A 144,179-nucleotide genomic window follows, 5' to 3' on the forward strand; every position below is an offset into this window, starting at 1 on the left:
GTGTTCTAAACAGGAAGTTGATGAGAAAGCTTGTCCAGAGACTTTAAGAAAATGGCCAAAGTCACACCATAAGTTAGTGGAAGGGGAAGGACGTCAGCTCCGTTCAGGACTTCGTGAGGATCATAGAATCACATTCTCAAAGCCATGTCCTAGGGGAGTCAGCGAGCAGAAAAAGCTAGTGTAGAAATAACATGACAAGAGAATCACAAAATCCTGGACTTCATCCTATGTTTTGCCACTCTCTGAGATGTGTGACTCCTCAGGGTTAATCTCATAAAACTTAAGTTTTCAGATGGTAAAATGAGACATTCGGCCTAGATCACAACTGTGATAATTCCAGCTCCAAAAAGGCAAAATTAATGTTCAAAAACCAACCGAAGAAAAACAAGTGTGCAAACTAGGAAACGTGAAGAGCTCCGAGACAATCGCATCCAGTTTCATCTCTCATTCTTCATTGTTTACATCAAATGGCAAAGATATGTTTTTTTCTTATGCTTTTATTGTGTCTAGACTGATTTGATTGCTTCTTCATTATTCTCACCTTCCTGTTCGTCAGAGTTAAAAATGATAATTCTTAAGAGCAAAGGGAACTTTGCTCATAAATGGCAAATTAAGAGCAAAGGGAACTTTGCTCATAAATGGCAAGTTAAGAGCAAAGGGAACTTCTCTGAGACTACGCTGTTTAAGAAACTTTTATGTCTCATTTAATTCTCTCAGCAAAATAGATATTATAAATACTATTGTGACCACTGTACAGCTGAAGTTACAGAGGCTCAGCGACGTCAAATGACTTTCTGATATAATGCTGGAAAATGAGAGGGCATAGAATAACTTTAAACTCTGATCTCTGATTGCCAAATGAATGCTCTTTTACCACATTGTGCTGTTCTTTTCACCAAAACATAATGAGCTGTTAGCGTGAAAGACCTGAGTTCCAGACTTGGCATGCTTAATTTAGGAAGCTGTTTTATTTCCTTCTTAAACTCCAGCTAGGCCTTGTGTTAGGAAGCTAAGTGTTTTCCCATGACTGCATTGTATTTTGCATAATAAAATCCAAGAATTTGGAACACCGATCACTGAGACGCATACACCTCCTCTTCATAGGAAAATGCCTATTGCTCTAATTATCACATTTGAGACTTTTCCAAGAGGTAGGCTGTGAGCTTTTGCAAGTCATTGTAGGAAAAACATTTTTGAGCAAAGACTCCTGAGGAGAGCAGTCATTAGCTCCTGCGCCATGCAAGCATCTTTTGAAGCTCTCCAGCAGGAAACTTGATAGTGACTCAGTGAGCAAATGCAAATGGTATTGCTGCAGAAGTACAGAATTCCTCTAAGGGAATCTTGGGCTAGCACAAAACAACTTTGAATTTAAGCAGTGTATATTGTGGAAGAAAAGCTGTTTATCACCCACACTTTGGTTTGCCACAGCAGGAGAGAGCTTTTTTCCTCCCCATTAAGAAAATAATTGAGGCTAATTTCATTCCTGCATATAAACTATGTGGCTGTTCAGTTCTCTTGCTGAGTTCTTGGACACAGGTAGTGGTACGAGCTTGTGGGGCGGTGAACAAGTCATCCTCTGACACTTCTTGGTGGCGTATGAATCAGTAAAAGGCTCCTACGATAGGGTGGCAGAGCCAAGGAGGAAAAGAGTCACAAGCTCCACCCTAAAGTTGCAGCTTCAGGGAGAACTAATTTTGGTTCTTATTTCTGGATGTCATTTAGATGAGTTGGCTTCTTGTTAAAGAGGTTTAACACACATGCATGAACACACATGCATTTTTTTTCCCTTTGGAAAGGAAGGTCATCATAACCTCTTAAGCTACCTAGACCTGTTAGAAATGTAAGTTATGTACAATTTTGTCTTTTACCAAACAGTAGAATTTCTTCAAATGGCAGAAACACTGTTCTTTATAACCTTGGCTTCTAAGGAGATGTGGTGCTCATATACCAAGACAAACATCTAAAGGACACCTTCTAGAGTAGCAACTGAGGAAAATCCTCTTGTAAGGATGTCCAGGAAGCTTCCTGGAAAGGAAATCTCTTTCATTCCTATCTGTAAAGCCCATGCCATCCTCCAAACTCTCTTCTAGCTGAAAAGACATCTTTGTAGGAGATTTCATAATAAGCCCTGACCGCTCAGTTCAGAATCCCGAGGAAGAATGACTGTTGCCTGTGTATTAATCCTTTTCTTTTCCCTTGGACATTGCACGTGAAGCATTTTAGTACAGCACCTGGCATGAAGTAAACAATGTTCACCGCTCTTTTATCCATTTGGCAAATACCTGTCGATCCCATTGTGCTCTGCAGTGTGTACCATGCACTGGGGAAGCAGCAAAGTCATGTGGTCATCTTCGAGGAGCTCACATCCTCGTTTCCTCCTCAGCATTTAGCACAACATCCAGCATCTCACACCCGGAAGATGCTTCAATAATGCGGAGTAAAAAAAGGAGTTAATTGCCATCTCCCACTTCCCTGGGCTCTGCCTGTGGAGTCTGCAGAGTGTTGCTGCATCTCCTGAAATCCCCCCACCTGCTTGAATAACTTGATCATAGCTGAAATGGCTCATTCTAGACTTGAACAGCACGTTCTTTCACCAGCATAGGCCACAGTCATGCAATTGTGAAATCCCCCCTCCTGCTTGAATAACTTGATCATAGCTGAAATGGCTCGTTCTAGACTTGAACACCACGTTCTTTCACCAGCATAGGCCACAGTCATGCAATTGTGAAATCCCCCCTCCTGCTTGAATAACTTGATCATAGCTGAAATGGCTCGTTCTAGACTTGAACAGCACGTTCTTTCACCAGCATAGGCCACAGTCATGCAATTGTGAAATCCCCCCTCCTGCTTGAATAACTTGATCATAGCTGAAATGGCTCGTTCTAGACTTGAACAGCACGTTCTTTCACCAGCATAGGCCACAGTCATGCAATTGTGAAATCCCCCCTCCTGCTTGAATAACTTGATCATAGCTGAAATGGCTCGTTCTAGACTTGAACAGCACGTTCTTTCACCAGCATAGGCCACAGTCATGCAATTGTGAAATCCCCCCTCCTGCTTGAATAACTTGATCATAGCTGAAATGGCTCATTCTAGACTTGAACAGCACGTTCTTTCACCAGCATAGGCCACAGTCATGCAATTGTGAAATCCCCCCTCCTGCTTGAATAACTTGATCATAGCTGAAATGGCTCATTCTAGACTTGAACACCACGTTCTTTCACCAGCATAGGCCACAGTCATGCAATTGTGAAATCCCCCCTCCTGCTTGAATAACTTGATCATAGCTGAAATGGCTCGTTCTAGACTTGGACAGCACGTTCTTTCACCAGCATAGGCCACAGTCATGCAATTGTGAAATCCCCCCTCCTGCTTGAATAACTTGATCATAGCTGAAATGGCTCGTTCTAGACTTGAACAGCACGTTCTTTCACCAGCATAGGCCACAGTCATGCAATTGTGTGTGAGGAACAGCCTCCATCCGGTGTTGGGGCTTCTCAGGGTTTCCTATTTGTGGCTGCTTCTGTTTCCTCCCTTTCCTGTTCTTTCAATACGAAACTTGCTCGACTGCTCCTGTGGAATGCCATCGTGTGAAAGCCTGGGCTGATGTTCTCACCATGCAGTGTGCTCTGCTTTCTCAGATGGAGTCCTGGTGGCTGCCCTTGCCCGAGTCCCTCTTCGCTCCTCTTGAGCCTGCGAACACCTGCACCTCCTCTGCACATGCCGGCGTCTCCCTGGCCCCAGAGCCCTGCTCAGCTTCCCGTGGGCTCTCTGAAGGACGATGCTGCCACTGCACTGGGCTCCAGCACCCGGCTGCCTTTGCTTTTGTCTCAGTTGTCTCTAAAGTCAGCAGAATTGGCTTTTGGGCTTAACAGAAAATTCTAACTTTGCCTTCTGTTCGGAGTGAGGTGAAATGACCAGGGCAGAATACAGGAGTGTGGAGCCCTTTGTTTCTGGACAACTGGATGCCTTTGTTTCTCATGAGTTCACTTCTCTGGTGTCAGCCTTTTGCTGTGCCTCTGAGCAGCGAGCTGTCCTGGAGTAGTTCTGCTCCAATGACGCCTGACCAGGAACTGTCAGGAATTCTGGCCAGCATGATATCTATGCAGCAGGCTGACTGGGAAAAATCCCTCAGACTTAGGACTTGAAGGGCACAAATACCCTTCCAGCATTAGCCACTGCAAGTGTGGTCCCCAGACCTACAGCACTGGTGGTACCTTTGCGCTTATTAGAGATGCAGAATCTGGGGCCCTGCAGTGGCTCACAACTGTAATCCCAGCGCTAGGGGAGGCTGAGGCAGGTGGATCATGAGGTCAGGAGTTTGAGACCAGACTGACCAACATAGTGAGACCCTGCCTCCACTAAAAAAAAAAAACAAAAAAATTAGCTGAGTGTGATGGTGCACACCTGTAATCCCAGCTACTCAGTGGGCTGAGGCAGGAGAATTGCTTTGCTTGAACCTGGGAGGTGGAGGTTGCAGTGAGCCAAGATCGTGCCACTGCACTGCAGCCTGGGTGACAGCAAGACTCTGTCTCAAAAAAAAAAAAAAAAAAAGAGAAAGAAAAGAAAAAGAAATATAGAATCTGAGGCCTTCTCCAAAATAGACTGAGAAGCATTACCCAGAGTCTATGTATGCTGCCTTTAACAAACACTGCATTCTTTTTCACTAGTTCCTTTGTAGGAAATCAGCTACCTTTGAAGCTGTCAGAATCTTTTCTAAAATATATGTTTACTACTTTGTGTGTGTGTCACAAACCATTGCTGTCATTGTAGACATGTTTTGAAAAACTACGAGGTTTGCTACAAAATTCAGCAAATGCCATGGAGGAAAGGCCCACATCTCCATATAGTAAATACCAAGTACAATTCCCATTTAAAAATTGGTGTTGCTCATAAGTGGCCTGAGGAAATTCACTTCTAATAGACTCAAACTATATAAAGCACATTAATACTCTGCCTTTATAACAAAGCAAGGTGGACAGAGATGGCTGGTGCTTCTCCAGCACTGCACGCGTCTTCAGTGGGACTCACAGGGAACAGCCAGGCTCTGCAGAGCATCTCCCAATGGTAACAGAATGGCAGCTCTAAGAAGAGCAGCAAACACTTTCAAAGTTGCAGCTGATGGCACCTGAGTGAGGCAGCTGTGCACCTATGTGCTTTACAAGGGTTTGCACGAAAACAAACTGGTTCCTGTTGTTTGATTCTGCAGGAAAGCACCAGTGTTGACTTTGCAGAGCTAGACACTGGGATGCAGCCCGCCTGGGTCTTGATGGACGTGTGAGCATCAGTAGGCCAGTGGCTTGTGTCGTCCAGGCTCAGCGTCCAGAGGCTGGTACTGTGTTGCTGGTGAGACTCAGGGACACCATGAAGCCCTGGCTGTAGCTTGATCTGTTTCCCTCCAGAAGTCAAAGAGGCTGCCTGTTGGTCCCTCAGGCAGCACTACCATCTGGATGCCAGGTGCATTAACCTCAGACCCCCACCGACCAGGCAGCACTGACCTTGTCACCAGCGGCTGGACATGTCCTTTGCTTACCTAATATTCCTTGTGGCTTTGCAAACAAGCCATTCTTCATGGTTGGTCTTAAGCCTTAGCATAATGTTATCCTGATTTATACCCAAGTTCCCACGTTTTTCCTTGAGGAGATGGTATACTTTGATGCTGTATGAAGTGATCCCTATCGATGCTGTTTCTAATCCATTTGTAAAATCATTTACAAGCTGACTGGGGAGGCAAGGTGGTCTATGAATGCCTGGTAATGATGATTGGGAGGCTCCTGAGTGCCGAAAGAGAACTCTCCTCGCAGCAGGGCAGATGCTGCCTCCTCTCAGGCTCCTTTCCCATTCCTCAAATGCTCTCTGACTAACTGGTTTATGAAAGAAAGGAAGCCTCCCTCTAGAAAGCTCGATGTCTGATTTGCTGGGACTAAGCAGCACAGAACATCCCCGAAGCCCTCTGGAGGGATTATGATTATGAACGTGAGTTTCGTTTGTTTTGGGCCCGAAGTGCTTTTGTAGTCTGTGTAAGTGAGTCTGGTGAGTGCGCTGACTCCATCATGGATGCGACACGCAGTTCTGAGCAGATGTCCGGGAATGAAGGCCATGGTGCCCCTTGCTCTTACAGAGAACAGCTACAGCAGCATAGGACTTTGAAGCTTTTGCTTCATTGTATTGTATTTTATTTTATTATTATTTTTTTGAGATGGAGTTTTGTCTGTCAGTTGGAGTGCAGTGGTGTGAACTCTGCTCACTGCAACCTCCACCTCCTGGGTTCGGGTGATTCTCCTGCCTCAGCCACCTGAATAGTTGGGATTATAGGTGCATGCCACCAGACCCGCTAATTTTATATTTTTAGTAGAGGTAGGGGTTCACCATGTTGGCCAGGCTGGTCTTGAACTCCTGGCCTCTAGTGATCCTCCTGCCTCGGCCTCCCAAAGTGCTGGGATTACAGGCATGAGTCACCCTGCCTGGCAGCTTCATTTTGAAAATATGACTCTTCTCTGTTATTCACATTGCTTCGTTGACAGCTACAGTGGAGGACAGGCTGGAGGGGATGCCTCGAGAGCACATGGGAGCGCATGGTGTGGGTCCTCGTGATCTCCAGTGATGTTGCCCACCGTGAATTCATGACTGTGGCAAAGCTCTTCTCTTTCTCAGATCTGGCCTTCCTTCTTTCTCATGCAGTCTTTGGAGTTCATCTGCACTATTATTTGCCTTTGAATATAATTCCACGCTAGTTGTAAGGGGTGGGAGCGCTACAGGAAGAGGTGGAGGAGGACTGGCTCCTGTGCACAGAGGTCCTGTTGCTGAAATCCTGCTGGAGAGGCTTGGGGGAAGTGACTTGAAAGGGTGGATGAGCTTCCCTTGCTGTAAGTGTGTAGGAAGGCAGAGCTGAGTTTCTCTGCCTACAGGCTGTAATATATGACTTTTATTCCTACAACCAGCTAAACCAAAAATACGCCTTGTTCAAGGCAACGAGCTTTTTTAAGTTTCATTTTTTACCAGAATATCTTATATTTGTGTGTGAATATTTCATAAAATTTATAATCTGCCATAAATATTTTTTGCCAGAATACATTAAGCCGGATTGCATATCTTCCTCACTGTGACTTCAGAGGAAACTTCTTTTTATTCTTATAAATTAAACAAAAAATATTCCTAAGGCTCTAGTGTACAGACATACACTTGTATTACATATACACATCTACATCTTAAATGTTTTAGTTATAAATAAAACAGAATTCAGCTTTTGAGATTTTTTTTTTTGAGGCAGAGTCTTGCTCTGTCACCCAGGCTGGAGTGCATTGGCACGATCTCGGATAACTGCTTCTCTTGTTCAAGAGATTCTCCTGCCTCAGCCTCCTGGGTAGCTGGGACTACAGGTGTGTGCCACCACGGCAAGCTAATTTTTGTATTTTTAGTAGAGACAGGGGTTTCCCCATGTTGGCCAGGCTGGTCTCAAACTCCTGACCTCAGGTGATCCCCCTGCCTCAGCCTCCCAAAGTGCTGGGATTACAGGCATGAGTCACTGGGCCCGGCCAACCTTTTGAGATTTTTATGCCATTATGGGTATTCCAAATTTTCTGATGGTGCAAGTACATACTCCCCCCTTTTCCAGTAACGTATGTTCCTTTAACATAAGTAAATATAGAAGGCTGACGGCCAAAGGAAATATTTCCTCTTATCCTCCACCCTTTGTATACTTTTGAGATTCTCCTTTTTTTCCTTCAAGAGCAAACTATTGAAAATCTCTTTACTTTCCACTTCAACAGCTGGATTCATGTCAAACAATGCTCTTCCTTTAGCTGTGTCATTAGCTCTCAGACCGACTGCAGCAGATGAGCACCTGCTCATTACCTGGCCTGTGCTATTGATTGTGTCCATAGCCTGGCTCATGGCACCATCTTGTCCCGTGGAGGCCAGAAGCACGGGATGACCCCGCATAGGCGGCGAGGTAGGGACAGAAAGGAGGCTGAGTGCCACTGATGCTCAGGAGATGATGCCAGGGGATTTCAGTGTTGTTTCACTTAAAAAATGTCACTATTAGTATTTTAAAAATTAACAAAAGTGCAGGGGAAAAAATCCAGCAGTACAAAAGATGTGCAATGCAGCTCCATTCTCCCCCATTCCCAGGTCCTTACCCAGAGGAGAACCAGGTTTCACATCCTTCCAGCAATTGCCTCTCATCAGCAGGCACACAACAGATTCCTGTTCAGTATATGTGTGTGCATTTTTTTGCTTCTTTATTACCCAGAAAGTAGCATGCCACGTATGCTTTTCTGAACCTAATTTTTTCACTTAATATAATATTGCATATTGCTTTATGTCCATCTATATATCTACCTCAATATTTTTGATGGCTATATAATCCTTATAATTTATTTAATTGTGTCTATTGGGGTTTGATGAGGGAAGTGAGCCCACTCTGAGTGATCTGGAAGAATGAGGCCTCAAGCAGTCAACTTCTGCTCTGGGCGTTGGAGCCAGCAGCCCGTGTAAGTCTTGACTTGGCATCTGGTGCTCTGTCTGAAGTCAGTGGGGTGGGCAATTGGCCATAAATCAGGGGCGGAGGTGGAGCAAGGAAAACTAGAACCTGTGAGAATGAGGGGAAGCTGTGGATTTCTCTCACCACATTTTATTATTTATTTATTTATTTATTTATTTGAGACAGTCTCACTCCGTCACCAGGCGCCTGACTGAAGTGCAGTGGTGTGACGTCAGCTCACTGCAAACTCCACCCCCCAGGTTCAAGCAATTCTCCTGCCTCAGCCTCCCAAGTAGCTGGGACTCCAGGCGAGTGCCACCACGGCCAGCTAATTTTTTGTAGAGAGGGGTTTCACCATGTTGGCCAGGATGGTCTCAATCTCTTGACCTTGTGATCCGCCTGCCTCAGCCTCCCAAATTGCTGAGATTACAGGTGTAAGCCACCGTGCCCGGCCACCACGTTTATTTTTGACCACTCAGGGCACCTGCTGGCTAAGCTGGTGCTGTTTTCCATGGAGCCAGACTTACACCCGACCAAGTTTCAGAGACAAATTCAGTAGGAGCTGCACAAGTGGCCGCTGCCCTGTCTGCAGATCAGCGAGCGGCGTGCTGGGAGGCACACCAACAGCTGCTGTGCATCAGCTTTCAAGCTCAACAGATGCTGCAGGACTGTCTTCCAGCTCTTGCACATTTCTCCTTCCATGCGCTGCAGTCCAGAAACTTACGAGGGAGTGAATTCTGGGAAACCAGCTTTAATATTGAGTGTCAACTTGATTGGATTTAAGGATTAAAAGCCTTGTTCCTGGGTGTGTCTGTGAGGGTGTTGCTGAAAGATTAACTTTGGAGTCAGTGGACTGGGAGAGGCAGACCCACTCTCAGTCTGGGTGGGCACCATGTAACCAGCTGCCAGCATGGCTAGAATAAAAGCGGGCAGAAGAACATGGAAGGACTACACTGATTGAGTCTTCCAGCCCCCGCTTTCTCCCATGCTGGATGCTCTCTGCCCTCTTACATTGGACTGCAAGTTCTTCAGCTTTTGGATCCTGGAGCTTACACCCATGGTTTGTCAGGGGCTCTCGGGCTTTCAGCCACAGACTGAAGTCTGCACTGTCTGCTTCCTTACTTTTGACGTTTTGGGACTCAGATTGGCTTCCTTCTCCTCAGCTCACAGATGGCCTATTGTGGAACCTCACCTTGTGATTGTGTGAATCAAGTCTCCTTAACAAACTCCCTTTCATATATACGTCTCTCCTATTAGTCCTGTCCCTCTAGAAAACCTTGACTAATACAGCTGGTCCCAGCTGAGCCAGGCTGGAGGAGACAAAGCCTCTATACGTATCCAACACTGGTGGAGGCTTAGACTGGCCGCGTCTTTGGCATCTGCAAACAGTGCCGTGATGAATAGCTTGGTACATGTCTCTTTCACTTGTGTTATGTATAGCTAGAAAATTAATTTCTGGAAGTAGAATTGCTGGGCCAGAGAATATGTGCATTTTTTATTTATTAGATATTGTTAAGTTTCACTCAAAAGAGGTTGTACCAATTCATATTCCTGTCAATGATGTGTGAGGGTTCAGATTACCTGACAAACTCATCCACACGATGTATTATCCTACTTTTCAATCTTTTTGGATTCAACAGGTAAAAACAACAAAACTCACGTATTTCAATGCAGTTTTAATTTGCATTTCTTTTTACAAAGTATGTGTTTGAGCATCTTTTGAAAATGTTAAATCCATTTGTTTGTGTTTCTCTTACTACATTTAGCTATTTTTCTGTTGTGTTCATTTTCTAGTTATTTATATTGATCAATAAGAGTGTATTACACATTATAAGGCTTATTTATGGTGTATATGGCAAGAATATTTCCCAGTGTGTATCTTGTCTTTCAGGCTGGTCCAGTGGCAGTGCATTAGCAGAGCTTATTAACGTTAGTGTATTGTGTCTTTCCCATTTTGTCTCTGAAGAAATTTAGTGTAATGGTAATACAGATACCCTATTTTTATTATAAAGAGTTGAGCTTTTAGAAGGGATTGTTTCTTTTTCACAAAAACTCTGAAAGATAAGTAATATAATTCTCATTCGACCAATGAGAAATATAAGTTTCTAGAAGTAAACTAAGTGACATAAAGTCACACACTTTATTAGTCCATTTTCATGCTGCTGATAGAGACATACCCAAGACTGGGTTATTTATTTATTTATTTATTTGAGACGGAGTTTCGCTCTTGTTATCCAGGCTGGAGTGCAATGGCGCGATCTCGGCTCACCGCAACCTCTGCCTCCTGGGTTCAAGCAATTCTCCTGCCTCAGCCTCCTGAGTAGCTGGGATTACAGGCACGCACCACCATGCCCAGCTAATTTTTGTATTTTTTTTAGTAGAGACGGGGTTTCACCATGTTGACCAGGATGATCTTGATCTCTTGACTTCGTGATCCACAAGACTGGGTAATTTATAAAGGAAAAGAGGTGTAATGGACTCACAGTTCCACATGGTTGGGAGGCCTCACAATCGTGGTGGAAGGCGAAAGGCACATTTTACATGGCAGTGGCAAGAGAGAATGAGAGCTAAGTGAAAGAGATTTCCCCTTGTAAAATCCTTGCATCTAGTGAGACTTACCCACTACCATGAGAACGATATGGGAAAACTGCTCCCGTGATTCAATTACTTCCCCACTGGGTCCCTCCCACAACACCTGGGAATTATGAGAGCTACAATTCAAGATGGGACTTGTGGGGTGAGGGGAACACAGCCAAACCATATCACACACTAGGGGGTTATGTCTGTCAGGGTCCCAACAGGAAACCTGGGGCACAGGCAAATTTGGTATTTGAAGAATGTTTAATAAAGGGCCTATTTTCCAAGGTGTGGACAGTGTTGGAAAATCACAAGGAACAGTGTAGTTTCCCAGGGCAGAGCCATCATCACCCCTAGGGCAGAGGCATGAGGGGTTGGAGTGATGACTGAAATCTGAGCGTCACTCTTGAGGGGCAGGAGGTCACCAGAGAGGAGCCATTCACTTCCATGGGAGGACGTAGCCATACCATGGGTAGTGCTGCACCTGTGAGAAGCTGGGGGTATAAATACCTTCCCACCATCTCTTTTCAACAGATCCCTATTGAGAAGGCCTAATGGCTGGGCCTTCATGGAAGCCAAGGCCTAAGAGGCCTCAAGAACCTAAAAGCAGGTGGAGATTGGGCCTGGAGGAACAAAGAGAAGACAGAAAACAGCAAAGTGACCTAACTCAGTCCATACACCCTCCAAAGGCTCAGCCACTGATGGAAACCACGCCTCCTCACACAATCACATGTGACCCTAGAGAGACATGGAGTCAGTAAAAACAGGAAGTGGGTTATGATGATCAGAGTCATGTTTTAGTACTGACAGAGAGTTTAAAGATAATTTGGGGCCGGGCACGGTGGCTCAAGCCTGTAATCCCAGCACTTTGGGAGGCCAAGGTGGGTGGATCACAAGGTCAAGAGATAGAGACCATCCTGGTCAACATGGTGAAACCCTGTTTCTACTAAAAATAACAATAATTATTTGGGCATGGTGGCATGTGCCTGTAGTCCCAGCTACTCAGGAGGCTGAGGCAGGAGAATTGCTTGAACCCAGGAGGCGGAGGTTGCGGTGAACCGAGATTGCGCCATTGCACTCCAGCCTGGGTAACAAGAGCAAAACTCTGTCTCAGAAAAAAAAAATGATGATTTGGGATGGGGCTGGCTAATGATAGTTTAACATATACTGATGACCTTTAAGACCATAAAAATCACCTGGCCCTTCAGGGTTACAATGGAAGGAGAGTAGATCAATGAAATTCACTGGGCATAAGTAAAAATATCTGGTCAGTGCGATGATATGTGAAGGGAAAACAAGGAGATACAGGGGAGATGAAATTAATATACAGCCTGGACACTAGAGCCAAAAGCTTTTGTTTATTTGAGTCAGGGATGTGTCATTTCTAATGGAAGTGGACATGTCCCTAGAATTGTGACATCTTCCTCCCACATTGGTCAATTCTTTTGAGAGAAAGCAAGCTAGCACCAACTTCTGCTACACAGGAGAGCCATGGAAAACTGGGGATTCAAAGCCAAATCCTCAAGCTTATTCTAAGTTTAAAAAAAGTAAGGATGGCAAGAAACGGGTCCTGAGATACGGTTATGATCTAGAAGAAAAGAAGGCTGAATGCTATACTAAAATACTTTCTGCAAGTGCCACCTCTCTTTAGCAATGAGACTCGTGTGCAGGGGTGAATTTGTGCAAGGAAAACCATGAGTAGGATGGCATTTGGGGAGATGTTGAGTTACTCCAATGAGAGGGGAAAGTCTAAGCCAGGAGCAACGGGGAAACAGAGGGTAGAGCTGGGGATCATCAGGCAGAACCAACGTCTAAGACTTAAAAATCAGGGGAAAATAAAATGCGGCATCATGCAAACTTTAGGTGTTTATGATGCAGAGCATCGGTATACTGCAGAGAACTGCAGCATCAGGAGTAAAGTCCGCGGAGGGAAGAGGTCACGAGTCCAGCAGACTCTGTTCAAAGTAGCTGCATATCATTCTGGCGGACGTATCCTTCAGAGAACTGCAAGTATGAACCTGGAGCCTGATGGAAATTGGATACTAAATTGTTATCTCCCTAGAACTGAGAGTTAAGTTTTTGATCGTGAGGTAAGTAAGACGTGGAGAAAAGGAGAGGGATGAGGTGGAAACAGGGAACGACTCATTCTTTTGAGAAACACGTACACTCATACCTCATTAAGTGTTAGGTACCGAGCTAAGCATGAGAGAAATCTACATTAATAAGGTGAGGAAGATTCAGCACGAAGGCTAGGGAAAAATCGGAGAGGAAAAGAGGCTACTGTGTTATCACTGCAACAGAGGAAGTAGAGTATCTTTCAAGATACTGGTTCATTTCATCTGTTATCGATATCTGGACATGGGATTGTCCTTAGTATTTATTTCTTTATTATCCTCTTAACATAATGAAATCCGTAGTGATGGCCCTGCTTTCATTTCTAATATTAGTAATATATCTTTATTCTTTGTTGGACTGACTAGAGGCTTATCAATGTATTGATCTTGCCCAAGAAACAACTTTTGATTTCATTGATTTCCTTTTTTGTTTTCCTGTTTCAATTTCGTAATGTTTCTAATATATGCATTCAGTGCTACAAACTTTCCTTTCAGCAGTGTTTTTGCTGTGTACTACACATCTTAACAAAATGTATTGTTATTTTTGTTTAGTTCAACATTGTCTTTATATCTTTTGAGTGCAGCTGGAGATACGAAGCTGGAGTCATGATTGAGTATAAAGGTTGCTCTGTCATTTGCTAACTAACCCTGTAGCTTCCCCGACAGCTACGAGCATCCCAGCAACAGCATATCACTAACCACTGACCCGCCAGTCCCAGGGCAGCCGTGGATGTGTTTATCATGTGCCAGGCACTGTGCAGTTGGCATTCATGCATGCACCTCTCACCCTGCCTCTTTGCAATAGATACAAGTATCTCTACTCTAGATGCAGAAACTTGCCCAAGTGCATAACTAGAGGGAGGTGGAATCAGTAATTAAGTGTGTGCTTGCCTCTCTCTGGATCCCATCTTGTTGTGACTTTTCAAAGAACCTCACTCTGATCATCCTGTAGACTCTTCCTTTATAACAAGTAGCATCAGAGTTCCCTTGGCCACCACATTCCCTCAAAAACACCTGCCCCATCTCTCTTCCTCTTCATGGCCAAACGTCTCAAAAGAGCTATTTATGCTTCCAATTTCCCCATCCTTTCTTGCCAGTCACTACCTCAGCCAGAGAATCTGGCTTTGCTTTCAACAAATCATTCACCGTGAAGGAGCTTTTCTTAATTTCAACAATCAGTTTTTGATTCCATCTTGCTTGACTTCCCCATAGCTCCAGACACAATGGGGCGCTCTTTCCTATTGGAGGCCCCTTTCCTTGAGCCCATGGTGCCACCACTTCCTTCTCTGTCTCCTCTGCGGTCCTCTCTCCTCTGCTCTTTCAACTGTGGCCCCATCACTTGTGCCTTCATGTCTTCCCTGTTGGTGCCTGTTTGCTGGGGAATCTCGCCATTCTCAGGCTTTCAGCCATCATCAATGCCCAGGACTCCCAAGTTCATGTCTAGAACCTGCTCTGCTCCTCTGAGCATCAGACCGGACCAATCTATCACCCGGTGTGCATGTCTCCTTGAATGACTCAGAGACACCTCAAACTCTGCCTGGTGAAAAGAACTCATTACCTCTCCCTAAAGTCATCTGTCCTTTCAGTTTTTATGTTCTTATATGCTGAGCAAGGGAAACAGTATCGGCCAGGTGTGGTGGCTCATGCCTGTAATCCCAGCACTTTGGGAGGCTGAGGCAGGCGGATCACTTGAGACCAGGAGTTCAAGACCAGGCTGGCCAACACAGTGAAACCCTGTCTCTTAAAAAAAAAAAAAAGAAAAAAAAGAAAAAGAAAAAAAAGGAGTGGGGTGGAACAGTATCTTAAATCTCCACTTTCTTTTCCTGAGCATAAATTAAAGAAAATGTCAACCTTAAAGCTGTATTGAGCAAAATCAATCATAATTTATAAAGTGTTGGGTTGATGAAATGACAGAAAGATTTATTCAGCCTGAACTTCATGCTTCAGCGTGCTATTTCATGGTTAACAATAATTGTTATTATAATATTTTGATATCGCTTATTACTTGCAATCTTGAAATTTTTTTTTTAGAATACTTGAACTTTCCTTATAATTAAACAAATCAGCAAATTCAGGACAAACAAGTCATGGAAATAACTTTAAATCTAATCCTTAGATTTGGAAGACACAAACTGACCTCTGTTTTTGGCAATCACTTTCTAGAATATTCATAAAGAAATTTGATTTGATAGTAAAACTCTTACAAATGCATTCTATAGTTTCGGGAGTTGAGTGTAAGAGGAAATATTAGTGAGATGGGTTCAATGTTGACCTGACTCTCTCAGGCTTTCCTCATTATTTTCTACATAAGGGAGGATTTTTAATATAATTGTTCTTTTTTGGAGAGAGATTGATCATTTTTAGATTTCTATTTTCTCAAATCTTTGAGACTCTGGAATTCTATTGCAACTATGTTAGCAATATATGGATAACTTATCAACTTTCATTTAGAGTTAAGAAAGTTGTTTATGTGGGAATAGCTCCAGATAAAATTGGAAAAGGAAAATCTCTAGGTTAAGGACACTTAGAAATATTGCCTGTTAGAAAACATATTAAAAAATGTGTTCAGTGAAGGCTTTTTTTTCCCCTTAAAAAAATAAATACTCTAGAGCCAAGTACATTCTCTTGATGTATCCATTTACTAGAATGGTTGATTATATTGATTTTTTTTTTGTAAAAATTTCACTCAAAGTAATATGTGTTTTAAAAGTAGTGCTTCATAGTCCTGGCCCTGTTCTTAGAATCCGAAGTATTCCTTTTATCTCTTGACAGGTGTCAGCTACAGCTATATTAAAACTCTACATTTTAATCTTTCTGAGTTCAGCTCTCTTGACGAATTTCTTCTTCCTCCATGCCTGGAGTTCTGACTTCAAAAGAAGCTTTTCATATACAAGGGAGATAAATGCCACGAGAATTGAAGCAAGGATTGGGTCAAATAACATTGGAAACCCTTTCTTCCTGCATTTCAAGATGTGAAATGTGAACTCAAATGAAAGAGTAGGAGAAGTAGTGCACCACTCTTCTTATCTGTTCTATAGGTTCTACCTGGGAGAAATTGTGTCCCTCAAGAAGTCAAGTTCATAAACTGACTTTGGGATGATATCCAATTCCTTCCAACCCCATCCTATAAATGAAAAAAATCTGCAGATTAAACAGGTAGAATATCACGGACAGGTGGTTCAATCGCCAGATGCTGCATGAAGAATAAACTCTGGGATACTCGGTGTTTAGGAAGGATGGCTATTTTTAGTGTCTGGGGCCACTAGCCATTAGGGAGAAATGGCAAGGGGAAGAAGCCGTTGGTGCAAACAGATTGGAGCATTTTCTGGATCAGTCCCTGTTTTCCTCTCAAGGTATATGGCCTTTTCATGCTAGGCTCCTGCCGGGTCCAGCTTCCCTTTCAGATCTGTGGTGCGTGGGAGGTGCACACACTCAGGAGTGTGCCTGGAAGGAAATGGACCTGTGTTCACAAGGGCAGAGGAGAGCCTGCTGATATTTTTGTGCAGACATCTCTTAGTGCTTGAAACCTGAGGTCGCAACTTCAGATGGAGACTTCACACATCTCTGAAGCAGAGATGTTCTGCTTTAAGGAATAGGAATTTCACCCGCTTTTATGAGTTTACCACAGTGGAAACAGTGTTTTCAGAATCTTATAATTATAGAAGACTGCTGAGCAGTTGGTATCTAACCACAAGAAGAGCAAAATACAAAAGGCTAGAGGACAGCTGAGGCCAGGTAGAAGCAAATGACGCAAGTGGAAGGATTTTCCGATGGGATGAGCTCTGCAGTAGATGTTCAGGCCTCTGTGATGGTTCCTGAAGTTTTGGTCTTACACTTCTTGAGCCCACTGTGAGAAAACTGCATAGCAAACACACACACACACACACACACACACACACACACACACACACACACACGGTACAACCTTCCTGAAGGATGAAGCAAAGGGAGTGTTACCTGTTTGGCAATACCAGCTGAACCAGATTCTGGCCGATGCTCCCTCTGGGTGCCTGGTGAGCTGGGGAATCAGGCCAGCAGGCTCCAGTCAAGGGCAATTGTCACTGAAGCAGAACGAGATCCAACACATAAATTCAAACATTTCAAGTCTCATTCCACTAGAATTACATTAAGCTATTGGGTCATTATAAAGAGTCATGACAAAAATAAAGTATGACTGGAGCTTCCAGATACACTTGAATTACCTCTTTTTGTCAAGTCCAATACTCATGTCAAATGTGCATCCTTCTAGTTCACCTCTATTGCTCCTAAAATCTAAATAAAGTTTACTCAGCTGGTCCTCTTGATGCCTGTTTCCACAGAAGTCACAAGCGGGCAGGCTTTGTAAGTCTGACAGGCCTGGCTCAAATCCTGCTCTTGAAGCTAAGCAACATTTTTAGCTGCTCTGTGTTACAGTTTACTCACTTAGGTAAAGGAGATGAGCTTGTGTCCCCAAAAAACTCATATGTTCTTAGAAACAAATGCTTGTTCCTCAGTGCTGAACAGAAGAACTAGCACTCAAAGAATTTTCTCAGCAAGACAATTTACTTCTATAGAAGGGTATGCCTTGTGGAAGGAGCAATGGTGAGAGCACACCTGAACAGGGAAGGGTAGAGGTCCTTATCCCTGATGCAGGTAGCCCCTACTGCTGTGTTGTTCCCCTACTGGCTAGGGTCGGACAGCACAATCTAAGCTGAACCCAGTTGACTAACTGGAAAAGTGCAAGAATGTGGTCACACCAGTGGGAAGGTGGGGAGATCAGTTTCTGCAGGAGTAGCCATTGCTGTGGAAGAGATAATTCACAGAGTGGGTAGCAGAGTGGAATGTGGGCTTTATAGATAAGGACTGGCAGGAAGGTTGTTTACCAGGCCTGGGGGGACACAGAGGGTAAGAAAGTCTGGCCTTGAAAGCGGGGAACAAAGGACAAGGAAACTTAAGCAAGCTAAACCTTTGAAGAAGAATCTCCTACTGTGTTTAACGTATGTGGGAGTAGTAACCCCAATGTGGAATACTGAGAGGTGGAGGCTTTGGGAAGTGATGAGGTCCTGAGTGTGGATGAGTACCCTTAGACAGGAAACCCGCCACTGAGGAGCTTGTTCCACCTTTCCACCTCATGAGGACACAGAGAGAAGCCATCGTCTGTGGAGTGAGAAGCAGCCCTCACCAGACACTGACTGTGCCAGGGCCTTGATCCTGGACTTCCGGATCCACAACTGTGGGAAATGAAGTTCCGTTCTTTCTAACTACCCAGCATATGGAATTTTTGTTCCAGTGGCCTGAAGGGACTAAGACAGCGGCCAGGCTCATCTTCTCATCTTTTTCATCGTGTTTGTATTTTTTTGTTTTCAAGCAAACGGCTTGACAACTATTAAATGACAAATAAATGAAAGCTTTATTTATTTATTTATTTATTTATTTATTATTTCAATAGTATTTTTTTTACTATGGTTTAAATAATGTGGCGTTTCGCTATTGAAAAAAATGTGAATGCCCTTAATGTAACCTTAGCAAATATAAATTCTAGCTAATAATCAGTAGAATGAGATGCAATTTTGGATACAGGTCAGGTTTGGAGTGCGGTCTTGAGAGGTAGGGTGAGAGAGGTTGAGAGATTGTTCTCCTCTACCCAACAAACCCTTAGGTCCACTTGTCTCAGGGGTTGGAGGTATTCTTTTGCTGTTTATGTTGGTTTGTTTACTTTTGTTCCTGTAAAAATTCAGTTGAACTGGTGGCACCCTTGAGAATCAAGCTTATCCCTCCACTTGATTTGCTTTGAGACAGCTGCAATGAAGAATTCAGGCACGGTGGCCGGGATAGGAAGGATGCCGTCAGGCCACACCCCTTCCACCTTCCTGCCACTTTGGGTCAGGAAACAGGGCTATTTTCTGCAGAAAGATCCTGTCAAAATTGTTACTCCTAAAGCCAACAAATTATGGTGGCAAGTGAAACCTGAAATAAAATTCTAAGGTCCCCTAACCTTCTCAATAGACCCTTTTTCTTAGCCAAAGGCATTCCAGAGTTAACCTGAGAATCTAGTCCAGACTGTGATGGAAGAGGGGTTGGGACAGGCTTCATTATATCCGCCAGCATTAACATCCCCACAGACCTTCGGTCTGATAAGAAACATTCACAGTCTATTCTCTCTGAAGGCTGCTGTTTGGAAGCTTCATCTGCATGATAAAACCTTGGTCTCCACAACCCCTTTGTAACCCAGACACTCCTTTCTGTTGCTAATGACTCTTTCAACCAATTGTCAATCAGAAACAATTTAAAAGGTACCTAGACCTGGAAAGTAGGAAGCTCCTGCTTCAAGTTGCCCCATGCTTCCAGATTGAACCAATGTAAATCTTGCATATATTGATTGATGTCTTATGTCTTTTTAAAATGTATAAAAGCAAGCTGTACCCGACCCGGTTCAGCACATGTCATCAGAGCCTCCTGAGGCTATGTCATGGGCACATCCATACCTCTGGCAAAATAAGGCGGGTGGATCATGAAGTCAAGAGATCGAGACTATCCTGTCAACATGGTGAAACCCCATCTCTACTAAAAAAAATACAAAAAATTAGCTGGGCATGGTGGCATGTGCCTGTAATCCCAGCTACTCAGGAGGCCGAGGCAGGAGAATTGCCTGAACCCAGGAGGCGGAGGTTGCGGCGAGCCGAGATCGCGCCATCGCACTCCATCCTGGATAACAAGAGCGAAACTCCGTCTCAAAAGAAAAAGACCTGTTTCAGGTACTCTTGGGTTCACACAAGTCTATGGAGTTGGAAGTTAAAAGCCTTCCCTAATTTTCTTGTCTACTAAGATAAGGACAACTCAACGTGACATGAAGAGAAAAGAGACATGACAAACAGGTGAGGTTCTTTATAAGGGGCACCAACATCAATGCTTGCTGGAAGAGATTGGCTTCTGGGTCGTCACTTTGAAACAAAGCCAAGGAAGGTCCAGCTCAAGACGGATGTGGGGACATTTGCTTGGGATGGAAGAGATGGAAAAGTCTGAAGTACAAGTCCCTGCCTGGGGGTTCTGGGTGTGTCAACCAGAGAGTCTTTGGGATCTTTGAGGATACAATAATATATTTTCCTCTGACTCACAATTTAAGCCAAAATTTCTCCAGAACACTCCAGAGTGAAGAGTGATCCAAGGACCATTCTTTCTGAAGCCTGCTTCTTGGAGGCTTGGTCTCCACAACCCCTTTGTAGTGGGTTGTTTGCCTTTGGAATGTTTGCTAAAATATATATTCCAAGCCTACCAAATGAAGAGGTTCAGGGAAAGGACCCAGGACCGGGCATGTGGATGCACCTGGATCGATGCCTCAGCCCTGTGAGAGCATGAGGGTGTCCGCCCGCCCTGAGCCTGCCTGCCTGGCCCACGGACCTGAGACTTCTGTTCAGGCTTCACTCCTTGCTCCTCCTGCTTTGGGTTCTTTCTTCTCAAGGTCTCTTACTTCATCATGTCCTCTCAGCCCATGGCATGAACTTGGTTCTTGCCTCGATGGACTCACATTGGGTTATTGCAGTGGCTTCGTAACCATGTCCTGACACCCGTCCTTCTCCCCCTGCTTCGTTTTACACTGAGGCTGATTCTCATCCCATCACTCCATTGTTCATGTATACTTGGAAGCGACTTCACCTGGCATCAGGGGCTGTCTACGGTCTGACCTCGGTGTACCCTTCTTTACACTCTCTCTGATCCTTTACTCTGCACTAGAGGAGACTGATCTTATTTTTTCTTCTCCTTCTCTCTTCCCCTAGTGTGACGTTCACATTCTGTCTGTTATTTATATTGCTTCTCACTCAAATTAGAATTCCACCTCTCTTCTTAATGTCCCAGAATCCTTAAATTCAGCTACTAACTCCATAAACATGTATTCAGATCACTTCAGTTAAAAAAAGCGATGGCCCCACTCCTCACCCTCCCAGCCTATTTTTTTTTTTTTTTTGAGACGGAGTTTCACTCTTGTTACCCAGGCTAGAGTGCAATGACACAATCTCGGCTCACTGCAACCTCCGCCCCCTGGGTTCAGGCAATTCTCCTGCCTCAGCCTCCTGAGTAGCTGGGATTACAGGCACGCACCACTATGCCCAGCTAATTTTTGTATTTTTAGTAGAGACGGGGTTTCACCATGTTGACCAGGATGGTCTCAATCTGTTGACCTCGTGATCCACCCGCCTCAGCCTCCCAAAGTGCTGGGATTACAGGCTTGAGCCACCGCGCCCGGCCATTCTCCCAGCCTATGTTTTGCAACGAATCTTTGGATTGTTATGTGGCAACTAAAGAACAAAAAAATCAAACTTTTAAAGAATTGAAGTTAGTTTTTTTCAGAAGCCTTACCGAGGACTGTAGGTGGAGGCCTATAGCCCGGGAGTGGTTCCATGAGAGGCTCCAACGTGGTGTTTCAGCTCACTGTTTATGGATGGCTGGGGGAGGTTCAGTATGTGAAAAGTCACATGGAAGTCGGCGTACAGGAGGATATCTGGTTACAGATGACTAAAATACATTTAGTTATGGGTTACAGAGGCATAGTCACTGTCGGAAACAGGTTTATAATGTCAGGAAAAGTCCACACCGAGACAAAAGGTTGCTTAGCAAGGCTAGTCTACTTCCTGCAGGAAGGATGCAACTTGCCAGCAGTCCTGCCACGAGCACACACCTGAACAAGGGAGAAGGGACATTTATAACTTTCATACCTGATGCAATCGTCCTACTGCTGAGTCCAGTTTCCATTGGCCAGAATGGGACCTCACATTCTATGCTTGGCCCGATTGGCTAAATTTTCTGAATAGATAAGGGAAATTTTCTGAATAGATAAGGGGAAAGAAGATGAGGGAGAAGACAGGGAAGAAGAGGAAGCTAGTCAGAAGAAGGTCAGGAGAGTTTCCAGATAAGGAATGGCAGGCAGCAGGGTTGGGATTTTGCCCAGTACTGTTCAGACACGCTGGAGCAAGTCAAGGTGGCTGATTTAAGACGTAGCTGATGTAGAGATGCATATACATGGGTATATGTTTATGCTCATCGCAGGTAACGGCCCTAGAGTGAGAGATTGTAACTCCTTATAATACAGTCTAAGATATAAACTTTGAAGAAGAACTTTCCCATCTCCCACAGTCACTAACCCTGTCAAACATTATCTTCTGTGTAGGAAAAGACAAGGCTAGGGTCGTGCATCTTTTAAAGAGTGTAGAGACTCAGGCAAGAAGTGTGGGGTCCATGTGTTCCATCCTGATTTGTCTTCAAAGCATCTTCCCAAACAAGCACCTGGCTTCACAGAGTTAGGGGCTGTGTGAAATTATCTTGACAAGCAGAAATGAGCAGACATGGCTTCTCACACTTGTGATCTTGTCTCACAAGCGTAGCATATACATCTCTCCCCCGCTGAACCCTAAGCCCCTTGAGAGGCAGAAGTGTCTGCTGTGGTTGCATTTTCAGCCAGGACTAGCTAAGTTCCAGGCTCATGATAGGGCTTCATTCACTGGCCTGAACTCTTCTAGACACCAGTGTCTTCTCCCAAGTTCCCGCACCGTTGAATGATAAATACAGTCTCCAGGGCCTCCATTCCATGCTCTCTCCTTTACATATCAGGTGCCTCAGATTAGAACCAAGCATTCTCAGTTACATTATGTTAGGGGAGCCTGGAATATTGGTTTTGGTGGCTCTGAGAAAATCCCCTTCCACTGTCGTGTGACCAGCGATCTACCGAGTGTGGCCATATTCACAGCCCGCTACCCGTCCATTCCCAGTTCCTTCCTGAATGCAGCATGCACTTGAATGTGATGGAAGTAAAGACTGTGCAAGGCTCTGGAAGGGGTGCAGAGATGAAGGGATGTGTGGCTTGTTTTCAAGGAACTCAAATCTGGTGGGGGACAGAAAAGATGAACGCAAGAAACTCCAATGCGAGGTTGATCCTATCAGTCTAGCCTTACCCACCCACCACAGTCACCTCTCCGAGGACAAGTGGCTCATCTGATGGGGCAGAATCTCAGATGCAGGCTGTGCCAAGACAAGGCTGGCAAGAGTCCCAGAAGCTCGGTTCACTAGTGCTTGGACTTCCTGTTCTTCACCTGTTTGGTGAACAAACCCCCGATGCCTGGATGGCCCGCTGTCCTCTCTTCCCTTCATCTCTTTCATCCTAAACATCAGGGTGAGAAGTCTTTGCACCTCCCACTTTTCTCTGCAAAGTCTGTCCAGACCCCGAACTAGAAACTGTGAGATCTGGGCTCTAGGGATAGAGCAGAAGGCAACAGAAGGCAACGATCTTCCTTGGGAGGAAGTCAAATCCCCTAACAATAGCTGTCAGTGAATTTGTTCTGGAGTTTTGTAGTGATGAATACAGCGGTGCTTCTCCTTTATCCTGCTATTCTTGCTAATAACTTCCTGGAAAATGTTGGAATAGGGGTGAGTGTTGGAGGAATTTGAGAATTCTAGGTTCTAGAAGGTTAACTTGATTCACCGATACTGTAACTTAACCCCTATTAGCAATGGAGCTTCATGGGGAAATTGTGATAAAAAATCAGTTCTTTCCATTTTGTGTATATTTTACAGTTTACAAAGCCCTTCTATAGGCAGCAAAATAAAAGGGAGCTCAGTGCTTGACACAGAGAGAACTATTTTTCAAATGGTATAAACATACTACATACTAGCTCCTGTCTTCATTAGTTCGAGGGCATTTGCTGAAACTTTCTTCTTGAACTTAGAAAACAGCCTGCAGTTTTGGAAGAGTCTGCAATTGGACCCCAAATCATTTTTTAAAATAAAAGACTTGTACATTCTCATAAAAGTAAAAGCACTATATTATTGTTATCCAAATTTGTGTACCCAAAACACACCAGTGTCTCAGTCAATTAAATGTGACAGTTGAGGGTCACAGTTAAGGGCTTGAACAATTTTCCCTTTTGTTTGTTCCCAGTTCTGATTATTTGCAAACTTGCATATGACATAACTTTAGGGGCTAAGTGTGGCAGAAGGTGTCATCTTCCCATGACACGCGCCTTGTGTCCCTGGGGAGGGAGCTCCCGTGAACTGATGAAGATGTCAGCCTGTGTTACAGGAGTGTCAACAGCTGCACATTTATCACTGTGCCGTAGGCCCTCTCAGACTGAAAGATCTCACTGTTTATTCACAGCAAAGACACTTAATTAATGGCTAGGCCTAATCGGGCCGTCTTATTATTTACAGGGATACCAGTGTGGCTTAGATCAACTGATGTGCAAACAGAACATCCTTGAGGAAGCTTTAATTAATAATTCTGAGCCAGGCGTTCCGAGAGGCCCTGTCTCCCAGCTCTGGGGTGATTTACAGCGTCTCCTTTGCCATGTTCTCACGTCCCCTGCATGCAAATGAGTGACCACCCTAGCAGGTCTTTCTTTTTCAACGGCACGGGGCCGTGTTTATTACAGAAATGCTGTTATCTTTGCACAGGACTTAATGGAGATAGATACCCTGAATGGGGAAATTCCTGGTGTCTTTCTTAGATATGTTGACATTTAAAAACATTTGTATACATGTGCTCAGCACCGGCTAAGCTGAAATATGAAGAGAATCCATTCACTTTAGTGAAGCTGAAAGGGAATTAAGCTTAGTGCTCATTTGAGGTTCCCAATCTAGTTGGGAGTCATATATTTAAACAAATGATTATAATACAAAGTCAATTGCACTCGATGTTAACCCAGAATCAGAAAGCCTACTGGGAGAATAAGAAAGGGAGAAATAGAGGGCTGCTGGGTGGGCCAGGGAGGCCCCTTCCCCTGTGTCTGTTGCGTGGAGGGAGTGATTAGTATGCTGGAGGATCATAAGAATGGTTTGAAAGAAAGACAATTTTGAAAGCAACTTAGAGGTTGTGAGGCTGGGTGCAAGGGAATGAGCTAGGAGATCCTTGCAACTGAATGTTTGCAGGAGCTGTTTTCTGGGCATAAAATAGAGTCTGAGCACTGGAAATCCAACAGGGGGGAATTATATTCAAGAGACTTCCTGAGGCCGGATCATGAGACTTGACAAGGGGTTGAATGTGGGCTGAAGAGAGCAGTGCTGTGACTGGGAAGAGGTTTCCTTACTGTTACTCCAAACAGAGCTTCAGAGTCGCTGTGGTAATTATTTTTCTCCTGTAATTTTTTGATAATACCATGTTATTACCTTCTTGCATGTAGTGTAGCCACTGGCAGGCTAATGTCAAGCAGTTTTCTATTCTTGTCTAACTACAGATGCTCATCAATTTAAGGTGGACGTATCTCCCTATAAGCTCATCGTGAGTTGAAAAAAGTCTACGTTGAAAATAGGTCCAAAGTACATTTAATACGCCTTCGCTACCAAACATCACAGCTTGGCCCAATGTGTCTTGAACGTGCTCAGGACATCTACATCAGCCTGCTGGTGGGCACAGTTATCTGGCAGCAGAGTAAACTGTAGAGCAGCAGTCGTTTACCCTCATGATCCTGTGGCTGCCTGGGAGCTGGGTCCACTGCTGTCACCCAGCATCTGGAGACAGTTTTGTACCGCATGTGGCTAGCTTGGGAAAAGATCTAATTCAAAACCGGAAGTACACTTTTTACTTAATGCCTATGGATTTTACACCATCATAAGTTGAAAAATCTTAAGGTGAACCATGAAAGTCAGGGGCTGTCTGTATGTGTATGTAAATCTATCTGTGTATCTGCTGTCTGTCTTTACAGCTATATCTATCTATCTATCTATCTATCTATCTATCTATCTATCTATCTATATCTACCTACCTACCTAGCTATCTTCTCTGTCTATCATCTACCTACCTACCTACCTACCTATCATGTCTGTCTACCTACCTACCTACCTACCTACCTACCTACCTACCTACCTACCTACCTACCTACCTATCTTGTCTCTCTGTCTATCTATCTATCTATCTATCTATCTATCTATCTATCTATCTATCTATCTAATCTATCATCTATCTGTCTATCATCTCTCTCTCTCTCTCTCTCCTGTCTATGTATCTATATATTCATTCATCTAACTTTTCTCTGGATTACTTCATATCTTTTAAATCCTTGTTCTTAAGTTTCACTCTGATATCTTGGTGTGAGCCTTCCTTATCTATCCTGCTTAGAATTCAAGGATTCTTGAAATCTGAAACTTTATTTTTAATTCTGGGAAAAGCTATTATGATTATTCCTTTATTTTTTTCTCTCCGTTTCAAGTTTCTGTTATCTTGGTGCAGCAAATCTATTTCTACATGCCATGTGTGTGAGCTTCGTTCTCTGGTATGTACTAGATTCTGTCCTACTGAATCCCGGGACCATTTCTCCATCAGTTTTCCAGCTCTCTATTTCATCCCTAGTGCTGTTACTTTCCCCACCAATGAATTCTGTGAATTATTACATGTTCTCATAACAATTATTTTCCCAAATGGTCTTTGACTTCTGCTTTATATTACCACTATCTTCGTATCTGCCTTTGAGGATACAAAGGCAGATGTGTGTATGTGTGTGTGTGTGTGTGTCTGTTTTAATCTGTGTGTATTCCATCAGGAAGACATATGAATTGATGAGAGAAGTAAGTACCATCTTCGACTGAGGTCTTAGAATTTTTAAATTCTTGATGTGTCTGTTCCATGAATTCTCTCTAAGGTAGTGTTCGGTGTGTGGATTGTTGTCCTTCTTTATAGTGGTTGCAAGAGCTCAAATACTGGCCTGCATGCTCCGTTCCTCCAGATGAAATTCCAAACTCACCAAGTCAAGGAAGGCTTCACCTTGGAACTGGAGCATGATTTTGCCTCAGACTCTGCCCTTCATTTCTCTCAGGTTCTATAAGCCCTTCTCAGACAGAAGATAATTTTCTTTACGGAGAAACATTTAGGGCTGGTGTCAGACGCTATTGACGCTGTTCAATTAACACAGAAAAGGAGGAGCACATGGGGGAATGGGGTCTCTTCATGACGATCCTGAGTCCACCTCTGCCCTTGTATTTGTTGACTCTGAACACAGTTTTTCTGGGATTCCCATGGGAAGACCCATAAGAGGACTTCGTTACTTTCTCAGTGTGTGCCTGTCCATATTGTAATGATAAGGTTTCTAGACTGCTATTGGAATACATACCTTTTTGTACTGTTTGACTGTTTTCCGTGTGTGTGTGTGTGTGTGTGTGTATGTCTGTTTTAATCTGTGTGTATTCCATCAGGAAGACATATAAATTGATGAGAGAAGTAAGTACCACCTTCAACTGAGGTTTTAGAATTTACATGTGAAATGAGTTTCTTGGGGATTTTGATGGGATTTTGGATTTGAGACCTGTGGATCTGTCTGATTTCATTGACAAAAGATATAATCTCTTTTAAAATATATTATGTGAAAAACTTGGCCAAGTGTGGTGGCTCCTGCCTGTAATCTCCGTACTTTGGGAGGGTGAGGTGGGTGGATTACCTGAGGTCAGGAGTTCCAGACCAGCCTGGCCAACATGAGAAAACCCCGTCTCCTCCAGAAATATAAAAATTAACTGGGCATGGTGGCACACGCCTGTAATCCCAGCTATAGTGTGGTGGCTGAGGCATGATAATGGCTTGAACCTGGGAGGCAGAGGTTGCAGTGAGTTGAGATTGCACCCCTGCACTCCAGCCTGGCTGACGGAGCAAGACTCTGTCTCAGAAAAAAAAAAAGAAAAAAGAAAATCTTGATAAAGCAGTTTGTTGTTCTGTTGGATATTTGTTGAGCCAGTTTCTGCCTTGTTGAAGACCTGCAAATACACTTCTGATGGCTAAATTTTGAAATTGCCAATTGTCAATATTAGTTGCTAATGATGTTATTACCCAGCTTCTCAAAGTTTGCTGACTCCTTTCACACTTGTTATTATTTGCTGAAAGCAGCTCATTTTGAGTGGCTGTGGTTTAGGTTTGTTGTGATTTTATCACCTTATTGTATTATCATTCTGGAAAATAATCATTAAGTGTTTAATATCATGTCAGAATCTGTAGGAGAAATCATGCGGTTTGTTCACACTTTCTGGTAGCTCACAATTATAAGGCAATTTTGATAGTCACAGTTTTTACTTTTTAAATGACACTATCTAGGATCTGGGACATTTATATATTAATATGCAAAAGGTATGCACTTTTAAGATACGGTTAACTCACAATTATCTAAGGGGTCATTCGGAAGAAGTAGCAGTTGCCAATTGTCTTAACCAGCTTTCGAACTTCTAGTTCCACCATTACCAAGTCTTATTTGAAAAAGCTTCCTAGAATTATTGCATCCAACAGTTCCTGAAATTTAAGATAATTAGGATTAGGATGGGCAGAGCTATGTTCTTTCAGCGTGGCATACCTTTGATGGAGAGTTACTAAAAAAGCCTATCATCAACTCAAACTTTGGAAATGATCTGCTTTTATTCTTTGTAGATTATAAAGAACTTTAAAACTCATTTCTTTTTTTTTTTTTTTTTTTAGATGGAGTTTCGCTCTTGTTACCCAGGCTGGAGTGCAATGGCGCGATCTCGGCTCACCGCAACCTCCGCCCCCTGGGTTCAGGCAATTCTCCTGCCTCAGCCTCCTGAGTAGCTGGGACTACAGGCACGCGCCACCATGCCCAGCTAATTTTTTGCATTTTTAGTAGAGACGGGGTTTCACCATGTGGACCAGGATGGTCTCGATCTCTTGACCTCGTGATCCACCCGCCTCAGCCTCCCAAAGTGCTGGGATTACAAAAACTCGTTTCTTTACTCATCTTTGAGCGATTCCCTAGAGAGATACGTTTTTCTCCTTTTACGGTTTGCCTCACAGACTTTTTTCTTTGAAATCTGAAACTCTGGGATAGATTGAAAAGCTCTAGCGTCAATGCACCTGAGTCATTTGCATCTAAACCAGATTTCTCTCTTTACAGCTGGGCCACTTAACAGCCATCCATGTCTTCCCTGCACTCTGGGCTCCAGTAATCCAGTTCCAAAAAGGACCACACTCTTTTTTATTTTTACTGGGCAGTCCTATGTTCACCTCCCTCTTGGTGGTAATAATCTTTCTATTTCCCTTTAGTACCAAGTGTTCTTGCGGGTCTCTGCGTGGTTTCCCGGGACTCACTCCACTCACTGCGGGCAAGCCTCCTGCTCTTGCTCCTCCTGCACACTGCTTGTCACAGCACACGTGTGACTCCTAAACGCCCATCTTGCCTCATGAGCTCTCTGCTCTGTGAAGAAACTGATGGCGTCTATCTCTCACCACTATATTCCTATAACCCAGTCCAAAGCCTGGCACATAGTAAGATCTTAAAAAATCTATTTGTCGAATCTAAAACTGCTTTCTTCCCCCAGCCAGGAAAATAGCACAACATACCTTCAGTGTTTACCTTCCCTCTGCAAAGCTGAGGCTATTTCAATCTCTTTCTCCCTTCTTTCCATGCCCCCTCCTCCCCAGACGGTCATATTTGTCTTATTATTACCCTTATCAGAGCAGTACAAGTCGTTCTGAAACTGATTAATTGTCCAATGGGCTAAACACAGAAGCTTTGTAGAGGCTGAATTCTAGGATTGGGTGATATGTGACATGATTTTCTCTCTCTCTCTCTTTTTTTTTTTTTTTTTGAAGAATTGAGGAATTTTTAAAAAAATTTTACTTTAGGTTCTGGGGTACATGTGCAGGTCATGCAGGGTTGTTGCATAGCTGCATACATAACCGGGTGGTTTGCTGCCTCTATTCCCCCTTTGACTATATCCAGGATTTCTCCCCATTTTATTCCTCCCCTCCCTCCCCACTGCCCCACTGTCCCTCCCCTGGCCTTCCCAACAGCCCCCACTGTGTGATGCTCCTCTCCCTGTGTCCACGTGTTCTCATTGTTCAACACCCACATGAGTGAGAACATGTGGTGTTTGATTTTCTGTTCTTGTGTCAGTTCACTGAGAATGATGATTTCTAGGTTCATCCAAGTCCCTACAAAGAACACAAACTCATTGCTTTTTATGGCTGTGTAGTATTCCATGGTGTATATGTGCCACATTTTCTTTGTCCAGTCTATCATTGATGGGCATTTGGGTTGGTTCCAGGTCTTTGCTATTGTACACAGGGCTGCAATGAACATATGTGTGCATGTGTCCTTATAGTAAAACGATTTATAGTTCTTTGGGTATATACCCAGTAATGGGATTGCTGGGTCAAATGGAATTTCTATTTCTAGGTCCTTGAGGAATCGCCACACTGTCTACCACAATGGTTGAACTAATTTACACTCCCACCAACAGTGTAAAAGTGTTCCTATTTCTCCACATCCTCTCCAGCATCTATTGTCTCCAGATTTTTTAATGATTGCCATTCTAACTGGTGTGAGATGGTATCACAATGTGGTTTCGATTTGTATTTTTCTAATGACCAGTGATGATGAGCATTTTTTCATGTGTTTTTTTGGCCTCATATATGTCTTCTTTTGAAAAGTGTCACAATGAATAAGCTTTTTGATATGCTGTTGCATTTGGTTTGCCGGTATTTTATTGAAGATTTTTGTATCAAAATTCATCATGAATATTGACCTGAAGTTTTCTTTTTCAGTTGAGTCTCTGCCTGGTTTTGGTATCAGAATGATGTTAGTTTCATAAAATGAGTTAGGGAGGATTCCCTCTTTTTGTATTGTTTGATATAGTTTCAGAAGCAATGGAAACAGCTCCTCTTTGTACATCTGGTAGAATTTGGCTGTGAACCTTTCTGTACCTGGACTGTTTTTGGTTGGTTGGCTATTGATGGCTGCCTCAACTTCAGCCCCTGTTATTGGTCTATTCAAGGTTTCAACTTCCTCCTGGTTTAGTCTTGGTAGACTGCAAGTGTCCAGGAATTTATCTACTTCTTTCTGGTTCATGGGTTTATGTGCATAGAGTTATTTGTAGTAATCTCTGATGGTAGTTTGTATTTCCGTGGGATCACTGGTGATACCCCATTTATCATTTTTAATTGCATCTATTTGATTCTTCACTCTTTTCTTTTTTATTAGTCTGGCTAGTGGTCTGTTTATTTTGTTAATCTTTAAAAACAACAACAGCTCCTGTATTTATTGATTTTTTTGAAGGGTTTTTTGTGTCTCTGTCTCCTTTAGTTCAGCTCTGATCTTAGTTATTTCTTGTCTTCTGCTAGCTTTTGAGGTTTTGATCTTGCTCCTCTAGCTCTTTTAATTTTGATGATAGGGTGTCAATTTTAGGTCTTTCCTTGTTTCTCATGTGGGCATTTATTGCGGTAAATTTCCCTCTCGACACTGCTTTAAAGATGTCCCAGAGATTCTGGTAAGTTGTGTCTTCATTCTGATTGGTTTCAAAGAACATCTTTATTTCTGCCTTCATTTCATTATTTATCCAGTTGACACTCAGAAGCAAGTTGTTCAGTTTCCGAGTGGTCATGCGGGTTTGAGTGTGTTTCTAGATCCTGAGTTCTAATCTGATTGTGCTGTGGTCTGATAGACTCTTTGTTGTGATTTCCATTCTTTTGCCTTTGCTGAGGAGTGATTTGCTTCCAATGATGTGGTCAATTTTAGAGTAAGTGTGATGTGATGCCGAGAAAAATGTATATTCTGTGGATTTGGGGTGGAGCATTCTGTATATGACTATTAGGTCTGCTTGGTCCGGCTCTGCATTCAAGTCCTGGATGTCCTTGTTAATTTTCTGTCTCGTTGATCTGTCTAATATTGACAGTGGAGTGTTGAAGTCTCCCACTATTACTGTGTGGGAGTCTAAATCTCATTTTAGATCATTAAGAACTTGCTTTATGTATCTGGGTACTCCTGTGTTGGGTGCATATATATTTAGGATAGCTAGCTCTTCTTGTTGGATTGATCCTTTTACCATTATGTAATGCCCTTCTTTGTCTCTTTTGATCTTTGTTGGTTTGAAGTCTGTTTTATCAGAGACTAAGATTGACACCCCTGCTTTTTTTTGTTCTCCATTTGCCTGGTAAATATTCCTCCATTCCTTTATTTTGAGTCTCTATGTGTCTTTGTATGTGAGATGGGTTTCCTGAATACAGCATACTGACGGGTTTTGACTTTTTATCCAGTTTGCCAGTCTGTGTCTTTTGCTTGGGGCATTTAGGCCATTTACATTGAATGTTAATATTGTTATGTGTGAATTCAATCCTGCCATTTTGTTACTGGTTGGTTTTCTTGCCCATTAGTTGACCCATTATCTTCATTGCATTTTTGGTCTTTGCCATTTGGTGTGCTTTTGCAAAAAAAAGTGGCTAGTACTTGTTCCTTTCCATGCTCGGTGTGTCTTTCAGAAGCTCTTGTAGGGAAGGTCTGGTGGTGACAAAATCTCTCAGTAATTGCTTGTCCTTAAAGCATTTTATTTCTCCATCCCTTGTGAATCTTAGTTTGGCTGGATATGAGATTCTGAGTTGGAAGTTCTTTTCTTTAAGGATGTTGAATATTGACACCCACTCTCTTCTGGCTTGTAGGGTTTCTGCCGAGAAATCCACTGTGTGTCTGATTGGCTTCCCTCTGTGGATGACCTGACCTTTCTCTCTGGCTGCCCTTAGCATTTTTTCCTTCATTTCAACCCTAGTGAATCTGATGATTATGTGCCCTGGGGTTGCTCTTCTTGAGGAATATCTTTGTGGAGTTCTCTGTATTTCTTGGATTTTAATGTTGGACTGCCTTGCTAGGCTTGGGAAGTTCTCCTGGATAATATCCTTGAGCATGTTTTCCAGCTTGGATTCATTCTCTTCATCACATTCAGGTACACCAATCAAGCGTAGATTAGGTCTTTTCACATGATCTCATACTTCTTGGAGGCTTTGTTCATTTCTTTTCACTCTTTTTTCTCTTTTCTTGTCTTCTCTTTTTATTTCACTGAGTTGATCTTAAATCTCTGATATCCTTTCTTCTGCTTCATCAATTCAGCTATTAAAACTTGTGTTTGCTTCATGCAGTTCTCATGCTGTGTTTTCCAACTCCATCAAGTCATTTATGTTTTTCTCTAAGCTGGTTATTCTAGTTAGCATTTTGTCTAACCTTTTTTCAATGTTTTTGGTTTCTTTGCATTGAGTTAGAATGTGTTCCTTTAGCTCAGAAAAGTTTGTTATTATCCACCTTCTGAAGCCTGTTTCTGTCAATTTGTCACACCCTTTCTTGGTCATGTTGTATTGTGTTGTTGAGGAGTTGTGATCTCTTGAAGGAAAAGATGTGTTCTGGTCTTTGACGGTTTCATCTTTTTTGTACTGTTTTTTTTCCCCCATCTTTGTGGATTTACCTGGCTGTGATCTCAGGGAGCTGCTTGGTGGGGTCTCTTGTCTGCCTGTCGAGGCACTGCTGGGTTTCTAGGGACTCCTTCAGTTACTACATAAGCTTCCTGTGTCTTTTTTGCTTATGCTGGGAGGTTAGGCTTGCCTCTTCCACTGAGGCACTGCTGGGTGGTCAAGAACACCATCCTGTTGCTATGTAGGCTTCCTGTATTTTTTGTTAAAACATAAAGCCTAGTCCCACCTGTTTAATGGTGGGTTGTGTCTTTCTTCCACAGAGCTGGATCATTCAGGGTTCAGCTCAGACTGAGGTACTGGCTGCATAACCTGCTAGAGTTGGCGCTTTAGCCTTCTGGGGTTTGTGGGGGAGAGGAGGGACCTGCCCAGCTGCACCACTTGTCTCCCTGCTTTCAGCTCCCTCTCTCTCTGGTCATGGGGGAGAGTCCTGCCCAGCTGCTCCATCTGTCTTCCCACTTTCAGCTCCTTCTCTCTCTGGGCAGGGAAGGGGGCAATAGCTCTGTCTACAGGCTCTCCCTGCCGGCTTATGGGTTTATATGTTTGCTTAGATCTGTGTGCCAGTCCGGGAAACCATTCTGGATTATTGTTCAACTTTGCGCGTGTAATTTCCAGTGCTTGACTGGCAAAGATCCCCTGTTCCATGTATTGCTGAGGCTTTGGGGGAAGCACTGTATCTGGACCAGAATGCCAGAGGGGGAGCCTCCGACTCACCAGTCAGATGCACTTTATGGGTGAAGTGGCACCCCTCCCCACCTCAGTCTGCCCTGCCTAAGCTTTGCTCACCATCCAACCAGACCCGTTGAAATGCACCTGGTACCTTGGTTGGAGCTAGGAGATCTCTCAATTTCTGCATCTTTTTCACTGGGTGTTGTGCACCGGAGTTGTGTCTGTTTGGCCATCTTGACTCCCCACTCTGTGACATCATTTTCAAAGCCACCCAGAGGCTCCCTGGCTCACCTCTACCTGTGCAGGGCTGGCCACTGAGCAAATGTATCTGGGCTGAGACAGAGTCTCACTCTGTTACCCAGGCTGGAGTGTAATGGTGCTATCTCAGCTCACTGCGACCTCCACCTCTTGGGTTCAAGTGATTCTCCTGCCTCAGCCTGCTGAGTAGCTGAGATTATAGGCGTGTGCCACCAGCCCAGCTAATTTTTGTATTTTTAGTAAAGACAGGGTTTCACCATATTGACCAGGCTGGTCTCACACTCCCAAAGTGCTGTGATTATAGGTGAAACTTAAGTTTTAGTCCCATTACTAATACTTTGGTTTAAATTCCTAGTATGGTAATAATTTAATTAACATGATGTGTGTGATTTAAATTTAATGTATATGTTTATTAAAACTCATATTTGAAGTTTCCTTGTTGATTCTAAGTTCTGAAATTCTATACAGGGCCCATGTGCTGTATTTGCTGTTACGAAAAGTCACCATTGTGCCATGGTGTGACCTGAGGCCCCCATCCTGCAGTACCTGGCACCCCTGGGATAGATAGTACACTTTTGTGCATTTTATTTTTTAGAGACAAAGTCTTGCTCTATTGCCCAGGCTGGAATGCAGTGGTGCAATCTCAGCTTACTGCAATCTCTGCCTCCCAGTTTCAAGCAATTCTCCTCCCTCAGCCTCCTGAGTAGCTGGGATTACAGGCGTGTGCCACCACACCCAGCTTTTGTATTCTCAGTAGAGACAGGGATTCACCATGTTGTCCAGTCTGGTCTCGAATTCTTGAGCTCGTGATCTGCCTGCCTCAGCCTCTCAAAGTTCCGGTATTTCAGGTGTGAGCCCATTTTTGTTCATTTTTACATAGGTATAATAACAAAGAGGTAAAAAAGGACTCGTGCAGGGCTACCAACTTTCTAACAATGACACCTTCACAAGGTTTTTGAATATATCACAGGGAGGTGTTTGGAAAAACAATTCCTGAATGCTACAAAAAATGAGTTAATTGGCCAGTATAGGTTTATGTGTTAGTGGCCTCCAGTTTGTTAAACTGTAACAAACAACACTTTTCTGCGTATATTGTTTTTATTATTTTCATTTCTAAAACTAGTCAAACTTTGTTTCATTGTAAAATTCCTTAAGCACGTCCATGAAACAGCTTGGTGTGAAAACCATTGATTTTGTTCCCACCTGCAAATTTACAGATAAGGAAGCTTTGGCCCATGAAAATTAAGAAAAACTTAGGCCGGGTTCGGTGGCTTAAGCCTGTAATCCCAGCACTTTGGGAGGCCAAGGCTGGTGGATCACGAGGTCAAGAGATCGAGACCATCCTGGTCAACATGGTGAAACCCCGTCTCTACTAAAAATACAAAAAATTAGCTGGGCATGGTGGTGCATGCCTGTAATCCCAGCTACTCAGGAGGCTGAGGCAGGAGAATTGTCTGAACCCAGGAGGCGGAGGCTGCGGTGAGCTGAGATCGCGCCATTGCACTCCAGCCTGGGTAATGAGAGCGAAACTCTGTCTCAAAAAAAAAAAAAAAGAAAAAGAAAAAGAAAAACCCCTGAGGAGAGGAGTGAGCTCTAGCGTTCTACTGTCCTCACTTTCGAATCAGAGTTTGTTATACATGTTTGTATGTATGTCTGTATGCATGTGTGCATTTGACTGTTTATTTTACTGAATGCCAGTACATGGTACCTGTACCATCTTACATATCTTTGCTTTTGTTATAATGACTGTTTGACTTTCTCCAAAGGACCAAAATAACCAGATACTAAATTTATGCTTTAGGTACTTTCCATGAGAACTCCCTGTACTTTAATAAATGTTTGGAGATGTCTGCATATTTGTACTAAAGATGTGGATATTTTTGCCTATTAAATGATTTTCTATTTTTACATATTTGACTATGTATCACATTAAAAAGATGCTCACTAAACAGAATTTTGCTAGAAGAGAATATTTATTATGTTGATTATTTTTAATCAGTGAAATAATGTTTTTAAAAATATACAGCACATGCTGATTTTTAAAAATACAGAAAAATATAAAAAGAAAGAAACAGTGTCTAAATATGTACCACTTTAAGATAACTACTGTGGCTATTTTTGCAAATATGACTGCACACATCTCTACATGTATGTGCACACATGCGCAATTTTACACAAGTGATACTGCGTCATCGACGTGTTCCTGTCTTAGAGCCCTTATTTTATCTGTGTTGTTTATGTTTTCTCCTTCCTCCCTTCACTCAGCTTTTGACTATCCCAGTGCCGAAACCTGAAACATTTGTCCTTGACTGCTGCACACACCCATGCTGACATCCAAACGTATGAAGGCACGTCGGGGTGAGGATAGGACCAACATTTTACTCGAATACAGTGTATTACATACATTTCGCTTTTCTTGTTAAATAAAAATTTCTTAAAAATTCTTCAAGTTTGTTGGGTACAGTGGCTTACATCAGTAATCCTAGCACTTTGGGAGGCTGAGGTGGGAGAATCACTTGAGCCCAGGTTTTCAAGATCAGCCTGGATGACATAGTGAATCCCCCATCTCTATAAAATATACATAAAATTTGCTGGGTGCGGTGGCATGCACCTGTGGGTCACAGCTACTTGGGAGACTGAGGTGGGAGCATCACCTGAGCCTGGGAAGTCAAGGTTGCAGTGAGCTGAGGTTGAGCCACTGCAGTTCAGCCTCAGTGACAGGAGTGAGACACTGTCTCAAAAAAAAAAAATCTTCCAATTAACAGGTAGAGATTTAATTAATATATTGATTTTAATAGCTCCGTAATGTTTACGTTTACTTATGACTGAGCACTTGCTTTGTTTCAATGTATTTATTTTTGCCAGTTACTTATGTAAGTCTCAATGTGGGAGCAAGGACATCACCTCCTTTTATGTCCAATTTAAGAGTCCTCCTCCCTCACCCTGTAAACTGACTCTGCATCTTTAGGAACAGTTATTTTATCAAAATCTAAGTACTTGTGAATTAGAACGTCAGATTACTAAGGGAAGAAAAGGTAAGAAGCCTTAAGAGCAGGCTCCCCAGTCCTACCTAATTATAGACAGAGCCAACATGGAAAACAGTATTAATGTTTTGACTTTTTAATTGGAGACAGCTCACCAGCATTTTATGCATACTTCATATTTATTCTAACTGTTTCAGCTATATTACCATGTATTGAGATTAATAAATTTTTAAATGAGAAGTTATATTTCTGGGTAATGCATTAAAAGATGAACAAAGTACATTGTGACAGGTCATAAATGCTAAATTAGTGCAAGAGAGCTCTCTAAATTTAGGCACTAGTTGAGTTTACCCCTGTGTAATAAATCTGGCAATAACCCTGAATCTCATCACGGCACTGAATCAATGGCAGTAAAATAGTAACTTCTCTTTTTAGTGCCTTTGCCAATTCGAGGCTGGAGGCTAACATTTTAGTGAGCGCATAGCTCTGCTTCTTATATTTTAACTATAGCACATGATATGCTACCTGGAATTAACCAGTTTTCTCTCTTCAGTCCATTCTGCCTCTCCATCTGTAGGGAGTGAAGGAATGCAACAGCAGAGCTCTTCTTCTGGAGAAATTTGAAGTTGATTTCTCTTTAGTTTTGGAGGATTGTCTCTGCAGTGCCCTCATTTCCAGGTGCCATGGAGACTTAATGTTTGGGCACAAGGACTGCGATTGTAACTCATTATACTCTTCCTTAAAAAAATGCTCAAGGCTTGAACATCTTCTGGCAGGGATGAAAAAGAATTATTTTTCTTCTTTTTGTCAGTGAATCTGTGACAGCAACAGAAGCTATATTTACAGACAGGTGATTTCCTTTTGTTGTTGTCAGCTGCTTTAAAAATGTAGAAGTGCTTCCCAAAATACACAACTTTTGCAAATACTTGAAATTAACATTTATGAAAAAGACAAATTGCAGATTGAGTGTCAAGGCTACCAACCTAGAAAGTGCTTGAAAGTAAATTGCACTTAGGAAGGAAGAAAGCTTTTTTTTCCTCCCTCTTGGGAGTGGTTTCTCAAGAATTGTAGAAATTGGTAGTAATTTTTCTAAGAAAAGGAAAGCTTAAATTAAAGTGAACATGGAGTGAAATAACTCATAACAGTAAAAGAGCAAGAGAGACCTTTTAACCTTCCCGCTCCCTTACGGCACATTCTCTTACTAGCAAGCGTGTTCCTACTGAAACTCACTGTGTCCCTCCCTGGCACAGCAGGCGTTAATCAGATGGTAGATGTAGGCTGTGAAACACATCCATGGAGGTTTCAAATCCCTTGTAGAAATTCAGGATAGTCTCCAAAGAAATGGAATGACAGCGACCTAACCACACCACTCATGTTTACAGATGGGTGTTAGAAACAGCAAGGAGGTAGAGATTCCAGAATTACTTTTCATAGGGAATTAGCTTGGAATGCTTTCTTTCAATCTGGAAAGTATGAGTCAGACAGTTTTAGGGGCCAGGAAACCTTTAGGTCTAAATCAAGAGAACAAACAAAAAAGGATATCAGTGGAGAATAATGGTGTGTGAGTCGGTTTTGCATTGCTCTAAAGGCACACCCGAGACTGGGTAATTCATAAAGAAAAGAGGTTTATTTGCTCACAGCTCCGCAGGCTGTTATGACCATGGCATCACCATCTGCTCAGCTTCCATGAGGCCCTAGGAAGTTCACAGTCGTGGTGGAGGGCAAAGGGGGAGCCATTGCCTCCCATGGCAAGAGAGTGAGCAAGGGAGGGAGAGGTGCTACCCTCTTTAAACAGCCATCTCTCACACAGACCCCTAACCACTGGGAGGGCAGTACGTCATTCATAAGAGATCCTTCCCCATGACCCAGAGAGCTCCCATTGGGTCCCACCTTCAACACTGGGAATCACGTTTCATCATGAGGTTTGAGGGGGCAAGACTCCAAACCAGATCGAATGGTGAGGTTACATTTCAATTGTTTTATGTACTTCCTGCTGCAGTAGGGCTTCCAGTGGTCATGGCGCTGGAGCCCCGTGTCTATATAACTGAGGTACTTATAGTTGTTCTTGGTACCTGTTTTAAGTCCATATTTGGTTTAATTCCTTTCAGTATGCACTAAACCAAAATCCTCATAATTTCTGTGTCATTATTAGTTTTATTATGTATTTGTACTGCATCAATCATTCTGAAAGTATAATGGACAAAGCAAATGGATTTCATAGCCAAAGAGTATACGTCATGTAAACATATCTGCTTGGCTTAAATAAGATGATAATATTGTCTGAAAATAGTGAGTTTACCTAAAATTATTTTCTTATTGACAATAAATCAGAATACCAGCATGTAAACTTTTCCTCTCTTCCACTTTCATTTTACCTTAGAACAAAAAGTTTCTGTTTGCATGACTCATTAATTTTTGGGGAATGTTGAATGAAAGCACTGTTAGAGAGATGACATCTAATCTCACTCCACTTTCAAATCTGAGAATGACTGGTAAATATCTAGACTTAAGCACATATAGCCAGCAGTGTGATACCTGTTGATTTCTTTACACTATCTCTATCTCAGAGGTATCGGAGGAAACAGTGTCCACACTTTCTCCCGACATGCTGCAGAAGTCATTTTGCCAAAAGGACTCTGGTAAGGACAGTATCCCCAAGGCATTATTTATTCAATAAAAAGCCATGAAATGGGAGAAGTCAATGTGGCACTCAGCGTGGACACAGATGGCCTCCTTCAAGGTGGGGTGTGTGACTCATTCAGCCAACCCAATTATTCTTCTGTCCTGGAAAAGCCTTGGGGATCCTACCATGTTAATCAAAAACAATGATAAGAAAAACTATTAAAATGTGCTCATTGCATTTCACTTTAAGTTTAGCCTTAACTGGGCAGAAGGCTTTTTTTTTGTGTGTGTGTAATTATTAGTTTTATTATGTATTTGTACTGCATCAATCATCCTGAAAGTATAATGGACAAAGCAAATGGATTTCATAGCCAAAAAATATAAGTCATGTAAGCATATCCGCTTGGCTTAAATAAAATGGTAAAAATAACTCTGAGGTTTAGGGGCTGGGGAAGATAAATGATGAAATTTTAATCCATTGCAATCCCTCATGTAATGCAGTACAAGAAGCAATTCATCTACTTACCCATTTCCACATGGTTTATCTGCTAATACCTTGGTATTTAAAGGAGAGTATTAGATGAGATCAAAAGAGAGAGGGTATAGATTACGTTTTCTCTTCTTAGACCTGAGAAACCCTTTGGAAAGCTTTTTTAGATGTGGGTGTTCAGCTACGGAAGATCAGGAAGTCTGATGACAGGAACTTGCAATCAGGGGACCTCTGGGGCCCCTCCTTCCAGCTTCCCATTTTCTCGGACTGAGATTTTGGCTTCAGTTCCTGCATCTGTGTGTTGGAGTCATAATGCTAACCCTGTCCAGCTCAGATTGTGTTCACAGGACATTATATACACACACGTGGGACCACAACATACCTACATTAAAAAGCTTTGCAAACTGAAACACCCTGATAACATCAGAGGAAATTTGGTTATACCAATAAAACTCCTTAGAAGAGAGATGTCTACAGTTTTGTTTTTGAAATCTTGTTGCATCCACTCAGGAAACTAGACAAGAGAGAAGCTCAGTCACACAGACATAAGCAGAAAGTAGCTGACTTCTCTGCATTCATCTCTATCCTCTGTGCCTGCAGAGCCCACAGATTTCAAAACCCAAAGGAGGGCTCAGAAGAGGAAGAATACATATTTATATCAAGTTTCATGGGTTTCAATTCATTATATTGCTTGTATCTTGCCTAGCATAGACTTGAACACATAAGCACTTAAGTGTAGTAACTTTTAAACAGAATTTCTTAAACATAACTTGTGGTTTCATCTAATGTATCTATAAAAGCAGCTTTAAAACACCATTTAATTAAATTCCTGGTTTTGCTTTAATCCAAGACCTTAAATATCTTTTCCGTGGCTTATACAATGTACAGTTGTGTATTTACTAGGAGGGAAATCTTGTGTAAGACTTCTAAGTGTAATAACTTCTAAACACAATTTCTTAAACATAACTTCTGCTTTCATTTGATATAGCTATAAAACCAGCTTTAAAATGCCATTTAATTAAGTCCCTGGTTTTGCTTTAACCCAAGACCTTAAACATCTTTTCCATGATTCATACAATGTATAGTCGTATATTTACTGGGAGGGAAGTATTACCTCTTCCACATTTGGGAAACTGAGACGCTGGGCCATAGACCGATTTGTCTGCCCTCTGAATTCCATAGCAGGATGAACACTATCTCTTAGTTTCTTTTTTCTAAGGAAATAATAGCCAGCCACTTTTCTTGAATGTCTTTCTCACCTGGGTGATTCTGCTCATAACATTCTTTAACCTAATTGCTGTGGTCCTTGGGAAGTAGGGCTCACTTACATTCATCTCTCAGAGCACACCAAATTAATGCTGCTATTTAAGTCTGTCTGTTTCAATCTCAACATTTACAGATAGAAGAAAGGCATTAACTTGCTCGTTTTATTGAATGTGTCATACAGGGAGGGGAGGGGCACTTGAAGGGAACTTTAGGAGAAATGATTTAGAAGAGTGATCAGGTCTTTGGGAAAGTGTTTAACAATTTACCAAAAGTCAGGCAAATATATCTCTTTGATACCTTGTACAGTTAGGTACTTACTTTACATTTTTGAAGCACAGGTATACATCAAAATAATAATTAGAAAGGATCTCATAAACATAAGCTACTCGATTGCCTGTCAAACTAGTAACTGCCTTGAAGTGAACAGAGTGAAAATTCATGTGCTAATCTTCTAGCCTTTGTTCTGCATCTTTCTGCACAGGTGGGAAGCGTGATGGGACCCTCTGTTGTGAGCAGTAATAAGGGCCATATAAATAGATGTACATAATTAAGGCTAAATCTTGTATTAAGAAAAATTCCAATTATTCTCACAAGGACATGTTTCAAATCTCCTACCCAAGTGCCGAAAGCAAGTCCAATTATCTGAATATAATTGTTAGACATTATTTGATAAACATCAGGATAGTGCCTGTGACTGCATGATGTAAAAAACAGCAGCCTCTGCTTTTACTTACTAATGTGTTTAGATTTTCAGCCAAATGGATTCTTTCTCCAGTTCTTTCCAAAATGACTTTAGAGAAGGTGTCATGTATTTATACTAAAGGACCCCTGGAGATAAGTGATTACTATGGTCATGCGTATATTCAAACTGCATATTATGGAGTTGAATCTGCTTACACTGAGTTAATTTAAACGATTATGACAAGAACTTCTGGGAAATATGTCAGCTAAATTACATGTTTGCAAACTCCTCTGGCTCTTCTCTTCAACCCACAAAAATAATATCCTCAGACATTAATGTAAGGAGCTAAGAGTAAAGCAAAATTCCTCACTCTCAAACTGAAGACTTCAAAGCATACAGTTTGGATGAGTGGAGAGCATTCTGGACACACCATGATGCAGTGTTGAGGTTGGGCAGGGGTTAAATGCAGGAGGTTCTGAAGACCCTCATGGGCCCCCTAACTAGGAGGGAGAGACATACAGGCCAGAGGATGGGAAGGGGCACCCTGTGTTGTTGATCTCCCCTGTGTAGGATGTCAGCAGAGACAGTGGAGGAAAAAGAAAACAATTAAAGCCAAATATAGCATAGATTTTTTTTTTCTTTGACTTGGCTTCCAAAGGAAGAGAGCCAAGATGTGTCATAATTCTTTGCAGCCTCAGATCAAAGGTGACCAGAGAAAGAATACATACTGACTCACAAAACCAAATGCTCACAAGTTTTGGGGCATCACTAATTTCTTTTGTCATCAGCAGCTTCACAGCTCAAAAGCAGGGCAACACATTCAAATGTGGGGGTTGATTATCCATGGGAAAGCCCAATCCCTCACCTGGGAGCTGACCTATGGAGCTGAATCTCAGTTAATTCTGCAGGAAAACAGAGAAACAAAGCATCTCAGGCCCCAGCTGTCTCCTGGCCTAGATCTCCTCAGGTAATTATACAGCTGGACAGAAAACACACAGCACCAATATTCAGTCCTCCAAATCAAGAGCTCAGGGGAAGACCTCAATGAGGCTTCATGAGAAGCCAGAGAAGGATTCACGAAGCTTTTACTTATACTAAGTTAAGGAAAATAGCAGAAGCAGGTAGAACCCCCTACCCCCCAACACCTGCCCACCAAAAATGAGTAAACTAAAACAAAACAAAACAAATGGGGCTGGGCATGGTGGCCACTCCTGTAATCCTAGCACTTTAGGAGGCTGAGGCAAGAGAATCACTTGAGATCAGAAGTTCAAGATTAGCCTGAGCAACATCTTGTAGCAAGATCTTGTAGCAAGATCCCATGTCTACAATTAAAAAAAAAAAAAAAACTAGCCAGGCATGGTGGCATGAGTACTCAGGTGGCTGAGGTGGGAGGATCTCTTGAGCCCAGGAGTTTGAGGCAGCAGTGAGCTATAATGGCATCACTGTACTCCACCGTGGGTGACAAGGCAAATCCCTGTCTCTTAAAAATAATAAAATAAAATAAAGTAAAAGCATTCAGAAGGGATGGGTTAAAAAATTCCACACTAAACAAACAAACAAATGAAAATACCCTGCAAATGACAGAAGAAGAAACACCTTTCCCAGGGAACAGGGAAACCCTTAATCTGCAACAGATTCTTAAAGAAATGAGATGACAGCAGAACAATAGCTTTAAAAAGTCTGATGAAATTGAGTTAAGAAACTATGGAGAAAAACCACAGTGTCACAGAATTTAAAAATGAACTGCAAATGGTCAGTAGTGAAACCAGCAGAAAACTGCAGTGGTGGATGTGGTTCTCTTGACAAAACCACACACCATGCAGATAGGAGAAATGATGGTTAGAATATTGACAATAGAGATTTAAATATGGAAACTTCTGATGATTGACGACAAACAAATCTAGTGATAAAACAAAAACTATTTAAATATATTAGAAAAAAAATGTCTTTTGAAACAAAGGTACATGAACATTTGCATGTTAATGGAATTTGTCATATTCCAGAATAATGTGATAAAGTTTCTCAATACTAAGGCATTTTCGGTGAAGCTTTGGAAGATAACAGAAAGAATCCCACAGACTACCAGACAAAGTAAGCAGTAATTATTATTACATCTTAGTAATGTAATAATAGTAATAACTACCTAAGTACAAAGTTCTTACCAAATTGAAGTTTTAGAAAAGGATGAGAACTGTCTATAAATTTAAAAGGAAAATAGGTGTAGTCTCGTTCCCCACCACCCACCCCAATAATTTGACTCAGGTATTTTAGAAATGTACAGAAAGCACAGGTGAAGTTATAAAGACACGAGTACCGAACAACAAATAAGTGATTTGGGAGGAGTGTTGTGTACAGCTGCCGATCGGAGTGAAAGAGGCATGACAGAAGAGTGAGAAAGAGGAAACAGCATGAGAAGATGCCTAAGGCGAGGTAGAGGCACGGAGGCCCAGGCACTCTAGTCAGGGCTGGTGCTGAGGGGGCCTGCAGGTGGGCTCTCCAGGGTTCTGCCCTCACTTCTTTCCTTCCTTAACCTGCAGCACTCCCAATTCCAAGACCAGGCCCAGAGCATCAGCTTGTCTGACTTGATTGAGTCCCTTCCTTAACTAGTGACCCCTGGGCAGGCCCATCGATCCTTGGTCCTGGAGAAAATCCGAATGCTGTTTCTAGAAGAAGAGGAGGAAATGAAGGCTTTCTTGCTGCCTGAACCAGATGTTTTGTTCAGACTACAGTGAGATACATCTGTGAATGCATAACAAAATTAAAGAACGGTAGAGAAAGGAATACAACTGTAAAAATAGATGGTGTAGAAGATAATTATAATGAGAAAGATAAATATATAGGCTATAAAATGTATTCACAGCTGTACTCAGGGACCCGTAGCAGAAAATATGTTATTTTATAATAATAGAAAGATAAACCAATTGGTTAAAAGGAATAAAGATAGCAAAATGGGCACACACATCCATGATCTGGTTCTTTAGGAGAAACAATGAACAAAACAAGACATAATAAATGATAAAGGAACAGAAAGAACCACCAATTAAGAAAAAATCTGTACAATTCTAAACTAAAATCTGGATAAAATATTTTAAAAATTAGAAAATATTATAAGTCAAATTATCAATATTGACTTAAGAAGAAATAGGGACCGGTCGCGGTGGCTCACGCCTGTAATCCCAGCACTTTGGGAGGCCGAGGCGGGTGGATCACAAGGTCAAGAGATCGAGACTGTCCTGGTCAACATGGTGAAACTCTGTCTCTACTAAAAATACAAAAAAAAAATTAGCTGGGCATGGTGGTGCATGCCTGTAGTCCCAGCTACTCGGGAGGCTGAGGCAGGAGAATTGCCTGAACCCAGGAGGCGGAGTTTGCGGTGAGCCGAGATCGCGCCATTGCACTCCAGCCTGGGTAACAAGAGCGAAACTCCGTCTCAGAAAAAGAAGAAGAAGGCCGGGCGCGGTGGCTCAAGCCTGTAATCCCAGCACTTTGGGAGGCCGAGGCGGGTGGATCACGAGGTCAAGAGATCGAGACCATCCTGGTCAACACGGTGAAACCCCGTCTCTACTAAAAATACAAAAAATAAGCTGGGCATGGTGGTGCGTGCCTGTAATCCCAGCTACTCAGGAGGCTGAGGCAGGAGAATTGCCTGAACCCAGGAGGCGGAGGTTGCTGTGAGCCGAGATCGCGCCATTGCACTCTAGCCTGGGTAACAAGAGTGAAACTCTGCCTCAAAAAAAAAAAAAAAAAAAAAAAAAAAAGAAGAAGAAATAGACAACTCAAGCCAAATTGCTTAAAAAAAATTTAAAACATTGTCAAGGAGCCAACATTCCAGAAAAAATGTGTCCAGCCCAGATGGTTTCATAGGTGAAGTTTTTAAGTCTTTATATAAGAAATATCTCTTCTATCTGTTTTTCAGAGAGAAGGTATCTCATTTATTTTTATAAATTCACCAAAAAATTTAATCCCAAACCTTTAGAAACTAGCATTCGAAAGAAAACGATAGACAATTTCATACATGAACACTGATGTTAAAATTCCTAACTAAATATTTTAAAAATAAGTTGGCAGTAAATGGATGGTCACTGAGTTATTCCAAGAAAGAAAGGCTCTTTTGCCATTATAAATTCAACTAATAAAATTAACCTTAAAAAGCCTTGTGCTTCTTCTAATAAGTTCTAACACTGCATTTGATAAAATTCTGTGTCTAGCCTGTTTATATATATGTATATATATAACTTTTTTAAATTATAAAAGAAGAAATCAATGATGGCATTTGATAAAACAGCAAGCTGAGCTGAAAGCCAGCATAAACGTAATGGCTAGCTATAGCAGCATCTTCTTAAAGTCAGGAACAAAGAAATAGAAGATGAAATTAAGTATAGATGCAGAAAGAGGTGGGATTCTTTTTTCTGTAGTAGTAGATTATATGATTGTACAGCTGGAAAATAAGAAATCAACTGACAAACTGCCATAAAATGTAAGAGATTCCAGGAAGATGAGGAGTTAGAAAACCAGTAATAAAAAGTCAACATCTCTCCCGTACACATACACAAAACCAGCTACAGAACATTATGGAAGAAAATTTCCCATTTATAATTGCAATTAAAAATGACCTTGAAAATCTGGGAATATTTTGAAACAAAATTACATAATGCCTCTCTGATAATGACAACTAAATTCTACTGCAGAATGTTCAATATAATCCAAATCCAAATCCCCATTGACATTTCTTTTAATTTGATGAAGCAATTCTCAACTTTGCCTGAAAAAATAAATAAAAAACAACCAGGCTGTTTCAAAGAAGAAGAGTAATGATTAGTGAGTGGAAATCTGAGTATATATGATATATAATCTGTAGCTCTGTAAAACATATGTGGTATTTAAAACATATCCAGTACTTTAAATAGTGTGAATCTCACATGAACTGATTGGCTGACTTCCAGTCATAATTCCACTAATCTATCAATGTAGATTAAGAGGCTGGGAATAAACATATTATTTCAACTGATGGAAAAAGATAGATTATTTAATAAATGATATTGGTGCAACTGGTCACGTTTTATTTTTTAAAGCTAGAAACCTATCACACTCATTATGACAAAATTAAATCATAAGTGATCAAAGATTTTCTTTCAAAAAATAACAGAAGTCTGAAAGCATAGAGTAAAAATAGCATTGATATTTGAAAGTATAAATACTTTATTTTTTCCTAATAGAAAACACCCCATAAACAAACACAACTGAAAATTAATATAATATTATGAATATGTATTACAAGGAATCATAGCCCTAATAAAGAACTTTTGCAAATTGATAACTAAGGAATGAACACCTGAAAACAGAGGAAACTAGAATTGTACGGCAAACAGTTGATAAAAGATGTCCTTACTAAAGGTCATTTTAAAAATGGACTATTTTGGTCATTCACTTGGCAGAAATTCAAAACATTGTCAGAACTCAGTGGAACTGAGGTTTCAGAGAAGGGTGCATGCTCCTGCATTTTCGGAGGGAGCAGATACAGGTACCATCTTTCTGAAGAGCTGTTTGGAAATATGCATCCAAATGTTAAAGTATCATATCACTTGGCTTACAAGTCAAATTTCTAGTGTCATTTCCCAAGGACAGCGCATAGGTATGCCAAAGTCACTGGGCATAGTTGTACAGTACTGTTTGTAATAGCAAAAAAAAAAATGTATTACATAAACCATTACATATAAGCCATATATGCCCAGTGAAACACTGTGTAACAATCAAAAATGATGATGCACATATACAGTTATTAAATGATGTCTTTGGCATGCATTGAAAAGGAAAACCAGGTTAAAGAACAGCATGTATAGAATGATTAATTTTGTACACTTGTTGTGTTACTCGTGCACCCCTAATCTATTTATCTAGCTGATATGGTTTGGTTGTGTCCCCACCCAAATCTCACCTTGAATTGTAACTCCTACAATTCCCATGTGTCATGAGAGGAACCTAGTGGGAGATGATTGAATTATGGAGGTGGGTCTTTTCCTGATTCTTCTCATGATAGTGAACAGATTTTATGAGATCTGATGGTTTTTAAAAGGGGAATTTCCTTGCACAAGCTCTTTTCTTGTCTGCCAAAATGTGAGGTGCACCTTTCACCTTCCACTGTGATTGTGAGGGCTCCCCAGTCACGTGGAACTCTAAGTCTAATACACCTCTTTATTTTATAAATTGTCCAGTCTCAGGTGTGTCTATATCAGCAGTGTGAAAATGGACTAATACAGTAAATTGGTACCAGTAGCATGGGGCATTGCTGAAAAGATACCTGAAAATGTGGAAGTGACTTTGGAACTGGATAACAGGCAGAGGTTGGAACAGCTTGGAGGGCTCAGAGGAAGACAGGAAGATGTGGGAAAGTTTGGAATTTCCTAGAGACTTGTTGAATAGCCTTGACAAAAAATACTGATAGTGATATGAACAGTAAGATCCAGTCTGAGGTATTTTCAGATGGAAATGAAGAACTTGTTGGGAACTGGACAAAGGTGACTCTTGTTATGTTTTGCCAAAGAGCCTGGTAGCATTTTTTTCTTACCCTAGAGATTTGTGTATCTTTAAACTTGAGAGAGATTATTTGATTTAGGGTATCTGGCAGAAGAAATTTCTAAGTAGCAAAGCATTCAAAATGTGACTTGGGTGCTGTTAAAGGCATTCAGTTTTATAAGGGAAGCAAAGCATAAAATTTTGGAAAATTTGAAGTCAGATGATGCAACAGAAAAGAAAAATCAAATTTCTCAGGACAAATTCAAGCTGGCTGCAGAAATTTGTGTAAGTAACAAGGAGCCGAATGTTAATTCCCAAGATAATGGGAAAAATGTCTCCAGGACATGTCAGAGGACTTCATGGCAGCCACTCCTGTCACAGACCCAGAAGCCTGGAAGGAAAAAATGATTTCATGTGCCTGGCCCAGGGTTTCTGTGCTGTGTGCACTCTACAGACTTGGTGCCCTATATCCTAGCTGCTCTAGCCATGGCTGAAAGTGGCCAATGAAGAGTTCAGACTGTGGGTTCAGAGGGTGCAAGCCTCAAGCTTTGGAGGCTTCCATGTGGTCTTGAGCCTGGGAGTGCACAGAAGTCAAGAACTGAGGTTTGGGAACCTCCACCTAGATTTCAAAGGATGTATGGAAATGGCTGGATGTCCAGGCAGAAGTTTGCTGCTGGGGCAGGGCTCTCATGGAGAACCTCTGCTAGGGCAGTGTGGAAGGAAAATGTGGGGTTGGAGCCCTCATACAGAGTCCCTACTGGGGTACTGCCTAGTGAAGTTGTGAGAAGAGGATTACTGTCCTCCAGACCCCAGAATAGTAGATCTACTGATAGGTTGCACCATGTGCCTAGAAAAGCTACAGACAGTCAATACCAGCCTGTGAAAGCAGCCAGGAGGGGGCTCTACCCTGCAAAGCCACAGGAGTGGAGCTGCCCAAGACCATGAGAACCCACTTCTTGCATTAGTGTGACCTGAATATGAGACATGGAGTCAAAGGAGATCATTTTGGAGTGCTAAGATTTGACTGCTTCGCCAGATTTAAGACTTGCATAGGGCCTGTAGACTGTTTTGGTCAATTTCTCCCATTTGGAAAGGCTGTATTTACCCAATGCCTCTATCCCCATTATATCTAGGAAGTACTCTAACTTGCTTTTGATTTTACAGGCTCATAGGCAGAAGGGACTTGCCTTGTTTCAAGTGAGACATTGGACTGTCTTTTGACAGACTTTTGAGTGAATGCTGAAATAAGACTTTGGGGGACTCTTGGGAAGGCATGATTGGTTCTGAAATGTGAGGACATGAGATTTGGGGGTGTCCAGGGTGCAATGATATGGTTTGGATGTGTCCCCACCCACATCTCATCTTGGATGGTAACTTTCACAATTCCCACATGTTGTGGGAGGAACCCAGTGGGAAGTGATTGAATTGCGGGGGCGGGTCTTTCCTGTGCAGTTCTTGTGTTAGTGAATACGTCTCATGAGATCTGATGGTTTTAAGAAGGTGTGTTTCCCTGCACAAGCTCTCTTCTCTTGTCTGATGTCATGTGAGGTGTGCCTTTTACTCCCCACCATGATTGGGAGGCCTTCTCAGCCACGTGGAACTGTAAGTCCAAAAAACCTCTTTCTTTTGTAAATGACGCAGTCTCAGGTATGTCTTTATCAGCAGTGTGAAAAAGGACTAACACTAGTTCTCTCTCTCTGGAAGATACGAATGATGAGAAAGTACTTTTCTCTGAATTTTGGAAACTCAGGTAAATTTTACCTTCCTTGTACTCTTAGGTTTCCAGACTGCTTCTTTCTTTTTTTCCCTCCTCTGTCTCCTCCTTTTCGTCTTCCTCCTTCTCTTCCTCCTATTATTAGTATGTGTCAAAGTTAGTAAAGAAAAAAAAACTGTCTTCATTTGGAAAGATAGAATACTCAAGATTTTTTATACTTCCAAAACTCTTTAAAAAGTGTGTGTGTAGATGCAGGTGCCTATGTATCTGACATGGTAGCTGAAAGCTCAGCTATTAGCCATGAGTTTTAAATCGGTAAGAGACACACATTTAGAAGCCACATAATGTTTGGGAGTTTAATCTCCTAAGATAATCACACTTCTGCCGTGCTCTATTGTACAACTTGTCTCTTTAATGATATTTTCAGATTGCCCCATCAAGCTTGGATGAAATATTGCCACTGAGGGCAGTTAACTACATCCTATTATTCCCACGGCAGCAAGCTTCGTTATAATAAAAAATTAAGACTCAGAATTTAAATTTAAAGTTTGGCAATTTGCAGTGAGGTTTCCAACTTTTAATTCCAGCCTCCTCCTTTGGGAAATCCTGTGCTTTTGTGAGTTGTGTAACTCCTGTCTTTTGGGAAAAGGGCAGTCTAGACTCCACTTGAAAAGGCTTTTTGCAATTTCCTTGTGGCCCGGAGCAGTGGTTCTCAGGTTTGCAGGGGCATCAGAATCTCCTGGAGGTCAAACAAAACACGGATTGCAAGGCTCTACCCCACAAGTGCTGAGCTAGAAGGTCTAGGGGCTTTCTGAGGGTCTGCACTTCTCACGAGGTCCAAGGTGATCTGAAGCTGCTGGCCTAGGCACCACATTGTGATTACTGGCTTATAGTAATCCAACTTATTTACAGATCTGTACTTCCCACCTTTTAAATTGTAAACCTACAGATGATGTTTTCTAAGATACATGAAGAGGGCTGAGTTATTAAGCATGGGGTATTCTTTTTTTTTTTTTTTTTTTTTTTTTGAGATGGAGTCTCACTCTGTTGCTCAGGCTCGAGTGCATGGTGCAATCTTGCCTCACTGCAGCCTCCACCTCCCAGGTTGAAGCAATTCTCCTGCCTCAGCCTCCTGAGTAGCTTGGATAACAGGTGCGTGCCACCACATCTGGCTAATTTTTGTATTTTTAGTAGAGATAGGGGTTTCACCATGTTGGCCAGGCTGGTCTCAAACTCCTGACCTCATGATCTGCCTGCCTTGGCCTCCCAAAGTGATGGGATTACAGGTGTGGGCCACTGCACCCGACCAAGCATGTGGTGTTCTTAAATGAAGGCAAGAGGAGTCATCTCAGTCCTTCTCTCATGAGTTCTACAAATGAGCGTATATATGGCATATATGCAGTGATTTATGTTCTGCCTAACAGAACAAGACTTGACCATCATGGTCAAACTCATAAAAACCAGGCACCTGGAAAAAAAGAAATCTGCTGGATTTCATTTCTTGTCTTTCTTCCCTTCTCATTTTTTTGAGGGGAGGGGTGGGAATTTGTATTTGTGGTGGGACTTTTGAGTATGTCCTTATTTAAACATTTTTAACCCCTCTGAAGGAGAAGCAGTTGAAGGAAGGGGGGTAGCCAGGAGGAGAGAGAAAAGATAGATATTTTAAAATGGACTTGTGCTGGAAAGCAATTTTTCAGGTGAACTTCAAAGTTTGAAACAATGTTAGTCTAATATGAAAGCCGAGGAAAGTGAATTTCTGCAGGCACTTGCTAATGAATTCTGTATGGGAGAGAGTCAGAATCACCTCACCTTCTATTTCTAAATTTCTGGGTACAGCCAAGGAGCTTGCACTTAAATCTTCCATAAACTATACTTAGGTGAGATGCTTCCTCCCTGCTCCATTTCTGACAATGATCTGTTTAAAAACAACTCTAGATCTTCATGAGGTGATGGCCCTGTTCATCATTAATGATATTCCTAGTTTAAAAAAAAAAGGGGCTTTGGAGTTCTATTTTTCTTCTCTTATCACGACATTTAATTTTTTCAAGAATATTTCACATTTTTATTAATAACGTATTCCTGTTTTATGGAGAAATGAAAGTTGGAAAGGGGAAGATTCTGATTCAACAAAAGAAAGATGTTTTGGCAAGGCAGAGAGGTGCCTTAAACGGGGATGAAGTGACCCCAGCACATTCCTTATTGATGGAGATTTTTCAGCACAGGGTGAGCAACAATAGCAACTACAGAAGACGCTGAGTGCTGTGAAAAGAATTTCAGCCTTGATCGTTTCCAGCGATGACTTCATAACTCACTGATCTTGCAGGTTCTGTCTCTGGGCAGTGGTTTCTGTTCCTTGGTTGTTAGAGTGATTTATCCCTGACAAGAAAGCATGACAACATTTAATGTAAAATACCACTGTTTCCTATGTGTGAACTCACTGGCTACCCTCTCCTCCCCATCATCCTCACTCCCATCATTTGTCATCCTGGAAATAGCAGCTGGGGCATATGGTCTGAAATAGCTCCAGAGTCAAGAGAACAAAATTGAACTTTCAGTGCCCAAGATTTATGCATCAAAAATGTCTAGGTCCCAAAACATGCTTTATGAGAGTTAAAAAGGAGACCTAGTCCCTCTGCCTCAGGTGACAAATGGCCCATATGTCTGTGAGATTTACCTGTTCACGGGCACCTGATATTCAGCAAGACCCTGAAATGATAAGGGATTGTTCCAGGGTGCAGCGTGGCCTCGGCCCAGTCATAGTAACAATCATCACTCATCATTGCAGTGGGAATTCCAGCCTAGCAGACTGTTGAAGGAAAGATGCAGGGAATAGGTGGCCAAGTGATATATATTCACTGTATAATTATTCAACAATCACACATCTTCTCAAGTTACAAAATCGAGAAACGACCTCCAGATTCCTGGCTGCTGAGAATAATGTCTATGTTGAGAAAGGTGTTATTGACATGAATCCTTGGGCCCCCAAACTTACCCATTTCATCCAATATTCAAGGAGTCCCCTGGTGTAGAAACAGAAGCAGGTTAGCTTTCAGGTTTGGCGATCTCAGTGGCTTTATTTTCATTACCTCCTTCCACTCCTATTTCCCTATTCTCTTGAAAAACCGTTGTTGCTAGTCATTTTCACTTTCTGGTTCTCTGTTTCTTATTATTCGTCCATATAAACTGTAAACAAGGTTTAGTTTATAGTGGAATATTATTATGTTGACCACACAATAGTTCAATTAACCAAACCATATATATCTGAGGGGTGGAAAAAAAAACATGTGCCAAAGTTGTAATTCACTTTTCTGTCTGCTTTTCAGAGAATTCCTTTCCTCTTGGAGAGAAATGAGAGCTGTAGCCTACTACAGCTAATTGCCATCCAAAGGTCTATCAAAGGATACTGTATCTTTGTTTTGAGTTGATTAACATTTTTATTTGTTTGTTCCTGGACATTAGCTGCCCTAATACTCAAGGATGCTACCACTTGTCAAGGAAGATAACTTTACATTTCATTTTAAAATAAAAATCAGCATTTTGAAGGGCGCTTTCTCTGAAATTATGTTCCTCTCTGGAAGAGAAGTTAAACCAGTATCTATGTCACATGTTGCCAAAGCACGGTCTTTATGGTGACGCCATAAATGAAGATTCTGAGCTATTTCTAGATATGCTTTTGTCTGTTATGATGAAGAAGAAGTCCCTGATTTCAGCACACTCATTTAACTAGTGGGTTCAAGTAGCCACAAATAATACCTTTTTTGTTTCACTTTTTTTGCTTGCTACTATTACTAACTTAGTTTAATGGAAAATTTTCATTCCAGATATGATTGTACCTCAATTACTAGGTCTATGGTTGATGAAATCAATCAAAATAACAACTGCTGAATGGAGTATCTTCTGGGTGACTCTTTCTTACTGCCCCCGTAGATCTGCACCCTCTCCAGGGTATTGGAAAACTTCCATTAAACCTTTTGAGAATTATGATCTAACTGGGGAGACAAAATACAAACAGGCTCAAGCTAAGTAAGATCACTAGATCTAAATAGAAATTTTCTTCTTTTAAAAATTTATTGTTATTTTTTTAAATATATCTTTCTTATTGTATTTTAGGTTCCGGGTTACATGTGCAGATCATACAGGATTGTTGCATAGGTACATACATGGCAATGTGGTTTGCTGCCTCCATCCGACCGCCACCTATGTCTGGCACTTCTCCCCATGTTATCCCTCCCCAACCTCCCTACCTGCTGCTGTCCCTCCCCTAGTTCCCCCCAACAGACCTCAGTGTGTAATGCTCCCCTTCCCGTGTCTATGTGTTCTCATTGTTCAACACCCACCTATGAGTGAGAACATACAGTGTTTGATTTTCTGTTCTTGTGTCAGTTTGCTGATAATGATAGTTTCCAGATTCATCCGTGTCCCTACAAAGGATATAAATGCATTGTTTCTTTATGGTTGCATAGTATTCCATGGTGTATATGTGCCACATTTTCCTTGTCCAGTCTGTCATTAATGGCATTTGGGTTGGTTCCAGGTCTTTGCTATTGTAAACAGTACCGCAATGAACATACGTGTGCATGTGTCTTTATAATAGAACAATTTATAACCCTTTGCAGATATAACCAGTAATGGGATTGCTGGGTCAAATGGAATTTCTATTTCTAGGTCCTTGAGGAATTGCCACACTGTGTTCCACAATGATTGAACTAATTTACACTCCCACCAGCAGTGTAGAAGTGTTCCTATTTCTCCACATCCTCTCCAACATCTATTGTCTCCAGATTTTTTAATGATTGCCATTCTAACTGGTGTGAGATGGTATCTCAATGTGGTTTTGATTTGCATATCTCTAATGACCAGTGATGATGTGTATTTTTTCATGTTTCTTGGCCTCATATATGTCTTCTTTTGAAAAGTGTCTATTCATATCCTTTGCCCACTTTTGAATGAGTTCGTTTGATTTTTCTTGTAAATCTGTTTTAGTTCTTTGTAGATTCTGGATATTAGCCCTTTGTCTGATCGGTAGATGGCAAAATTTTTTCCCATTCTATTGGTTGCCAGTTCACTCTAATGACTGCTTCTTTTGCTGTACAGAAGCTCTGGAGTTTAATTAGATCCCATTTGTCTATTTTGGCTTTTGTTGCCAATGCTTTTGGTGTTTTAGTCATGAAGTCCTTGCCTATGCCTATGTCCTGAATGGTTTTGCCTAGGTTTTCTTCTAGGTTTTTATGGTGTTAGGTCTTAAGTCTTTAATCCATCTGGAGTTAATTTTAGTGTAAGGTGCCAGTAAGGGGTCCAGATTGTTTACTGCACATGGCTAGCCAGTTATCCCAACACCATTTATTAAACAGGAAATCCTTTCCCCATTGCTTGTTTTTGTCAGGTTTGTCAAAGATTGGATGGTTGCAGATGTGTGGCATTGCCTTCGAGGCCTCTGTTCTGTTCCATTGGTCTATATGTCTGTTTTGGTACTAGTACCATGCTGTTTTGATTACTGTAGCCTTGTAGTATGTTTTGAAGTCAGGTAGTGTGATGCCTCCAGCTTTGTTCTTTTTGCTTAGGATTGTCTTGGCTATGAAGGCTCTCTTTTGGCTCCTTATGAAGTTTAAAGTGTTTTTTCCAGTTCTGTAAAGAGGGTCATTTGTAGCTTGATGGGGATAGTGTTGAATCTATAAATTACTTTGGGCAGTATGGCCATTTTTCACAATATTGATTCTTCCTAACCATGAGCATGGAATGTTTCTCCATCTGTTTGTGTCCTCTCTTATTTCCTTGAGCAGTGGTTCGTAGTTCTCCTTGAAGAGGTCCTTTACATCCTTTGTTAGTTGTACTCTTAGGTATTTTATTCTCTTCATAGCAATTGTGAAAGGTAGTTCGCTTTTGATTTGGCTTTCTTTCAGTCTGTTATTGGTGTATAGGAATGCTTGTGATTTCTGCACACTGATTTTGTATCCTGAGATTTTGCTGAAGTTGCTTATCAGTTTAAGGAGCTTTTGGGCTGAGATGATGGGGTCTTCTAAATATACAATCATATCGTCTGCAAATAGAGACAATTTGACTTCCTCCTTTCCTATTTGAATACCCTTTATTTCTTTTTCTTGCCTGATTTCTCTGGCTAGAACTTCCAATACCGTATTGAATAGGAGTGATGAGAAAGGGCATCCTTGTCTAGTACCAGATTTCAAAGGGAATGCTTCCAGGTTTTGCCCATTCAGTATGATATTGGCTGAGGGTTTGTCAAAAATAGCTTTTATTATTTTGAGATACATTCTATTGATGCCTAGTTTATTGAGAGTTTTTAGCATAAAGGGCTGTTGAATTTTGTTGAAGGCCTTCTCTGCATCTATTGAGATAATCATGTGGTTTTTGTTTTTGGTTCTATTTATGTGGTGGATTACATTTATAGACTTGTGTATGTTAAATCAGCCTTGTATCCCTGGTATGGAGCCTACTTGATCATGATGAATAAGCTTTTTGATTTGCTTTTACAATTGGTTTGTCGATTCAGTCTTATTGAAGATTTTTGCATCTATGTTCATCATGGATGTTGGTCTGAAGTTTACTTTTTTTGTTGAGTCTCTGCTGGGTTTTGGTATGATATTGGTCTCCTAAAATGAGACCAATGGATGATATTGGTCTCATAAAATGATTTAGAAAGGATTCCCTCTTTTTGGATTATTTGGAATAGTTTCAGAAGGAGTGGTACCAGGTCCTCTTTATACGTCTGGTAGAATTCTGTTATGAACCCATCTGGACCTGGGCTTTTTTTGGTTGGTAGGCTATTAATTACTGCCTCAACTTCAGCCCTTGCTGCTGGTCTATTCAGGGTTTCAACTTCTTTCTGGTTTAGGCTTGGGAGGGTGCAAGCATCCAGGAATTTATTCATTTCTTCCAGGTTTACTGGTTTGTGTGCATAGAGTTATTTGTAGTAATCTCTGGTGTGTATTTCTGTGAAATATGTGGTGATATCCTCTTTATCATCTTTTATTGCATCTATTTGATCCTTCTCTCTTTCTCTCTTTCCTTTTTTGTTAATCTGGCTAGCAGTCTGTCTATTTTGTTGATCTTTTCAAAAGACCAGCTCCTGGATTTATTGATTTTTTTTGAAGGGTTTTTTTGTGTCTCTATCTCCTTCAGTTCAGGTCTGATCTTAGTTATTTCTTGTCTTTGCTAGCTTTTGAGTTTTTTGATCTTCCTCCTCTAGCTCTTTAAATTTTGATGATAGGGTATCAATATTAGATTTTTTCTTGTTTCTCATGTGGGTATTTATTGCTATAAATTTCTCCCTAAACACTGCTTTAAATGTGTCCCAGAGATTCTGTGTGTATTCATTCTCATTGGTTGTGAAGAACATCTTTATTTCTGCCTTCATTTCATTGTTTATCCAGTCAACATCCAGAAGCTGGTTGTTTAGTTTCCATGAAGTTTTGCAGTTCTGAGTGAGTTTCTTTATCCTGAGTTCTAATTTGATTGTGCTGTGGTCTGAGAGACTGTTTGTTATGATTTCTGTTCTTTTGCATTTGCTGAGGAGTGATTTACTTCCAATTATGTGGTCAGTTTTAGAGTAGGTGTGATGTGGCTCTGAGAAGAATGTATATTCTCTGAATTTGGGGTGGAGAGTTCTGTAAATGTCTATTAGGTTTGCTTGGTCCAGATCTGAGTTCAAGTCCTGGATATCCTTGTTAATTTTCTGTCTAGTTGATCTGCCTAATACTGACAGTGGAGTATTAAAGTCTCCAGTGTGGGAGTCTAAGTCTCTTTGTAGGTCATTAAGAACTTGCTTTATGTATCTGGGTGCTCCTGTATTGGGTACATATATGTTTAGGATCATTAGCTCTTCTTGTTGCCTTGATCCTTTTACCATTATGTAATGCCCTTCTTTTTCTCTTTTGGTCTTTGTTGGTTTAAAATCTATTTTATCAGAGCCTAGGATTGCAACTCCTGCTTTTTTTTGCTCTCCATTTTCTTGGTAAATCTTCCTCCATCCCTTTATTTTGAGCCTATTTGTGTCCTTGCATGTGAGATGGGTTTCCTGAATACAGTACACCGATGTCCTGTATTCAGTTTGCCATTTATATCTTTTGATTGAGGCCTTTAGTCCATTTACATTTAAGGTTAATATTGGTATGTGTGAATTTGATCCTGCCATTTTGATGCTAGCTGGATGTTTTGCCCGTTAGTTGATGCAGTTTCTTCATTGTGTTGCTGGTCTTTGCCATTTGGTATGTTTTTGGAGTGGCTGGTACTGGTTGTTCCTTTCTATGTTTACGCTTATTTTAGGAACTCTTGTAAGGCCAGCCTGGTGGTGAGGAAATCTCTCAGCAATTGCTTGTTCATAAAGGATTTTAAGACATTTTCAATAAAACATATGAGGTGCCACATGGTTGTGTACGATCACTGTTTAATTCAATGGTGAAGCTAATCCTAAGGCAGGATGTCTGGTCTTCCAGAGATATATGTCACCTAATAGTTGCGACAACCGATTGGGCCATGCTGTCTGGTGGAGGTCTACTTTCCTTCCAAGTCCCTTATTTAACTTACCTCACCTCCTGTACTCTCTGAGAATGTCATGTTCCGTCATTGGATTCTGCTTCCCGAGGTGTAGCAGGGCCAATATTCACATGAGTAGCATTCTGATGTGCAAGAGGAGGGAAAAGCAGATCACGAACCAGAAAGGAGTTAGGAATTGTGACCTTGATCTTCAGCTTGATTTTTAAGGATGGTAAGATTTGGAAGGGTTGAGTGGAGTCTTAAAACTGTGTGAATAAAAAGGTAGAGAGGGAAGCCCCATCAGGTTGGAAAAGATAGGTTACTTGGGCAAGTACATTGGAAAGAGAGGTAGCATCTTATTAAGATTTGGGAGTCACTGGCCAAGAAGCGACTCCTAGCATTGTAGAAATGAATAGGATTGCCAAGTAAGGGAATGTAAAGAGAAGATAACTGAGGCCTGAAGCTTGAGAGGAGGAGGAGAATGAGAAGCTTGTTAAGGACAAAGAGAAGGACCTCTGTATATGCAAGGATAAAAAGCTCATCGCTGTGAGGGATATCACATAAATTGCAAATTGGCAACGGTTTGGACCAAATGCTATATAAATCGATACTTTTCATTAACAAAGTGCCTTGTAATTTGATTTGATCTTATTTGAAGACAGCAGTACTTTTAAAGGGATATTTATGATCTTAAGTTCAGGCATAGAAACTAGCATTAATCAAAGATATTAGCTCATGTTAATTTTTCTTTGCTACATTTATGCTTAAGCTGGTAATACCATTTTGGGCTATATCTACATAAAAATCTATATACTGGGAGGATGAGAGAGAGCAATGTTGTAGGGTAAGAAAGAAAAAAGTCCTTTTGGCAATTAAGTGGATGGTTGATTCCCTTAATATTCTAAGAGCAAACACAGCTATCATTATGAATCACTATAGTTGATGAGTCTAATTCCTTTTAGTGCCATTACAGCAGATGCTCACATTTCAATCCTCCACGGACACATCAATCTTCGTCATCTCCTCATACATATTCCAACATCTATCCTGGAATTTTAGCATACTGCATTGGCATGAGACAGCAGCATCGCTTTTTGGTAAATTAGCAAAACAGGTACCGGGGAATCCAGAATAAGACAGCACAAAAATTCCTGTTCTTTGCAAAAATAACTGTGGCCACCAGTTACCTGTGCATGTGAGGCTGTGAGTGTGAATGCCCTCACTTGGCCAATCCTGGCTTTCTGGAGGACCTTCCTGTAGAGGAGAGGTGGTTGAGGCCTTAGCACTTGTCACATGCAGCAGCTTTAAATCAGAACCAGCACTAGTGTCAATGAGAAAGCTTTTCTAATATAGGAGATTGAGAATGGCTACCCTTTGTGGTCTTTGAAAAACAACCACTACACACACACACACACACACACACAGTCCCACACATGTACGAGATTCCTGATTATTCCTGATTATAATATCACATATAATTTTGGAATAAAAGGTGGCAAGAACGGCCTCAGAAAAGAAAATATTTGTGAAAATTCTAGCCACTTCCATTAAGCTGAATCCTTGAAGAATTCAAAAGACTCGAGCTAAGTTTTTTTCCTGTTATACCTGGATAGAGGTTCAAAACAAGGCCTATGGCTGACAGTCTCAGTTTCTTGAGGCTGCTGTGAAAAAGTCCCACAAACAGGTAGGTGGAAACAACAGAAACGTATTCTCTCAGCGTTCTCGAGGCTGAAGTCTGAGGTCAGATGCCCGCTGGGTCGGCTGTTCCTCGGGCTGTGTGGGAGAATCTGTTCCAGGCCTCTCCCTAGCTCCGTGATGCTTGCTGGTGATCCTTGAAGTATCTGGGTTTCTGCTGCATCACCCCGATCTACGCCTCCATCATCATATCATATTCTCCCTGTGTCCAGAGACCTGTGTCCCATTCCCGTTTTCTAAGAGGACAACAGTATTATATTAGGGACTGATCCTACACCAGTAGGACCTTATCTTAACTAATTATATCTTCAATGACCCTATTTCCAAATAAGGTCACATTCTGAAGTATGAGGAGTTAAAATTTCAACATATGAATTTGGGGTGAGTGTAGTTCAACACACAACACTGTAGCTGCTGATCCCCCCCAATTCATGTTCTTCTCATATACAAAATATATTCACCTCATCCCAACATCCCCAGCTCCTTTCATAGATGATTACACCACATCTTCCATCCAACATACATTTTTGCAATGTCACTTGGTCTTTTTCACAATCAGAGGTGAACTATTTAATCTCCCTTTGCTTTTGGTTACTCTTAACCTATTCTTATCAACAGAATGTGATGGGAATGACACTGTGTGACCGCTAAGGATGGGCCTTACCAGAGCTACAGCTTCTGTCTTCACCTCAGGGAATGTCCATTACTGGGACCCAACTTCCATGTCAGGACAAAGCTCAAGTTGCCACCTGGAGAAGCCCTCATGGGCGAGCACCAAAAGCCCCAGTCTATAGCACACTGAACCCTAGCCAGGGATCATTCTCAATTGCCAGCCATGACAGTGTGAATGTTCTGAGCCCTCCAGCCATCCCAGCACTTCCTATAACACCACATAAAGTTGGAGAACTTCTTGGCCACATGAAGAATTATAGTGAATAATTGCTGTTTAAGCCATGATGTTCTGAGGTGTTTTGTTAGTAGCAATAGAAAAATTGAAACAGAATTTGGTATCAGAAGTGGGATGCAGTGAGCAATGACTTCACCATTGTACTCCAGCCTGGGTGACAGGGCAAGACCTTGTCTCAAAATAGTCTGAAAAGATAAAAAAAGAAGAAGTGGGATGCTTCAGCAACACAAACCCAAAGCAGATGGTGTTGGCCTTGGTGGACAGAATAGCAAGAAGATTTAAAAAATAGCAGGAAGATTTAGTGCAGACCAGAAAGGCAGTAAGAAGATTGCCATTCAAGCCTGGGAAAATGGTGACCTGCATTCTTTAGTTGAAGAATATTTGACAAAACTGATACTAGCAGGAACATAGAAGATAGTACATGGACCTAATGAACTTGTGAATTTGACTAAGGAAATTCCCGGGCAGAATGTCCAAAGTGCCAGCAGGCTTCTTTGAGCTCTTGATAATAGAGTATGGAGAAAGACTGAAAAAAAAAAAAAAAAAAAGAAACTGATTTTTAAGCAGAATTTAAAGAAAATATTCGACTTTAGATTTTGCTAGGTTAGAAAATACAACCGTTTCACATTTCTAGCCTGTCCAGTAGGCAGAAGTTTCTGAAAGTAAGAGGTGGCTCAGACAAAAATCAGAGACAGAGGCTGCCAGGACCACATGACTTCAGGTTTCAGATCAGGTCAAGGGCATGGATACAAAACACTTTGTTAAGATCAGAGACTCTGTTAAGAGGTGTTTCTTACTCCTGAGCTAGACAAGTTTCTCCTAAGATTTCTAAGAGCATTTACCCACGGAACTCCGATTTATAGCTAAGCAGAGAGAAGATCCATTGTCAGAGATGTGTAGGCAGAGCTTCTGTCTGGTGGGTTGGATTATAATTTTATATGCTGAAATCCCACACAGTCATTTAAGAAGCTGTATCAGTTTGGCCTGAAAGGAATAAAGACAATGCAGTATGGAAAGAGGTCTCCTTTTCCAGTGTCCTGAGGGCTGTCAGAAAACTACCTAATTGAAAGCACAGACCATTTTTTTTTTTTTAATTTTTTATTGGATTTTAGGTTTTGGGGTACATGAGCAGAGCATGCAAGACAGTTGCGTAGGTACGCACATGGCAGTGTGCTTTGCTTTGCTTCTCCCCTTCACCCACATTTGGTATTTCTCCCCAGGCTATCCCTCCCCACCTCCCCCTCCCACTGGCCCTCCCCTTTTCCCCTCAATAGACCCCAGTGTTTAGTACTCCCCTTTCTGTGTCCCAGAATTTCATATCCAGCCAAACTGAGCTTCAGAAGTGAAGGAAAAATAAAATCCTTTGCGAACAAGGAAGTACTCAGAGATTTTGTCACCACCAGGCCTGCTTTACAACGGACCATTTTTTATAGAAAAGGAAGGGGGATTCAGAGGGCAGAACCAAAAGCTTGAAGGGAGAAGCCACGTGTGGAGGAGGGCTGCTCCCAGTGGGGAGATCTAGGGTTTGTTTCTCCAGTGAGCACGAGGACCTGCAGGGCAGACATGGCTGCACTTCAGTCTCTACATGCTTCCCATTTCCTCCTGTGGGTTTGGAGTGTTTGCTGCAGATACTGTGTGTGTGGAGGGCAGTTGGCTTGTGTTTTTAATTCACAGGTCTACCTGTGTCCAGCTTAGAGGATGAGATCCTAGTCTTTGCATTAAGTCTGACGCCATAACGAGATGAGAGTTATGGACTCTTGGGAGAAAGTAAGTGTATTTGCACATCAGAGAATATCAATATTTGGTGGCCAAAGGATAGACTCTGGTAGAATGTAGATGACTAGGAATTCTTGCTGCTTTTCCTATTGAGAGGTGGGGTTTATTTTCCTCCCCTTGCATCTGGCCTGGCCCTTTGCCTGGATTTGACCAAGAGAACGCAGCAAGGATGCTGATGGCACCTCTGTGGCTAGGCCTTTATCTGCAGCTTCTGCCTGTGCTCCCCTTGGGAAAGCTCTCATGGGATCCAGCCACATGTCAAGAACCCAAGTTTGGCCAAGTGAGAACCGGAGAGAATTCCTGCAGCCCCTCCTCCAAGGTCACAGACAGGCAAATGAAGCCATCTAAGGGTAACTTCATGATACTGGCCGAAATCTCCAAGAGAAAAAGAAATGTTCTGCCCCACCCTGCCTAAACTTAGGTTGCAAAAAATTGTGAACTAATAAAAGCCACAAACTTTTGGGGGTGGTTTGTTATTTAACAATAGGTAAGCCAAACCTCTCAGACGAGACCACCTGCCGTGGGCTTGGCTCAGGCCTTATCCATGGCCCTCTCCAGAGATTAAATTTCCTGAAACTTCAGGTACATTGAGCCTTGTCCCAACATGCTGTATATATGTATTTAATTAAAATAGAAGGAGTGTGTTTTCATGTGATTAGTCTTGAATTATATGGCATACGTATTATTGAACTCTCAAATGGATCAAGTTCCCTCATATTTTATCTTAGTTATGTTGAATCTGTATTATAACTAAAACTGTTAGTCTGACTATACCATTTAGATCTGGTCATATTTGATGAAAATAGGCAGATGATCAATCAGAAGCCATCTTAGGACAGCGAGTACAGAGTGAAGAAGCACGATGCATGTCTCAGCGGGCACAGTAGCCCTCCTACATTTTTGGCATCGAAACCTTCCATTTCTCCCTCATTTTCATTTACAGAACACAGTGTTTACTACGTGCTGTGGATGAAAGTTCTGAAAAGAACTATGAAGTACAAAGAGAGAAAAGGAACCTTTTAAATAAAGACAAATTCAAAACCCCAAACTCTTTGAAATTTCAAATAGTTTTCCCTCATTCGCGTCCATAAGCTGTAAATGAGGAGCCACCTGAGACCTCAGGATCTTGTCTGAGTGCTTGGCTGATCACAGACCTCCTTTCTCTTTTCATGTCCCCCGATTTCCATTTAGAGAGCTGTGAGCTGTACCCACAGTTATTACCAAAATTGATTTTGAGTCTACATCTAAAGCATTATCTACTACGTCTCTGAGGAAGATGAAATATGTATTTATCCAAATGGCCTGGTTGAATGAAAGATAAATAAAAGTTGGTAATAATACCAGCATGTTTGTATTTTTAAGCAAGAACATCATTCTTTCTTTTTTATTAAAAAAAAATTGTTTTTTGAGTCTCGCTCTGTCTGTCACCCAGGCTGGAGTGCACTGGTGATATCTCTGCTCACAACCTCTACCTCCTGGGTTTAAGTGAGTCTTCTGCCTCTGCCTCTTGAGTATCTGGGATTGCAGGTGCCCACCACCAAGGCCTGGCTGATTTTTGTATTTTTAGTAGAGACAGAGTTTCACCATGTTGGCCAGGCTGGTATCGAACTCCTGACCTCAGGTGATCCACCTGCCTTGGCATCCCCAAGTGCTGGGATTTCAGGTGTCCTTCTTTCATTTGAAAATGTTCTCCTTCCATTTCCATCTGTGAGGCCAGCTTCCTCACAAGTGCAGTGAGCCGACAGGGGAAGCAGGTGCCGTACGTAATCGATGTCTAAGAAGGTTGTCCGGAAAGACAGGTACACCTGTAGAGGACAACTGGCATGCTGTTGGATTTTCCACAGATAATTACATTACCCAGACTTGTGAAATGTCAGACATAAAATAATAAACAGGACTCTGGATTTGGTTGTTCTTTCTAATCAAATAGAGCCATCTATGGAGCAAATCTTTATTTCACTGGTTTCTGTCAGAATGATGCCCTTTCGTCAGCAGCTCTCTATTAACAAAATACTGCAGAGGCAAGCATTTTCCCCTCTCCACAGTATTAATTAAATTACATAAAACTGGCAGTGTTTAAATTCTGGCATCTGTATTGTCTCACTTAATTACACCCCTGGACTCCTTTAAAAATTCTTTCATTTGCTGTGGGGACGTCTGTTGGTGAAAGGGGAAGAAATCAGATGCAAGTGATCAAATGTAATGTGGGGTTTACACCTGCCCTCATCCCCAATCTTGTTGTGGGGTTTGCACCTGGCCCAACCTTGTTGAACTGACTCCTGCAGTCTGTCTCTGCAGCACTTCCACCCCATGCAAAGTGGCTATAATTCGATAGCAGAGGGAAACGAACACAATGACAGAGATTCATTTTGAATTAAGGAAATTTTATCATTTGGCCTCATAAATAAAATACTTTTCTATACGCTTTCAACTTTTTTCAAATCCACTCAAGAATACCCTGAAGTGAAATACATTTTTCCCTGCCTAATCTCAGCAACCCACTTAATGTCATTTAAGGAGCTTCCTTAGAGCTTGAGCTCACGAGAACCATCCACAAGCTCACAGTGAATGCCATGCTTGGGAAGGCCAAGCTGCCTTCTCAGGGCATGAGCAGGACATTTGCAAGGCAGAAGAGCCAAGCACCCAGCTCCAGCTGTCCAGTTAAAAACTGTTGCCAGAATAAAGATTACGGACCCCCACAAATATATATATATATATTTTTTTTTTTTTTGCCAGTTCTTTTTTTTAACTTAATGTGTCCAAAATCAAATTAGTTTATTTGCCAGATCTATTTATCTCATTCATGTTAATTACTTTTTTTTGTCTTAGTGAATGACTGTCATTCAAGACAGAACTTGGGGTCATTTTCGATTTTTCTTGCCCTCTACATGCAGCACCCAGATTTCAGCCTCCACGTCCTCCTCATCCCCACTGCCACTGCCTCAGTGTGGGCAATTGCTAACCTGCAGCTGGGCTCCCGTGCGTTCTCTAGATCCTCGGAACTCTTGGCCCTTTTCCACATCCTGAACCTGCCACTAGTTAACCTTGCAAAATGTGAATCTTGTGTGGTTACTGCTCGATGCCTCTAAATTGCCTACACAATGAAATCCAAACTGTTTAGCATAGAAATTGAGACCCGCTATGATCCGGACCTCGATTCCCTCATCAACCTCATTTCTCTCTCTATTAAATTGTTCACTGTGGTTTAACCACCACATAGGATCTCTAGATTGAAGTGTTAAAACAGATACTTAGATTCTACTAAGAAAATATGGTGCAAAATTCATCGAATTTTTACTTTCTGTGGAAGCACTTTGAAGAAAGGGAAAAATCTTAAGTTTGATGAAGAAATGGTTTTGCTGGTTATAATGGAACTTGGATTTATTCTTTGAACTAAAATGGATGTATTTAGCAATTCAGAAAATACTGTTATTAATCAAACAGCTAAAAGTTTATCTGTCTTTCTTTCATTGTTCATCAAATATTTAATGAATGCTAGCAATATACCATCCAGTGCAGCGGGCACTGACCACAGGAAGATAAATGAGCTGCTGTTCCAGCCTCCCATGAGCTCACAGCCTAGGGAAGAAACAGACAATCAGAACCATGTGGTAGAATGCGGCTAATCAGAGAAACACAAATACATTTTTAGCTGTTTGATTAATAATGCCATTTGACAAATTGTTAAATGTGTTAATTTTAGTTCAAAAAACATACTGAAGTTCCATTATAACCAGCAATTGTGTTTCTTAATCAAACCGAAGCACCTGGCTTAACCTAGCTTGTGTTAATTACATCGCTATTTCACAGGTAGTAAAAATCTCAGGTAAATCTCACTAGAGAAAAAAAAAGGTTATTGTCTTACATAAAGGAAAATTTTGGTGGGGGGGTTTGACATTGATGTTTAGTTACAGTTTGTTTCAGGTACCCCACTATGTTCTCAATTTCTCTCTCCTCTCAACTACAGTCATTTCACTGTTGTTTCTCATTCAGCGGCCATCCACAGGTAGTGACAAATACTGACACTAGGAACTCTAGGTTTTCATTTAATCAGTTAGTCAACTTTATAGAATCAAACAAATCTTTTCTAGTAATTCTATAAAACGGTCCCAGATGATTGAACGTTCCTGGCCTTGCTTGGGTCACATGTCCACGCTTGATCCAAACACGTAGCTAAAAGAATACAAAGTACTGATTGATCAACATTATCCTCCTAAGCTCAGGGTCAAGGCATGGGGTGAGCTTCCTCCAAACAATGAAAGTACAGGAACAGCAGGTCCGCAGGGGAAATTTACCAAAATAAAAAGGAAAAGATGTTGGAAAGGGAAGAAACAAAATATAGTTATTATTGTGCTTGAACTGAATCTTGAAAGATGAGGAGTTATCCAAGTAGAATAGTTATGAAGTTGTTCTAGGCAAAGGTAGCAGATATTTAAAGACAGAGCTGTAAGAACACATGGGACCTTCAGGTACCCTTTAGAATTACTTCAGTTTGGTAGAATAGGTGTGTGTATATGGCAAGTTAGAGATCCTGAGATGTTGACTGAAGCTGTAATGAGTCACGCTGGAAAGGCAGTGTGTGAAGTACTTGTAAGTTTCAGTAATCTTTTGGAGAACACTTAATATGCCAGAAATACACACTTTGTCATTTCGGTAATAGTATTACTGAAGATTAGGTAAAGCTGCCTTCTGAAGAATTCCAACCCTTGTTATCTTTTTGTCCTTTGTACCCAGTTGTGGTCAAATGGCTGACAATGGGCTTCTGACTTAAAAGCAAGCTGGGATGAAATCTCCCCCTTTAAAGAATCCCCGTATAGGTGGGTCATTTGTCAGACCCATCAGATCAGCACTCTAGGGAGAATTAACTAGTAAGAAGCAGACAGAGCCACAGAAGAGGTGGAGAGTGGTTGAATAACCTTAATGACAAGCACTAGAGATGGGGTGACGGGAGCACAGCTACTAAAACTGTGGTGTGTCTTGAACCAACATTCCAGTTCCTGCAATGGCATTCTAGCTTCTGTGAGACTGTGCTGTGTAGCTTAGCTGTCTGGTTCTGCTGTGCAGATAGAGTCTTTGCTGTTGCTATCCTTTTTGTTTCTTTAAAATGAACTCATATTCTTGTGGTCAACCCAGAGGGCCTCTGTGTCTTGCTGCCCGAAGGAACGCCAACCATTTAAAACCCTGACGTGTGCCAATCCATAGACGTCATGATAAACTGAAGGCATTGGAAAGACTCTGAAGCATGTTATTGTAAAAATTCATATTAAGTTTATGTTTCCCAATTGATTAAACAAAAGAGTACACCCTAAAATGGGAGAAGGAGGAGTGAACCAATTACTCCATTTCTTCTACATACATAGGAAAGTTTTTCTACTCTCATTAAAACAGAAACTCTTACTTTCAGTTTTTTCATTTGGTAGCAATTAAAGAGTTTTCTAACCAAACAGTGCTTTAGAGATCATGGCAGCAAACCCAGGATTTCAGACTTCTTAATCAGGTGTTACTGTTGTAATGTCAACAGTAGAGTTCAGACATGTCTAAGAAGAAAAATAAATACAGCACCTATTCTGAAAATGCCTATAAATAAAACATGGGTGAGTCACATCTCCAAGAGTCTCAAGATCCTTATTTGTATTGCGAAACAATCTATTTCAGTATATATTTTAAATCTGAAGCTTGCAATATTCTATTTGTCTTTAACTATAGAAAGGTTAATAATTCTGCCATGAAATAAGTGAATGAAAAAAATCCTGAAAATTAATTTACATGTTTGTTTTTGCAAATGAACTTTACTAAGAACCACAATAGTGGTGAGTTAAAAAAAAAATTTCATTGTCCTTATATACCTCACCAAATAATTGCTCCTCCAAACATGTAATTTCAATACACACAGAATCTAATACATTTTTCTCTTCTTGTTCTATAAAAGAGGCACCTGGGAACAGCACACCAGAGACACATGGGTGAATTTCATAGACAATTCAACTTTGGGGCAGACTCTGGATTTGCAGTTGTGCAGCCTCTCTCCCTGCAGTTATTATGATGAGGTTGAAACATTTACATTTAGATTTGTTATCTGGGAGAGATAATTAGATATTTTCACTGCAAAATAATTTACATTAATGGGCTGTAACTTTCAATATGTAGTTTTAAACTGCACATTTAAATAATATAATATCTGTCTCCCTTAATTCCAGGGTCATTGTCTTCATGCAGTAGCTTTATTTTTCTTTTCAAAAACACAATAGGCTTAAAAAACATGTTAATGTCTTTATGAGTTTGAAATTTTGGGGTAGGTAAAACAGCAAGCTTGTTCAGAATTTTACTGAATTGGTAGTATGCAAAATGAAACTAGCTTTGAAGTAAAAACAACAGCAGAACTGCAGCTCTGGCTGAAGATGTAAGGGTTCTATTGGGATAAACTTGTCCTCCTGGAGGCATGTGGCATGGGGAGAAATGTTGGCATTTGTTGCTTTAGTCATTTCTGTGTATAATCTAAAGTATTTATCAGATGCTAATTAGACACAAATTTCCCTTACTTAATTATATAACCTAAATTTATTCTCAGCCTATGTCAATAATGGCCAGCTATTGGTTAATGACCAGTTTTTTTTTGGTTTGTTTTTGAGATGGAGTCTTGCTCTGTTGCCCAGTCTGGAGTGCAGTGGCATGATCTCAGCTCACTGCAACCTTCGCCTCCCAGGTTCAAGTGACTTTTCTGTCTCAGCCTTCTGAGTAGCTGGGACTACAGGCATATGCCACCACATCTGGCTAATTTTTGTATTTTTAGTAGGGATGGGGTTTCACCATGTTGGCTAGGATGGTCTCAATCTCCTGACCTCGTGATCCACCTGCCTCAGCCTCCCAAAGTGCTGGGATTACAGACATGAGCCACTATGCCCAGCCAATGACCAGGTTTTAATAAATTGTTCACCTAATACTTTGCTGTTTCCTCCCTGAGCTGTTCTGTCAACCATGATCAGTGGGCTGACATGGGTTCACAAGACAGAGAGAGGAATAGCCCTAAAGGAATTCAGTTTAGAATACTTCATATCCACCTAGATTCCATGTCTAGATGGCTTTGCCCTAGCAGAGTCTCAGTACCAAGATTTACAATTACAAAATTGATTACCTGTAATGAGGGCTTCTGAAATATAAATGGAATGCTCTCACCGAGGAAACATAGACTTAGCCTGAACAGTTCTTTAATTAGAAATCAGAAGTGAGTGTCCCTATATGCTCAACGGACACTGGCGAAGTTGCAGATGATTTAAACTATTTGGTTTATGCCTTATTTTTACAATAATTTAGGAGGTATTGAAAGATTCCAATTTTTCATGAGTTGAAATAGACAATAAAATATACAAATAGGCAAGGTTCTTCAGTAACCTGCACCAAAATATTTTAGGCTTTTGAGTCAGAAGTCACAACTTCTAGGTAAGCTAATATAGAAAAAATAATCTAAGTTAATTTTTAGAGATTCAGTTCCTTGTTAATAAACATGTGCTGTTATTGGTGACATTAAACAAACGTATGTCACTGTTATGTGTGTCTGTGTGTATAAGCACCATGGAAATGCATATATAGAAACACTAAGACTGCAATAATAATAATAACAGTAATAATAGATGATCCCCAAATAAGGTCTTTAGGGGACGTTCAAGATAAAATGCTAATCATTCAATCTTCAACTGCTCCCAGGGCTATATTCTTTGTAGCTTCTTTCCTAATTATGCTTTTTCCTAAGTAATATAAACATTCCCAGCAAACCTGTTTACACTACTAATTAGTCACATCTGGAATAAAGTATTTGCAAAGATAAGAGTCAACAAACAGTTCTCTAAATTATGAAGGCCTTTTTGAAATTAGTAGACTCTGAAAAACGTGGTTTGATTCTACAGAGTATTACATTCCTTCTATTAATGCTTAATGTATACCATTTAAAGCAAGGGGCCGTTTTTCACAGTCTAAAAAGCCTCTGAGTAAAGAATCTACATCTCTAATGGTACTGCTATGGTCTGAATGTTTGCATCCCTTCAAAATTTATATGTTGAAACTTAATCTCCAAGGTGATGATAATGGAAAACGGGGCCTTTGGGAGGTGATTAGGCAGAGCACTCATGAATAGGATTGATACGCTTATAAAAGAGGCTCCAGAGAGAGAGAGCTTAGCTCCTTGCACCATGTAAGGATGCATGAGAATGGGCCATCTATGAGCCAGGCAGCTGGCCCTCCCCAGACACCAAATCTGTTGTTGCCTTGATTTTGGACTTCTCAGCCTCTAGAACTATAGGAAATAAATTTCTGTTGTCCATAAGCACCCAGCTAATGATAATTTGTTATAGCACCCTGAAGAGACCAAGAAAGGTACTTTTATTTTCATTTGTTTTTAAGCACTCAAAAATATTGGCAAAAATCCAACCCACTGACCAGTATGTAGATCTCGGTGTTGCAAGGTTTCTGTTACAGTGTGAATAAAGTTGCCTTGAAGGTGATTTAGTTCCCGGACTTCCTGTGGCATTTACATTCTAGATTGAGCTGCCATAATTAATTGAACATTATTTATCAGACGATTGTGACTTTGGGCTATTTTTCCTGTAGGCAGCACCTGAGCAGCTCTTACTAAATCATCGTGATTGGGTAAAGGTACCACTGAAATTCCTTCTCCGCTGAAATTCTGTTCTGGCAACTTTATTTTCACACACATGTTTCTTGTCTATATGAAACCCACTACCACACATTTATAGTTCAAACTCTCTTCAATTAGTTTGTTACCTTAGAATTACCTTCAGCTTAAAAACCAATATCTGACATTCCAAATGCAGGAAGCAAATTGAATTGAATTGCACTAGTCACAAAAGTAACCTTCAAAATCCTGTGGTTGGTATGGATTTTAATATATTTAATGTGAGAAGTGCATGCCCTCTTATCTAGCCTTTGCCTAGCCTTCAAATCACATTTAAAGCATGTCAGCATCCCAGGTGCTGTTTGAGGCACAAGGGATATACAGGGACCCTGTTCTTCAGCGTTGTGTTTTTGTATGGTGAAACAGACAATCAAAAATATTAAAAAAATAAAAATAAGACAGTATTAGATAATGAAAAAAATGTAATGAAAATTTGAATAGAATGTATGTGTGAGAGAGATTAGTCAGTTTGAAGTTTGGGGTAATTGTGATTGAGAAATCAGGCTTTGAGATAATAATCCAAGCAGAGGATTTCGGGAGGAGGGAAGCATCAGAGGAACACCTTGGGAGTGGAGCTGAGCTGGTCGGGTTCTAGAGACAGGGAGATGCCAGAGGGTCCTTCACGTGAGTAGGGGGAGCTTCGGAGGAAATGAGGTTAGAAAAGTAAGGTCTGCAGACAAGGATAAGAAATTTGGATTTCGTAGAACACAGACCATCAATGGGCTTGTTATTTTTCTTCCTCCATATATTCTTCTGTACATTTAGTTATTTCAATTTATTTGGTAAAATTATTTTTCATGTTTCAGTATGAAAAACTTGTACTGAATGTAATAGTAAGTATCTGTTTAAAGAGTTGCGAAATGACTAACTTTGGGTAATTAACATGTAATTAAATTAAACGAATTATTCTTATCTTCAGGGGTTACTGGCCATTGGTAAGCAGAACGGTCATAAAATTTAAAAATATAAATTTGTACAGTTATAATTATGAGAATATTATTGTTAGAAGATGTGGAGAAACAGTGAGATTTACAGAATAAGGGCTTTAAAAACTGAATTCACAAAAGAATACACAAGATATTCAGTATCACTACGAATCAGGGAAACGAAAATCAAACCACAGTGATGTAACACTTTGCACTCTTATTTGCAGAAATTAGATATCTGACTGTAACAACTATTGTTGAGGTTTGCGTGGAAACTGTCATTCACTGCTTGTAAGAATATAAATTTCAACAAGTACTTTGAAGTTCAAGATGGCATATTTAGTAAAGTTTAAAAAATGCACATCCTCTGATTGAGTTGTTCTGCCTGTAAGAATATAAGCATAAACCTACGGAGACATGAGCAAGAATATTCATAGCCCCTGTGATAACTCAGAAACAATCTAAATAATCGCTTCAAGGAGGATGCATAAAAAAGGTGTATTTATGCCGTGGAACATCCTAGAGCAGTGAAAATAAACGAACTAGCACCACGTGTATCAACATAGATACTCTAACAAACATCACATTCAATTATTAATTGAATGTGATTAATTTCCAGTTTTGGAAAAGTACATAGGGAATTGTATTAGTCTGTTCTCACACTGCTATAGAGAAATACCTGAGACTGGGTAATTTATTAAAAAAAAAAAAAGAGGTTTCATTGGCTCATGGTTCTGCGGGTTGTACAGGAAGCACAGCAGCTTCTGCTTCTGGGAGGCCTCAGGAATGTTCCAATCATGGCAGAAGGGAAGGGGGAGAGAGGCGCTTCCCATGGTGGAAGCAGGAGCAAGAGAGACCAGGGAAATGCCACATACTTCTAAACAATCAGATCTCGTGAGAATTTACTCATGATCACAAGAACAGCGGCAAAGGGATGGTGTTAAACCAGGAGAAACTGCCTCCGTGATTCAGTCACCTCCCAGCAGGTCCCGCCTCCAACCTTGGGGATTATAATTCGACATGAGATGCAGATCCAAACCATAGTGGGTACGATACAGAGTCTGCAAGGCTTAAAACGAACAAAGCATAATATACATTGCTCAGAGGTATACATAAGTGGCATAATGCAGGGAAATGATAACAATTTCCGTTTGTCACAGGAAAGAATAATCAAATGACAATTTCTGTTCGAGCATTAACTTTTGCCAGTTTGTCAACAACTCTGCCAAATTCATCTTCTTTGCAGATTCACGTTCAGCAGAGAGTAGGCCCAGATCTGTTCATTTGTCTTTATTAATAGCTAACTGAATGATGCATTTTATTAATTTTAAAATTTCTTTCACTTGAAGTAAAAGATATAGCAAAAGTCTTCAAAAATAATATGTTTTGCAGAGGTTACACAGTAAATTCCAGAAATTAAAATACTATCCACGTCTTTTTTTTTTCAAGTTTGTTTCTTGCAGCTTTAAAATGTCTCCATAGAAACAAAAATAAAATAAATTCCCTATTACACAATAAATTCCAGAAATTAAAATAATACTATCCTTGTCTTTCTTTTTTTAGGTCTGTTTCTTGCAAAATTTTTTTTTTTTTTTGAGACGGAGTTTCGCTCTTGTTACCTAGGCTGGAGTGCAATGGCTCCATCTCGGCTCACCGCAACCTCCGCCTCCTGGGTTCAAGCAATTCTCCTGCCTCAGCCTCCTGAGTAGCTGGGATTACAGGCATGCGCCACCGTGCCCAGTTAATTTTTTGTATTTTTAGTAGAGACGGGGTTTCACCATGTTGACCAGGATGGTCTCCATCTCTCGACCTCGTGATCCACCCGCCTCGGCCTCCCAAAGTGCTGGGATTACAGGTCTTGCAATTTTTAAATGTCTTCATAGGAAAAAAAAATCTCGCAGTCTATTTCATTTTATGCTGCTGTAAGACTGCAGTCCAAGTAATTTATAATGAACAGAAATGTATTGGTTCATGGTTCTGGAGGGCGGGAAGTCCAAGATCAAGGGGCTGGCATCTGGTGAGGGCCTTCTTGCAGCATCATGACATGGTGGAAGGCACTACATGGGCACAGTGAGGAGGCACTGGAGAAACTCATCCTTTTATGAGGAACCCACTCCCACGAAAGCCGAATTAAGCCACCTGAGGGTGGAGCCCTCCCGGCCTAATCACCTATTTAAAGTCCCATCTCGGCCGGGTGCGGTGGCTCAAGCCTGTAATCCCAGCACTTTGGGAGGCCGAGGTGGGTGGATCACAAAGTCAAAAGATCGAGACCATCCTGGTCAACATGGTGAAACCCCGTCTCTACTAAAAATACAAAAAAATTAGCTGGGCATGGTGGCGCGTGCCTGTAATCCCAGCTACTCAGGAGGCTGAGGCAGGAGAATTGCCTGAACCCAGGAGGCGGAGGTTGCGGTGAGCCGAGATCGCGCCATTGCACTCCAGCCTGGGTAACAAGAGCGAAACTCTGTCTCAAAAAAATAAAATTAAAAAAAAAAAAAAAAAATAGAGTCCCATCTCTTAATACTGCTACGAGGGCAGTTAAACTTCAGCATGAGTTTTGAAGGGGCCATTCAAACCATAGTACCCGGTAAAGATGTTTACAGGTACTATAATTTACTTTTTTTGTTAAAAATTTCAAATATTTCCTTTCTCTTCAGGAATCGGAGAAAATGACTGATTTAAACATTGACATTATTTTATTTACTGCTTTATAATGAGGACCTAATTCTTACTGAAAATAATGTAAGTATCTAAGCATTGCTTATTTAATTTTTTCTGGCCATGGAAGGCTAGCGCCTTTGGTCATTTCTTCTGGTATTTCTCTTCAAAACGTGACTACTTTACTGTGTAATATCCATTTCATTGTATTTTGTCACAGTCACAATTAATTGCATTCTCTGTAATTTCAGTGCACTGATCTTTAAGAAATACTTTTAAAATTTTGTGTTTCACTGTACTTTGTTCAAGACTGGTACAATTCAGATTCATTAAAATATTTCATCCATAAACTAAAATTGCACTTACCAACCTGGAGTACTACCCCTCAGAGTGCGCACTGTTCCACTGCTTCAGGTTTTTAATTTATTTTATTTATTTTCGAGACAGGGCCTGTCTTTGTCACCCAGGCTGGAGTGTAGTGGTGCACACGGTTCACTGCAGCCTCAACCTCGAGCCCAACGATCCTCCCGTCAGCCCCCCCGAGCAGCTGGGACTACAGGCGCACCTCACCATGCCTGGCTAATTTTTGTATTTTTGTGGAGACAGGGTTTCCCAGTGTTGTCCAGGCTGGTCTTGAACTCCTGGGCTCAAGCAATCCTCCTTCCTCAGCCTCAGAAAGTGCTAGGATTACGGGTGTGGGCCACTGGCCTGCTTCACATTTTAAATGCAATGAAAACTGAAAGTGGTCAGAGAATAACATAATGAACTGAATTGAATTACTTCATTGTTTTCCTGCTATGCTATCATTCTTTTAATTGTAAATCTCCTGTTTAAGACCCAGGTATATTTTTACTACAGGATTTGAAGACATTCACTGAGTCCAAAGTGAGCTTATATTATCCCAAAACTTTGCAAACTCACTTTCCAAACTGGCCCATGTAGCTGAGCTCTCTGAAATAACCATCATGTCAAATACAACTTATGTTAAGAATAAATAGTAAAAATGTGCTTCTTTGGAGTTCACAGATAGACTATTAAAGCTTGATACTAACAGACCATGAAATAATTGTTTTAAGAGAGTATTTTAGCACTGAAGTGGTTTAGAATTACACACTCATGGTGATAATAAAAAGCAGTCTGGCTTTTTGTGAGTTTGTTATTATTTGGAAATTTGATGCAGACGACATCCCCTCTTCTTGTCTGCACTCAGGAGATTCATCTGCGAACTTGCCGTGTTCTTTCCCACTTCTGCTTTAGTCCTTCTCTTTCCTGATTTCCATATCCAGAACTACCCGTCCTCTCAAGGTCTACTTTTAATCCCTTTCTTCTGCCAAACCTACCTAAACCCAAAAATGACAGCAGGCTTTCTGGCACTGGACCTCTGAAGATATTATCCTCTACCATACATAGTGTGGTCGATGCCTTCCTAGAATTGCCTTCCATTTTTAATGCACTTTTAACCTGAAGTAGGCATAGAAAGTTGCAGAGATTATCACCGTATTTTTACATGTCTTTTGAAAACCTTATTGACTGATGAAAGACCAGGAGTGAAGAGAGAAAGAACTTCAATTACGTAGCCATTATATTTGTGCGGAATTAAAAAGGCACATTTTAATAAGCCAAAGATCACTCAGAAAAAGACTCAGAATGCAGACTCCTTGCCCCCACCTGAAGAGATGTGGACCTCCATTATCTGGCTGCAGCAGGAATGTAACATTTTAATCAGTTATGTCACCACCCCCAGCTCATCAGCTGATATCGATGCCGGTGATTTTTGGACCCAAATGGGAACAACGCTTTCTCAGGGGAACTGATACTTGTATTGGATGTAAAAGCCTAAGGACCTTAGGGTATTCCCATTTTGATCAAACTGATCCTGGAATGATAAATTGAAACTGTTGTCCAATTCTGTTTAGGTTAGTAAATAAAGTAAAATAATGTTTGAGAAAATGCTTTGTAAACCATTTGGTATAATGCAAATACAGCTACTCTTTTTACATTGAGGATGGTGGTTGACAAAATATTATTGTGTATGTTTTAGGATTAAAAATAGGAGGATGGAGAAGGATCATTGGTGCCGTAGTATGCCTCTTAATACGCTGACTTCAATAAATATGTTTATACCAATTTGAAAATGGTGTGAAATCAACGTGGGCCAAATCCTCGTCTCAGAGGCAGTGCTAAGTGCTTTCTCAATGTCCTCAAGTTTTTAAAACCTGCAAAAATGGAAAGGGGAAATTAAATTTAGTTTTGCTTGTAAATAAGAAATATTCTGAATCCAAACGCATATGCTGTATGCTAAACTCCTATCAGATTAGCATCATCAGAAAGTTGCATTTGCTGATTCCAGATCAAGGAAGGAGTCCTAACGCATGTGTTTCTTCTCACAATTTGAGGTCCTTTTACAGACTCAGACAGAACATGATTGTTTGTCATTTTAACCATGGCATTTTTTATGGAGCACAGCTCATCCAACGTTGTCCTCACTTCCCTGAAGCAGTGAGGGTCTCCACAGCCCACTTTTGAGGGAGCTTGGGGAGACACAGGGACTGTTCCATGTGCAATGTTAAACAGCAATTCATGATACAAGGTGGAGAAGAATATTGCATTGTTGTGTGTAGAGGAAATAAAGAACACAACCTCCTTGACAGAAACGGGACTAAAGGCAATGCCATACTTGTGTGAGGGGAGCGAGGGACCTGACTGTGTCTTCAGTGGGAGAGGCTTCCTCCCAGTAGCCATTGCCAACTGCCTTGCTGATGGCCATTCAGCAGTGACCCTGAGCACAGGCACCTGCCCTGATTCCCAGCCGGGCTGGTGGAGCTTCCTTCAAGGTCTTCCCTCCCAGAAGTGAACCAGCTTAATCTGAGTTTAGTGCACAAACCGGAAGGTTGGAGGTGGATGAAAGTAACTGGCAGGTGAAAAGAAAGGCAGCGTCAGGATAAGGCCACAGCTCGGAGCCTGAGTTTCTGTCCTGCGGTGACTTTAATGAGTCTCCTCTGCTTGACTTGCAGCCCTGATTAAATACCATTCCTGATGATTGAGCCTGCACAGCCCACACTGGGATGGCAAGTAGTGCAGGTGGAAGTCAGAAGGGCATGTTTAAGGATATTACACAGGTGACACAATGACAAAGCCCAGGGAAGAGCACAAATGTCAGGAAGCCGTTTCCGTTTCCGCTGGGAAACTGCACTCCGCTCTTCTCCCAGGAAGCGGATGTTCCCTCACCGTCCTGTTTCCCTCCCCAGGCTTAGCAGCTCACTGCGTACCTCACATTTGAGAGCTCTGAGTTATCAGGACCTGGCATCCGCGGCCCACACTCGGTCCCCTTCGGCTCGGTAGGAAATGACCTGTTTTACACATGCACATTTTCTAAGTAGACATCAAACTTCCTTTTTAGCATGGTAAAATTTATTACAATAGTATACCTCTCCTTCGCTCTTATTTTCCTTTGTAAAAATATTAAAACGTTATACTTCTTCTTAGCCTACAACATATGACTTCAGTAATTCAGGACTCTGGCTCCTTCCTACCTTTGGCTAGGAGTTACTTTGTGGCGCCAGCAAATTTCAAGTCAGTGTTCGCCCTGACTTGAAATTGTCCTTCTCCCTGGGCCTTTGAACTCTTCTGTTTGATTTTTATGCTTCCTTGGCTCTTTCCATCACCTTCTCTCCTTCCTCAAAGTGATACTCCATGGCTTCCATTCTTCTCCCTCTTCTAATTTGGTTTTTAAGTATGCCACATGACCAGACTGTTTTTCAGAGTGTTTTTTAATGTAAGGATAAATGAGGATCCAGGTGACAACTGATGAACTAATTTATAACGAAACACATGACTTTTCAAGTAATCTATAATGAGAAAGCAGACAACTATTTAACTTCTCAACTGGATTCATTTTTAATGCAAATAGTTGAGGCTGCTGGTTAAGTGACCTTCAAATGGTGGGGGGCAGTGGCTCAAGCCTGTAATCCCAGCACTTTGGGAGTCCAAGGTGGGTGGATCACGAGGTCAAGAGATCGAGACCATCCTGGTCAACATGATGAAACCCTGTCTTTACTAAAAATACAAAAAATTATCTGGGCATGGTGGTGCGTGCCTGTAATCCCAGCTACTCAGGAGGCTGAGGCAGGAGAATTGCCTGAACCCAGGAGGTGGAGGTTGCGGTGAGCCGAGATCGAGCCATTGCACTCCAGCCTGGGTAACAAGAGCAAAACTCCGTCTCAAAAAAAAAAAGTGACCTTCAAACAAGTAGGATGGTGCTGGATGATGTCGCCTTCTAGTTTTTTGACTATTGATATAATCCCTTCAGAACAGGAACTGAATAGCATATATCTACTTTATATTAATTTTAGTCATGCCTAGGCCTTATTTGACATGCCTATTTAAAGGAAATATTAAAATAAGATTTTCAATTTCAGCATGAAATATATCTCTGAAAGATATTCATACATGAAATGGTCTATGTATACTTCTATCCACAGCAGCATCGTTTTGAGTGGCAAAAGGCCGGAAGCAACTTCAATATCCCAGAGAGGGGCAGTCTGAAGCAACCGTGAGCCACCTTTCCAATGGACTAGTGAACAGCTGCAAAAACAGGAGCAAAAGGAAAGATGTTCTGCGTGACCACTGCAGTGCCATTTCTAACCTGGCAATGAGACTGCTGTAAACAGCTTGCCCGCAGTGTCTCTATGCAACGGAGGCTGACGTCTAGCTCTCCTGGTTTGTGGGCAGCTCCCCTCTGGGGCCTGCACCCTTCTCTTTTGATCCTGTTGTCCTCTGAGGCCTCCTTGTCTGCATCCAGCTGATGGAATGGAACAGAGGCATGGTAAAGGCAGAGTTACTTCCGAAAGCCTTTGATCTGAAAGTGCGGCGTGCCTCCTACTCCCATTCTACATGAAAGAACTGGTCGTATGTCCATATTCAGATTCAAGGAAGGCTGGGAAATGCGATTCTGGCTGAGCAGCTGCTTTCGAGCTGTGACTGTTTCCTAGGAAAAATGACAGTATGTTTGCCGAACACCTAGCTGTCTCTGCTACCATCTCATTTACTTATCATTACATGAAAAAGCAAGGTGCATAATATTGTTACTGTGTCGGCTATTGTCTAAAGAGGAGTGGCGTATGCATTTGTACTTGTATATGCATTAAAAAATCTAGTACCCACGCTGACTTATGGAGAGGACTGTCGGGCATTAGTAAATGGGAGATGAAGCAGAAGAGAAACTTCGCTACACTGGATACGCTGGTGTGTTTTTGAGACGCTACCAATGTAAATTACCTGCTCAAAGAACAAAATGAATTTAAGACATTAAAAAAAGAGAGAGAATGCCATCAATCTGGGCAGAAGGTAAGGAACATGACTCCCAGACACACTGTAGACCCATCTGGCTCGGGGCCATCCCATCCCACAAGCAGCGTGGGAGTGGATGGAGCCATCTGGGATCCCCGTCAGGAGCTGCAGTCTTGAAGACTGTGAGCAGAGCGTAGGCGAAAATGTACCAGAACTGATGTCACGAGAGGAAACCTGCTCTTCTTTGCTCAGAGAAAAGAGGCAGAAGTTTATAGAAAGAAAATCTCACTTTGCGTTATTTGTGAAATATACATAAGCAAAGCAGGTGTATTTTCATAGCTTTTATGTAAATATAGGCTTCTTATTGACCCCAGTGGAAAGGAGGTATCTCCACCGCAGAAAGTGAAACATGGATGTCACTTCACACGGTAAATGTCTCCCACAGCGTCCGCCTCTGGATTTAGAAAAAAGTAGGGTATCAATAGACAGCTAAAGAAGGAGTTGCTGGCTGGCTACTGCTTACAAACAGCCATGTGTCAAGGATATTTCACCCCCCTCTTCAAGAATTTTGCCTACAGGACTCCCAGGAGCACAGGAGCCCACTACAAGGAAGGTTATACAGGGAAGGCTCCCGTGATAACAGCAACAGCTCCAAAGACAGTGGCTGACTCCCTCTGCAGTGCCATCAGTTCATGCAGCCCCAGCTGCTAAACGAGAGTGAGTTTCCCACGAGAAAGACGTGGAGAGGGTCTCAGGAGGCACGCCCTGGACATTTCTGGGAGTCAGGCTTTCAGAGGGAACTGGAAGAATGTTTTTCACAGTTTGGCAAAGGATTGAGTCTTGAGTACAGTTGATGGGTTGTCTCTGCCCCATCAATATTGTGATTGTCCAAGAGATAAAATAAAGGACTCTCTTTACCACAGTTACTTATAATGTGCCCTTTTCCTAACTGCCCAGCATGCTCTGCTAGATGTGCCAGGATTCCTCCAGTGAGTCCATCGGGAGCACGTGTGTGATGTCAGTTCTGTGGAAAATGCTTAGTTTGCATTTCTGGTGTATCAACATCCACTAACATGTTGTAGGAATAATCACAATTTGCATCCTCCAGGGTGCCATAACTCATGGGGGAGACAAATATTGAAATTAATGGGATCAGTTGTGACACGTGCTGTGATAAAAGCCTGGACTTGCGTTTCCCAGATTCTCTGTTTCAGACAGCCATAAAATTACAAATATGGCACAAACTGGCCTTTATTTACCTTGTCAAGAAAGTTATTAAATAAAATCTATCACAATCACCACCATTTCATAAAATAAAGATTATTGTAACACAAAAGACCGAAAACTTATGATAGCAAAGAAGAAACACAGTTCCTTACCTTTCTAAGTTCAGATGCAAGAAACTTTTCCTTGAAAATTTCTGACACTTTATAATATGCAACTTTTAAAACACAAGTTTGTAATTTTGTTTTCAGTTTGAGACTCTATATTCAACAATGTGGTACCAAATGGCGCTGGGGAGTTCAGCTTTTTCCAGTAACAAATTTATCGTCGTCATTTCAGAAAATTGTTTCACATAGATTTAATGGTGAAAATTGAAGCAATATTCTTAATGATGTTCAGTGAATTCAGCACCCATATTCCAGGTAAACTGGCATGAGTTAAGGCTCTCATGCCTGTAGCTACTTTTTTTCTTAAAAATCTGGCATTCTGGCCGGGTGTGGTGGCTCACGCCTATAATTCTAGCACTTTGGGAGGCAAAGGTGGGCTGATCACAAGGTCAGGAGATCAAGACCATCCAGGCTAACACAGTGAAACCCCGTCTCTACTAAAAACACAAAAAATTAGCCAGGCGTGGTGTCATGCGCCTGTAGTCCCAGCTACTTGGGAAGCTGAGACAGGAGAATCACTTGAACCCAGGAGGTGGAGTTTGCAGTGAGCAGAGATCATGCCAATGCACTGCATCCTGGAGGACAGAGTGAGACTTCATCTCAGGAGAGAAAAAAAAAAAAAAGAAAAAAAGATCTGGCATTCCTCCATCAAGAAATGGAAGTGTTAGGAGAGTGGCTTCAGGTGTCCTTGTTAGGTGGTCACTACACCTGGGGCTTTGTCACTCGAGGGCTGTAATCACCGACAGGGAGAATTGAGGATTTTTTTCTAAAAGAGATGCCACATATTAGTAAAATGTCTTGAACCCACACAGGCCTACTCCCTGGATGTTGGGAATATCTGTTATAATACTGAGTTTATGCTTAGGAGCAAAGGCTGATTTCAAGGAATGTTTTTAAGTGTGTGCATCTTCTCAGGGCTTACACACCAGACTGGCCAGTGGTTGTTGATGTGAGCACTCCAACACTGTGTCAGGTGCCTGACTGTGACGGATGCATCTGAATGCTCTTGGAAAATTAATGTATATATGAGGTCATGCATTATTTCCTTGTCATTCTCTGAAGTAAAAACACTGGGAATCATCCCTTCCCAGACCCTCATTCCCACAGTGCTCAGACCTTGATCTTCCCTCCCTTGATCGAGCTCTCATTATCTTCCTTCCTCCATCCCCTTTAAACTTGGAAGATTTGTTCCTTCGTGTTTGGTTAAGATGCCTAACTTCTTCCCAGGAAACTCTTCCTCTGGTTTTTCTCGTTTATTCTTGTAATGAAGAGGTTTACATTAGCATGTTTCTCTAATGATGAACCAATCTTTCATTGTGGAATAAACCAGATATGGCCAGGGTATGTTAGATTATAAATCCCAAAATTTGGTTAACTACTGTTTTCTGTAAGGTTAATGCTTCTAGGCACAGCAGTTCACACCTGTAAACCTAGTGTGTGGGAGGCTGAGGCAAAAGGATCACTTGAGGACAGGAGTTGGAGACCAGCCTGGGCAATATAGCAAAACCCTTGCTCCTAAAATTTCTTTTAAAACTTAGCCAGGCATGGTGGCGCATGCCTGTAGTCCCAGCTATTTGAGAGGCTGAGGTGGGGCCTGAATCCTGTAGTTTGAGGCTGCAGTGAGTATACTCATGCCCTGCATTTCAGCCTACACAACAGAGCAAGATTCAGACCCTTAAAAAATTAATGTTTATATGCTTATAAGTGAAAACAACCTGTAATTCCCTTTATTGCCATTCCCTCCTTTTTTCTTTTTGCTTAAAAAATCAGAGTTACAATGGCTTTTAAAATGAATTGGGAAAATGATATATGTATACTCTACTTTCTAAAAGAGCTTTGCATAAGTTTGGAAATAATTGCTCCTTGAATGTTTGTTAGAATTTTCTCATAAACCTCTGTGGGTCTTTTGTTTGTTTGTTGGTTGGTTGGTTTTGGGGAAGATTTTAAAGACCTTATTTAATTTCTTTAATGATCATATTTTCTTTCTCCTCTTAAATCAATTCTGATAATCGATTTTTTTCCTAGAAATCTTTTACCTAAAATTTAAATATATCAACCCAAAGTGTTTATGGGTCTGCTGATAACTGTTTAAATCTTAGCTATATTTAGAGATATGCTCCTCTTTTAAATTCCCAGTATGGCTTATTTTGTGCATTCTGTTTTATTTATTTATTTTTGAGACAAGTTCTCCCTCTGTCACCCTTCCTGGAGTGCTGTGGTATGAACGTAGCACACTTCAGCCTCAGATTCCTGGGCTAAAGCAATTCCCCTGCCTCAGCTTCCTGAGTAGTCCCAGCTAATTGTTTTAGTTTTTGTAGAGATGGGGTCTTGCTATGTTGCCCAGTCTGGCCTCAAACTCCTGGGCTCAAGCAGTGCTTCAGCCTCTGCTTGTTAAAGTCCTGGGATTACAGGTATGAGCCACTGTTCCTGGCTCTGTTTTATTCTTGATTAATATTTTCAAGGATTTGTCAATTCTAGTAGTCTTTTTGGAAACCAGCTTTTAGATTCTGCTGATTCTGCTGATGCTTGTTTTCCATTACATGAAGTTCTATTCTGTTTATGATCACCTATTTCTATCTTCTATGGATTAATTTTTTAAAAACTGCATGATAAGGTGGATACTTAAGTCATTTGTTACAGCCTGTCATCTCTCTCAGTAAAACATTTAAGGATAGCAGTGTTTAAGTATCTTCTTGGCCAAATCCCACAAGTCTTAATTAGCATTGCTATTAGAATTCAGTTCTAGTTATTTTTAATTTTTAATTATGCCTTTTAGTGTTTTTAAATTAGAAAACGTTCTTGGTCTTTCTTTGTCTTTTATGACCTTCACATTTTTGAAGAGTAAAACTCAGTGATTTTGCAGTCTTTCCTCAATTTGGGATTTGTTGTGACCTTTTTATTACATGTTCTGCACTTTAACCATGATGCATTTAGGTGCTGATGTCATTCAGGTTTTTTCTCCTTAGAATTCACTGTACTTCCTAAATTGAACCTTCATTAAGGATTGGTGTTCTTTAATAATTCTGAAAAAAGTGTCAGCCATTGTATCTCCAAATATTTCCTTGCCCCTGCCTTCTCTATTGTCTCATTCTGAAACTCCAGTTAGACATATGTTGGACTTCCTCACTGTATCCTCCATGGATCATTCTCTCATTTTTTCATCTCTTTGTTTCTTTATGGTACATTCTGAATACTTTCTTCTGATCTTCTATATCACTAACTTTCTCTTCAACTGTGTCTAATTTGTTTGTACCATATGTTGGTTGTTGTTTCCATTGGTGTCTGGTTTGTTATGCAAAAACAGTGACTTAAAACAATAAATGTTTAGCATTCATCATAATCTTCTGGATTGGCTGTTATTCCCTTGATCTGAGATAGATTGTTTGGTTTCTGTAGTCAGCCAGCAGCTCTGTTGGGTCTCATGTGCCTAAGAACACCTCACTCAGATGTCTGGAATTTGGCTTGATGTTAGTCTGAGTATTGGGGATCACTCAGCTGTGTCTTTCTCATTGTCAAGCAGGTTAACCTGGGCTCATTGACACAATTGTAGGTGTAGGATTCCTAGTAACATCAATAGAATCACCCTAATGTGTAAGATCTTCTTGAGCCTCTGCTTAAATTATGTTGGCTCTTTTTCTGTTGGCCAAAGTGTGTCAGATGGCTACACTCAGAGGCAATGTGAAAAGAGACTACCTAAGACCATAGATATGGTGGGGGAATTATTTGGTCACTTTTAAACATTATGCCATATTTCTTCCCAGAATTTTTTCTAAATTTAGCTACTAAATCTTTCATTTCTAGAACTTGCATTTGGCTTTTTTCAAATGACTCTTATTACTTAGATAGTTTTTTTGGTTTCCTCATCATTACTTTTAATGCCTACATTTTTTCTTTGTAATTAGTTAATTTATTTATTATATTTTAAGTTCTGGGGTACATGTGCATTGTGCAGGTGTGTTAGATAGGTATACATGTGCCATTGTGGTGGTTTGCTGCATCCATTGCCCTGTCATCTACATTAGGTATTTCTCCTAATGCCATCCTCTCACAATGCCCCACCCCCTGGTATTCCTCCTTTAGACCCCCACCCCCAAGGCCCCAGTATGTGATGTTCCCCTCCCTGTGACCATGTGTTCTCATTGTTCAACACCCCCTAACGAGTGAAAGCATGCAGTGCTTAGTTTTCTGTTCCTGTGTCAGTTTGCTGAGAATGATGGTTTCCAGTTTCATCCATATCCCTGCCAAGGACATGAACTCATCCATTTTTATGGCTGCATAGTATTCCATAGTGTATATGTGCCACATTTTTTTATCCAGTCTATCATTGATGGACATTTGTGTTGGTTCCAAGTCTTTGCTATTGTGAACAGTGCTGCAATAAACATACATGTACATGTGTCTTTATAGTAGAATGATTTATAATCCTTTGGGTATATGCCCAGTAATGGGATTGCTGGGTCAAATAGTATTTCTATTTCTAGATCCTTGAGGAATTGCCACACTGTCTTCCACAATGGTTGAATTAATTTGCATTCCCACCAACAGTGTAAAAGCATTCCTATTCCCCCATATCCTCTCCAGCATCTGTTGTCTCCTGACTTTTTAATGATTGCCATTCTAGCTGGTGTGAGGTGGTATTTCGATGTGGCTTTGATTGGCATTTCTCTAATGACCAGTGATGATGAGTTTTTTTTCTTTAAAAATATTAAATATTGTTGTATTTTCTGCATCAGATAATTCCAATTATCTGATTAGAATAATTATGTGAATTTTCATTTTGCATAAATTACACTCATGGTGATCTCATGAGGCCAGTGCTTTTGGAATTTGATTTTGAGTTCCTTGGAACTTTAACTGTATGAGTTCTTAGATGTCTGAGCTTAAAGAATACATTTCCAGAGAGATTTGCATTTGATGTACAAGATCCCTTAGAGTATCTTCACAAAGAACTTTAAACTTAGTTGGATTTTGTGGGGCCCTCAGGACATGGGAATGCAGTCCCTGTACTCTCATGGGGTTGGCATGTGGTCAGCAGTCCTCTGAGGAGAATCCCCTTTCTGCATATATCCACAGTCAAGATGTGACAGGCTCACTTGCCCTGCTTCTGCCTTGCATAATGGATTTTCCTAATTTAGCCAATGAATTCTTTCTTTTGGAAGTCTTCGCATTAAGTAAGTGTTTCTAACTTGACTTTATTTCCTGTCCAAATCTCAAATTTTATTCCTCATCCTTGTTTTGGGCCACATGTTGAAAGTCATACTGTAAGTCACCAAAAGGGGAAGAATCTGTAGAAGAAATCCTGGCTCCTAGATTCTCTGCACATGTTTTCACTTTTGATTAAATGTCTGGCACCTGAAGAAATTCCTACTTGCATGCATCTCAGTCATGTATGTGAATGTGTAATACACCAGGAGGTGTTGTCTTTGTTCATCAGCTAGCTAAAAACAGAAATCTCTGTATATTCCCCATTCTGGTGTTCTGTTGTCAGTGATATTGTTATGGACTGAACTGTGTTCTCCCAAAATTCCTATGTTGAAGTGCTAACCTTCAATGTGACTGTACTTACAGACAGATCCTTGAAACAGATTAATTATTGGACTTATCCAAGAGAACTAAAGTCCCTTTAAAAAGAGGAAGGAACATTAGGAGTTCATCCACACTAAGGAAGAGCTATGTGAGAACACAGTGAGAGGGTAGCTGTCTGCAAGCCAAGGTGAGAGGCCTCAAGAGAAGTCATAGCTGCTGACATTCTGATCTTGGACTTCTCGTCTCAAGAACTATAAGAAAATAAATCTCAGTTGCTTTATTAATCCAGCCTCTGGTATTTTTTCTGGTAACGCTAGCAGACTAAATAACACAGATTTTGGTACCCCTGGTGCTACTGCAACCAATACTGAAAAATACGGAAATGGCTTAGGAATCGTGTAATGGTAGCGCATAGGTGAGTTTTGAGGAACGTGTTTAAAAAGCCTGGATTGCCTTGATTTTTGATATAAATATGGATGTTAAACATTATTCTGGTGCAGTCTCAGGTAGAAATCAGGAATATATTATTGGAAACTAGAGTAAAGGTAATCTTCGTTATAAATTGGCAAATAACTTGTCTGAATTGTGTTCTAATGCTCTGTGGAATGTGGAAGTTGTTTATGTTGAACTTAGATATTTAGCTGAGATTTCCACGCAAAGTGTTGAGTTATGGCCTGGACCCCTTACTGCTTATAGTCAACTGCTAGAGGAGAGAGAATTAAGAAGGAGAATTGTTAAACAAAAATGAACCAGGACTTGAGAATTAGAGAAATCCTCAGCCTATCCATATTGTAAAAATGAGATGTTCTGGACAGAACATCAAGAGTGTGGCTGGAAAATCGCTTGATAGAGAGATTATGGGTGTCACTTACGAATCTCTGTCATCCCAGTGGAAGCCATCGATAGAGATTGGGTAATAACAGTAGAAATACAGGCAGTTTGCACTAAAGGAGGCACAGGTGGGATTAAATGAAGAAGGCCAAATGAGTTCCAGAATTCTGCAGGATGGCACAATGGAGCTGTGTGGCTGTGGACATGTGATATGTTTTGGCACTTTGTCTCCACCCAAATCTCACCTTGAATTGTAATAATCCGCACCTGTTGTGGGGGCGATCTGGTGGGAGGTAATTGAGTCATGGGGGTGGGTTTGTTCAGTGCTGTTCTCATGTTAGTGAGTAAGTCTCATGAGATCTGATGGTTTTATACAGGGCGGTTCACCTGTACATGCTCTTTCTTGCCTGCTGCCATGTAAGACATGCCTTTTTTCTCATTCACCTTCCAACATGATTGTGAAGCCTCCCCGTCCATGTGGAACTGTGAATCCATTAAACCTCTTTCGTTTATAAATTACCCAGTCTCAGGTATGTCTGTTAGCCACATGAAAACAGACAAACAAGAAAAGGGAAACATGATCCTCAAAGTGATTCTGAGATTCTCAGGGATGCTTCTCCCACTGTAGGCCCAGAGCACACAGGCCTGGGGGACAAGGCTGTCTCCCACCTCCTCAGGGTCAGTAGGCCAGGCTGCCACCACCTGCCTGGGGGCCTCAGAGTAATGCTGCTCCCCAGAGTCACAAATGGAGATGTCACCCAGGCCTGACAGGGGTACTGCTGCCACTGCAGTCCCAGAAGGTGGAGCTTCTACCATAAGGGGCCTATGTGGTGGAACATCAGGCCAAAGAGGATTATTCTTGATCGTTAAAATCTAATTAGCTTGCCTTGCCAGGTTTTGAACTTGTTTGGGACATGCCACCCATTTCTTTTCTCCAGTTTCTCTTTTCTGGGGTGAGAATGTCTATGCTATGCCTGTGCCACCACTGTATGCTAGAACACACAACTCATCTAGTTTCATGTGTTACCAGCTGGAGAGGAACTTTGCCTCAGGGTGAATCAGGCCTCAAGTCCCACTTATACCAGATTTAGATAATATTAGATGGGACTTTGGGGTTAGAGTTGATACTAAAATGAGATAAGAGCTTGGGGGGCTGTTGGGCTGGGGGGTATTTGTATATGTGTATGAGGAAGGCATAAATTTGGGGGTTCAGAGGGCAGAGTGCTATTGACTGAGTTGTGTCACTTTAAATTTCATACATTGAAGCCCTGATTCCTATTATGACTGTATTTGGAGATAGGGTCTTTGAAGAGGTACATAAGGTTAAATGAGATCATACAGGTTTGCACCCTAATCCAGTAAGACTGGTGTCCTTACAAGACAAGAAAGAGACACCAAGTGCTTTTGCATACACAGAGAAAAAGCCATAAGGGACATGGCAAGAAAGAGCCACCTGCGAGCCAAGAAGAAGGGCCTTTGAAAAACCCAAACCTTCCACAATGGTTGAGGAAGACAGTGTGGTAATTTCTCAAGGATCTAGAAATAGAAATTCCATTTTTCCCAGCAATCCCATTACTGGGCATAGACCCAAAGGACTATAAATGGTTTTATTTTAAAGACACACACACACACATGTTCATCACTGCACTGTTTATAATAGCAAAGACCTGGAACCAACCCAAATACCCATCAAGGATAGACCGGACAAAGAAAATGTGGTGCATATACACCATGGAATACTATGCAGCCACGAAAAATGATGAGTTTGAGTCCTCTGTAGGGACATGGATGAACCTGGAAACCATCATTGTCAGCAAACTGACACAAGAACAGAAAATCAAACACATATGTTCTCACTCATAGGCGGGTGTTGAACAATGAGAACACTTGGACACAAAGAGGGGAGCGTCACACACTGGGGTCCGTTGGGGGTGGCTATGAGAGAGATAGTGGGAGGGAGGGTGGGGGAGGGATAACGTGGGGAGAAATGTCAGGGATAGGTGATGGCGGGAGGGTGGCAGCAAACCTCCTTGCCATGAATGTACCTATGCAACAATCTTGCATAGTCTGCACATGTCCCACAGAATCTAAAGTACAATTTAAAAAAAACCCAAACCGGCTGGCACATTGATCTTGAACTTCTGGTTTCCAGAACTATAGAAAAATTAATTTCTGGTGTTGAAGCCAGCTAGACGTGGTATTTATTGTGGCAGCCATGACAAATGAATATAGACGTCTCCAGCCTGAAAATCTTTCTACAGAAACATAATAGTTCATTTTCCCATTTCCTGCAGTACAGACTTTGAGTTTTGCTGTTGTCTTCCAGTTCCCTATACCAAAGTCACAACAAGGGTCCCTAACCCCCCACACTGCCTACCCACTTTTCTCTCCATGTGGACTTCCCTTCACACCTGGGCTAGACTTGAATCCTTTATCTCAGCCACTGTCTCACCTTTGTCCTCAACCGTCACACCCACCTCTTGGGAATCTCCAACCCTGGATCAAGGCAGCATCCATGATTTCTAACCCCTCAGCAGCCTAATAATGATCCTAGTCGCTGGATACGGCTTGAAAAAAATCCAACTTGGTAGCTGGCCTTCCCCCTTCCAGTCTCCCTCCCTCGAATCCATGGTTGACTAGCTACCTCCAAAGTGTGGCTTCTAGAAACAAGACCCAGCTACTCTCTTCTCCCCTATAATTCCATCTTTCCCCAGTTCCCTGCTTACATTCTATGTTTTGTTCATTCCAAATGGCTTCCAGTTCCCAGAACTGGCTGAGACCCTCTTGTGTCTATATTTGCCTACTTTACTCCCTCGGCCTGGACAGTCCCTCCTGACTGTCCCTTCACACTTGCTCTTGTCCCCTGGCTGGTCCACCAAGTGCCCTGTAGCTCAGCCCAGGCCTCACCCATGGGAAACATTTCATAGATTCCCTAATCTGGGCTGGGTGCCTTGAGTTCAGAATGCCTCCACACACAAACATTCTTATCTGCGATCTTATCATGCTGCTTCGTAGTCACAGGTTTATTTGTCTCTTCCTTTAGGAAAGGGAATCTTATTTGTCTGTATTACCACTACCAAGCAAAAGGCCTGGCATGGAGTAAGCACTGAATAAATGATTCATGACATGACAACTGAGCCACAATCATTCGGAAAGAAAATAGCAACCATAATGGTGCACTGTCAGCCACGCCCCATACCGGAATAAGACGAGTAGAAACAAACACCATCAGCCACGCCCCATGCCTGAATAAGAGGAGTAGAAACATACACCGTCAGCCACACCCCATATCTGAATAAGACGAGTAGAAACAAACACCATCAGCCACACCCCATATCTGAATAAGACGAGTAGAAACATACACCATCAGCCACACTCCATACCTGAATAAGACGAGTAAAAACATACACCATCAGCCACACCCCATACCTGAACAAGAAAGGCAGAGGTGTGCACTGTCAGCCACACCCCAGACCTGAATAAGACAGGCAGAGACATGTACCATCAGCCATGCCCCATACCTGAATAAGACGGGCAGAGATGTGCACTGTCAGCCACACTCCATTCCTGAATAAGACAGGCAGAGACATATACCATCAGCCATGCCCCATACCTGAATAAGATGGGCAGAGATGTGCACTGTCAGCCACACCTCATACCTGAATAAGACGGGCAGAGTTGTGCACTGTCAGCCACACCCCATACCTGAATAAGACGAGTAGAAACATACACCATCAGCCATGACACATACCTGAATAAGACAGGCAGAGATGTGTACTGTCAGCTACACCCCATACCTAAATAAGATGGGCAGAGTTGTGCACTGTCAGCCACGCCCCATACCTGAATAAGATGGGGAGAGCCATGCCCAGACCTGAATAAGACGGGCAGAGTTGTGGCTTTGTTACTTACAGGGCATCGCCCAAACAGTTGTATTGAATGGGCTGCCATGGCTGTCCACATAGAGTCATCTACTCTGGGCTCTTTGTTTACATATGGCTCCTGGCCTGGCAATCCTGATAACCTTTATTCTATTTTTTCTCCTAAAACACTTCTATGATTCTGTCATACATGCAGTGCATGTATTTATTGTGGTTATTGTTTTCTGGGTCCTCTCACCCAGTAGTGAGTCTCATCAAGGCAGGGTCTTCGTCTCATCCCCTGTTGTATCCCAAACAGGGAGTATGCCTGCCAGACAGGGAGTTTTCAGCATACATTTGTTCAATAAGTGAATTTGCAGATTTTTTTTAAAAGCCTGAGATTCATGGATGTGATTCACTTAAGGTTACCCATATGGTTTCAAGTGAAACTGTGCATGGAAGGTGTCAGGACTAAATCTATCACTGATGGCAAAAAGTATTTTCATCAAATAACCCAGATTTCAGGTGGCCAACTTTCTGGTGCAAATGTACAAATTAACACTTACTTTTTAAAAAAATCAAGAAGGTAAGCTGGGTCCTTATGGCAAGAGATCAAATTTGATGAGATTCTCATGACCTCACTTAGAATTATGAGCAGCAGAAGGAAGGAGCAGGTGCAAGAAAGAAAGTTGCTGATGTTAATGAGGCACGCCCGGACATCTCAAGTAGAGCAGGTGACTGAAACCCCTCTGAGCTCTTCAATTTTAAAAGCTTCCCCCTACCATTATCACCATTAATCTGGGTTCCATGCACTTCAGGTTTGAAGTACGCAGTCCACGATACCTCAAAAACAAAGTGATTAACAGTGACACCCTGAGGTAGCTTCCCCAGCCTCTGCTTCCTGGTGAATGTTTAATAGTTTTGCACAGAAATATCCGTAATCTGTATCTCCCTGTTATTTCTCCATACAAATGTGTGTGTGGGCATATGCACACACACAGAGGCATTCATACACACACATGCATACATGCATATGCATATAAGCTTGCACAGGGGCATATACACATGCACACACGTACATGCATGCACATTCAAGAATTTATGGTCTTGCTATTTCCAGCTTGAGTTTGAAGCAAGGTGTTATCAGTCCGTTTTCCTGCTGCTGATAAAGATATGCCCAAGACTGGGTAATTTATAAAGACAAAGAGTTCTACATGGCTGGTAACTGTGCGATTGTGGGAACATGGTCTCACAATCATAGTGGAAGGTGAAAGGCATGTCTTACATGGTGGCAGGCAAGAGAGAATGAGAGCCAAGCAAAGGGAAATCCCTTATAAAATCATCAGATCTCATGAGACTTATTCACCACCATGAGAACAGTATGGGAGAAACTGCCCCTATGATTCAACGACCTCTCTCACTGGGTGGCTCCCACAGGGAATTATAGGGAGCTACAATTCAAGATGAGATTTGGGTGGGGACACAGGCAGACCATATCACAAGAAGTGATTTTTTTTCTCATAAAAGGGGTTTAAAAGTTTCTTGCAGAGGCTGGGCGTGGTGGCTCATGCCTGTAATCCCAGCACTTTGGGAGGCTGAGACGGGAGGATCATTAGGTCAAGAGATTGAGACCATCCTGGTCAACATGGTGAAACCCTATCTCTATTAAAAATACAAAAATTAGCTGGTCATGGTGGCACACACCTCTAATCCCAGCTACTGAGGAGGGTTGAGGCAGGAGAATCACTTGAACCCAGGAGGTAGAGGTTGCATTGAGCCGAGATTGGGCCACTGCACTCCAGTGTGGTGACAGAGCAAGACTCTGTCTCAAAAACAAAAACAAAAAATAGTTTCTTCCAGAAGCCAAAGCACCTCCGTGACATGACAAGGAGAGCACAGAACACAGCTGAGAATCACGCTCAGAGGAGACTGCTCAGCATACAAGGAGCTGCAGCATTGTGTAGGCATCTGCCAACACAGGGGCAGCAGGTTGAAGAGTGGTCCCCCGCTAAAGATACCTCCACTTGGAACCTCGAAATATGGTCTGTTTTGGAATGAGGGTCTTTTTAAATATTTCTGCAGGTAAGGCAAGAATCTTGAGATAGGATCTCCCTGGACTTAGGGTGGGCCCTAAATCCACTGACAGGTGACATACAAGAGGCAGGAAAGGAGACGCAGGGACAGTCACAGGGGAGCAGGCCATGTGATGACAGAAACAGGGATGGGAGCGAGGCAGCCACAGGCCCCAGCACCAAGGCTTGGCAGCAACAGCAGACACTGCAAAGGGTCGGTAGGTTCCTCCCCGGAGACTTTGGAGGGAGTGTGGTCCTGTCCTCACCTTGGGTTTTGACCTTTGATATCCAGAACGCTGAGAAAATCAATTCCTGTTTTTTTATGACACCAAAATTATGGCCATGTGTGGGGTATTCCTAGGAAACAAACACAACAGATGACCAGAATTTGCAACACATTTCGAGGGGAAGTTGGCCTTCCACAAAATAAACGCACTGCTCATAACAGCATTTGAAGGGTGAAATGTCGCTGGATCTAAGATCACAGAGGTACAAAAAGTAGGCCCTTAGAATGGGGCAGAAAAGTAATCTAGAACATGACTCAGTGATCAACATGAATTGCGTTTCTTGTGGAATGAAAAGTATTGATGGGGATGAATTATGACTAAAAAGGGGGAAAAGGATCAAGGTTGTCAGAGCGAAGTAAATGGGTTTAAACTGTTAAATTCAGGAGCACGGTCAGGTCAACTGTCTTTAAGGAGGGAAAATTAACACCGCAGCGGAAGGCTTTGTTTCCTTTTAAGCACAAAAGCGAAGCTCCCCACAGGTAAAAGTGTAGCTCTCTCACGCCTGTGTTTCATGAACTTCTCTCCAATTTCTTCTGGCAACAAGACCCCTGCTTCATTACAGAACGTTACAAAGAGAACAGGGTAGGAAACACATGTATCTAAATCGCTCGGCCTTGTCTCTTCAGGAAGGCCCGGGAAAGATTTTGGAAGTTTGTGCCACAAAGAATGATATCATGAAGGGGAAGACATGCCTTGTAGGTAAAAGGTTTAAAACGGGCCCCAGCTGTCTTGAGAGCCCTTCCAGGGTGTGGGCACTCATTGCATCTGTTGCAGAATCATTGCTGAGTTATAAGCTAGGTGATCGTGTGTCCCCTTCTTGTTTCCATTTATTTGGACATTCCAGCTTGGAAGGTCTTGTTTCCATTTATTTGGACATTCCAGCTTGGAAGGTCTTGTTTCCATTTATTTGGACATTCCAGCTTGGAAGGTCTTGTTTCCATTTATTTGGACATTCCAGCTTGGAAGGAGAAATCCCAAGTGTGCAGTTTTCGAAGGGAACAGTGGCTGAGATGCTCCTGGAACCTACCTCAGGGCTCATGGTGCTGGACGCAGCCACAACTTGGCTGCTCTTCTCTCCTTGCTGTAGGAGGTGTTCAATCACCGTGATCACCATTCCGTTCTGACAAGGAGCTGGAGGAGGGAGTGGGTACCGGTGATGGTCAATATTGAGTGTCAACTTGACTGGATTGAAGGATGTTAAGTATTGTTCCTGGGTGTGTCTGTGAGCGTGCCGCCAAAGGAGATGAACTGGGAAAGTTGAGTCCGTGAACTGGGAAAGGCAGACCCACCCTCAGTCTGGGTGGGCACCATCTAAGCCTCCAGCGAGGTCAGAACAAAAGCAGGCAGAAGAATGTGGAAAGACTAGACTGGTTTTCTTTTCTGGCCTACATCTTTCTCCCATGTTGGATGCTTCCTATCCGTGAACATCAGACTCCAAGTTCTTCAGCTTTGGGACCCAGACTGGCTTCCGTGCTCCTCAGCGTGCAGATGGCCGATCGTGGGACCTTACCTTGTGACTGTGTGAGTCAATTCTCTTTAATAAACTCCCCTTTCTTATACACATTTATCCTATTAGTTCTGTTCCTCTAGAGAACCCTGACTAATACAGTACCCACTACAAGGCCTTTGTAGGTGGTTTATAAATATGCACAATAGAGGCCATGCTATTCTTATGTAGTCATCCTTAATAAATCATTTCCTACTCTTCCTACAGTCTGCAGAGAGAACATTGAACTATGCCATGCTGTCTACTAATGTTGACCTGGATGAACACCATGTGACTCTTAAGATGTTTTCTGACGTTCAGTGTGGGCAAAGCCAGTGAGCAGCTGCCCCTTAGAGCTCCGTCTAGGGCTATGCTGTGAGTTGGTGTGAGGCCTTTTGGACCCACGAGGTGGTGTGGGAGGAAGAGCGTGGCTCTGCAGTCGGCCCGCTGTTCATTCTGATTTTGCCTCTGCCGCGGGCTAAGACATAGTCTTAGAAAACAAAAGTGCTGTGTCTTGGTCTCCTTATCACTAAAATTAGAATGATTCTTAGTGCATATTGCTTTACTGAAAATATAATAATGACTATCAAGGACTTACTGGGCACTCAAAATAAAAAATAACCTAAGAGCAAGGGACAGTGAACACAAGCTGTTGTCAGCCTGGAGGGAATCTACCAAATTCCCTATTTATAAATGGCAATTTATCTGATGGCTCCTGTATTTGTCTTGAAATTGCATGTGCATTTTGCAGTCCGCAGCGTGATTCCTCCCCGAGGACAGGACTTCCCTGCAGCCTCCCCAGTGTGTGCTTTCTGTCTACACATCAAACCCTACATCTAGGACAGAGGAAGATATCCAGCTTCATCCTCTTTGCAAACTCCAACTTGTACTCCCTCCTGCCCTGAAGATCCAGAATGTCCTACCCATCCCAGGCATAGTTAGCCACAGCCCACATCACCTGCCATCCTTCCAGGGAGATGGCGACTTCTACCTCATGGCTGCTTTTCCAGCACACCTGCTGTTATTATGGGTTTTCTCTCCAGATCCAATCAGCTCTACACTGTTACCTTGATTGCCACAGAGATAGAGCTGAGGGTTCCATTCCCAGTCCCCATCTTGGTATCTTCAGTCCAAGAAAAGGCTGATCACTCATCAGCCTTTGGTCCACCTGGGTTCTGGGGCACTACTCTCTGGATTCTCTTGTTGCTCCCTGGCTACCCCGTTTGACTCCACCTCGAACCTCTCAGTGTTGGAGGGCCCTGGATTTGCAGCTTCTGATCTCTCTTGGATCTGTACTAACTCCCTAAGTGATGTCATTCAGCCCAATGGCTTTGAGACAATAAATACAAGGTATTTATATTCTGAAGACACCCACACTTATTTCTCTTACCTGAATTTCTTTCCTGAAATTCAGACTCTTGTATTTCATTCTGAACCCAGCATATCCACTTGAAGCTTTAATAAGCATCCTAAACTAAATATGTGATATTATTTCATTTTCACACTGCTATAAAGAACGGCCCGAGACTCGGTAAATAATAAAGGAATGAGGTTTAATCAACTCAGAGTTCAGCATGGCTGAGGAGGCCTCAGGAAATGTACAATCATGGTGGAAGGGGAAACAAGGCACCTTCTTCACAAGGTGGCAGGAAGGAGGATGAAACCAGTTATAAAAGCATCAGATCCAGTGAGAACTCATTCACTCTCATGGGAACAGCATGAGGGAAGCCACCCTCATGATTCAATTACTTCCACCTGGTCTCTCCTTTGACACGTGGGGGTTACGGGTATGACAATTCAAGACAAGATTTTGGGTGGGGACAGAGCCAAACCATATCATATGTCAATTCCTGATTCTCCTTTTCTTTTGCCCTTTCTGCAAACCCCTGGCCACTTCCATTTCTGTTAATTGGCAAGTCCATCCTCACATTGGCCAAGGCCACATCCTTAGAGTCACCTTTGATGCCTCCATTTTCCCCTACCTAGGATGACCAGTTCCTTCTAGTTTGCCCAGGACTTCCTCAGTCTCGCACTGAAACTCCTATGACACCAGAAACTCTTCAGTCCTAGGTCAGTCGGATGGTTGGTCAATAGACTCAATGTTAACAATAAAAGCTCTTCAGTTTGGCTTTCAAAAATATTCAGAATCCAGATATTTTTCATCACTTCCACCGAACTACTGCCATTATCTGAACCACAGTCATCTTATTGCCAAAGGGTAATCCCTCTCAAACTTCCCTTCTTCCCGTCTTTTCACCTGAGCAGCCAGTCACAGTGCACTTCTTCATGCTGCCTGAGCACCCCAGGCAGGCTCCAGTTCAGAGCCTTGGCACTTGCTGTGCCCTCTACTGGGAACACTCGTTCTCCAGTTCCTGGCATGATGTGCTCCCTCCCTTCCCGGCTGTAATTAAATACGATTTGTTAGAGAGACATTCTCTGATCGAGCTGTAGAAAATAGCAGAAGATCCCTGGACTCTGCTTACGACTCCATCCTGCTCCATTGTGTTACATGGCACTCACTGTCTGGAGTCCTGTCCACTTTCCTTCTTACTTGTTTGTGGTCCATTCTCCTCCACTCCTCTCCCCCTGTGAATGATATTTCATATAAGCAGTGTCTTTGCTGACTTAGTCCAGTGTTGTATCCCCAGTGCTTAGAACAGGACCTGGAGCATAGTGTTGAGTGAATATATCTGTCTGTCTCTCTGCAATGCTGCTTTGAGTTTCCATCAGGTTAAGTGAATGTTCTGGGCACCTTACCTGTCCTCTGGCTTGCTCACTCCTTGGCTCCTGGCTATGCTTCCAGTAGAGCATGAGTTTGGGAAGCAAGTCCTTATGTGGATGTAAACAGAAGCTTAGGTGAGAGGAGCAGAAAAGGATGCTCTGCCTGAGTTTCCCATTCCCAGGTGCCCTAAGACCCTGGAAAGGGAAGGAGACCCTGACCTTAACTCCTGGGTTCCAGTCTGGAGGTTAAGACTTGGACTGTTCTGCCTGTCTCTTCTCCTATACTCTGCTGGAAGCCCTTTCTAATTGTGTGTGTCAACGTCTGTCTCTTCCCTGTTAGGAGACAAATCTGTGGGGTAAATGCTCTTTCTTATTTACCCCAAGAGTCATCATGGGGACCACAAATAGTGCTTGTTTTAAAAAATGCTATGAAATAATATTTTGGAAGAGGAAAGCACAACAAAAGAGCAGCAGGACTTAGCAGACATGGCCGAGGGAATGAAGGGAACATGGCGGCTTTGCCTGTTGTCGCGGCCAGCATGTGGAGCCTGGCAGTGGTGGGGGCGAGGGAGCCGCAGTTGCCTGGTTTGCCTGTTAGAGCTTAATTGACTGCGTCTCCTGCCTGCAGGCTTTAGCAAAGGAATGTTTTCAGGCCAATTAGCCTCCAGGTTCCTTGGACTTGGTTTTTGATATTCAGCCTCATCATCTATGGTAGGGATGATGCATAATTAGTGAGGCAGTGGTGAATCACTCTCCACAGAGGTGGATCTCTGCCTCCTACAGAGGGTTCTAAGAATAGTTGCTGAAGACATGTTGTTCTCAAAGAACAGAAACTAAACACTTTGTCTATAAAGATTCCTCTTGGTGCCTAACAAGAAAGCATGATGAGAATCAGAAAGCAGTTCTCCAGCGTTCGACCTGTGTACCAGAGATCCTGGGGAGACGGAAGAGGCCGTTCCCACAGTGACACAATGCGTATTTTTTATAATAAAAGAGCGTTGTAGTTTGTTGTAGATTTTGTTGGCAAAAAAGTTGTATTTTTTCACTTTTTCTACAACTTTCAAAAGATTTTTGTAAAAGCTAAGTGAGCCAAAAGCATGCTGCGATCAGCTACTCACCTAATTATAGACAAATACTCTGTTTTTCTGACATATTTAACTCTTCAATCATGTATCTTTTATTCAGTTAGTTAATAAATCCTTCACCAAATATTTAACTGAGAAGTGTAATGTGCCAGATGCTGTGGGAGACACAGAGTTGCCTAAGAACTTAGTTGTCCTCTGGGAATTTACAAGCTAGTAAGAAAAGAAGTTACCACAACTTACTCCAAAAAAGACAGAAAATTGAGCAATTAAAATATTTACTCTAGTTTCTGGGAATGTGATTTTTCTTTTTTTTTTTTTTAGCCCTAACAATGTAGCGCAATGGGAAAAAATCTGAGAGGGTATAAAGTTCCAAAATATACTTAAAAGACTTTAAAATGTTAGAAAAGTGTGACATTTTCTACTCATGTGGACTTATATACCTATGCTTATTTTTTTCTGAATCCTGCGTGTTTATTTACAAACTCAACAAGCATTAAGTATGCACTATGTGTCAAGCTCTATGGAATATTCTGGTAAACATGCCTCTGTGCATTTGTGATCTCTCTGTGCCGTGGAAGGTGATAGCACATATGTTGCTGAATGGGTCAGTGTGAGAGGTCATTTAAAATAGGTGGGTTAAGGTGCCATGTGAGGAGAGATGAAACACTGGGGGAATCTTTTCAGAAAAAGGAAGGCTTGAGCTGGGTCTAAGGCAATAATGGTAAAGATGCTATCTGATACTTAATAATAACATCATCGATAATATGAATTGATATATTAATTGATATTATTAATAAGTGTCATTAATGATAAAGATACTAATACTTGTTTATTAGCTAATATCTAATAATAATGAATAATTTGTAAGGGCTTTTCTTTCTCTATAATGCTTAACCTCAACATGTCTTTGAAGTGAGTATGGTTATCCACAGTTTACAAGGGCCTAAGACAGTAAGACTATGTGACATGGCCAGCTTGTAACTGGTGACACTGGGGTTTAAAGCCAGGTCTGACAGATTCCAAATGCTGCTGGCTTAACAGTGCCAATCGTCTCCCAAAGAGAGGGATTTAGGCCCTGCATTGGAGAGTATCAGTTTGAAACCCAGACATTGGCAGAGGCACACACGTGCCTGGTGGCAGGGCGACCCAGGTTACAGAATGGAAACCCTGGCTGTGCCATGAGGCTGGGGTTCAAGGAGCAGATTTGAACAGTGTGGATGATGTGAGACTGTGGTGTGGCTCCACCAGCCTGGAAGCTGCTGAGAATTTTAGACAGTGTACAGGTTGTCAAACTTCAATAACTGTGAAGTATTTAATTGTTCTAACAGCAATGATGTGTAAATGTTTCTGACAGTCGGAGGCTGCAGGAAGGGGCTGAGGGGATGTGCCTTCCACAGGAGCCTGCAGGAAGGGGCCGAGGGGATGTGCCTTCCACAGGAGCCTGTAGGAAGGGGCCGAGGGGATGTGCCTTCCACAGGAACCTGCAGGAAGGGGCCGAGGGAATGTGCCTTCTGCAGGCTATCCTTCCCTGTAATTCATTCTCTCAACTTGCTGTGGTCCCAGTTGGAGTGCATAGGCTCTCAGGAAGCAAACCCAATTTTGAAACAAGCCTATTGAGCTATGCAACAATAAGTGTACATTTTTCATTTGTACCCCATTAAACTTTTATAATAAAGTGTTTCATTTGTCTTTGTCACTGACAGACATGATCCACTTTCACATTTTAGATTTCTTCGTCAGATGTTAAGGGTGCCCTGCATTGCTTTATTTATCATACCAAAATGTGCTCTTTCAAGGAATGTCAGCCTGGCGGACGACTCAGGGAGGCCCCTGCCATCACAGAAAGAGCTCAGGACCACAGGACCCTGGTTTTAGATCCAGATCCACAGTGAGCAGCTGTGCAGATGAGGGCAACACACTTCATTGCTCTTACATTGCTTGTATGTATAAAAGAATGACAGCACTTTTCTCAACATTTAAGGATTCAAGGAGATAATAATGAGGTAAAATATATTAATTAAATCAGTTTGTAAAACAAAAATAAAATTCTAATCCCTCAACCTCTCAGCCAAGGGCATTCCAAAATTAACCTGAAAAACTAGTCCAGGCCCTGATGGAAAGGGGGCATTGAACATGCTTCATTACACCTTCCTCCTTTTCAAATGCAGGCCCAGCTGACCGTGTTTACATCAACATAGACCTTAAGAATAAGAGGACAGATCCTTTACATCTGGTAAGAAACATTTACAATCTCTTCTCTCAGAAGCCTGCAACCTGGAGGCTTCATCTGCTTGATAAAACTTGGTCTCCACAACCTCTTCTCTGAACCAAAAGTTTTCTTAACATTGATTCCAGGTCTTTAGATAATAACTCTTTCAATCAATTGCCAATCAGAAAATCTTTGAATCTGCCTACGACCTGGAAGCCTTCACTTACAGTTGTCCTGCCTTTCCAGATAGAACCAAAGTACATCTTACATGTATTGACTGATGACTTACGTCTCCCTAATATGCCTAAAGCCAGTTCAAGTTGTGGCCCAACCACTTTGGGCATGTGTTCTAAGGACCTCCTGAGGGCTGTGTCATAGGCCACTGGTCACTGAGAGTTGGTTCAGAGTAAATTTCTTCCAATATTTTACAGAGTTTGACTCTTTTCACCAACAAGTTTACATTGCTTTTTTGTTGTTGCTGTTGTTTTCCTTTTCTTAAAAGAAATGTTAGGGAATGATATGGCTTGTTGTGATCTTTAACACTAAGTGTCAACTTGGTTGGATTGAAGGATGCGAAATATTGACCCTGGGTGTGTCTGTGGTGCCAAAGGAGATTAACATTTGAATCAGTGAACTGAGAAGGGCAGACCCACCCTTGATCTGGTGGGCACCATCTAATCAGCTGCTAGCACGGCCAGGATGTAAAGCGCCAATTAGAAAAATGTAAAAAGATTAGACTCAATCAGCTTCCCAGCTTACATCTTTCCCCCATGCTGGTTGCTTCTTATCCTTGAACACTGGACTCCAAGTTCTTCAGCTTTGGGATTTGGACCGGCTTCCTTGCTCCTCAGCTTTCAATTGGCCTGTTGTGGGACCATATGATCATGTGAATTAATTACTATATATGTGTATATATATATATATATATGAGTTTATATGAGTTTTATGGAGTATTAATTCACATGATTACATGTGAATTTATATATATATATACACACATATATATAAATCCTCTGTGTGTGTGTATATATATATATATATAAATTCACATATATATATATATATATATATATCCTATAGGTTCTGGCCCTCTAGAGAACCCTAATACACTGGTTACAAAACAAACCATCTTCAAATGTCATCAACTTGCAGAGTGGCTATGTGTAACAACTTTTTGATTCTTTTCTGGAGATGGTAGAATACATTCACAAAATTCAGTAGTAAATTTAAAAATAACTATTAGTATTGACCAGAAGTTACATATATGGATGGCTTTTGCAGTCTTGGGTAATATAGAAAGGACCAGAGCTGGCTCTTTTTTCTGCAGCATAAAGCCCCTCTTTTCATAGTCTTCCACAGATTTCCATAGATTTTCATAGATTTCCATAGTGGTGATTTCCAAAGACAGACACCTTTCTTCTTAGAGGATTTAATAGATGCCAACTGTTTTAGGCACCCTGCACTAAGTTGCTATCATGCACATGCATGTTAAAACTCCACCAACACTTGTATGTAATACATTTAGGCAAATTAACTCATTCCTTCATTTCACGAAGACTCTCACAAATCAATTTTTATATACTAGATGTATAGGGATATTGTGCTATCAATATTACATAAGTGTTGTTACTGATCTGTAAATGTAGATTAGGTTTAATGCTAGATGTATTTTACTAAAACAGAGAGCAATTCCCAGGATTAGGTTCAACACAAACACACACACACACACACACACACACACACTTTAAATGAGCCTTGCCTCTTGGGCAACATTATCTTAAGGGCAATGCTGTTTCCACTGTGGGTTTGTCCTCAGGGATGCCGTTTCTCTCTATTATGATGCTACAAACCATCATTGCCATCCCCATCAGCAGTGCAATCTACTTCCTCTCCCCTACCTGGGAAAATCCCCTACCTGCCTCCAATATTCTGCCATTATTACCAAACCCATGGTGCAGCACAGGATTGAAAGAGGCACTAGACATCTGTTAAACCAGATGGATGATCTTTAGTTGTAGGGTTTATACAGTTGCAGGACAGGAAAACATCTGGATACTGGAAATAAAGAAGGGCTCCTGTTTTTTTCTGGTCTAATGACCAAAGCATCTGCTTTCGTATTTGGAGGGATTTATGATAAACTTCTAAAACCTAACAATGTTGGTCAGATTCAATTTCATCAATAATAACCTACTGGTAAATTGAAAACCAAAAGTTTTTCTCTAGGATGCTTTCCAAATTAAGTTAGAAAAGGAAATTGATCTTTAGCTCTTGACTCCTAGAAGAAGCAAAGTCACCTCCATTGACATCTTCCGCTTCTAAGAAAATAGTTTGACTTGGAAAGGCACAGTTTCTTTCCCACACATGACATCTCCCCTCTTGATGTGAGCCCTGTCTCTGGTCTCTGAAGGCTGAAATCTGTGGGTGCCTCCTATCAGCTCTTCTCAGAGGTTGAGACACTGTCATTCCTGAGTGAGCTGCCTAAGGTCAGTCCTGCCTGCCTGATAGATGCAACTTATAATACACTGTATCTCACACTCTTGGGATTATTACAGTGACCACTGAATTTTCCAGAGCAGACTCAGGGAAGCCATACCCTTGATATTCTATATTATTCAGGTCCAAGGGAGCAGTGATCACTTTGACAAAAGCTTAAACCGAATTCCCTTTCAGAGTTAAGTAAGACAATATGGCAAATCATCAGATTCTAGTTCTGAGAAAAACTGGAAGGAACTGGAGAGGGTTCCTATTTCATTCTCCTCTCTGTGTCCCTGTTTTTTTCTGTAGCAGTCTCTGGACAAATGACTGTTGTTCCCTTGTAAACGCTTAGCAATAGTGGTACAGTCGTTTTTAAAAATATATTCAGATTTTAAGATAAAATGAATAACTTCTTTCTAAAATTTCAAAACAACTTTATTGCATAATTGTTTTCCCTTCCTATTCACGTATTTATTTCACGTTAGTGATTTTTGCCTAGTAAATGTTTGAAGACATAAAAAGGCATTTTAAGAAACTTTTCTTGTGAATAATATATTTTCATTTAAATTTTCTCTGTAAAATTGTTAAGAAAGCAGCACTTTTGTGAGTTGTGTGTGTGTGATTTTGGGGAGTGTGCTCAGCAGCACAGAACAATGAACAGCTGCATCCTCACTGTACAAAATCCTTGGAGGCCATGACGCTGTCCATGTGCAAAGTGCTGATCTCCCTTGAATATTGTATTCTGCAGCCTCTTCACCTTGTTGTCTAGCGTCTCTGTATAACTTTGTTCTCCTTAAATACCAAATGTCAACACCATCAATTCACTAGAATAGAGGCCATTCTCCTTGCAGTTCAGACTATTGTATGAAAAAAGAGGAAATTAAAGCAACTTGGACATGTAACATGTATTACAGTGCACATTACACAAGCCGTAAAAGCAGGGTGCTCCACAACACTGAAGAATGGAAGAGCAGGAAAGTCAAAGAAAATAAATACATTAACCTTCTGGTACCATTGGCATATATTGATTCCAGGTCTAGCCACCTGCTGAGCCTGTTCATGGAGATGAAGCTTCCTGAGGACACAGGAAGGCTAAGGCTCAGATGAAGAGACCCCAGCCCTAGCACTGTCCTCCCCACTGTCCTCTGCTGCCATGGCAATGCTGTGTTGAGAGTGCTGAGCAGGAGATGAGCTTGGTTTCTTTCTCAAGTGGGACAGAACCCTAGCTTCACAAAGAATGTCACAGGCATCTGTGCACCCATTAGAAAACACAGGGCAAGAAAGTAATACTTCTAGAGGTTTGTTCCACCTGCTTCTATTCTGCATTTCCACCTCACTGTTGTTAAATTTTGTCTTCTCGGGCAAAAATACTGGAGCACATAGCAGTTGGGTGTTATTGGTCTTTTCTTGCCCGTTTACTGGCCATCTGCAATGTTGCAAGGTCATAATACACTGTAATGACCACATCGTAGAAGCAGTGAGAAATGTTTCTGCAAGGGTTGTTGAAATTCTGGAATGTAACACGAGCTCATGTGGCTACTTTAGAATACCTAAATTATTATCTAGATATGTCTTAGCAAAAGAGAGAGATACATGCCCCATTTGGGATATTTGATGAAAACAAAGTATATTTAAGATTTTAATTTTTCTTTCTTTTTTTTTTTTTTGAGATGGAGTTTCGCTCTTGTTACCCAGGCTGGAGTGCAATGGCATGATCTCGGCTCACCGCAACCTCCGCCTCCTGAGTTCAGGCAATTCTCCTGCCTCAGCCTCCTGAGTGGCTGGGATTACAGGCACGTGCCACCATGCCCAGCTAATTTTTTGTATCTTTAGTAGAGATGGGGTTTCACCATGTTGACCAGGATGGTCTCGATCTGTTGACCTCGTGATCCACCTACCTCGGCCTCCCAAAGTGCTGGGATTACAGGTGTGAGCCACCACGCCCGGCCGGTTTTAATTTTTTTATTAAAGACAGAATTTTAAAGTTCCATGAAATAAAAATGAAGGATGAAAATACAATTTGAAGGCATATGGAGAGAATCGTTCTAAAGTCGTACAGATCCTAAGGTGGGCCAGAAAAGGGGCTTTTGCTGGTCCTGCTAATGATAGATATAGGCTTGATGTCCACTAGAGATTTGTGAGCATGTAAAAACTTGGTGAATGTCTAAATTTTACCCCACAGAATAAATTTGACCACTAAGAAATGGTGATGTTCTAAATGTCTTGGCAGATACAGGGGGACTGTCATGCAGAAAGGCTCTGGAGACAGAACTTCACCCTTCAGGGTAAATGTCCCAGGTTACCAGAGGAGTAACATGTGGTTTAATAAAAAAAAAAGTTAGGGTGTACACATAGATATATACACATGTATAAGTTTACTATGAATTTTACTGATAACAAAATATTTATAAATAATAAAATAGGGTGGATGTGGTGGCTCATGCCTGTAATCCCAGCACTTTGGGAGGTCGAGGCAGGTGAATAACGAGGTCAGGAGATTGAGACCATCTTGGTTAACTTGGTGAAACCCTATCTCTACTAAAAACACCAAAAATTAGCCAGGCGTGGTGGCATGCACCTGTAGTCCCAGCTACTTGGGAGTCTGAGGTAGGAGAATCACTTGAACCCAGTAGGTAGACGTTGCAGTGAGCCAAGATCATGCCACTGCACTCTAGCCTGGGTGAATGAGCAAGACCCTGTCAAAAAAAACATATATATATATAAAACATATATATATATATATATATACACACATACATATATATAGCTATTGTCAATTTCACATAGTAAATTGAATTTCACAGAAAGCTTCTATTGATGTTTTAAAAAAATTTTTTTAATGTTGACAATCTGTGTGCACTCAAATGCCAAGGATAGCTCTGCCATAAATGTTGATTAAAATTTCTATTTACATTGAATAATATGAATATGAAACAAATACATATGACAAACTTCACTAGTTCATTAATGAGACTTCTTTTCTTTAGAAGAAGTCTTTGGAAAATAGTTTTGAACACCAGCACAATATTCTCTGATTTTTTGTGCCATTCATAATGTAACAGCAACACACAAGACACAGTTTAAATTTTTATCTCCATTATTGATTTTTTCATTTCTCTTATGTTTAGATGATCAACAAACCACTACTTAAGCCCTGATTTGTAGCATTCACTGATTTCTACAGTAGAAATTCTAGCAACATAGCAGATGTCAAGCTACCAGCACGACTTCATTGAGCCAGACATGCAGAGAGCTGCAGTAGAACACCATTAAGCAGTGTTCCCGCCACACAGGGCAGTTGACACCAAGGACCTCAAGACCACAGATAATAGTGCAATATGGGAGAATAATTGGAAATAATGGGGAAAATTAATTTTTCATATTTATTGCCTTTGAGTTTCATACAATTTAATTATAACTATATAATTTATTCATTAAAAAGTCTTTGTTAAGCAACAGATTTATAAAATTTCTGAAGATTTAGCAATCAACTCTGGATAAGAGGTTTTGCTCTGTTAATTTCCTGTCCTAGAAAATCATGGAGAGTGGAGATCTCATTTCCTTGTGTCTTAAGCTAGTAACCAATTTTAACTAAACATTTACATTTTCTCTGAGATCTAGTACTTACAACTCACATTCTACCACCCACTTTCATGATGGCTGTAACTCATTTGTTGCAGCTGATATTAAGGGTGAATGAACAATAAGTTATTGAAGTAAATTTCAAAGAAGTACCTGCTGATATGGCTTTCAAGTTACTTAGATTCGGGCCGGGCACAGTGGCTCAAGCCTGTAATCCCAGCACTTTGAGAGGCCAAGGCGGGTGGATCACAAGGTCAAGAGATCGAGACCATCCTGGTAAACATGGTGAAACCCCATCTCTACTAAAAATACAAAAAATTAGCTGGGCATAATTTTTGGCGCGTGCCTGTAATTCCAGCTACTCAGGAGGCTGAGGCAGGAGAATTGCCTGAACCCAGGAGGCGGAGGTTGCGGTGAGCCGAGATTGCGACATTGCACTCCAGCCTGGGTAACAAGAGCGAAACTCCGTCTCAAAAAAAAAAAGTTACTTAGATTCCTCAAAACAGTGCTGGTAAACAATAATGAAAGACATTTGAAAAAATGTAAGAGGTTTATGAAAATCTACAACCCAATAATTTGCCCTCATGAAAAAAATCACTATGAATGTTCAATTTAGATGAGTTCTATCTCAATACCTAGAGGAGGTGGTTTATTAGAAGAATACATGCACATATTTCTGTTCTCATAGTAAATAACATTAACTGTAAATGAAAAAGAAAATTCAAATATTCTAGAAAACACATCACAAAAAGAGAGTAAATAATGCATATCAGGAATATCAGTAATTATTTTGGAGAAAATATTTTTTCTATTACATTGCAAACTAAATGTAATAAATTAAATTTCAGGAAGACATCTGTGAATGCTTGTTTGTTATAAGCCTACCAAAGATCACTTTAGTGCAGTGTGGGACCTTAGAAACCATCTCATTTCATTTTTAAATACTCACTGATATTGAGGAGTTAAATTTCTGTCAAAATAATTGTACAGTGTTCAAATCTACACTAATGGGGCACCAAAAAAAATCACAGTTTCCAAAAGATATTAATGCCAAAAATTTCCATTTTGCCTGCAACATTTACATTTTCCCTCCCCCTTGACTAGCCACAGCAATCACATCAGACATTTTTTAGCTAAATTTACATAGAGACCAAAAAAATGAAAAAGAGAAGGAATTGCAAAGTAAGCAGAATTATTTTAGCCTTGCAAAGAGGGGTATCAGCATGTTTCCATGGCTTGACTAAGTCTCAGGATCTAGGATAAAAAAGCAACTTTTTAATACAATTACACAAAAAATTTTAATACAATTGTACAAAAAATTGACAAAAAATTGGCAGAGTATGGTGGTGTGTGCCTGTAATACCAGCTACTTGGGAGGTTGACACAGGAGGATTGCTTGAACCCGGGCGGCAGAGGTTACGATGAACTGAGATCATGCCATTGCACTCCAGCTTGGGCAACCAGAGCAAAACTCCATCCCCCCCCCACACACACACACAAAAGCGTTATTTAGGTCATTTAATTCTATGTCTTGACTTCGGCTATGACTGTATCTGAGGATTGCAAATACCATGTTCTATGTAGACATAGTAACAGGACAATATGTGATTCACATAATTCAAATAATTCAAACAAAACAATGTTGAAGAGAAAGGTAATATGGAAGTAAAGATAAAGAAAGACCCCTTGGTCTGCAGTTAGGTGGGTGTTTCAAAGTATAGTGCGGTAATAGAAAAAGTGAGGTATTATAAGACCAACAGATCACAATTGCCATCAAAAAGATAATTTATTTCTCACTCATAGTTCCCAAGGGGAGGGTGCATACCACACCATGCAGGGCTTCAAGAGAAGAGTATCCAGGTGGGTCAAGAAACAGAGGTGGACGCTGGGCACAGTGCTCATGCCTGCAATCTCAGAACTTTGGTAGGCTGAGGCAGGTGGATCACTTGAGGTCAGGAGCTCAATACCAGCCTGGCCAACAGGGTGAAACCCCATCTCTGCTAAAAATACAAAAATTAGCCAAGTGCAGTGGCAGGTGCCTGTAATCCCAGCTACTTGGGAGCCTAAGCCTGGAGAATCGCTTGAACCTGGGGAGCAAAGGTTGCAGTGAGCTGAGATAGTGTTATTGCACTCTAGCCTGGGCAACAAGAATAAAATTCTGTGTCAAAAAATAAACAAATAAAAATAAAATAAAAAAGAGGAGGCAGGAGAAGTGTGGGCAAGAGCTCTTGTGGCTTCTGAGAAAAGTATGAATTAGGGTAAACTGGCTTCAGATAGGCTAGTTTGAATAATTTCAGTGGGCTCTGGGCTGTATAGGCTGTCCCTAATTGTCTAATACCTGGTCTTGGGGTTGGTGTTATTAGGGGAGGTGGATAGTGACCTGGAGTTTGCGAGGTGGTTGGGGTATGGACTCTGGATTGATTAGTTTGTATTTGAAAAGTGGACCCCCAGAAAAAGATCTCATTCCTAGGAAGGGGGAACAGGAGGAAGGGGTCAGGAGGCTAAGGCAAGGAGACTCAGGCATATTATTGGGGTGTCCGGGACAAGGTTTGTTCAGCATGTGCCTGTAGGAACGCCGCTAAAACTCCAAGTTTGCAAAAGTTAGAATCATGGTTGATAAGGTTACCCAAGTTCAAGATGTTTCCGATAGATTATTGAGCTTCTGTCGACTGCCTAGATCTTCCAGTTTGCCTATCGGTAAATTTGGGCGAAGATTTAACATTTACCTCATGTGGGATAAAAAGAGAATTTATGGAGTAGCAGTTTATATAACACTCTAAGAGCCTTATGTTTAAAAGGTGCAAAATAGATTCAGTGTTTAAAATAGCAACAGCAAGCAAACAGCATAAATTCATGGCAGAGGTTAATTCCATAAGCCAAAAAGCTAATGTTTTGAGCGAAAAGGGGGAAAAATCATACATTTGTACTTGCGGTTGTAAACAAGAAGCCATGCTGGGTAGGTAGCCTGAAGCCACTGGAATTAGAAAAATACGTTCTGAGATTTTCCTTTCCATTATTTATAGGCTAGAGAAGATTCATTGTTTGCAAAACAACAGGGGCAGATCTTTTCTACGTCCGTTGACACAGGAAAACCTTTTCACAGAGGATTTATTTGAAGTTCTGTAGTCACTTCCCCCTTCTGTCTTGATATTTTAAATATAAAAAGTCAAATGACTAAAGTTTTCCATTTGATACTAAATCAACATTAAAAGGAACTGCTATTCTGAATGGATTAGGATAAAGTTAGAATTCTCAATAATACACAGAAGATTTAATCTGGGGAAATATTAGTTGCTGAAATAATAATTTAAATAGGTGGAGTTCTTCATCTGTTTATTTCTCTTTGGCTAAGATCAAGTGTAACTATTACCAAGAAAGTGCTTATTCATTTTTGACATGGCCCTCTATTGAAATAAAGCTGATATTAGGAGGAACATTTGTGAAGAGGAGAGTGCTAGAATTCAAATTCCACCAAATTGATATACAAGAATGCCCTTTTTGCTATTGTAACTGCTCCACAAACCTCTAGGTTTAAGAAAAACATGAGGCACATTGGATCTGTCCCAGAAGGGATTTTTTTATTCATGAGTTGATGTTGTTTTGACAATATAGCCATTCTCACCTTCAAGGAGATCTCCTAATTACTCGATTTAAAAAAAGTATATATTTAATGTGTACAACATTATGTTTTATATATACATAGATAGTAAAGTGATTACTACAATCAAGTAAATTAACATAGGAGGGGTTTTCAAAATGTTCATGGAAAAATTAATACTATGAAAAATGTATGCATGGGTTTCAATTTTTTTTGCAGTAAAATAAACTCATACTAACTTCCTGTAACCATGTCTGAGCAGAATCTAGTTTGAAGCACTAAGAAGGATTAGACATTGTTTGACAAAAAAAAAAAAAAAATTCCTATCAGAACAACATAAATTCTGCAAAAATTGAAGCAAGAGCAAACATCAATTTTATGGTCAAGCTTGGGTAGAATAATGATAAAATCACTGATGCTTTATAAAAAGTTTATGGGGACAATACCCCAAAGAAGTCAGCAGCTTACAAATAGATAGCTTGTTATAAGAAGGGAAGAGATAATGTTAAAAATTAAGCCCACAGTAGTAGACCATTCTAATCAATTTGTGAGAAAGATAATTGATCTTGTTCGTGACGTCATTGACAGCGCAAACAATAATCAATGCCATTGACATCTCAGTTGCTTCAGCTCACTCCATTTTGACAGAAAAGTTCAGCAAATGTTTCACTCAGTGGATACCAAAAATGTTGTGCCCAAATAAGCTGTGGAAAAAGGCAGAGCTTTCACTGGAGGTTTTAAACAAGTATGATCAAGATACAGAAGCTTTCTTCAAAGAATTATAACAGGAGGTGAAACATGGCTTCCCCAGTACAATCCTGAAGAGAAAGCACAATCAAAGCAATGGCTACTGAGAGGTGGAACTGGCCCAGTCAAAGCAGAACAGACCAGTCACAAGCAAAGGTCATGGCATCAGTTTGGGGATGCTCAAGGCATTTTGCTTATTGACTTTCTGGAGGGCCAAAGATAATAACATCTGCTTATTATGAAAGCATTTTTGAGAAAGCCAAATTTTAGCAGAAAAATGCCCAAGGAAACTTCTCCAGAGTCCATTCCCACTATGACAGTTCTCCTGCTGATTAGTCAAATAGCATAAGGAAAATTCTGCAAGAATTTGGATGGAAAATCACTAGGCCTTCCCCTCACAGACCCAATTGGGCTCCTTCTGACTTCCCTTTGTTTTGTAATCTTAAAGAAAATAGTGGGCACTCATGAGTCTGTAGGTAAGAATGTAAAACTGACTACATCGAAATGGCTAAATTCCCAGCACTCTCAGTTCTTTAGGGATGAAATAAGTGGCTGGTGTCATCACTTACAAAAGTGTCTTGAACTTGATGGAAGTTATATGGATAATTGAAGTTTATATTTTTTATTCTTGCATTTTAATTCCCTTTGTCCACAAATTTTTTGAGTCCTCTGGTATGCATCATCTCAGATAGTTACCTTCTTTTTTGCATAAGAGTACCCAAAATCTGCTCTCTTGGCAAATTTCCAGGACGCACTACACTATTACTAACTATAGTTGCAGTTAGTAACGTGGATAGATGTCTAGACGCTCATGTCACATTACTATCATTTCATACATTTTTACCTACATCTCCCTGTTTTCCTCACCTGTCTTCCTTCTCCCACCAACCATTGTTCTATTATCTATTTCTATGAATTTGATTGCTTATTTGTTTGCTTTCAAGATTTCACATGTAAGCAAGATAATGCAGTCTTTTTCTATGTCCGGATTACTTCACTTAGAATAACATCCTCTAGGATTCCCTTATTTTATAAGTTTGAATAATATTCCATCATACATATCACAGTTTATCCATTCATGCATCGATGGACACTGCAGTTGTTTCCATATCTTGGCTATTGTGAGTAATATACAATGAACAAGAGAGTGCAGCTGTCTTCACAAGGAGGTGAATTCATTATTTTGGGTATACCAGAAGAGGAATTGCTGAGTTATATGGTAGTTGTGTTATATTTCTTAAGAAATCCATACACTGTTTTTCATGATGGCAGCAGCAATCTACATTCTCACCAACAGTGTCTAAAGTTTCATGTTCTCACTCCCTTGCCAACACTTGTTATCTGTCTTTTTGAAAAAGCCGTTCTAACAGGTGTGAGATCATATCTCACTGGGGGTTTTGATTTTTTTTTCCCTGCTGATTAATGAGGTTGAACAGTTTTTCATTAATCTGTTGGCTACTGTTATGTCTTTTTTTTTTTTTGAGATATTCTTATTCAGGTTCTTTGCCTGTTTTTTTAAAAATTTGGCTTTTAAATTATTTTGCTATTGAAGTATGTGAGTTCCTTAGGTATTTTGGATATTCATTACTCACCCATTTCTCTTAAGATTACCAAATTCAAATTTAAGACAACAAAAGTATTTCTCCAAGTTATACAGAAAACTAGTCTTATTACTTTAGAAAGATTCACAGAATAATGTCTACTTAGTCAGTTCCCATATTATACTCAGATTTCTCCCCAAGACTTAATAAACTCTGGAGTTTGGTAAGAAACATTAGTTTTATGACTGTATGACCAATGAGCAGCAAAGGAAAAAATGCCGTGTGTCATCTCTTAGGTAGGTCCTGCCTCATGTTCCATCGTTAATTAAGACCTTTTGGTTGAAAGTGTCAGAGACATGTTGGTGCTAACTTAAAAATCCAGAGGAAAGCGGCTGAATCTCAGGACAAGATGAGGGTATGAAACATGAGCAGAATTTTACCATCTCTTCCTCCCTGTGCATATCACAGTGGTAGGAATGACTTTAGATTTGCTTTTTCTGTCTTTGCAGAGTGACTACCTCAGCTTATCTGATCCACATGGAAAAATAAAAAATGGCCACATGCAGTTCCAACATTGATCTGTTACTGGTCAGACTCCCGGAAGGAGCCTGGATCAGCAATGTGTACGATTTCAGTCTCAGAGCACTTTAGGTGAAACCATGGTGGTAGCTAGAGACTGGGAGACTTTGGGCAGTCTGCCCAGGGCCTGCAGGCAGTTGTGGGGTGCATCATTGGGGAAAGACGCTGGACAGCCTGAAACACAGCTTGCTCAATGCATGGCGTTTGAGTCACACAATGCCTGATCAGATACCATCACAGCAAATACGAAGTTTGTTGTGTTGTAAGAAACTGGTCTCAATGGTCTTTTAAAATTATATCCCCTCCCCCACTCCACATGGGGAAAATGTGTGATTTTTCACTTAGTTGCTTCTGATGGAATCTGGCTTCTTAAAAACTCAGCTTGGGCAGCGCAAATAATCCCTTTCCTAGCATAAGTGGACTCGTGTTATTGCTTTGGGATGTGGATTGCAGGACATGAGGCTACCCCAGGTCCTGCTTCTCCACCTGTCAGCCCCTCAATTGCCTTTTCCTACCATCTACCCACATGCCTGAATAATTGCCCTTGGAATTGAGGCATCTTTATGAACTAACCGTGACCTCGACTGAAGCAGGATCTTTCTTCTCTATTTGCAGTGATTTTGGGGGTGATCTATTCCATCACCACCGGCCTGCCTTCAGACTCACATTTTGACACTTGATCTTTCCTGTCCATTAAAGGCCATATCTTTTGTAGGATGTCGAATTCTAAATTTCCAGCTATTTCATTACCATCTCAAAGGGAATGAGGAAGATGGATTTCTCAAGGGAAGAGTTTCTGGAGAGTACTCTCTTGCACATTCTTGAGCTTTAAGGCATTATTAGATAGATTCTGCCCCGATCCAGCCAGCCCGCCCTTTCCTTCAGGGACTGATGGTAAAAGGAAAATAAAATTGTGCATGTATTACTTTCTGGGCCACTAATTAATTATTTGATGTAAGACTTTCATAGACAAAGCTAGAGCATATTCCTTAAGCTCAAAGCTAACGTGGGAAATCCCTTTCTTTCTAAAACAGAAACACACCAGGGTAGAACAAAAGAGGGGAAGAAAAAAATAAAACAAGATCTAAGAAATGTACCTACCTAGACATGAGCAGAGGAAAATAGAAGATTCAGATGTGTAATATAATAATGCTGTCCATTAAAATACATGGACATGTCTATATCCTGGAATCTGACCCAATCATATTAAAACTTATCTCATTTTTTGGAGGAGAAGAAAGGGGTTTGCTATCATTTTATGCCACTTGTATGCTGCCTCTCTCTCTTTCACATACACACACACGTCCAAAGACACGTATTACTGTAACAGTCATTGCTGTGGAAGCACAACCATCACCTGGTAATGTGGTTTTAAAATACCAGAGTAAATTTAATGTTTTCTAAAAAGTTTATCTTTCTACATTCAAGCTGAAATTGTCACTAAATGCTCTCTCTTCTAAGACATAGAAGAATAAGTCTGGAATTCATTTGCAAAGATTACAAGAGGTGATAAAAAACAGTAGCTATGGCAATATCTACTGAGTCGCTTTTCCCTGTATCTTTATTTGAGTCTTTAATTCGTGAACTGTTGTGAGTCTCATTTCTGTGGTTCTCATCCTTTACACGTTTACCCTGTCCTCTATTCCTAAATGAATTGCTTAGAGAAATATGATAAGAATTAATTTTTTTTGTCCATCTTGTTTCAAAATTTCACTCCCCTCATTGCCAGCCTTCCAAGGCTCCATAAAGTCATTCCGACCTGTCTGAATTATGCAGTACCCTGTTTCAAAACCACAGTCTTCCCTGTCCTCCCCAGCACCACTTTTCACTTTATATCCTTGAGAGGCACATGTGCTTTTCTATTTTGAAGACTTTACCGTCTTCTGTGTTTGAATGTAGACCTTTCATTGCACCTCTGCTCTGAGTGACTCATTGAGCTTTCTCTTTAATAGCTGGCTATCATGCCTCATTTACCATGGGGCTTCCAGAGGCCACCTGGGCAGGTAGCTTTGTAAGACACCAGAACAGGTGTGCTCACATTTCCCAAGTTTCCCTAAAGGCCCTTAGCCATTGTTCTTCATCAAGGAAGAGACTGGCTTGAGTTCCATACCAACAGAAAAGAAAAAATAAAATTTTCAGTGTCAAAATGCTAATGAAGAATTCTGAAATCAGCAGTCAGACTCAGAAGACACTTTTAGAATGTGTGGATGTTCATGAACATGCTAGGGATTTGTCAGTTGGATGCATGCTTTGAGTCTCTTGTAGTAGTGAAATTGAATTTGTACTCATTCATTTTCACACACTCATCCATCCTGCCCTCTCCCCGGACCCAGTGGCTCAGATGGCTGATTAGAATTGCTCGTGTAGTTTGCAGCTATAGCACAAAGCAAAGTTAATTTTATAACAGGAGGAGCAAATCCATGACCTTTGGGCTAAGCAGCATGGTTCATGGATTTGCAGAAGTAACCTACTGGTAAGTATAAAATCGGTATCTTGACTACAAAATCTATCAAAACACTTGAATTTACATGTCCAGAGGAGCAGGGATTTTGTTGTAAATGCTGCTTAATCATTGCTGGAACCCTATAAATATTAAACAGTAAACATACAGCTCAACTGTGTTGCTGTCTGCAACTTGCTTTGCATGCATAATTAGAATAAATGACAAATTCATGTCAGTCTATTCAAATTGAGTGCACATGGACAAAATTAATTGTTTAGTGAAAAATATAAAGTGAAACTTGGGTAGTTTAATAGTAAAATGGCATTATGAATTATTCCACCCATCAATAGATATAAATCTGGGTATGAAAAGCAAGTCAAAATAGTTTTTGCATAATAAAACATGACACATTGTCATGATGCTATTAATTATTTTTCTGTAGAATATTTTACTGGGTGTCTATGGATATTCAATGTTTTTCTATTACACAAGAATTTTGACTTTTCATGATGTCTATTAAAGTGATAGTCCATACATTTTTTTTAACCAAAATTTAAATCATGATTGATTCCTTTCAAGAAAATGCACAGCAACCTCTAAAGGGAATGAGGATTTGGATACTTTTCCAAATGATTTTATAAGAATTGAGAATAATGTTGTAGTAAAAAAAATTTCTTGTCTGAAGCCCTTAACGTTTTTCTGTTTGTTTGAAAGACAGGAATATAGTGAAAAAAGAGATCTTGGCTAGAGATTGTTTTCTGCAGTTTATCAACTGACCTTGGTCAAGCCAATTAGCTCCTTCGTGCTTGTTTTCTAATCTTTAAAAACAAAACAATGTTTGCTTTCCCAGCTTCAAGTATAAGGATTAATTGAGATAACGTATGTAATACTTTGTGGAAAGGCACTGGGAACCATAAGATACTGTTCTTTGTACAGTAACACATTCTAGATCAAAACACTGGGGCTCACTGATGCGTACTAATGCCTCAGGTCTTCTGTTTATCCAAATTGATCCTATTCATACGAGGTCCTTGAGTTCTCCTGGGAGGAGATACAGAAAGATAAAGAGATGTGTGGCCCGCAAGGCTTAGCCACATGTGTGCTGATACGTGGGACTCTTGCTGTAGAATTAAGGAAAACTTATTTCCTAGAGGAATAAATAGCTGAATTACACTCTTAATTTAAAGAGCCCATTAAAACACATCATGATTTTATCTTTTAAAAGTAGCTAAAGTTCACTAGTAATTGTGATCTAACAATTCTACTGCAGATAAAATTACGTTATTGAAAATCGCACTTTTCCAGGAGAATTGTGGTAAGTTGTATCTAAAATTCTCTTTAGCTCTGTAACTGATGGTCTGCTCTATGGGATCAATTTCTTTGAAATCAAAGAATTCAAGAAGCAACCATTTAACAATTATTTAGTGCCTATTTGATGTCATCCAAAGATGAATCAGATGTGATATTAGTCCTCCATGATTTTATTGCACTCTTAGCTTGCTTAGCCAGCTTCTCTATGATGCTTTCTAGTTCAGTAAGATAAAGAAAATGATCCAAAAATCCTTTCTAAAGGTTTCCTTTTCCCCTATAACGATAGTTATACAAAGGAGAGGATCCACTTGCTAGTCCCGTATTCCTGCTACTCTGACTTAAATGTCAGAGTCACTTTGACCTTTAAGATTTAAATTACATTGACTCAAATGTTCACTCTTCATACAAGGTAGGACTTAGTAAGTTCTCAGAATTTCTGAGGATTCTTGGAAGAGTTTGTATGATACTTAGTTACTTCTGATTTCGGGTTCTTGCTTCTGTTGAATTTGTTCTGTGTTTGGGTAATTTCTCAAGCATATGATACCTGTTTTCCATATATGTTACCTTGCATTAGGAGACTCCAATTCCTTTACAACCCCCACCTACAAATACAAGTACTTGTAGTAAACTTTTGCTAAAGTTTCCATGCCATACCAGGTATTTACACTGAAGCACTATAAACAACTTGACATTGAATTAGGAAAAGCATTACAACTTCTAGAAGAAAACAGAGAAGGAAATTTAATTAACCTTGGATTTCGTGAAGCATTTTTAGGTATAACACCAAAAAATATGATCCATGAAATTAAAAAAAAATGGAACTTGATTAAAATTAAAACCTGCTCTGCTCTTTCAAGGGTGCTGTTAAGAAAGTGAAGAGACAAGACACAAACTGGGAGAAAGTATTTGCAAAGCATATATCTGAAAAAGGACTTGTATCCAAAATATGCAAATAATACCAAAACTCAACAGTAAGGAAACAAACAACCCAATTAAAATTTAAGCAAGAGATCTGAAAAGAAGACAAACAGATGGCAAGTGTGCATATGAAAAATGCTCAACCTCATATTAGGGAAATGTAAATTAAAACAACAGTAACATACCACCACACACCTATTAGAAGGCCCCAAATTCAGAGCACTGATTACTGATTGCCAGTGAGGATGTGGAGCCACTGGAAACTCATTTACTGCTAATGAGAATGCAAAATGATAGAGTCACTTTGGAAGGCAGTATGGTGGTATCTGACAAAGCTCATCATACTCTTAGTAGCTGCACTCTTGGTATTTATGCAATTGAGTTAAAACATTCAATAGTCCCACAGAAAAACTGCATGAAAATATTTGTAACAGCTTTATTCATAATCACCAAAAACTAGAAGCAACCAAGATATTCTTTAACAGGTGAAGGGATAAAGAAACTATGGTATAGACATAGATTGGAAAATTAGTCACTAGTAAAAGGATATGAGGTATGAAGCAATGGAAAGATATGCAGGAACCAAGTGCATATTGAGAAGTGAAAGAAGCCAGTGTGAAAAGGCTGCGTGATATGTAACAGTAACAATGTGACATGTTGGAATGAATCTGAGTGGACAGTATTTAATAACAATGTATCAGTATTGGTTGATTGATTGTAACAATAGTGTATTAATTCATTTGCATGCTACTGATAAAGGCATACCTGAGACTGGGCAATTTCCAAAAGAAAGGAGTCTAATGGACTCACAGATCCACTTGGGTGGCAAGGCCTCACAATCAATGGCGGAAGGTGAAAATCACATCTCACATGGCGGCAGACAGGAGAAGAGAGCCAGTGCAGGGAAACTCCCCTTTTTAAAACCATCAGATCTCGTGATACTTATTTACTATCACCTGAACAGCACAGGAAAGACCTGCCGCCATGATTCAGTTACCTCCTACTGGGTCCTCCCACAACATGTGGGAGTTTAAGATAAGGTTCAGGTGGTGACACAGCCAAACCATATCAAACAGTGTTTCACTAATGCAAGATGTTAGTAATGTGGAAACTGTGTATGGGGGTGGGAGCAGGGGTGAAACAGATATGTGGAACTCTATGTATTATCTATTTAACGATTCCATATATCAAAAACTGTACTAAAATTTAAACGTATTAATTATTTTTCAGAAAGCCTACACACTTTATGATTCCAGATATGAGACATTCCAGAAAAGGCAAAATTACAGCACTGGTAACAAGGTCACTGGTTGCCAGGGTTTGAGGAGGTGGGGAGGTTAAACATGTGAAGAAGAGGGGATTTGGGGGGTGAAGAGTGGGACTATTCTGTATGATACTAAAATGGTGGGTACATTACACTATGAATTTTATTCATAGAACTTTACAGCATGAAAAATAAAATTTAACGTATGTCATTAAAAAATGACTTAGATGGTGAGATCTCAGGATGGAAGGAAGAATGTGACGAAACAATCTCTCTGTATTACAAATGTATGAAACAACCTCACTGAAAGGGACAAGGGGAAAATGCTGATGTGAAAACTTTGGAAATTAGTCTGCAAGACTAAAGGCAAATTAAAAGTTGTGCTGTAGCTGATTATGTTGTTTCCCATGGGGACGCTGATTAACGATTCTGATGCCACTGTGCATGTATACTATGACTGAACAACGAAGCAAATGCTTGGTGGATGAGGGTGGTCAGATTGCTGAGTGGGAGTTTAAAGATAAGTAAAGGAGGGAGGCTGGAATAATCCATGTGCTAATGCGTTAGAGAGAGACATTTTTAGATCCCCTGTTATTGACGTCTATATTTCAGTTTTTTATCTACCTACTCCATGCACATTCATGGCTCACCCAGCAAAATCTTTTCTCTCTAATTAAGGCTTTTCCCAGTCATAGAGACTGTGTGGTTACTAGTTGGGAGCCTGAGTCTTGGTTGTATCAAACTCCCTGGTGTAAACATCCCAGTAATCTTAGTAATGAATATGGTCTCTGTGCTTCACTTTTCTCCTCTATAAATGTCAGTATAATTGTTTCAAGACTGTAGAGTTATTTCAAATCTCAAAAGAAGTAAAGGGCTTACTACGTTACATGTGACAAATGTTTCATGCATGCTAGCTATTGACTTTTTTGCTACTGAATTTAGCTTTCTCATTTTCATCAACGACAGCCCTGACACTATCCACTAGGGAGCCAAGTCTTGAACTTTGGATTGAGTTTGCTCTGCTCTCTTTTTGAAATCATAGCCTCTGATATACATCCTCCCTCACATTCTCAGCTCTTACTCACTTATTCCCAGCTATTTCCTCTACCACAGCAGAATCCCAGGTCCCTTGATCTTTTTTTCTCTCTGAGCTCTCCACCTTTTCTTCTGTTGCAAACACAAGCACTCCCTGAAGTCCATGTTCTCCCCTTCTTTCTGAGCACAGGGAGGGAGATGGCATTTCCTGATCTCCTTTGTCATTAGAGGGAAGCAATGCAATAGAAGTGGAAGTGATGTGAGCCACTTCAGCCTGTCCTACACACATTCCCACACATGCTTCTTCATGATCTTTTCCTATCCTCTAACCAGATGGGAAATACTTAGATGGCTTCAGGCGTCATGTGGTAAAGGCAGCAGAGCCCACGCCAAACCAGTCACTGAATGATTCTGTGGAGTAGAACCCTTCTCAGTTCCCCAACTCCTCCACCCCTGCCTGCTTGGAACCATTTACAAGTGTTAAATGAGCAAGAAATGAACTTTTTTGGTGTTCAAGCCATTGTGCATTTCCAGGCAGATCTGCTAAAGGAGAAAGTGTTACCTTAATTAAGAAAACTGCCTTACAACAGACTGCAGGAGGTGAACTACGTGGATCCCAAAGGTATTTTCAGTCCAGACCCTTCCATTCAAGGAGGGAGCAGATGAGCTCACAGAATGGGGGCGGAGCTGGTCTGCTTCCTTACAGGTTTGCAGTCTGCAGTCCATTGTTTCAGCCTTGCCCACACCAGCATCCTGCAGTCCTTGCCCCCTTGCTCTTTCCTTGTGTTTGTCCGGTCCTTACTCTTCCTCAGTGCATGCCCCACCATTTGTAAGTCACACCTCCGCTTCTCCCCGGCCACCTCCTCTCCCATGCATACAGATGGTGTCGCCTCTTGCCTTGCGAGAAAGACAGATTCCTGGTGCTACCAGAGGAGTGGTTAACACATATTAATGCGTCTGTGAGTTTGTGCATTTCCCTTCCTTCACAAAAGGAGGATCTCACGCTACGATGCCGAAAAGCACTGGCAATCGCCCTGGTAAAAAATGAAGGCTGCCCCATTTAGAGTGGCAAGCTAAGGGCAGGTGACTCGGACACACTTAGAAGGATATTGTGTTTTGTTAAAAATATGAAAACAGGCCAGGCGCGGTGGCTCACGCTTGTAATCCGAGCACTTTGGGAGGTTGAGGCGGGTGGATCACCTGAGGTGAGGAGCTGAAAAGCAGCCTGGCCAACATGTCAAAACACCGTCTCTATTAGAAATACAAAAACTAGCTGGGTGTGGTGGTGAGTACCTGTAATCCCAGCTACCAGGGAGGCTGAGGCTGGAGATCTTTTGAATCCGGGAAGCAGAGGTCATAGTGAGCTGAGATCATGCCACTGCACTCTGGCCAGGGAGAAAGACTCTGTCTCAAAAAAAAAAGAAAGAACGAAAGAAAGAATGAAAAGAAAAAAGAAAAAACTCACAGTGAAGTTGTCATACCCTAGAAGGAGCTGTTTATAGAGGAAACTGAAGAATAGAGGTCCTGGGTCCCTTAGGTAGGAAATACGGGACTCTGTCCCTGGGGTTGGTTTTGTAGTGAGACTTTGCCCATGACAGGTCCAGGAGGCTAAGAGGGTTTTGGAAAATCGTTCTGCTTCAGCAGCTGTGGCAGTAGTTGGAGGAAATATCTAAGCCTATGTCCTCAGGCCTGACCATCAGGAACAGAACGGTCATTAGACCGGGTGCCACCTCTGGCTGAGTCTCCTGGCGCCTCTGCTCAGAAAGCTGCAATTTCTGAGTTCCCAAACCTCACACTCTGTGGTTAGGATAAAATGCCTTCTGGCTCTTCACACCTTTGAAACCTCAGGGAACTTAAGGTCTTAACAGCATGAGTAGGAACCTTTTTCATTCACATCATGAGGAAATTAAAGGAACAAAAATTTGATCCAAGGTTCTCAGGATGGACTGGCTGGTAATAATTCAATCTGCAGGGGGAAAAAAAGCTTTGTGGCAGTTTATCCTGTGTCAATTAGGTAAACTGGAAATCTGTTACCTGGAATACCCTCTCTAGGTTAGTAGAGGGTGAAAGGAACCTGTGCAGAAGATTGCAGGCAGAAGTGAAGTGATGCAGCAGCTGCGATTCTCTGAAATTGTCTTGGCAACAGAGTGACAGCCAGGCTGAGACCCACAGCTCCTGCTTGACCTCACTCTCTTCCTTTTCTTATTCTCAGCTGCTGACCTTGCTAGTCCATAGCAGGCCTGGACAAGCACCAAATGCTCAGCTATAGAACTGCAGAAGTAGTACTTATAGAGAAGCACCAGCTTCCAGAGACTTCCCTAGCTCCCTTTGTGGTCCTACTCTGGCACCTGGAATAGATCAGCTTCTGAAAAGTACATGAAGGGCTTTTCCCCAAACCTTGAGTCTATGATGGGACTCACATGCCTGGCACTGCAAGGGCACCATGGCCAGGGCTGTATTCTTCTGCAGCCCCAGGTGCCCTCACTCTGATGGGCACACAGTGATGATGCCTTAAACTCTATCCCTCTCATTGCCAGCCCTGTCCCCACTTCCTCTGGGCCTTGAGATGTCCAGGTATTCCCTTGACCCCAGATACACTCACACAAGTGTGTGGCCCTGAGATCTTTGGAAGAGGACTGCGTGTCATGGCAGAAGATGCTTGCCATGGTATTTCAGAGCACTTCATCCACTCAGAATCCCTGTTTTCATGATGGAACCCTGACTATGTGCACTTTTGATGGTAGACTTTGGACTTGTTATGGACTCAAAATTTGTGTCTCTCCAAAATTCATACATGAAAGCTTTAACCCCCAATGAGATGGTATTAGAAGGTGATGTATTTTCAGAGATAATTAAGTTTAGATGAGGCCATGGGAGTGGGGCTCCCACGATGGGATTAGTGTCCTGATAAGAAGAAGAGAGAGGAGGACTGTGTTCCTTGCTGTGAGGACACAGGACCAGAAAAAGGATCCTCACTGAGAAACTGAATCGGCCACCACCTTGCTCTTGGACTTCCAGACTTCTGACCTGTGAGAAATAAATGTCTGCTCTTTAAGACACCCAGTCTATGGTGATTTGTTATAGCAGCCTGAATAGACTAAGACAGGATTGCTCATTGGGGAACCTAGGAACTTAGTGTAAGTACAAATTACTTACACTAATGTAAGCGGGAACAAATGGGGTGGGAACTTGGCTCAGTTTCCTTGATTTTCATGCCAATTCTTGAGGCGAGCTTCTACTCTGCCACCATTGCTGGTCCATTTCAGGCAGCGAAAGGAAATAGGATTATGCCAGCTTAGAATCCACCTGAGATGCTAAGAAGCATTTGATAAGGGATCAGCAAACTCTGGTTCATGGGGCTCCCACTCACTTCTGAAAATAAAGTTTAGAGGAACGCAGCCACGCTCATTAGCCTGTGTATTATCTACGGCCACTCTTGTGCTACCACAGCAGAGCTGAGCAGTTGCAACAGAGACCACATGGCTTGCAAATCCCCAAATATTTACTACCTGGCCCTTTAATAAAAAGTTGACTGACTCCGAATCTGCTGACATTTAGTTATCTTAAGTCTCATATTTGTCTTTTTGGGTCATAAGCATTCATTAAAATATTAGCTATTTTATTCTTATTTTTCTGGTAGCTGCCTCTTCCTTTCCCGCTCTGTCAAACAAGTAATTTTGTATATCTCATAATTCCTTGGAGGGCTTTTTACTTTTAATAATTCAGGTTATTTGGTTGTGTTTTGGCCTCAGCTCTCTGATCTACTTTAAAAAAATTAGGATTTTGTAGATTATTGGCTTTTTGTCATTATTAGGGCAGAAGTGATTTTTCTTATAACTTTCTATATCCTAATTAGGAATGAAACACCAGAAAACTAAGTTCTAGGTTATTAGTATTAATAACTATCATCACAAAGATGTATCCATTAAGAACTTCATGGGGCCGGGTGCGGTGGCAAACCCCTATAATCCCAGCACTTTGGGAGGCCGAGGCGGATGGATCATGAGGTCGAGAGATCGAGACCATCCTGGTCAACAAGGTGAAACCCCGTCTCTACTAAAAATGCAAAGAATTAGCTGGGCATGGTGGCACGTGCCTGTAATCCCAGCTACTCAGGAGGCTGAGGCAGGAGAATTGCCTGAACCCAGGAGGCGGAGGTTGAGGTGAGCCAAGATTGCGCCATTGCACTCCAGCCTGGGTAACAAGAGAGAAACTCCGTCTCAAAAAAAAAAAAAAAAAAAGAACTTCAGCACATCTTATCTATAGACATACCTTCTCTCTTTTGTCATATATTAAAAATGTAAAGAGGAGACTTTTCTGACCCAGATTGTAGATGGCTTAGATATGGGCTCCAGCTCAGTCTGTTTTTCCCATCGCCTTCTCTTATGAGATGTACTCCCACTTACAGGACCAATACCAGAGTGAGAAACTCTCACCGAGCTTGGATGCAAGCCTTGGTTGATAAAGCCAATGATTTTTTTTTTCTTTCAGTGAATAAACAGTGGAACGTTTGTGTTATTTTTGTGCCATAAGCTTATCCATTTAACTTTTAAAAAATTTTCCAAGTGCAGTTAAATTTCTTTTCTCTGGGATTTAACCATTCCAGGGGCAGGTTTGCTTTATAATGCTAGTGGAGAAAAACACCACAGTGAGAGATGATGGCTCTTCCAGATGCCGTTAATTCTCCAAAGAGAGTATAACACATCCCAAGAAGTGGTATATATTTATACCACTTCCATAAATGTATCTTTATCTATATAAATATTAATAGTTATCCACATAGATATATTAATATTAATAACAAATATATCATTTAATATTATTACTATTTATTAATTATTCAGTATTTTATTAAAATGATTGTTACTGTTATTAATTACTAATATTAATTTATATTAATATTTAATATTAATATATCAATATAAATAAATATTATTTATATTTTTCTAAATAATATATAAATATATATTTATCTGTATCCTGTACATTTAACATCAAGTGGCTCAGATAGACGGTTGCAACAGCAACATGGCAAAACCATATAGGAGGCACTTCCCAGGAACAAAAGGATACGATCGGATCAGCTGTCGGTCAGTATGGACACTGTGACCTGGTGTGACTTCCCCATCACTTGACCCTTTGAGGAGGACGGCACACCTTGGGCATGAGGAATCTCTTGCCATAGCCAGCGATGGCAGCCTCATAAGTAACTCCTTGAGCCAATCCTATTTTCCTCTAGAAACCAAACTTCCAACAGTAGTTTCCATTGAGACAGGTGAGGAGCTAGGGGCTGAAACTCTCTGAGTAGTGAGAGTCAGGGTTCACAGGCATAGCAGCTTTGTGGGGGCAGGACAAATACCAGGCATCTGTGACTTCAACCTAAAAAATGTGCTTCTTCCTGTGAGTGTTTTTCTTTCCCCCTCAGTGTTAGAAACCAGGCCACACAGCGGAGGTGAGCAGCGGGCCAGTGAGCAGGACTGTCGGAGTCTGGCCTGCTGTCAGATCAGTGGCAGCATTAGATTCTCATAGGAGCGCAAACCCTATCGTGAACTCTGCATGTGAAGGATCCGGGTTGCATGCTCCTTATTAGAATCTAATGCCTGATGATGTGAGGTGGAACAGTTTTGTCCCCAAACCACTTCTAATATGGTTTGGCTGTGTTCCCACCCAGATCTCATCTTGAACTGTAGCTCTCATAATCCCCGTGTGGCATGGGAGGGAACTGGTGGGAGGTAATTGAATCACGGGGCCGGTTTTCTTGTGTTGTTCTTGTGTTCTTGTGATAGTGAATAAGTCTCACGAGACCTGAGAGTTTTATAAAGGGTGGTTCTCCTGAACGCGCTCTCTTGCCTGTTGTCATGCAAGATGTGACTTTGCTCCTCCTCCACCTCCTGCCATGATTGTGAGGCCTCCCCAGCCATATGGAACTATGAGTCCACTTTACCTCTTTTTCTTTATAAATTACCCAGTTTCAGCTATTTCTTCATAGTAGTATGAAAATGGACTAATCCAACCCCCTACCCTGGTCTGTGGAAAAATTGTCTTCCATGAAACTGGTCCCTGGTGCCAAACAGGTTGGGGACCACTGTCTCAGAGGATAGAGAATAAAGTAAGCACTCGCCTTCATCATCCATATTTAAAGAAAGTATGACGTCTCCCTCACATTTGCTTCAGGTCATTTTCTGAAATGAAAGCTTTCTAACAGAACAGCAGCCCACTTTTCTCAGCAGGCTGGAATCTGTGGCACCCGTGCTCCTGGATCGATGACCTCTTCCTGAGCTTGCATCGCATGAGTCCTTTCTCTGTTTCCCCTGACTTCCTTGCCTTCTCCCCAGGCTCCTCCTTAACTCTTGCTTGTGCTCAGCATCTGCAAACTTTTTTACTCTGTGTCTTTCAGAAACCCAACTGTTCCTTTTCCACTTCCCTTGGGATGGGATCCAGGGCCATCTATGTGCTTGCAAAGTCTTATTTCTGAAAAGCTCTTTACCTCCCTTGAACTTTGACGTTTTTCAGTTCATACATTTTGTCTGTAACACAGTCAACCCCATCCCCAAGAATTGTCTACTAAATTCTCAATAGCACAACCCACACACATCTAGGTGGGAATGTTTTAGTTGTATTCATTAATTATTACCGCTATGTAATATTCTACTGCATAAATACAGCACACTTCTGTTGGCAGGTGTTACATGTTTGGGTATTATAAACTATGCTGTTATAAATATTACATCCATCTCTTGTTGCTTATATGTAAATTTCTTGAAAATAGAATGATGACTTAGAAGATATGTATATTCTAAATTTTACTAGATGCTGCCAGAATGTTTCTCAAAGTGGTTTATCCCCCAATGCATAATATTGGCAGAGTTTTAAATATTCAATTATCTGATATATAAAATATTGTTGGCCTTCCCTGTTTCCTACTCTGTAAAGTTTCTGAGTCAGTCTTTTTTTTATTTTTCATTGGATTGTTTTGTATTTTCTATTGATGTGTAGGATACACATGCATATACATACACATATACATGCATATGATATGTATATCTATATACAAACATAGGTGTTTATGTGTATATACAGTGTGTATAAATGTATTCTAAATTCTGATCCTTTATGGATTATATGTATTGTAAACATCTCTGCTACAAATTTTACAAGCTTCATTTCTACAATGATATTTTCACAGTCTAAAAGTAGACTATATCTCTTCCTTACTTCCCAATACTCTTGTTCAGCACTTAATTTGGGTTTATGTACTACTTTTACCAAACATTTTACCAAACACGTATCATGTGCGTTTTTACGGCATGGCTCTAAAAAATTAGATTTACTTTTCATTTTTTTATTTGGTCAATGCTTGTATGGATTTACATCACAAAACATTTTTGTCACCTTTCCTTCTGTCTGAGGCCTCTTTATTTCTGCCCGAAGGACACATTTGAGAATTTTGTTCAGTGAGGAATCTCTCAGTGGTAGATTCTCAGTAATTTATTTGTATAAAATAATTTATTTGTCTTTAATTTGTACTCATTTTGAAACATATTTTCTTGAAGGGTGAATATTTTCTTTCATTGTTAAGCATGGAGTCACATTGTTTTCTGGATTGTCTAGCTTTTACTGAGGTTTCAACCATTTTTTGCAATGATTTTTTTTTCTTTATTTTTACTTCTGACTGTTTTTGGTGCATTCTCTTGGTCTTGGTCTTTTGCTTTCTGTATTTTTCTGTCATTGATTTGTGGGGTTCCTAGATTTAGCCAATAAAAATATAGCACACTGATGGCTAATTACGAGCAGCTCAGGATTGCAGCTACCAGCGAAAGCACAGAGGGTGAGTGAACGCCGCATTTCCAGACGGATTTTTATTGCCCACAGACCAGGAGATTCCCAGGCAGAGGAGCCCCATGAGTCACCAGAGCAGCTGTTTTGGCTGGTGCGGCTGTTTTGCTGGCGCCCCAGCCTGGTGGTTCTCCATACAAAATACATGGGTCTGGTTCTCCATACAAAATACACTGTTTTAGCTGGTGATTGGAGCTTGGGGAAGACAGAGTCACCCATTCAACTGATAGAAAAGGGGACTGAAATGGGGAGCCGGGCCAGGAGATTCCTGGGCAAAGATGCCACGAATCTCAGCGCTGCTGTTTCAGCCAGCACAGTGGGTTGCTGCATGGGAAATCACACAGATGCCAGCGCCTTTTCAACAGGCAACTGGAACACCTGGGAGACAAAAAAAAAAAAAAGGCTCTGAGGCAGGGAGCCAGGTGATCAGGCTCAGCTGATCCCACCCCCACAAAAAAACAGCAATCTGAAACACTCTGGATTGAGAGTTTCACAGCAAGCACAGCTGAACCTGGGATGGTCCAGCTCTGTGGGGGAGGGGCATCCACCATTACCAAGGCAGTCCAGCACTATGGAGATAGTCCACCATTGCCGAGGCAGCCCACCATTACAAAGAGAGTCTGCCATTACAGAGGTGGGCCACCATTGCCAAGGCAGTTCTAACTCCACCTGTATAAACAGCACTGCAGGGAAGTTCACACAGCAGCTGGGCGGAGCCCATAGTAGCTCAGCAAAGCCTCTGCAGGCAGACAGTGACTAGGCTGCCTCCTCCCTGGGCAGGGCAGCCCTGAAAAAAGCCAGCAACACAACAGAAACTAATAAATAAAGCCCTAACTCCCCCTGACAGAGCACCTGGGAAAATAAAAAGGGGGTTTATGAGTTCAGCTGCAGCAGACTTGAACATACCTGCCCAGCAACTCTGAATGGACAACAGAGCTCACAGCTCAGCACTAGAGCTCCTATAAAGGACAGACTGTCTCCTCAAGTGGCTCTCTGACCCCCATATATCCAAAGAGTCACCTTATAAAGGAGAGCTCAGACTGACATCAGGCAGGTATTCTTCAGGGACAAAGATAGCAGAAGAAACTGGCAGCAACCCTTACTGTTCTGCAGCTGCTGCAGGTGATCCCCAGGCAAGCAGGGCCTAGAGCCGACCTCAGCAGTCCTATGGCAGAGGGGCCTGACTGGTAGAAGGAAAACTAAGAAACAGAAAGAAATAACTTCATCATCAACAAACTAGATGTCCACTCAGAGACCCAATCTAAAATTCAACAACTACAGAGACAACAGGTGGATAAATACACAAAGATGGGAAAAAAACAGCACAAAAAGGATGACACCCGAAATGAGAACACCTCTCCTCTTACAAGGGATCACAACTCCTCAGCAGCAAGGGAACAAGGCTGGATGGAGAATAAGTGTGATGAATTGACAGAATCAGACTTCAGAAGGTGGGTAATAAGAAATTTCTGTGAGCTAAAAGAACGTGTTCTAACCCAATGCAAAGAAACTAAGAACTTTGAAAAAAGATTTGACAAAATGCTAATGAGAGTAAACAACTTAGAGAAGAATATAAGTGAATGGATGGAGCTGAAAAACACAACACGAGAACTTTGCGAAGCATACACAAGTTTCAACAGCTGAATTGACCAAGCAGAAGAAAGGATATCAGAGGTCAAAGATCAACTCAATTAAATAAAATGAGAAGGCAAGATTAGAGAAAAAAGGGTAAAAAGGAATGAACAAAGTCTCCAAGAAATATGGGACCATGTGAAAAGACCTAATCTATGTTTGATAGGTGTACCTGAATGTGATGGAGAGAATGAATCCAAGCTGGAAAACACTCTTCAGGATATTATCAAGGAAAACTTCCCCAACCTAGCAAGGCAGGCCAATAGTCAAGTCCAGGAAATGCAGAGAGCCCCACAAAGATATTCCTCAAGAAGAGCAACCCCAAGACACATAATTGTCAGATTCACCAGGGTTGAAATGTAGAAGAAAATGCTAAGGGCAGCCAGAGAGAAAGGTCGGGTCACTCACAAAGGGAAGTCCATCAGACTCACAGCAGATCTCTCAGCAGAAACCCTACAAGCCAGTAGAGAATGGGGGCCAATATTTGACATCCTTAAAGAAAAGAACTTTCAACCCAGAATTTCATATCCAGCCAAACTAAGCTTCATAAGTGAAGGAAAAATAAAATCCTTTGTGAACAAGCAAGTACTCATAGATTTCATCACCACCAGGCCTGCTTTATAAGAGCTCCTGAAAGAGGCACTACACATAGAAAGGAACAACCACTCCAAAAACATACCAAACAGTAAAGACCAGCAACACAATGAAGAAACTGCATCAACTAATGGGCAAAACAGTCAGCTAGCATCAAAATGGCAGTATCAAATTCACACATAACAATATTAACCCTAAATGTAAATGGGCTAAATGCACCAATCAAAAGACAGACTGGCAAATTGGATAAAAAGCCAAAACCCATCAGTGTGCTGTATCCAGGAAACCCATCTCACATGCAAGGATACACAAAGGCTCAAAATAAAGGGATGGAGGAAGATTTACCAAGCAAATGGAGAGCAAAAAAAAAGCAGGAGTTGCAATTCTTGTCTCTGATAAAATAGACTTTAAAGCAACAAAGATCAAAAGAGACAAAGAAGGATATTTTATAATGGTGAAAGGATCAATGCAACAAGAAGAGCTAACAATCCTAAATATATATGCACCCAATACAGGAGCACCCAGATACATAAGGCAAGCTCTTAATGACTAACAAAGAGACTTAGACTCCCACACAATAATAGTGGGAGACTTTAACATTCTACTGTCAATATTAGACAGATCAACCAGACAGAAAATTAACAAGGATATCCAGGACTTGAACTCAGACCTGGAGCAAGCAAACCTGGTAGACATTTACAGAACTCTCCACCCCAAATCCACAGAACATATATTCTTCTCAGCACCACATCACACCTACTCTAAAACTGACCACATAATTGGAAGTAAATCACTCCTCAGGAAATGCAAAAGAATGGAAATCATAACAAACAGTCTCTCAGACCACAGTGCAATCAAGTTAGAACTCAGAATTCAGAAACTAACTCAGAACCACACAGCTTCATGGAAACTGAACAACTGACTCTTGAATGTTAACTGGATAAATGATGAAATGAAGGCAGAAATGAAGATGTTCTTTGAAACAAATGAGAACGAGGATACAACATATCAGAATCTCTGGGAAACATTTAAAGCAGTCTCTAGAGGAAAATATACAGCAATAAATGCCCACATGAGAAGCAAGGAGAGATCTAAAATTGACACCCTATCATCAAAATTGAAAGAGCTAGAGGAACAAGACAAAAAACCCTCAAAACCTAGCAGAAGACAAAAAATAACTAAGATAAGAGCAGAACTCAAGGAGATAGAGACACAAAAAAACCCTTCAAAAAATCAATAAATCCAGGAGCTGGTTTTCAAAAAGATCAACAAAATAGATAGATCACTAGCCAATTTAATAAAAAAGTGAGAATAATCAAATAATGCAATAAAAAATGATAAAGGGGATATCACCACAGATTCCACAGAAATACAAACCATTGTCAGAGATTATTACAAACATCTCTATGCACATAAACTAGTAAACCTGGAAGAAATGGATAAATTCCTGGACACTTGTATCCTCCCAAGCCTAAACCAGGAAGAAGTTGAAACCCTGAATAGGCCAATTACAAGGTCTGAAGTTGAGGCAGTAATTAAGAGCCTACCTCCCAAAAAAAGCCCAGGTCCAAACGGGTTCACAGCTGAATTCTACCAGACATATGAAGTGGAGCTGGTACCATTCCTTCTGAAACTATTCCAAACAATCCAAAAAGAGGGACTTCTTCCCAAATCATTTTATGAGATCAACATCAGCCTAATACCAAAACCTGGCACAGACTCAACAAGAAAAGAAAACTTCAGGCCAATATCCATGATGAACATAGATGCAAAAATCTTCAATAAAATACTGGCAAACCAATTGCAAAAGCACATCAAAAAGCTTATCCACCATGATCAAGTAGGATTCATCCCAGGGATGCAAGGCTGGTTCAACATACGCAAGTCTATACATGTAATTCACCACATAAACAGAACCAAAGACAAAAACCACATGATTATCTCAATTGATGCAGCAAGGCCTTTGACAAAATTCAACAGCCCTTCATGCTAAAAACCCTCAATAAACTCGGTATTGACGGAATGTCTCTCAAAATAATAAAAGCTATTTACTACAAACCAACAGCCAATATCACACTGAATGGGCAAAAACTGGAAGCATTCCCTTTGAAATATGGCACTAGACAAGGATGCCCTCTTTCACCACTCCTATTCAATATAGTACTGGAAGATCTAGCCAGAGCAATCAGGCAAGATAAAGAAATAAAGGGTATTCAAATAGGAAAGGAGGAAGCCAAATTGTCTCTATTTGCAGATCACGTGATTGTATATCTAGAAGACCCCATTGTCTGAGCCCAAAATCTCCTGAAACTGATAAGCAACTTCAGCAAAGTCTCAGTATACAAAATCAATGTGCAAAAATCACAAGCATTCCTATACACCAATAACAGACTTAAAGAGAGCCACATCAAGAACGAATTGCCATTCACAATTGCTACAAAGAGAATAAAATACCTGGGAATACAACTAACAAATGATGTAAAGGACCTCTTCAAGGAGAACTACAAACCACTACCCAACAAAATAAGAGAGGACACAAACAGATGGAGAGACATTCCATGTTCATGGTTAGGAAGAATCAATATCGTGAAAATGGCCATACTGCCCAAAGTAATTTACAGATTCAATGCTATCCCCATCAAGCTACCAGTGACCTTCTTCACAGAACTGGAAAAATCCACCTTAAACTTCATATGGAACAAAAAGAGAGCCCGCATAGCCAAGTCAATTCTAAGCAAGAAAAGAAAAAAACCAAAGCAGGAGGCATCACATTAGCGGACTTCAAACTATACTATAAGGCTACAGTAATCAAAACAGCATGGTACTGGTACCAAAACAGAGATATAGACCAATGGAACAGAATAGAGGCCTCGGAGGCAACACCACACATCTACAACCATCTGATCTTTGACAAATCTGACAAAAATAAGCAATGGGCAAAGGAGTCCCTGTTTAATAAATGGTGATGGGAAAACTGGCTAGCCATATGCAGAAAGCAGAAACTGGACCCCTTCCTGACACCTTACACTAAAATTAACTCCAGATGGATTAAAGACTTAAATGTAAGACCTAACACCATCAAAACCCTGGAAGAAAATCTAGGCAAAGCCATACGTGATATAGGCGTAGGCTAGGGCTTCATGACCAAAACATGAAAAGCATTGGCAACAAAAGCTAAAATAGACAAAGGGGACCTAATCAAACTCCACAGCTTCTGCACAGCAAAAGAAACAATCATTAGAATGAATTGGCAACCAACAGAATGGGAAAAATTTTTTGCAGTCTACCCATCTGACAAAGGGCTGATATTCAGAATCTACAAAGAACTAAAACAGATTTACAAGAAAAAAACAAGGCCATTCAAAAGTGGGTGAAGGATATGAACAGACACTTTACAAAAGAAGACATACATGAGGCCAACAAACATATGAAAAAATGCTCATCATCACTGGTCATTAGAGAAATGCAAATCAAAACTACACTGAGATACCACCTCATGCCCGTTAGAATGGTGATCATTAAAAAATCTGGAGACAACAGATGCTGGAGAGGATGTGGAGAAATAGGAACACTTTTACACTGTTGGTGGGAGTGTAAATTAGTTCAACCATTGTGGAAGACAGTGCGGTGATTCCTCAAGGACCTAGACATAGAAATTCCATTTGACCCAGCAATCCCATTACTGGGTATATATCCAAAGGATTATAAATCATTCTACTCTAAGGACACATGCACACGAATGTTCATTACAGCACTGTTTACAATAGCAAAAACCTGGATGATAGACTGGACAGGGAAAATGTGGCAAATATACACCATGGAATACTATGCAGCCATCAAAAACAATGAGTTCATGTCCTTTGTAGGGACATTGATGAACCTGCAAACCATCATTCTCAGCAAACTGACACAAGAACAAAAAATCAAACACCGCATGTTCTCACTCATAGGTGTGTGTTGAACAATGAGAACACATGGACATGGGGAGGGAAGCATCACACACTGGGGTCTGTCGGGGGGAAATAGGGGAGGGACAGTGGGGAGGTGTTGGGGAGAGATAACATGGGGAGAAATGCCAGATATAGGTGACGGGGAGGAAGGCAGCACATCACACTGCCACGTGTGTACCTACGCAACAATCTTGTATGTTCTTCACATGTACCCCCAAACCTAAAATGCAATAAAAAAAATTGAACGAAAAAAGAAAAGACAAGAAAAGTATATAGCACACCCAGTTAAAGTTCACAATTTGAAATTCACATTAACAACGTGTATTTGTTTTCCTTTTTCTTTCAATTTTTAATGTAAGAATTCCCCATGCAATATTGATATACATTTATACTAAAGATCACATTCATTGTTTATGTAAAATTCAAGTTTAATCAGATATTCTGTATTTTATTAGACATCTCCATTCATTTTTTTTCCTGATGATTATCCAACATTTTTTGTATTTTATTATTGACAATTTCATGATTCTGTAAATGTTATCTTGAAGAAATCTTTGAGGCTTGAGCTGACAGCGAATTGTTGCAGAGAGAATCTGCATTGACTTCTGCCATTTGTCTGTGGGCACCAAAAAATCCAGGACTACTTTTTTTAAAAATGTCGATGCCAAAATTTTATATTTGGATTTCTTATACTTTCAGTCTTATTTTCCCGTTTACTTCTTTTAAATGCTTCACTAAGGAGACTTACCCATTTGCATGGCCCTAGCCAATGCTCAGTTAGATGTTTTAGAGTATTTCATCTCAAAAACAACACATTTAAATGTAAACTGTTTTTCTCCCTTCATTCTTGTAGCCTGCTTCCTCCCTTCTGAACACAGTTTCCAGTTCACATTCAACTCTCATCTCAAGTCTCCCAAACTTGGGGATTTCTGAGTTCCCAGAAGAGATAAGCTGATTGGTCCACTCAGTGCTAACGACCTATCCCTTGTCCAGTCACCTTGGCTAGACATTTGGGATTATAAAAATTAATGTACACTCAGAAGAGTTATGAAAACAGACTTTTTGAGAAAGGAAGACAGTTAACAAACAAGTAGAGTTATGTATCTGCCACCTTAAAGAAAAAATTCCAACAATTTTTCTAAAATCCTGTTGTCAAATCCAACAGGCATTTTTCAATGAGCCATTATTTGATGTATTAGTATTGAACACTTTACCACTCCTTCCTCCTGGAATCTTTTACTTATTTATTGTTAAATTGGTGCCCAGAAAACCAAGCTCTACTGCTTTTCCTCTGACTATTGACTATTTCTTCACAGCCTCCTTTGCAAGGTCCCTTTTCGCTTGATCTCTAATAACTGAGATATTCACAGGCCCAGCCAGTTCTTGGACGTCATCTCTTGCTGAACTATAATCACCCCTTGATAATGTTATCCAAACAAGAAGCTTTAAACGACATCCATATGAGAGGATACTCAGTGTTTTGTCTCCAGTTCACCCCTTCTTCAAACTTCATGTTAACATATCCAGCTGCCCATTTGACATCTCACTTGTATATGAAATAAACTGTAAATTTCAAACATCCAAAATTGAGTTCATGATATTTTACTCCTAAACCCGTTTTTCCTGCAGTCCCCCATATCAGTTATGGGTAAATACATTTTTACAGTTGCTCAGTGCAAAAGTCATAGTATTATTTGCTCTTTGCTCAACACTCCATACCTGTCTGTCGTCAAATCCTGTTCGCTCTCCTTCAGATACATCCAGAACTTTATCACTTCTCACCTTCTCTCCTGCTACTGCTCTAGCCTGTCATCTCTCTCCTGGATTATTGCAATCATCTGCTTCTATTATTGTTCCTCTTTGGAATCCTAAATACATAGTAGCCATGAGGATCTCTCCTCTGCTTTAAAGCCTCCAGCGCCTTCTCCCTAAGAAAAATTACAAAGTCCAAGCCCACACTATGCTAGGCTGAGATTGTCATGGACGGGCACATGTAACCTGCAGGCTCAGCTCCCTTCCTGCCTTTTGCTCACTCCTTTGAGCTACGCCAGCTTTCTCACGTTTCCTGGAACCCATCAGACCAGCCTGCACTTCAGGGGCTCTGTGCATCTTGTTTTTCTCAACATCTTTGCAAAGAAGTATCTTAGCAAGGGTTTCTGGAATAGAAGGAATAGATGCTCCCATTCTCTGGTATGCAAAATAAGGCCATTTGTAGGCATTCATGGTCCAGATTTGCTATCTTTTATAGACACCTGCACTCTGATTTGAAATGTCAACCCCAATGTCATCCTGTCTTTCCAATATCTCTTTTGCCACTCTCCCCAGACACCTGCACGACTCACTGTCTCATCTGCTTTAGACCTTTACCCAAATTTCACATTCTCAGTGAGACTTTCCATGGTGAACCTACATAAAATTTCCTTTTTTTTCTTTGAGATAGAATCTTACTCTGTCGCCCAGGCTGGAGTGCAGTGGCATGATCTCTGCTCACTGCAGCCTCTGCCTCCCGGGTTCAAGTAATTCTCCTGCTTCAGCCTCCCAAGTAGCTGGGATTACAGGCAAGCGCCACCACGCCTGGTTAATTTTTGTATTTTTAGTAGAGATGGGGTTTCACCAGGTTGTCCAGGCTGGTCTCAAACTCCTGGTCTCAGGTGATCCACCCACCTTGGCTTCCCAAAGTGCGGGGATTATAGGCATGAGCCACCACGCCTGGCCATAAAATTTCACACCACTGAACATTTCCTATTTTCTGGTGTTTTAGCATCTACTGCCTGCCATGCGTTTTCTGTACTGCTTTATGTTTTGTGGTATGCAATGTTCCCACTAGAATGCACACTCTTTGAAGGAAGGCTGTTTTGTCTCTTTTACTATCTTCTATTTTAAATTATTAGAACAGAGCATAATATATGGACAGTGATTGGTACATATTTGTTACTTCACTAAAATAAATTATTAATAGATCATTTTGATTCCCACAATATAATAGATAAGTAATGTTCTCAGTTATCAGGTGAGACTCAAAGTTCAGAGATTGTCATGACTTCCTTACTCTGATAGTAGCATGCCTGGCGTCGGAACTCAGACTTTCTAACTTTGAAAGCTCTAGCCTTTTACGTTTTTTCTCCAGAAAAGGCCAAGGATAATATGTTAAACTTATTACATGTTCACTAGGTTCTGGTTGATGATAAGAGTTTAGGTATCTGTATTTTCATTTTTAATGATTTTTAAGCTTTCTTCATATCTCATTTATTTCACTTAAATGTTGGTGCCTTCCCTGAGGAAGAGACAATAATTTAATTGCTATTTGGTTTCCATTCCAAATTATGTGTTCTTTTCCAAGTAAGAAAGATAAATACCTTTTCCCCTGCTCCATTCTCTGAAATTTGCACCACGAAGTCAATACAAGATTTATTTGAGGCGCCTTGACCTTGGTGTAGCCGTCATAAACAGGTTTTGCATTTCTGATTTCCTCCAAATCTTTAGTGACTGATTTCTGCAAGAAGTGCCAAATCTCTGTGCCTTCTTCTGTGTAACAAGAGTTAGATTACTTTATCAAACATGTGAGTTACTGAGTAAAGTCTTTCTTTCCTCCATTTATTCAATGTCATCTTCCTCCACCTTTCCAGGTTTCTGTGAATGGATTTTCCACAACTATCAAGCACTGGGAAGCCAAGGAGCCTGGTCTATGACTGATTAGGACCACCGCCATATACAAGCCTGAAAATTTGTTCCCGTGACAAGATAAGCACAGACAAGAGACTCGATCAGTGTCAGCAGCTGCCTCATGTTAAGACATGCATTTTGGACAGCAGTTCTAAAAATGGCTAATGGCTTTAGCAGAAAGAATGCCTCATGTGTTCTCCTAGAGCAGGGGGTGCATCCTTGATGAAAGCTGAGTGACTTTTTAGATAAGAGTGGTGTATCTGATTGCTATTAAAATGTCACCCTTGGTAATGACATTGTAGGGCTCATTCATCAAAACGCGGTGTTATTGCCTGCCACCTACGCTGCCAATTGGAATCCAGACATCTATTGATGAGGGTGCTGTGGCGTTGGGGCTGCAGGCTTTGAGACAGATGGCCCATTTGCTAGATGCACACACTTCCTTTGCTGCCGCAAAAAGAATGGCCTCAGAAAGGCATTCTGTTACTTGATTCATGAGTCTTGGGGATAAGACAGACTTGCAGATGCACTGTCATGCAGTAGTTTCTATCATGTTTCTGAAGCCAAAAGTAATTATTTTAAAAATCTGATATTTATTAACTGTTCAGCTATTTCAATAAGAGGAGGTGCTATGAAAAGAAGTCATGATGATCATGCAAATAACATCAATTCCTATTACATGTTAAAGACTCGGAAGAACAAAACGATCTTCAGCAAGCGTTTTTATAACTAACAAAAATATCAGCTTGTTATGGCCTGAATCAGGGAGAATTCCCCATTCCGCATTATGCTTCTCACCACTTTCTCTTCTCCTTGTTGAGGGGGATGGTTAAAAATATCTAAAAGCCATTAAAAGACGAACCTTATTTTCCCTTATAAAGAAATGCCTCTTTTTAAAACATTTTTGTTCTCATGATCATGAAGTTCTTTAAGAGCACAAATTATTCTCCCATATCACTTGAATGGAGAGAGAAATAGTGCCCTGTGTGCTTAAAGTGTCTTCTTTTACTAGGACTGAGTGTGCTTTTCCACTGGGCATTGTGCCTAGCTCATTGTATTTATTCATCTTTTTTTTTTAATTGAAGCTTTTATTCTAGGCCCTTCAGAGATAATGGGACCACATGTTCTTTTATCAAAATGATTCCGCCTCTTAAGTTACTTAGCTAGGGTTTCTGGAGTAGAAGTAATAGATGCTTCCATTCTCTGGTATGCAGAATGAGACCATTTCCAGGCAGTCACCGTCCAGGTTCTTCTATCTTTTATAAACACCTGCACTCTGATTTCAAATGTCAACTCCAATGTCATACCCTAGAAACTTCAGAATCACTCCCTCTACGCTTTCTTAAAAATGCAGCTAATGCAGTTTTCTTTCTCTGGTGAGGCATCTTTAGAAATATAGAGGCAAATAACAAGTGAGTTGAGTTGACAAATCATTGCAATGGAAAGCATAGAGAATTTCTAACATAAACTTTTTGATTTCTTTTTTAAACACGTCAGGGGATGTGCCACGAGCTGGAGCTGTTGGGCTGGCTACTTAACCTTGAGTCTCAGATTTACACTCTGTGAACTCAGATTAATAGTATTTACCCTACCTCACATAGTTATGAATATTAATGCCTACCATTTATTTGCTGTTGGGGAATCTACAATAATGAAAATTCAGTGACCAAAATGACCAGACAAGAAATCGATTCTTGGGCTGAACAACTAATATTGAGCTTGTTCTTATCACTTTGCCTTTGTGTAGCATAGTTGGAGATGGCTCCTTTTCTATATTCTTTTAAAATTCAAAATAATAAAGGAGGCTTTCTGTGGTGAGATTAGCATTCTGTTTACGTGCCGTGACTGCTGCAGTTTATTTTGGCTTCTTTGGAAAACAAATAATGAACTAATTTGTTACTTAGTAGTGACAAATGAACTGGCAGGTGTACCAAGCAGTAAACCATGGTGCCCTGCACATTTACATATAGAAACAGTGTATTAGGAATCTGTAAGACTCAAGCCCCAAATGCAGATCTCATTGGAATATAACTGACATTATGAGGCATGTATTTTTTTTTTTTTTTTGAGACTGAATTTTGCTCTTGTTACCCAGGCTGCAGTGCAATGGTGCTATCTCAGCCCACTGCAACCTCCGCCTCCTGGGTTCAGGCAATTCTCCTGCGTCAGCCTCCTGAGTAGCTGGGATTACAAGCACGTGCCACCACACCCAGCTAATTTTTTGTATTTTTAGTAGAGACGGGGTTTCACCATGTTGACTAGGATGGTCTCGATCTCTTGACCTTGTGATCCACCCTTGAGGCACCTATTAAACAATGTGTGACTTACAGTTAATCCAGGGGGAAGCTGAAGGGTAAGGTGCTTCCAGAATCTTGATGACACTGAACACAGACTGAACTGGGAAGTGAGTGATGGGCATGAGGGCAAACAACGTGTTGAGCAGATGCCGGGTGGGTTTGGGTAGCTTTGGCTCCCCGGGAGTCGCTGGAGTTTTTCCCCTTGAGAAATTTTATGATGGAAGGCACCCTTGGGACTCCTAAAATTAGGGACCAAAAATGCTATTGAATTGATTTGGAGAGAACACGTGGAGCTTCTTTTCAGCTCTTAGTGTATTCATGTGGGTACCTGATGAGAAGAAAGAGAAGGTGGATCATTTCGATGCATCCAGAGAGGAACTCCCTCTTCCTTCGCCCATCACCCCCTGCTCTCATCCAACCTGGTTTCTTACCAATTGGTGATTCCTCTTTATTTCCCTCGCACATCTGTTACATCTGCCCTCATCTCATGAATATCGCTGGCACTGAGGCATTTTCTACCTGTGATACATGGCCCTAGGTCATTGCGATGGCCTCCTCACCTTCAATTTGGCCTCATGCACTTCAAGCACATGCCTGATTTAAGGCAATAACCTGTTCCAGAGCCCTTAGTAGGTCTCCATTCAAGTAAAGAATATGAATGGAGAGGACTCAGAGGCCAGGTGCAGTGGCTCAGACCTATAATCCCAGGACTTTGCGAGGCTTAGACAGGAGGTTCACTTGAGCGCAGGAGTTCCAGACAAGCCTGGGCAGCATAACAAGACCCAATCTCTAGAAAACATTTTAAAAATCAGTCAGGCCTGGTGGCACACACCTGTAGTCTCAGCTACCTGGGAGGCTGTGATGGAAGGATCGCTTGAGTTTAGGAGGTTGAGACTGAAGTGAGCTATAGTTACACCACTGTACTCCAACCTGGGTGACAGAGTGAACCCAGTATCAAAACAAACACAGAAAAAAAGAAAAGAAAAAGAAGAAGTAGGAGGAGGAGTAGGAGGAGCAGAACAATAATAATAAGAAGAAGCAGGGATCCAAACTCTACTTTCACTTGATCTTAGCCAAAGGGCCAAGAAGCAATACTCTCTGCTTTCATATTCCCAACCCTCAACAACCTGGGCCTGTCTCCTTGTCTAAATCTTATTTTCATTCCTTTTAGCGACTCTTTGTGCCACATGAGTGGAGCATTTCTTGTTTCTTGTTTTGGCTCCTCATTCTGCACACTCCTAGATGTGTGTGGCATGTACTGTGAGCTTCTGTTACAGTTTATTTTAGATTATTTGGAAATTAAGAGAAAGATCACTTCCATGATTGTATTAATTCAATCCACTCTAACTCACTGGCTTTTCCTGGAGGTTCCCCTGACTTTCCGCCTAAAATCTCTCCCCCAACATCAGACCCAACATCAGTGCTGCCTCTTCTCTCCTTTCCTTTATCTTCTACCCTCCTCTGCCCAAAATGAAAGCAACCCTCCTTCTCCAAATCCCCATCATAGTTTAACTGTAGGTTTTTAAGGCAAAATATATTTTACCATATATTTTAGAATTGTATGCACCTGTCATATTTCCTTTCAGAGAAAAACCTCTTGGTGGTCAAGGTCCATCTCTAATTTATTTTGTGTTCCTCTTTCAGTTAATTACATACAGTTGGCACTAGCTAAATATTTGTTGAATAAAAGTGTTGCCATTTTGCTTTTCCATGTTCTGATTTGGAAATGCCAGAGTGCATGGGTATATGCAGTTTATTTTCACAAAGCTCTGTGCTTTTAAATTCTGACCTGAAACAGAAGTTAAGATGATGATGTTATAGAATATTCATATACTTATGTTATCATATCTTAGACCCAAAACGGTTCCTTAAATGGCTCAGCTGACTAAATGGATTGCCTTTGTTTTAAGGATCATTTAAATATAATCTTCCTCCCCTCAAATTATTTCAATCACTGTGAGCTTTTGCTGACCTACTTTTGAACTAGTGGAGGAAACCTTTTGAGAGCCAACGTTTGTTACTGCAGATGAGATAATAGTGTTGTCATAGTTAGAGGCTACGTAGGTCATTTCCCCCACAAAATCCAAATTAAGAAAGAAGATTCAAATTGTTTCACACATTTGCTCTTGAGGTTCAAGAGGTCTCCCTCACAAATAACACACTAACACGTACCTCTTTTATGTCTGCATTCTGAACTGACAAAGGAATAAAACCCAGAAATTAGGCAGTTGGGAGAAGAGAATATTCCTTTTATTATTAATGAATCAGT

General features: G+C 41.2%; 1 long non-coding RNA gene across 1 annotated transcript; it reads left to right on the forward strand.

The window, feature by feature from the left end:
- The first annotated feature begins 25,116 nt into the window (after nucleotides 1–25,116).
- LOC118153040 (uncharacterized) lies at nucleotides 25,117–81,900 on the forward strand. The gene is made up of 3 exons (XR_004742205.3): nucleotides 25,117–25,256; nucleotides 75,688–75,772; nucleotides 80,170–81,900. It is a non-coding gene; the product is annotated as an uncharacterized LOC118153040 (long non-coding RNA).
- Nucleotides 81,901–144,179: the final 62,279 nt, after the last annotated feature.

The sequence above is a fragment of the Callithrix jacchus genome, chromosome 4, assembly GCF_049354715.1.
Source record: "Callithrix jacchus isolate 240 chromosome 4, calJac240_pri, whole genome shotgun sequence".
NCBI classification, from domain to species: Eukaryota; Metazoa; Chordata; class Mammalia; order Primates; family Cebidae; genus Callithrix; species Callithrix jacchus.